We start from the raw sequence: 144,179 nt of genomic DNA on the forward strand, positions 1-144,179 counted from the left end.
GTTATTATTTTTTGAGAAAAATACAAAAATGGTCACACATTTATTAAGGGGTGTAGTACCACCTTAAGCCAGGGTGTAAAGTTGAACTATTCCCACAACTTATCAGTCCAATCAGTGATTCAAGCTTTAAACATACAGTGATGGGTTATTTTTGTCAAAACCAAAATGAAAAAAAAAGAGTTTTTCTGCTGACTGAGACAGTGTTGAGTATTTTGCAAAATGAAGGTCCAATTGAAGCTATTTGGTGCATTATTTTTACACTTTCTTTCAGGCTCATCAGAGTTTTTCGAGTGAAAGGTCTATGAAAACTTTTGTCACTTTTGAAATAATCTCTTTTTATTCAAATTGGTACAATTTTCCCTCTATTTACTAACTTGTTGTAATTTATATGTAGTGTCTTTATTATTATCTTAAAGATATTTGCTGTTTTTTTAAGTGGGATACTTTTTGCTTACCGTAAAATTAAACTTTATTACCACACTAATCAGACAACATTTCCTGTTTTTCCTGTTAAGAATCGTCATCAATGACAACACTGTTTCATACACCATTTAAAACAACGGAGAGACCTACAATCTTTTCTACCAATAAAATTCCAGCCACGGAGCAACTTAAAACCTTTCCTACTACATTGGCAAGTACAGCTCTACCTCCAACTGAATTTACATCACCTGCATTCACCACATCTGCCATGGTTACAACAGCAAATGCACCTACAACGGACACAAATGAACCCACAACATTATCGGTGTCTTCACAACCTACATTCAACTCGCAAACCGCTACAACTCAAACTGAATCAAGTTTCCTTACGACACCACAGTCGGCATTTTCTTTGGCAATAACTACAACTGGACATTCAAAAACATCCTCGACTCAGACTGAATCAACAAGTAACCCAAATTCACAGACGACTAAGGCTTTGACCGATTTACCTACAACAAAGCGAGACGAAGTAACCACACCACCATTACAATCGTCTAGCGACACAACTTCAGCTACGATCACAAATCATCCTGTAATAACATCCCTGACTAGTCTACCAAATTCAACCACAAATCCGCGTAAAATCACAAGCGAGACGCAACAACCTACAAGTAAAAACGTTAACAGTCCATCCCGAATATCTACTTCTGATAACTGGACTAGTAAATCGGTTGCACCTACAACAGAGACAAAGGGAGAAGGCAACGGGAGCTTAAACAGTATCAATATTGTTCTGAGTAAGTATCCAATACCAATGATCTTCAACATATTCTTTGTTAATATAAACTCTCTTCACTGGTTGCCAGTTGATAAACGAATCCGGTTTAAAATTCTTCTTCACGTTTTCAAGGTACTAAATGGACTGCCGTCGATCTATCTCACTGACTACATCGCTACATACATTCCACATGTTATGTTATTAAGCGTCTTTAGCCAATTGAAATGTGCCTTTGCTGGCGCTAGGAAATTTGTATCATTGCAAACGATGCCAAAGATGCCAATTGAAATATTTGAATGATAATGTTGTGTCATGTTTGTTTCATAGTTTCTGTTGGGGCTGCATTAGGAGTTCTCATTTGCCTGCTCATTATCGTCTTGTTGTTGTGGTTTTGTAAATGCAGAGCCGAAAGCATGTGAGTAATGTATGGTAAAATGAACCATGCGCCCCGATACCCGGCTAAGATGGTTTTTTTGTGTTTTCTTTCCCTGGATATGGTCTAAATAAATAGCTCGGTGGCAAGAGCGTCCGCTTATTAAACCGGAGGTTTATTTTATATTTCTCTCGAGTACTAAGTATATTTTTTTTAATGTTTAAATTTTACTAACTAGTAAATTATAATATATAGTGATTTTCTTTAAAGCCCTTGCCAGTTCTTCATGTACTAGATAGTTTGGTAAACGAGTATTATCGCCTTTATTGAAAACTATTATTTATATACGAGTGGATATTCAGTGTAGTGGTAGATAAAATAAATTAAAGTTTTAACTTCAACACTACACTATTTTTCGCTCACCTGGAACGTTACCACATCATCATCACATCATCACCATCTGTTGAAGACGCTAGTCGAGCTAGCGAAAACGTTCCAGGTGAGCGAAAAATAGTGTAGTGTTGTAGTTAAAACTTTAATTCATAACATCAACTCAATTGTAATTTCAGACGTAAAAATCAAAAGGAAACCGAGGACTTGGCGGAAGTCCACGGACCTGACACTATGACAACGTCTACAGGTGATCACGTGATGGTACATAATATTATATATGGTCAAGCTTTGGAAAACAGTATGAGACGACACGCAGAGGCAAGAAGACAGCTATCCCGGATGTCAACAGCAGCGCCACTGTTACCATCAAATGGCGATGTATCGTATAGTAGACAGTCTACAATGACTTCTAGCCATTACCATAATCCATCTTTTGATGGAAGTTTGGATCTAGATAGGTAAGCCAAAATGATGAAAACTACTTGGCAATCATGATTCCTCTGAGGCCATATTTATTTTCGGTGTCTATGTCCAATTATTGAAGTATGACATTACTAAATTTCTGTAGCTACCTTGTTATTAAATGAACGTTTGCGTTAATAAAAGAAATATATATTATTTTTTATTTTGTTTTGTTTGACTTCGTTTTATGTAATGACAACTTACTGTACTATAAATATTCCTTCGCAGGAACGCAAATGTGCTTCCACAATATCCCCCTCAAGACTACGACTCAGCAGCACTAGGAGACAACCCAATATACGAATCTGAAGGACCAGCATCTAGCCACCAATCTTCTACTGCAGCATCAAGCCAATTTTCAACTCTAAACTCTGTCCAATATAGATCTCAATTCAGCGCACCTCTGCTACTTAACAGAACACCGTCGCTTCCTGGAGACCACGTGTCCGTCGTAAACCCACTATTTGAAGGGCAATCCATGACCCCTAGAATGTCTGCAGAGTATGCTAGAGTGAACAGACATATGGTCGCAAGACCGAATGAAGCTGTCACAAGACCAATTCTATATGACATGGAAGCAGGCCTGGCTCTACGAGCATGAATCATCAACCTCCATCTTATACTGAGTTATTGGATGTGGAGAACCACGGACTAAAACAACTGTTTCAAAATGAACCCCATACGCCGTATAGAGGTCAATGATGATAATATTTATTGAACCATTAATATGGTAACGTAAACGCGGAAAATCAATTATATGACATAAATATGAAGAAGATTGATGTATGTAAAGAGGTATTATGATAAAAGAAAGAGAATTGTAGGAGATGAATCGGCGCTGAGTCACCCTGGAATCTCCTGATTATAGAATATAGATCCCGAATCGTATTGCCAACAAGCTCTGCTGACAAACGGAAATTTACTTTATTTAGCAAGCTCCAATGTGTACAATTTTTTCATGGAGATTACGCGGACTAGTCTGAACATAATATAGTCAAGGAATATCATTGTAAATTGTGAATTGGAATATTTTATAAAGGATGTAGTGGGTTAGTGTGTTGTTTTTTTTTGGCTGGAGGGGGGTTCTTGCCGAACAGTACAGGTCCCGAAATTACAACAAAAATTTAATTTCCAGGGATAAGAGACCATCCAACCATTTTTTTTTTTAAATGTTAAAAATAAGAAACCATGTTTATCGATGGAATTCCTGGTTCCTTGATCGACAAAGCAGCTTTTTAGGATCAATGCCGCATCGAATCATGCCGCTCATCACCTGGATCATACTCTGCGATCATAAAAGCGCCATCTCTTAAAGCGTTAAGACCGAAAGGCATTGTTATTAACTTCGTATTTCAAACGTTAATTCCCGCTGTATATAGAACTACTTTACTTGCATTCAATGCATATTAGTAATAAAATCCAAAATCAAACCATGAAAGTTGTGCTTTTATTTCTAAGCTGGGCATACTTTTAATCAAAACAGTTGCGAAGTAATTCTAGCTAGACCGAAATTAGAAGCTTTTTGCAAAGTCAAGCCAAATAAGGGGGCCCGCAGTAGCGGGCGCCCCAAAACGGAAGCAGAAGGTATCATACTTTAATTATAGCAACCCGAGTGTATGTTGAATACCAATCGTTTAGGTTATGTAATAGAGATAAATATTGTGATATTTCATACGTCCTACGTGGACTGTACGTTTATACGGCGTTCAATGCGTGCATACATATCGCTATTCTTGGTTCCAAGCTGGATTGTGCCCCTTCGTCACAACGGAGCACAACGGGGCTTTAACTGAGACCAACATGATCTGATCACAAGAGGGCGACACACTTGAGATTTAGTGGTCTCCGGGTCGTATGTCTACTTCAATACAGCTGTGAATACAGCATGCTTTTGATTAAGAATATAGGGTAAGATGGGGTAAGTGGGATATAAAACTCATGTAAGTGAATAAAGATTGGACTTGTTTTTATAATTCAAGCCTAATCCTAGGACAATGTCTGGTGTTAGTTTGGGGCGATACTCCGATTCAGTACAGAATGGCGGGACCAATTGTGTAATGACTCAACTGCCCCACTTACCCCAACACTTTGGGGTAAGTGGGACATATAAGGGGTAGGGGTATATTTGACACACATATTTATGATATTACCGTAAACGTTCGCCTAATGGCGCACCTGGGGTCCTTTGCCTTGGGGTAAATTTCATGTACAAATAGAGAGCTTCCTCCTCTAAAATTTCCAACAAGAATTAAGGGTATGTACCCTATTTGCTGGTGTGATTTTTATGGGACGACACTTTTAATTTGTGTCTAAAATTCCAGTTATGTCAAGGGAGCCCATGGCGCCATTAGGCGAACGTTTAGGGTATTACATTAAAAGAACATATTTTACAGCAATACATTTTTATATTGGAGTATTTGGGCATTATTAACATAATTATACCAAAAAATAGTAATACTATACTATCATTATGTTTATTAATTTCATCTGAATACATGAGACAGATTTTTTTTTCTTTGTTTTTGTTGACAACCCCCCCCCCCAAAAAAAAACCCCACGATTTGCGATTTTGAGCCACAAAATTAATAATCAAGTCATTCAATAGGTGTTTTCAGTATTAATTTAATATTTGAACTTGTTGGCGGCAGTATATGCAATTAAACTTAGTAATTTTGTGATTTTTTAATCAAAAATTAATTTCAAGAACCACTGTCCCACCTTTTCTTTTTTATGGTAAATGAAACATATTATCTCTCAATTTCTCTAATTTTCAGCAAAGACTTTTAAATATTTGGTAATAAATAGGTATAATTCCTCAAAGGTAGTGTTGGTCTCAAGCATCTCCCGCAGCTCAAATACCAAATAAACTCCAATATTGAGCAGTGAAATTATAACATAGGCCTACATATTTGCAATGGGGTAATCACCATTCGGTATCGTATTGGTGGATTTAGTGATGCAATGAAGATCTAGTATAGTAAGTGTCCAACTTACTCTACTGTCCCACTTACCCCATCTTACCCTAAACCAAGGTTAACATGCCGCTTAAAATTAATTATATTTTAGTGCTTCCCATCCCAGAATATTATGGCTACCAAAAACAAAATGTATTTCGGTAGATGACTTTATTTTCAAAATTAACTTTTTCGTGGTTAAATTAGTCGCGTTGCATGAACCGCGTGACGTCGTAACAAAGATGTCAATATCAACATCCCCCTTGCGTTTACTCGATACGTTTGTATCAAAGATGCAAATCACAATCTCTCTTTCTGTACGGCCGATCTCACACGCAGTACGATCACGGCGTTCGGAATTGCCCAAGGATCCCGAAAAGGACACAACACGTTGGCACTTACAGAGTTCGAACTTTGAACTCATAAAAAAAAACACGTTAACAACAACACTAAACAATGCAACATTTCCAAACGCCGTAAGGTAGTTAGGGTTAGAGTTAGGGTTAGAGTTGAAGTAAGAGTTAGAGTTAGAGTTAGAGTTAGAGTTAGAGTTAGAGTTAGGGTTAGGGTCAGACAACTTCATTAATTTATTATTAGTATTAGTATCGTGATAATATTATGATGATTTTATACTCTTTTAATTGAAGCTCATGGAAGAAGTTGATAAATAACAGCCCTTGTACATAATAAATAGTATAAACCTTGATGTTAGCAAAATGAAGTGATAAAGGATTGATAGCCGATGACATGATTACTAGAACAAGAGGTCACGTAAGTCATGTGATGTCTGTATAACATCAATAAAAGCACATAGTCCAATAATCCAAATTGAAGTTATAACAGCGGCTTGTTATTCCAAGGCTTATTTTCTATTCCGTAATTTTATTCCTCAAAAGATATGTAAATAACATAGTTTTTGGAACCAGGGTGCTAAGGGGGGTGGGGGTTGCTAAGCACCCTCAATAATTTTGGTTCAGCCCCCCCCACCAATAATTCCAGGAGAAGTAAAAAATGTCATCGGGACAAATTGATGTTTTTGACGTATTTTTTGCAGAATTTACTGAAAGAGATGCGGGAACCCCTTCGGGCACCTCCAGAGTCATCAACAAATGTTCATTTTCTCAGCCCACGGTGATTATATACAAATCTTCATAAGCCACTGAATAATAATACGTTCTCCTGTGATCTCTCAGCTTTCTACTGTCATCTATGGAATTGCAGGTTGTATTTGAAACATCGATTGAGTCTGAGTAATATAATTCATTACGTTCCAATAACGCCACCAGCAACGCTACGACTACATTTTGAAAACTAATTAGGGGCTGGCATTTTCTTCGGAAGGGGGTCCCAAAATACTGGGGGGTCATAGAATTTTCAGACCAAAAATAGGGGGTTATAATTTTTGTAACACCCAAAATAGGGGGTTATAGAATTATTTAGGGCTGGTGACTTAAAATTTTCGCTCGCTGCGCGCGCATTCTTTAACTTCGCAGTCGAAATGTGCGTACAATCTATGCAAAATTTTTACACGCTCCGCGCGCCTTCTTTACACTTACAATAAAAATTTTACCGCGCTCCACACATTTTCTTCACTTTTAAGTTTTGACGCGCTCCGCGCCTTAGTTCCGGCAATGAATAATTTATCTTGAGTCTGTGTAGTTGGAAGGGGGGGGGGGTCATAAAATTTTTCGACTCGCGATAGGGGGGTCGTAAAAACTTTTTGTCCGCGATAGTGGGGGGTGATAAAAACATTGACTCCGGTCACCGACATATTCGGGACCCCCCTTCCGAAGAAAATGCCAGCCCCTTTATAGGTTACCTTTATACAAATGTTTTATTTAGGTACCGAATGTATGATATTGAGAGGCAGTATAAGTCTTATGTCAATACACCAGCTACAATCTAGCTATCATTTGACATGATAATCTTATAAGAACTGTTTAACACTGGTGATAACAGCATTAAAATAGTTTGTACAAATTGTTTACAACATTTGTGCCATTGACTTGTTACAGACTGAGCAGTAGTTTAGATAGTATTGGAATGCTACCGATTTGTCACAATTTATCCAGAAACACTAAACATTGCGATTTTGGGATGGCATTGTTGTGTTTGTACAAGATGAGGTTATAATGCTAACATTCGGTAAGTTTCGTATGAAGTAAGGCCTATGCATGTATATGATTGACAGTAAAGAACATCTGTATGTCATGATGTAATGTATCAGTGTAGTAGGTCTCGGAGGGGGGGGGCATCATAAATTTTTGGTGGGTATGCTCCCCCGGAATTTTGAGGTGGTGGATCCTTCAGACGGCGTACCGGTAAAAAGAGGTCTTCTGGAGCTGCGAACAGGTAAAAGTGGGTCTTTTTGAGCTGCGATCAGTCAAAATCACGGATATTTTCTTTGCTTTCTGGTTGAAAATTGCCTGAAATGTACGGAATGAGGGTCTTTTAGAGCTGAAATGATCAAAAGCTTTTCGGAGCTCTATTTTGGTCACTGAAGTTTAGGCGGTCTTTCGGAGCTACAAAATCAAATACCCGTATGGTCATTTGTGTTAACCCCCCCCCACCACCCCCCAACCCCCCCAACCCCCCCACACACACACACACACACACCCACATCGCATTGTCTCGGGCTCGGTCTTGTTATATGCCGGTCTAGACTACAACACTGGTGTGTTTCGGCCATTTATGGCATAATAAAACTATACAATTTGCTTTTTGGAGAAAATTCTTTCGCTCATTTGCCGTTTTATTTTCATATTAGGGAGATTGGTTCAAGTGTTCCAAAATGCTTAGAAATATTAGTCAGACCCCTGAATTAATTTTTAAGATATTGTATAACCATATTTTATCGCGTTATCTGGTTTCGCTATTTAAAAACGGAGTATTCAGATTCACATACCGATTTTTTTGTTTTACCTAACATATAGGAATTTGCTATAACAAAATAATTTCCATCTATCTATGAGACAATAAAACATGAAAAAGGAAGTAACAAACTAATCCATGAGCTATCGTTAAAACGAAGCATTTCGTGCACTTAAGACTTTAAAACCGAAAGCTGCTCCCTCAAATTACTGTTGACCCATTCCATGTCAACTCCAGGGATGTGCACCGCAGCACCTCTTCAATTTTTTTCTTTTTCTGTGTGGTGGTAGATATTGATGAGAAAGTGAAATTCCGAAAATTTGAGCTTCATACTCCATTTCGTTTTCCCGTGGCATCAATTTGAAATTTAGGGGGGTCAGCGTAAAAAATGTGTCGCAACGCAAAAGACAACGTTTGGAGGTCCATAAATGTATAAAGGGAACCATTTACAACTTTGAAAAGTATGTATTCTGGGGTACTTATTTGTGTAGAATTCAAATCTGGCATCAGAAAACTTGTAACTCCTTTACTTTAAAAGATATAGGGCCCTCAAAATGCAACTTCGTCCATCCAGGACCAACTTTGGGGGGTCAAAACTCCAAAAGTAAAAATAATTTTATTGTCCATTTTTTTGCCAGTCAGAGCCCTTTGGTAGGACATTATTCTTATCCAATATTGAGCCTATTAGAATACTTTTAGCTGAGATATTACCCATGCAAAACCCCAATTGTACATTTTTTGTACATTTTGACCCCCTGAAAACCAATGTCAGACATTTTGCCCCACCATCAACTTCAGGTATGTTGAAGATATGTCCTTGGACAACATTTCTGAGAGATATTGGCTTTGGGACTCGATGGCTTCAACACATCAGTAAGGTTTGCATTCTCCATAGAGTTGTACACATTTTTGATTTCGCATGTATAATGACTTAACGGGAAAACGAAATGGAGTATGAAGCTCAAATTTTCGGAATTTCACTTTCTCATCAATATCTACCACCACACAGAAAAAGAAAAAAATTGAAGAGGTGCTGCGGTGCACATCCCTGGAGTTGACATGGAATGGGTCTGTTGGTCACGGTTGTTTGATGGCATGTAAAACTGAGTCATTTTAAAGAAAAGTTGAACAATGAGGACGCTATTTATCTTAAATCTTGTTTGCATCTTTACAAGGGGTGGACACTTGTATAATGGTATTAGATCATCAGCAAAAAGACTAACAAATGACAAGGAAATTTTCAAAAAACCTGTTTACATGGTTTAGCATGAAATATAAGGTATAACTCATATTATTTGGCTAATTTAAATTTAACATATATGTAAATAGCGCCCTCAATTTGCCCAGTTTATAGAATAAAAATTACCATAAAAACGCAGAAAACGATGAATAATTTTGTACATGTATATACAGGTCATTAGTGTGAAAGCTGTTGGTATATTTCAGGTCTAATAATGAACATTTATATAATATTTAGTTAGAAAAATTAAAAAATGATCACATCAAACAACCGTGTGGTGTTTTGCCAAACTGGGACCGGATGTAGGAACACACCCAAATGTATGCCATGACGTAGAAAAAGGGGCCCGTCATTACAATCTCTACCGATGGAAATATAAGTAGTTCCTAGGGTATGATGCCGAAAATGTTTTGGCTGAAAAACCAGTGAAATAGTAAGTAATCTTTAATAACTTTTAATCTTATGATATAGTTATCAAGGGTTCGGGAATCACGACATATGCATTGTTATTATTCCATTGTTATCATTAGCATCTTGTTTGATTTGTATCATGCAGGTCTTTGTTTAATCTATGATTGGAATCCGAAGAATATGACAATGGCGATGTCTGATTTCAAACACTGTCTGCTTCTTGGTTTCGTTGTATTTGTAATTGTAAAAGCTTCAAGAGGTAGGTCAAATATCAGGAATACATATTGGATTTGCGAACCGCAAGTATTTAATACAATTCGTCGCTCGCAAGACATAATGGGGTATCATCCATTTTTGACAAAATGAGATAAGATCAGTTTCATAATCTATGTATAAAGCTCTACATTCTGACAAACTTTCATTGGGACATTTTAATCGAGGCAATGTATGACAAACGGTTAAAACTTCAGATGCTCTCTCTCTGTCAGGTGGCGCTGTGTAGCGCTGCTGTGGTCTTCACAAGAGTACGCCTTGCATTCCTTAGTTAGAAACCAGCTTCACGTCATTAGTCCTTCCATCATGCCCCTTGCAAAATATGTTTTTCTACACCTCCATGTTTCCTGACAATATGGCCAAAGTACTTCAGCTTTCTCTCCATTATACCGCTCCTGATGGTTAGACTTGTACCAATCTTGTCGAGGATCCAGGAATTGGTAACACCACATCTCAAAAGCATCTACTCTCTTCAGATGCAATTATCTCAAAATGGCCATTTTCGTGATACGCCACTATGTCTTGCGAGCGACGAATTATAATACTTTTTGTCATTATTCCCGTTAATGATTTCTTACAGCCGCGGGTTAATGGTAAGAAATTGATAATGAATGTTCAAGCTAATACATTTGACTTCATGGCCTCAAGGAATAACAGATGATTAATTGTGTTTTCAGCTGATTGAGTGTCCTAGGTTAAAGAAGAAATAAAACAAACAAAGAAACAAGTTACTTGATAGCAGCTATTATACTGAGAGCTGGTATTTTTTTTATCATTTGGGTTTTTAACTATGTTCATGGGCCATACCGTTTATGTTATCTTCCATTAGCTCTCTTTGGCATATCTTGCCTACAAATCAATGAATCATAGTATAAAGGTAATGTATTGATACAATATTATGTATTGCTTTTCAATAAATTCAGAAAACGGACCTAATACACGTACTTTCTCTTGAATTCACCGAATATAGGGATCGACACATAACATGCGCCTCAACACCAAAGAACAGTGCTTTGTGTTATAATTACTTTTTAAGATTTCGTTAAATGCCAGGGTTTTGCGTTGTATTTCAGCTTGCGATGAATTTTCATCTGATCCGACAGGGACCTTCGAAAGCCCGAATTACCCGCTTGACTATCCATCAAACTCCTACTGTGAATATGTTATAAATGTAACAGACGCTAGCTTATTTAGAGTAGAATTCCGGAACTTTCAGTTGGAATTAGCTGCTGACTTTATACATTATGGTACCGGACCCACGCCTAATGTTAGCGAAGCTTTAGGGAGTTTGTCAGGTTCCCGTGTCCCAGATCCAATAGTACTAAACAATCAAGCGATCTGGTTTATTTTCACTTCGGATTCTGCAAGGGTGTACAAAGGCTTTTATTTGACATGGGAAACTGCACGTAAGTAATTTTATTCCACTTATATTCCACGACGTAGTTTAATACACAAAGTTGACTCAATCTGAGATAATTTCTGGCACTTTTTGAGGTATATGAATCGTATAATAATTGTTATAATTAAGGTTATACGGACCTATATTGTAATTTCAACAATCATGAACATGATAAGTATAAAGATAATAGTTAACAGGCTAATTCAGGGGAAATGAAGATCTGCACGGTGACATCCCGCTATCTCTAAGGTCCGCTATCTCTAAGGTTCGCTATCTCTAAGGTTCGCTATCACTAACGTGTAAAGTCTATGGAGACAGAATCCCGCTATCTCTAATAGAGAAAAAGGTTCGCTATACCTAAAAAAAGGTCCGCTACTTCTAAGGTTCGATATCACTAATTCAAAATAAGGTTCGCTAGTTCTAAGGTTCGATATCACTAATTTAAAATAAGGTTCGCTATCACTAATTTAAAATAAGGTTCGCTATCACTAATTTTGAATAAGGTCCGCTATCACTAATTTATTGAAGGTTCGCTATCTCTAAGGTTCGTTATCACTAATTCCAATAAAGGTTCGCTATACCTAAGGTTCGCTATCACTAATTTTAAATAAGGTTCGCTATCCCTAATTAATTAAGGTTCGCTATCTCTAAGGTTCGTTATCACTAATTTCGATTAGGGTTCGCTATACCTAAGGTTCGTTATCACTAATTTTAAATAAGGTCCGCTATCTCTAATTTTAAAAAGGTCCGCTATCTCTAATGTTAAAAAGGTCCGCTATCTCTAATTTTTAAAAGGTCCGCTATCTCTAATTTCAAATAAGGTCCGCTATCTCTAATTTTAAATAAGGTCCGCTATCTCTAATTTCAAATAAGGTCCGCTATCTCTAATTTCAAATAAGGTCCGCTATCTCTAATTTTAAATAGCGCCCGCTATTCCTAATTTTATATAAAGCCCACTATACATCTCTAATTTTCAATAAAGTTCGCTCTTTCTAATTTAAATTAGCCCACTATCTCTGACTTAAAAATTATTTTAAATAAAGCGGGAAAGGCGCCCTCGAGTTGAATAGTTTATACGGGTGAAAATATACACATAAAGTACCCGAACTCTTTAAAAAAAGCCGTTTTTTAAACACACTAAAACTAAATTACAAGATAAAGTAGTCAATAGATAGAGAATTCTGTCATGCATATTTTCATGGCCTGCTACTATAAACTTGATGTGGGAGTTACCACCTAGCCTGTTGATGGAAGCAGCAGGCTGCGGTCTTCGGATGGCTGGTAAAGCTGCCGATCTGAAGCCTGATGTGTTATTGATGTAACTGCTTTATGGTAGGATGTTCCAAATGACACTGACCCCAAAGTGACCCCTTTTGTTGGGAAAAAATCCTTGTTTTCCTTTCCATCACATGTTGTTTGGAAGATATAAATTGCATAAATGACCCCCTGTTCTGATTTTGATGATATCAATGATATATTTAAAGATGGAAGTAACTCGACGTATGGCCTAAAAATGCGACCCCTATTTAGCACCTAAAATCTGTGGAAAGTGTTTTTTTGGGTGGTATGTACCATTTAAGGAGCATTTCCATGCGTTTTCGTGTCTTTATCTATCATCAAAAATGCACGTGCATGGAGGTTTTTCGCTGTACGTGCGTTTGCCGGGAATAGGCCTACATTCATTTCCAATTTAATAACAGCTCCGATTTTGGAAGAAGCTAGCAACCTTTTAATATGAGTAAAGAAGGGTTTAAAAATATAGAAAACAATGTTTATTGGTGTTTAAATTACAAAGAGACTTTTCAATGTTATTGTTAGCTGTTTTAACTATTTTTTTTTGTAATTTAAACTCAAGTTTTGGCCTTCAATTTTGATTGGGGGCAGGGGGGGGCAGGGGGGCAGAGTGCCTCCCCTGACAAAAAAATGAAAGAAAAAGTGCCCTTCTGACAAAAAATGAAAGAGAAAATCAGGAGGGCAAAGGAAAAGAAAAAGGACAAGGAGCCCCTTTTCTAGCAAAATTCAAGGCCCAAATAGTGTATTCAAAAATTTTCCGCGCTACGCGTGCACATTGTAACAATAAAGCCCTTTTTAAGCCGGATAATAGGCGAAAATAGTGTAAAATACCATTTTTTCGCGCTACGCGCGCACATCATCCCAATAAGGCCCTTTTCGGGAAGCTCGAAGACATACAGTCTCTATGTATGTATTGTATGATGCAACTGCAATTTTTTTCGTCTGTGCCCCCAAAATTTTATTTTGCCCCCCCCCCGACCAAGAAAGCTGGCTACGCCCCTGAACGCGACCCCCTACTTCTTAGGGGGACACAACATATATCCCCAACACCTGAGCGCAACGCGATCGGCTATCAATTGTAGGCCTATACTGGTACGCGACGGTGAACTGATTCAAATATCTTTCTGGATTGTTCGGACCGGACCAGTAATACGTACTAGCGATCTTGCAAACTTTATCATGTTTATTAAAATAAAATTACTGATCATAGCGAACCTTACAGTAAATTAGAAATAACGGGTCCTATTTTAAATTAGATGGGCCTTATAGCGGGCCTTATTTTTAATTAGAGATAGCGGGCTTTATTTTAAAATAGCGAATTTTATTTTCAATTATAGATATGAAGCGGGCTTTATATAAAATTAGAGATAGCGAACCCTATTTGGAATTAGAGACAACGAACCTTATTTGAAATTAGTGATAGCGAACCTTATTTAAATTTAGAGATAGCGAACCTTATTTAAAATTAGAGATAGCGAACCTTATTTAAAATTAGAGATAGCGAACCTTATTATAAATTAGAGATAGCGAACCTTGTTTGAAATTAGAGATAGCGAACCTTATTTAAAATTAGTGATAGCGAACCTTAGAGATAGCGAACCTTAGAGATAGCGAACCTTAGAGATAGCGGACCTTATTTGAAATTAGAGATAGCGAACCTTAGGGATACCGGGATTGTTAAAATTAGAGATAGCGGACCTTATTTTAAATTAGTGATAGCGAACCTTAGAGATAGCGAACCTTCAATAAATTAGTGATAGCGGACCTTTTTAAAATTAGAGATAGCGGACCTTATTTAAAATTAGTGATAACGAACCTTAGGTATAGCGAACCCTAATCGAAATTAGTGATAACGAACCTTAGAGATAGCGGACCTTTTTCGTAATTAGTGATAACGAACCTTAGAGATAGCGAACCTTAGAGATAGCGAACCTTAGAGATAGCGAACCGTAACCATCTGCACTTCGGCGTGGAGCATTGCTACGGCATTTACCTTATGTTGTATTTTTAGCATGTGGCAGTTACTCCTACGAGTCTACAGGGATTTTCGACAGCCCCAATTATCCTTTCGATTATCCATCTGATGCATATTGCGAGTATATAATAGACGTACCAGAGGCCGTACTCTTCAGGATAACATTCAAAGACTTCCAATTAGAATTACAATTTGACATTTTGCATTACGGAAACGGTACCACTCCTGTTGTTGATGAAGCGTTAGGGAAATTTAGTGGGTATCAAGTGCCAGACCCAATAGAAATCCATGGCCAGGGTGTCTGGTTTATTTTCACTTCTGATTCGATGCAACTTACGGAGGATTTTCATTATCATGGAGTACTACAAGTAAGTACTCCTTAATTCGTTTTCATTTATATTCAAGATACTATTGGGTATTGGTACATTTTCAAATGTGGAACTATGACAAATTCAAAGGGATCGAGTCTAGCCGTCAACCACAAATTAAGATTACCATGGTGATGATGATTTGCCCCCCCCCCTCCCCATCTAGACCACTCCCTTGTGGTTGTGGATGCCGGCCGCCCTTTAAGAAAAGATTTTGTATTTGTACTTTTGGCCAATTTTTTAACTTTTTCATCAAAGTTTGCCCCCCAAAAAAAAAAAAAATCTTAGTTACGTCACTGTCTGTATCGCGCTGAATAAGTACATATCGCATTAGGTTTCACTGCCTGAACAGAATTGATCATGTCTCACCTCCTTTTTCAACCAAATTACCCAGCAAACACAAAACGTTTTTGACATCATTCGCAAAAGGTTATAAAAGGTTGTCAGAAAACGTTTAAATGTCGGATTATATAAAGGGTATATTAAGAGTATAAAACGTTTTCTTTACCTTAAAAAACATGTTATGATAATCTCCTGCTCAGCAAACAAAAATGTTTTATAGAAAACGTTTAAATGTCGGGTTATATAAAGGGTATAAAAACGTTTTAATAACATTCCAAAAACATTCTTAAAAACTTGATACAAAACATTCTAAACATAATGTTATTTTTGGGTTGAAAAAATATTTTGCGAAAAACCTTTGCCCAAAATATTTGCAATAACGTTTTAAAAACGTTTTTATGACCTTTATATAACCCGACATTTAAATGTTAGTCAAAGGTTTTGAAAAGAACATTTTAAGAACATTTCTGTGTTTGCTGGGTTCAAATCTTTTAACATAATGTTATTTCAGTATTGACAAAATATTTGGCAAAAATGTTTGCAAAAATAGTTTAAAATAACATTTTTTGAAAACATTAAAAAATATTGTTGTAGTGTGTTTTCATACAAAACGTTTTAAAACGTTATCATGACCTTTATATAACCCGACATTTTAATGTTATTAAAACGTTTTACCTCAACCAAAAGCCAAAATATAACTTATTTACAACGTTTTTAAAACGTTTTTGTGTTTGCTGGGCCCAGCAAACACAAAAACGTTTTCGACATCATTCGCAAAAGGTTATAAAAGGTTGTCAGAAAACGTTTAAATGTCGGGTTATATAAAGGGTATATTAAGAGTATAAAACGTTTTCATAACGTCAAAAAACATTTGTTGATAATCTACTGCTCAGCAAACAAAAATGTTTTACAGATAACGTTTAAATGTCGGGTTATATAAAGGGTATAAAAACGTTTTAATAACATTCCAAAAACATTCTTGAAAACTTGATACAAAACATTCTACACAGAATGTTATTTTGGGGTTGAAAAAATATTTTGCGAAAAATGTTTGCCCACAATATTTTCAATAACGTTTTAAAAACGTTTTCATGACCTTTATATAACCCGAAATTTAAATGTTATTAAAAGGTTTTGAAAAAAACATTTTAAGAATATTTCTGTGTTTGCTGGGTTCAAATATTTTAACATAATGTTATTTAAGTATTGACACAATATTTGGCAAAAATGTTTGCAAAAATTGTTTACAATAACATTTTTTGAAAACATTTAAAAATATTGTTGTAGTGTGTTTTCATACAAAACGTTTTAAAACGTTATCCTGACCTTTATATAACCCGACATTTTAATGTTATTAAAACGTTTTTACCTAAACCAAAAGCCAAAATATAACTTATTTAAAACGTTTTAAAAACGTTTTTGTGTTTGCTGGGTAGCGACCGTGCTCACGACTGACTGTATAGTTTGACCTATGTACCACTTAGTGAAAAGGTCAAAGGTCAGCATTATTTTTGGGCTCCACATGGGTCAAACAGAATATCTCCGCCCACATTTCCTCCGATGTTGATGAAATTGCATGGTCTCAAAATTTGTGTCTTGTTATAGCAATCCATAAACAGAATAGTTTGCACCATGTAGAATATATTGACCCTAGGTAAAAAAGAATCTTAGGTATTGCAAACTATTATTACTTAATTTTGAAATCAAACATTTTCAGAACAGTTTTATTAAAATCAGAGCAAGTTTCTGTTTGTTACCCTTGTGAAGCACAAATTAATTTGGCACAGATGTAGAATTGTATGTGCTTAATTATTCTGGTTTATGTGGCCACGTAAAACAGTATGCTGTGAGTTTCGGTGGAAAATGCAAGCATGCAGCGGTTACATCTAAACACAATATGACCAATAGAAATTATATTTATACGTTGAAAAATTGATAAATTATGGGTATTGACCGGTACTTATCATTAAAGGTTATTCATGTATACAAGGGTGATTCGTTTTGGCCACCCAATATGTACATAGATGTATGAAGTCATTACTATTTCCACTTGCCTTTTTTTTCTCATTATTCGCTACAAGCACCAGGACCACAAGTAATAATATCTTTACAACCTAATGCCATTTGTTTCAAGAAATGTCGCCAACAACGACATCCATGACCACAAACAACGACTTAACGTCTCTAAATTCTGAGGTGATAACATCGTATACACCACCTACGACGTCTGTGATTCCCAAAGAACAAACTACAACTACAACATCAGTGCCATCAACAATATCCACCAATCCTGAAGATGAAGGACAGGTAGACGACACTTCAAGTACCCTTGTGATTGGTATGTTAATTGCTTTTGATAGAGTTCTTTGATAACACACATCCATAGTTGTAACCGAGACTAGTAACAGTTGCGTAGCCAGGGTGGTGGCAAGGGGGTAAGCTGCCCCTGTGAGAAGTCTTGCCCACCTCTTGCTCCCCTGTGGGAGGCCTTTTTTGTTTAGCCCATTGTGGACCATTTTCGTCAAAGTTTGTCCCCCCCCCTGGATATTTGCCTTGCCCCCCCCCCCCATCAAAAAGTCCTGACTACAATACTGACTTGTAGCAACCGATTACATGTCAAGTTATTTTGAAATAGTTCTAGAGTTTTCATTTAAAAAAAGCTCATTGTTAATAACAAACTAAATAAATCGTGTTTTTATCTGCAGTTATCCTAAGTGTGTCCGTTGGTATTTTGTCGATACTACTTCTCATCGTAGTAATCATCTTGCTTTGTTGTTGCAGAAATGAAAGGTAATTGACGAAATTATACTACATGTATGTTAAATGGACATCTGGAGATATGTAACACCCATAATATACTATTTCCTACACTATTTTTTCCCGTTTAGGAAGTTTAATAATACTTTAATCAGCTCGTAATAGGCCGGATCGACTCATAACATCGTGGATTGATATATGGAATGGCGTACACACCGCTGGACATTACGCAGCACGTACGCGAACTGCGTTTTGTGTATTGCGTGACTGACGCGCGCTTTTGTGATTTTACGCGGGTGTAAGTTGGGACTTTAATTTATTAACTCTCGCAGTACCATAAACCGAATAATTATCGCCTATTACGAGCTTATTATAGTATAGTAACTAACACTTAAGTAAATAAGCTTAAAACCGTGCTTTTTATTTGTTTTAGAACTTGGTAATTTATTGTGCTCGGGCCCCGGGGCTCGGGCACTTTTCACAAATATCACGTAAAAATGATGAGGTGCTTAAATTAGAGTGCTTGGCTTAAATATGATTGGCAGTTAGGGCATGTACAAGCGGTCAAATACTAACGGGCATACTCCTTCGTCTTATTCATCTTCTCAGAATTGCTTTTGTGAGCTTTTTACCCCGGACCTAGGCAGCCGCGGTCGAAACTCTCACTAAGCATGCTTTATAGTAGACTGATAACCCTTAGCACTGTCTAAGTTATGAGTCTTCTTTTTTCGTCTCCATCGTAAAACAAATCGATGTGAGAGGGATATCTCCAAATAGCACACTAACACATGGGTGATAATTCAAACCGCATCTGTTTGCAAGGATTCGTGGGATTCGTAGATTGAACTAAATCGGGCCCCAAGACGCCGCACATGAAGGGTACCGCGTCTTTCATTAAGTATTATCAGACTCAGTCAGGTCCAAAATGAATAGCCTACAGTTAATCAAGTTTCATACACAATGCATTCAATAGCTGCAGATGCCATCAATATATAAACGAAATATAGGTATACAGGGTGTCCCAGAAAAAAATTACCGGGCGAATGAATTTGGACGTAAGTCGAGAAATAGATATCAGAATCCAAAAATCTAAACATGAGCGTGTAGCCCATCTTATTCTGCATCTTATACGCAAATTTTACTGGAATCGGTTGACTGATTGCTAAGAAATGAGCGATTACATAACGCATTCACTTCATTCCAAGTTTTAAAGAAAGATTATTCAACACAACACTAGTGGTTAACTATCAATGGGGCTTCATATTTTGTTCTGTAAAATCCTTTTCGTTCTTTTTAAACAATCTGTTTCTTGCAAAACATTTAATTAGGGTTTGTTTTCATTTGAAAACCTGTACGATATTGAAAATGAAAGCTTGCATGTAAGAAAGATGATGCTCGTTGATGTTGATATAAATGTTGCATAAAGAATTATTTCATAAAGCATTCCATTTGACTTAAAAAATTCCTCACACACATTAATGTTTTTGGAATATTTCCAAGAAATTGTAATTCAAAGTTTAAATCTTTAAATTACACGTAAAGCTGTAAGCACTTGATCATTGTTATTCTTGGCTCACATATTCTTTGGAAAGTTAAGATATAACATTACGAATTCAAGTTGGAAAGCTTCCAATTGCAGAAATCAAAGTTTTCTCGGACAAACAGTTATTCATCTTCAGTGAAAGCATGAATGATATAACACCGTCCGATTATAAACTATATAATGTGGACTAAATTTAATGAGATACACAAACTTTAGGAAACGGTGAGCGAGTATGAAAAAACCGCCTGTTAATCAAACTTGGAATGAACTGAATTGATGCACGCATTATGTAATCGTTCATTTCTTCGCAACCAGTCAACCGAATCAAATAAAATTTGTGTATGTGATGTACAACAAAATAAGCTATGCGCTACATTTTTATTTTTTTGATTCTGATGTCTATTTCTCGACTTACGTTCAATTTTATTCGCCCGGTAATTTTTTCTGGGACACCCTGTATGTATGAAAATGGAACACCTTTTACAGTTTTATTTTGTTTTCTTTCAGAAACCTGCGTAAACGGGAACATGCCACGCAAGAGAGTGAAATGGCATCAGTTTCAGGACCATCAATACAAAACTCGATGTACTACAATAATAACATCACCTCCATCAGCGACGAAACTTCATTTGGTAAACGTTTGATGCAGTTGCCACATTCCGCATCCCGACAAACTTCCGTAGAATTAGTCATATACGAATAAATGGATGAAGAGACGTGTTTTCTTATCCTCCGCTCACAATTAAAGTCATTAAATGTTATACTAGACTATTGAAACGAAGCTAGTTGAGAGTCAGCTATGCAGCAAACATGGTACATTAACTGAGTTGCCAAAACTATTGGACCACTGCATACAACATCAACAACTATTTCATCATTATTTGTGTATCCTCAAAATGGAGGAAACAACAAATCAAGTATGTATTTTGCACGTGTCAGACCTATCCTAGACCATAGTAGCGTAGTGTGAGATCCTCATACCGCAACAGATATACATAAACTGGAAATGATAGAAAGAAGAGCAGGGCGGTTTTGCACCAACAACTACAGGAACACCCCGGGCACTGTCACAGATATTCTCGACAAATTGAACTGGCCAACACTACAGCACAGAAGAAAAACGTCTCGACTCGTCACAATACACAAGATTCAGCACAAAGAAATATCTTTCCAATCCCAGGCTACATACAGAGACAATCTGCCACTCACACTCGTCAGTTTCATCCTGCTAAATTTCGTGTCATGGGTCCATCATCCAACACCTACAAATTCAAAGTTGAGCCTCTTCAAAGCAGGCAATTTGTTGTTTAATTACCTTTTCTGAGCCGTGTCTTTTGACGACTGGTGTCGGCAATCATGTTCTTAGTCAGATATTGCCTTTATGGCAACTTTACTAAGTATTGTTGTAGATGTAGATGTAGAAGGTTAACAAAGTTATATGTAGCCTAATCATAAAGCCGAGCCTTTTTGTCAAGAACTGACTAAAATACCATGATGTGTACATAATCAGTGATAATGGGATTAAAATTAAAATGTTGATACTTTTAAGTATCAACATTTAAAAAATGCTTTAACATGATACCATGCTGAGTTTTTAGCTTGTGTGCATTCATATGAATTGTAAATAAACATAAATAAACACTAATTAATCAACATATTAAAGTGTTTTTAATTTGACAAAATTCGTGATATTTTGACACGAGCATGAACAGTGATGAACAAGTAAAAAGAAGTTCAGTAAGATCATGTTATTATTATACAGTGTTGGACAAAAGTTTAGAATATTTTTTTCACGAAGTGCCAAAACTAGTAATTATTCAATGGGTGTACAAGGGAAGTTTGCCAAATATTTGTTGGGTAGAAAATGTGCTTTCCATGAGTTAACACTATGGTGTTCGTAATGATTTGAGTTGCGTTTAAAGTGATTCTTCCAAACTTTCGTGTCAATTTTGATTTTTCAGAACTGAAATACCAATTAGTACACATTGGTGTTGTAATGTATCAGTAAAAAACGAGAGTAGATTAAAAATATGGCTCTTAGAAGTGGTACGTACGGAGAAAGTTTTGATGCCTCTGGGTTCAAATTTGAAAAAAGAACCAACGAGAGCTCATTAGACAACCACATATCTTCACGAATTTGATTTTGTACTGTTCATGCCTTCCCTAAGGCTGATCTCGTGTATATGAAATGTCCCCTACGATACTCTTCACAGTTGTTGAGTAGACGATGAGACCTTACCAAAAAGTGAGGTTAGACTTTAACCCGGCAATAACTCTGCTAGAGGTTAATGAACTTTGTACAGGGTTCAAACCAGAAACTTGCTTTAATCATGTTATAAAGTATACCAACGTATAAGTCACAAAAAATGTGTAGTTTGACCTATCTAGGATAAAGAATACTTTGCACTATCTGGGATAAATCGTTACCTAGGTATTGCGACAAAATAGGTCAACATGTTTCCTTACCAAATTACCACTGCAAAAAATATGTTGACCTATTTTGCTGCGTTATTTTGTTCTATCAAAACGAACAGGTTGACATCTATTTCGTCATTGAAGCGGAGTAGTTAGTGTTCGGCCCTTTTTCTGCTCCCTGAAGCTAGTTCTCCATAGAGGAGATCCTTGGGAATGCGACCATCTCCATTCGACTCACATGACCTAGCCATCGAAGGCGGCGTTGACGGAGTATACATGGATCTCTTTCCAGGAGATTATAAGAATCTTCTTTATACAGGGTGTATCGAAATAAAGTATACGGTTTGAAAAATGCCACTAGATTAAAAGTATGAGGTATTTGGTCAAAATGCTATAGTCGAGTCCTCCCGTAACTGTAACATCACTGGCGTGAGACCATTAATAAGGACTCAGTGGCTATTTTTCCGAGCCGAGTAAAAATGCTGTTGCGCGAAGTCAATTAAAATCAAAGCAACAAGAAGATCACATGTTTAACCACTTTTTACAGTAATTAATAGTATTAGACTTCCACATGGCCACCAGGGCATGGACACCATTCCTCTTTATGCAGATATCAGCTCTCCTCAACATGGCATTCACGCCACGTCTTATGAGAGACGTCCTGCCTGGTGATGTCAACTTGTGCAATTATGTGTCTTCTAAGATCAGGAGATCTTAGGAGCCATCATACTTGGTGCTTCAAAGTAATTGGGTTCTGTCAATTACTGTAAAAAAAAGTAGCAAAACTGTGATTATTTTCGTGTTATTTTAATAGAATTCACACAACTGCATTTTTTACACGGCTCACAAAAATAGCCAGTCACTGAGTCTTTATTAATGGTCACACACCAGTGATTTTACAGTTGTCGAAGTACAAGATGTGGATTCAGCTATTAACTAAATTATTTTGACCAAATACCTCATACTTTTGAATCTAGTAGTATTTTTCAAACTGTATGCTCTATTTTATTACACCCTGTATATAACCCGAAATTTAAACGTTTTCTGACAACCTTTTCTAACATTTTACGAATAATGCCGAAAACCTTTTGTGTTTACTGGGATCGTGACGTGAACTGTGACACACTTCAAGACCGGGAGGTAAAAGGCACGCACCATAACTATATACAAAGAAACTCATAAACGTACGCCACCAAACATCAGTCATCACCTGGCCAGAAATGCTTCAGTCAGACCCACTAATGGTCAAATTCAAATTTATGAACTGAATTATATTGCCATCTTTCCCAAAAAAGACTGTCATACCAAGAAGCCTCGGTTGCACGAGGAATGCTCTATAACGTCTGGCGACCCGTTCGGAGTGAACCCCGTCCCACCTTTATAAACAAACCTCCACCCAACAAAAAATATCAGATATAATCATATTGTCAAAAATAATAAGGAAAGTATAAGATATGGCGCAATGCTAATTAAAGTACATATGTCATTTTATGAACTTCTTCCCTAATACAAGCACAGAGCAATTGGAGGTCCCGGGTTCAACCATCTCATGAGACGTGATGGCACTATAAGTATATTTAGCTCTACATCCGGTTAAAATCGAGGTTTTAAACCAGAATTATTTATTTTGGTATCACTGGATAGAAGATATTCCTATTTACATAACATTTTGTAATATTTGGAGCCCTATTTACCAGTGGACTTCGGGTATATATATAAATGCGAAAAAAATAAACGTGCACGTGACATCTACAAGTCGCCATACCGTGTTCAACGATGTAAGGTACCCGGATGTGCACAAATTCCACACGCAAAAGTATAGGCGAAAATGACATGTTACAAGGAAAATTGTTTTTGCAAAATAGTGGCATTGATTGCAAAGGGAAAAATAATTTGACACGAAACATAAACCCTCTATTTGGAATTTCCATAACGGAAAAAAAAATAATGACGGAAAAGCTAGATATAGCTGATTTAAAACTTATATTTCATTATTTCCGTGCTAAATGGGCGTGGCAATTGGCCATATTGATGACGAAATGTGATTCTTACTGGCATTAAGGTCAGAACTGAGTAGCTGCCGATGATGTTATTTGATAATTTTTGCACGTGATGATAGGGAACTTAGGGGCTGTAATTTTTCGGAAGGAATGGGTCATGGATTTATTTACTTGGGAGTCACGATAAATATCCCCCCCGTAGTGCCGCCACTGAACAATAACCCTGACCCTAATTTTAACTCTAATTTTAACGTCAATTGACGAAACTATAACTTTAGCCCTTTTCGGAATAATGACCCTCTCGAACTAATAGGCTAGATGTCCCCGCCCGACCTCCTCAACCATAACTTACACATTCGCTCGCTCACATCACAGATGCTCACATCAAAAATTGACAAAAAACTAATTCAAAACGTGTTTTAAGCACCTTTTTGTGTCCCCCATGCTAAATCGGTGATCTGTACACCCTTTGACCATGTTGACGTACAATTTAGAGTATAAACACGTACACGTAGATGACTGTACATGATCTAATCAACCCGGCTGGAAGATGTTGAGGAAGACTCGTATACTATACATCACGCTCATACGTTATATGACAATTTGACGTACAATCACGTATGTGATGCATGGTTTGAGGTTTATTCAGCTAGTAAGTTAGATCTCGTCATACACATTATTGTCATGGTATTATATTGTAATTGTATACGTCAATTTTGTTCAGTTTGATTCAACCGGCTTATAAAGTTTTACTTTACACGGAAGGGGAAAGTTAGCAAAAAACAATTAATTTATGAGTGTAAAAGGGGGGAGGGTGGTTTTGGGGGAAAAGGGGGGGGGGGCAAATAATATTTATAAAATTATAAGTAAGGCGAGAAAAAAAGAAACCCTCTTCTACGGGCGGACGGACCTTTCAAGTAGGGTCGGTCGGTCGGTTGGTATTTTTTTCATTTTTTTTAAATAACCCAAAAAATCACAAAAATCTGTAAATAAATTTCAATTTGAGAAAATACCAAAATCAATTATCCTGAAATTTCCGAAAATTGGGGTCGGCATTCATTTGTACAGGAAAAATTTGTTTCCCAATTTGTTCAAAATTGTTCGTTTTTCGTCGCCTAAATACATAAATAAATAATTAAATAAATAAATAAATAAATAAATAAATAAATAAATAAATAAATAAATAAATAAATAAATAAATAAATAAATAAATAAATAAATAAAAATGTGTGGTATAATTTATACATATGTGGTTTGAAAGACAATGGTACATTCTTCATGCGATTATCAAGAAAATCCATGTAAATATTCAATATAAGGGGTCAACGGTCAATTTTCAATTATACTGACCGACCCTTCGACGAAACAGCACCTAAAACATAATCAGAAACAACTCAATTTCCTCACCAATATTATTTCGTCACTATGCTGAATTCATATTATTAACACGGAATGCACTATCAGCTATAACTGACACCAGGCGTTTGTGCAGTACCAGACAAGACAAAATATAAAACTTGAAGATATCAAATGATAAGTGATAAAGGATTGATACGTGATAATACTGGAACAAGCGGTCACGTAATTGTCAAATAGTATCTGTGTAACACTGTGTTTGTTGCAAATTTGTTGACTCTCTATTCCGAAATGTTGCTTCTCAAAAGAAATGTAAATGAGTTGTTTGCCCAGAGCTTTCTGATTTACTTGTTCTTTAGTCAAGGCCCGGGGGAAAAGGTCTGTGAGATACTTCTTTTACCCCTTTTGTTACTTTGTTTTGTTTTGTTGCTTTTTTGTTTCTTTTTTGTTTTGTTTCTTTTTTTTCTATTTATTTTTACTAGGTTAGTGACAAAATAAGTAGAGGAAGTTGCTGATCCCAATTCGTATTCATGATATGCATTAAATTTTGGAAATCAATAATGGGTTACTAATCGTGTTTGTTTAGGCATGGAATACAAGTTTATTGAGGGGCGGTCTAATGTCAACATACCACCAACATTTATCTATCATTTGACATGATAATCTTGTAGGGACTTTAATGATAACAGCATTATAAGATAGCTTGTGTTTACAACATTTGGGCCATTGAATCATTACAGATTTCAGACAGACTGACCAGTAGTTTAAATAGTATTGGAAGCTACAGATTATCAAAATTTGTCCAGAAATACTAAACATTGTGATTGTGTGGTGAATTTGTTGTGTATTGTTGTGTATTTGTACAAGATGAGGTTATAATGCTGGTATCCGGTAAGTATTGGTTTAAATAATTTAAGTTTTATCCAAACATAATTATTAATACGGACTATGCATGCATAAGATTTAAAATTAAGTATGTATCGGCCGGTTTATTTGGTAAAACACTGTAGGCTACTTATATACAATCTCAATTTTTTGAGAAAAATTACTTTAAAACTCATTCGCCACCAACCGGCAATATTACTGTTTTGATGTATATAGAGTTTCGTAAGTATAATGAAAATCATAATTCAAAAGTAATGCATGCGTAAAATGAATTTACCAAAAGCCGAATCCGTATTCGGCCGTCTGCCATATTCATAACGAATTATAATGCAACCCAAGGATCCCGAATTTGTTAATGCCATAACGAAAACAAAGCCTATCGGTAAAACCTACAAAAAAGTGATTTATCATTACGTATCACAGTAATAGCATTTGAATTGTTCCCGGGGGGGGGGGCACTTCCATGACAGATATGCATCATGTGCCTCGGGATAGACCCCCTTTTTCAAACCGGCTTGTACCCAATGACCCCCTTTTTTGTGGTATGGTCCTACCTATTACCCAATGACCCCTTAAAAAAATTCATGTACTCAATGACCCTCTTTTTCTATTTCCTGCTATAACCAATGACCCCCCTTTTAATTCCCAAATTTAGGTGGTATTTGTGTTCTCCTCCAGAAATAATGAGATTTTTCACATTTCCAAGGTGGCCAAGTTGTTTTTACGCAGTTTGGCACTTATTTATTATGTGTACTTAATGATACTCAATGATGGCAATCCTGTACTCAATGACTCCCATTTTACTTTTTGTTACCCCAATGACCATCCTTTTTTCAAAGTTTCATACCGAATGACCCCATTTTTATTCAAGTTGTGTACCGAATGACCCCATATTTTTGTAATTGTACATTTGACCTGAATGCTCCCTACTTTTAACATGACCGAGGCACACCCCTGCCATTTCAGATAGGGAGTGCCCCCCCCCGGGGAATTGTTAATTCAATATGAATTCAACACACTGACGAATATCTGATTAGAGGGCACGGTGGCTCAGTGGTTACGGCCTTGGACTCATAATCTGAGAGCTTGCTTGACGTGCGTGGGTTCGAGTCCCTGTCCCGCCACCGTGTTGCGCCCTTGGGCAAGGCGCTTTGTCACGCTTGCCTCACCCCACCCAGGTGCAATGGGAAGCTGTTAGGGGTAGTCACAGTCGTTGTACTGATGAACCCTGCGCCATTTGTAGGCAGCAAACGTGGTTCCGACATATTCTAATAACGGCAGAATAAATGTAAAGCGCTTTGAGGCTGTTTACGGCATAAAGCGCTATATAAATATCTACATTTATTTTTTTTATTTTTTTAAATAGTAACCGTCCTAATAGAACCCGTGAAGTGCCTTACGCGAATTACCGAAGGCGACCGAGGAGCGGCTTTGGCACAAGCGTCTTTGCACTTCGGAAATATCAATAACGTTGCCGTCTATAGTCACTATAATAGAAGAGGATGGTTCATTACGTTACCTATCCTTAAAAAAAGTTTGCAAAGTTTTAGTTTTCACTTCAGAACTTGCATCTTGCACTTCCCTAAAGTAAATTAGTGTTGAAGTGTAATTTTATATTACTCTAATCATTACAAATTGTTTAATTTATATCATGCAGGTCTTTGTTTAATCTGTGTTTGGAATCAAAGAATATAAACATGACAAAGTCTGAGCACGGTCTGCTTCTTGGTTTCGTTGTATTAATAATTGCAAGAGCTTCAAGAGGTAAGTCAAATATCAGCAAAACATATTGGATTTGCGAACCGCACTTGCAAAACAAAAATCACAATTTTTATCGGCTCATTACCAGACATAATACAAGGCTAGTAAACGGACCCATACATTCCGTCATTACTCACGTTATTAATGGTTTCTTACAGCCGCGGGTTAATGGTAAAAAATGATAATAATATGTTTATGATAATTCAGCCTGTTTCAAAAATTGCGCAAGTGGAAAGCCCCATCTTTGGCAATTACAGAAACGAAATCCAACATATCCCATGTACATACTAGTATGTTGAAGACCAAACTGTAAAATGGACTAAACTTTTGATTTCAAGCAATGTCGGATCAGCTGCTGCGCATTCTGAAACGTTATAATTTTGTTTTAAATGATCTTCGTGGATTTTCTCCAAAACTGAGCATTTTTGCCTAAATATGGGCATTCTAAAACGTTATAATTTGGTTTTTAAATGATCTTCCATCATTTCAAAAAAATTTTTAAAGTGTTCCTAGGTATATTTATCTAGTTTTTGAAAATTAATATTTGGGCAAAAAAAAATCGTTTGGGGGGATTTTCTCCAAAACTGAGCATTTTTGCCCAAATTTAGAAGTTATGAGGCCCAAAAGTTTCCATAATTCCAAGGTTAAGACCACCCTTTTACATAGATGTGATGTCATAAGGAGTTCATTAAATATCAGTGTTTTGCGTTGTATTTCAGCTTGCGATGAATATTCGTCTGATCCGACAGGGACCTTCGAAAGCCCGAATTACCCACTTGACTATCCATCAAACTCTTACTGTGAATATGTTATAAATGTAACAGACGCTAGCTTATTTAGAGTAGAATTCCGGAACTTTCAATTGGAATTAGCTGCTGACTTTCTACATTATGGTACCGGACCCACGCCTAATGTTAGCAAAGCTTTAGGCAGTTGGTCAGGTTCCCGTGTACCAGACCCAATAGTACTTCATGATGAAGCCATCTGGTTTATTTTCACAACTGATTCTGCGAGGGCGTACAAAGGCTTTTACTTAACATGGGACACTGCAGGTAAGTAATTTCAAACTTTGATAGACAAGCCAATTATATTCCACTTGTATTCTATGGGTCCGATATAATATCTGACACTTTTCGAGGTCCATATGAATCGTGTAATTATTATTATAAAGGTAACATGGAATTATATTGTAACTGCAACAATCATGAAAATTCAAAGGCATTATCGTACAGATCAACTGGATATCTTAGCTTTTTTAGTACAGATAAAGGGAAAAGGAGATGGGTACTTCGACCTGGAGCATTGCTACGGCATGACTTTTAAAAACCTTTACCTTATGTTTTATTTTCAGCATGTGGCAGTTACTCCTACGAGTCTACAGGGATATTCGACAGCCCCAATTATCCTTTCGATTACCCACCTGATGCATATTGCGAGTATATAATAGACGTACCAGAGGCCATACTCTTCAGCATAACATTCAAAGACTTCCAATTACAATCGCGATCTGGTTTCCTGCATTACGGAAACAGTAGCACCCCTGATGTTAATCAAGCCTTGGGGACATATACAGGGAATCGCGTGCCGGACCCATTAGATATCCATGGTCAGGTTGTATGGTTTATTTTCACTTCTGATTCTGGTGCAACTTTCGGAGGATTTTCATTAACATGGAGCACTATAAGTAAGTAATGTGTGATTCTTTTTCAGAGATTTTTATCATGGTAGATTCAGTTGTATATTGGTAAAATTGGTTTGCAAGGTGGAACTCGTATTTTAGAAAATAGGGATCACACGCCCCCGTTAAACAAGCCTGTGTGCCACCCTATGTAGCTCCTTTATGCTGAATAGATTACCTGTCAGCAGTGGCGTAGCCAGTACTTTTTTCAGAGAGGAGCAAAGATAGGCAAAGCAACTTTCAAAGGGAAGGAACAAAATTTGACGAAAATTTTTAAGAATACAAAAAGTACAAAACAAAAGCCCAAAAATATAAAATATCAGGTCGGCCAGTATCCCACAAGGCGGGTGGAGGAGGAGATGGGGCAAGACTTCTCACGGAGGGGAGTTTCCCCTCCTCCTCCTCCTCCTCCTTGGCTACGCTACAGCATGTCAGTGTGTGTGTATTATGATATACTGCCCTCTTGCTTCTGTAGTTACAAAAATTAATAACGAATCACTACTTTTCTGTGATTATCGTATCCGGTATAATGCAAAACATTTTATTATCATCAAACATTTTGTTTCGTCAGATGCTGCGTCATGTTTACAGCCTTCTTCATATATGTATGCTGAATGCGTCTTAGACACAATCAATCCCTTATCAGAAGGGTCCTATGCCATCTACTCCTGTTTGTCAGGATACAAAATGGAAGGAGATGCAGATAATGTGGTACATATATGTCAGGACTCAGGCAATGGATTACTCAGATGGGATGGACCATCGGTCACTTGTACAAGTAAGATATAGTAACAAATTAAATTACGTTCTTGGGTTTTTAAGATCAGCATGAGTTTAACTATTACGGTAGTAAAAGTGTATACTTTATGGCAGTACAAAAAAGAAGAGCATTTTCCTCCTATTTATTTACAGTTTTTGGCGGGATGCTGATGGGTAGGATGAGCATTCCACCAAAACTGCTTTTGTTGAAAATCCCCTTATATCAGTGATTTTTTGATGTGTTCTCAAAATTGCTCAATGGAATAAAGGGGTTTTGCAACAAAACTCTTCATATATAAAACATGTAATTTGGTAAGGTTAACTTAAGGTTACGCAAGATACTTTGAATTATAACTCAATTTTTGAAAGGGTAGGTAAAAACAATAGCGCTCACAAACAATAATTTTAAAGCTTGCCCCGCTTGGCTACAAACAATTATAGGTCAAGAACAATAGCGATCATCAAGCTTATACTATAAATTCAGCGAAATTTGAGTATTAGTATTTATAACTAAGTTATGAAAAATACACTGAAAGTTTGCATGCGCATGAGCACCAAAGTCAATGATGACACTATTCTGCGACTTACGGTTTTTGATCTATGATATTTTTAAAATGACAGATTAGCATAAAATGTAAATCTTTTGGAGATTTTGTGATTTTTTAATTACGGTGGCATTTCCACTGTATTATGTCCTTGAGATATAACAATTTGTTTCGTCCGATATACTCGTATTATTCCCCCACAGTCATACAATGTCCAGAGCCACCTTCACCTTTGAATGGCACATGGACAGGTGATAGTTTCGATTTTGACAAAAACATTACCTACTCATGTGATGACGGGTTTATATTGGTTGGCAGTACTACGCGACTTTGTACTGAAAATGGCACTTGGTCTGGAGACGACGTAAAATGTATTCGTAAGTAACACACTTCTTAACTGCATGTTATAAACGAATAGGTTAATAAAGTTAAATGGCACGTATCAATCAAAGTACGTTTTTGTTATGTAAACAGAACAATGAAGAACTCGAAGGTGATGGGAGAAAAATCGTCGGTAGCCTTACTCAAAAACGTCATAATAGTATATTTTAGTCGTCTTATTGATATTCAAACTTCAAACGGCAAAATTGCCCCTCATTAAAGGCCTGAAAGCCTTTGAACCACACATCATAATCCGGGATCATAATACTGAGTAGCTGCATACACCTCACACCGAGAGTAACTACTCAGTTGTATAAGCTGCCATTGCTCGTAAATTGTTCAATGAATCAAATAGAAATCTGATATATACAATATGTTAAGGAAGATAGCTTCTTTAATTTGATACCTGCCTCATTTGTAACAATTATTGAGCAAGAAACGGCGGATATTTATTATTGAAGACAGAATTAGAAAGACTAGTTTGCGTCTGACGTCATCTGTCAATCAAACTCGAACACGGTTTGTTTTCACTAGTGTCCGTCTTGGTGATGAGTTGCTAAACGCGGCGGAAACACCGGGTGTCTTATTGTTTATTTTGCACCTTTAAACATACAAAACATCTCAAAAGTTAGCTCTTTATAGTAGGGATAATCGTAGGGAATCTGATTGACAGTGATGTCAGACGCGAACTAGTCTTTTTTTTTTATCTCTGTCTTCAATTATAGAGCCTATATACCGTAAAGCACAGAACGTTTGCGTTCATACATGTATGCAATGATAACCCGGGACAGCTGTGCCACATGATATAGCATTGACAATCTCGTCAAGGGCAAGTAATGACTGGGACGATTACTGATTTTCTGGCCCAAAATCTCCGTCATTTCTTGCTCATTGTTTATTTAATGAGGTGTCAAATTAAAGACGACATCTTTAACAAAATGGTTTTTTTACGACTACTTACAAACAATGGTCTGATGGTCCCTTACAAAACTGTGTAGTCACTCTTTGCGCGTGTTACTGATATTGCCGTTTTATTAATTTCCATGACTTTATTACTTTCAGCTGATATTAGTGCCGAATGCAGTTCTCCAAATACTTTGATATACAACAATTACAAGTGTTTCAATGTATTTCCAAATGCTACCGTTGGATGGTCTGATGCCAGAAGTGCATGTGAATCATCAGGAGCTACAAGCAATCTGGCTTTCATCAAAGATAATGACATTCAGATTTACTTGGAGGAAAATCTCCCTGAACCCACTGAAATTGGATATTGGATAGGCGCATTGGAAGCCCGTAGATGGAAATGGGACTACAGTAAGATTGTATTTAAATCAGAACAAAACGAAACACACTAAAATAATGCACTTTAACCTTTGTACTCCCCTTTCATTTCTCATGATTTCCGTAGGAGCAAAATAAGTCTATTATAAATCCATATATAACGTATAAAGTATCTTAAGCACAGTATGGCGACAATCGCAAACACCAAACTCTCGATAATATCGCCCTCTAGAGTCAGTATAATAGAAATAGACAGTACGATATGCTTCGGTACAGAAATGCATAGTGTATGTCGTTCGTTGACTGGCGTTACGATTTAAACAGCACATATTAGAGACCTTGCGAAATGGAGTTAGAAACCACAAACTTTAACGTCTAGAGGATTATAGAGGATTATGTATTCAAAACAACTCTGCCATTAAAGCCGCTTGAAGTTAAAGTTAACGTGAGAATCTATAGTGTGCCGTAAATTATGATGAAATACGTCATAATTTAGAACAATAGTTTGCCTATTTCCTCATAGCCTACATAATTACCACTTATGTATTATCCAGTTAATAGACCAATTATTGGAAATCTAATTTGGTTGGGTAAAAAACATGCTACATGTTGCTGAAAATTATTGATTGAATTAGATCAAAATAATTTTTGTTCCAAACGTCACACTTGATATATAGTTTTGTGTGTGCTCATGGTGTACACCAAATCAGTTTGCGGAACCAAGTTTTTAGCTTGACTTCAACGCCAAGGGGATTAAGTTCCCGTAAAATGGTCTGGTTTTACTTGAGCCAGCAGTATACGATACTTCTGGAAGAGTAAAGCAGGTGCATAACATTTTTATATATAACATGTCATAGGTTGTGCCTGGTAAGAGAGGGGTAGGGAGGAGGAGAGGGAGGGCATTGGAAGTGGACAGGGAGGTGCTTTGCTGGTAGCCAAGGGGGTGGGGGCTCCTCCGTGGGACATCTTGTCTTCCTTCTTGACCCTCCCCTTTTGGATGCTGGCCGCCGTGATATTTTACGCTTTTAGGCCTTTTCTGCCATTTTAAGCCCATTTTTGTAAAAACGTTTCCCTTTGAGAATCGGCCCATGCCCTCCTAACAGAAAAACCCTGACAAAATCACTGGGGAGGTGGAAACAGGAGTGCGAGTGGGTAATTATAGGAGGGTCAAGTTTGAGAGAGCGAGTACAGATAGAGGGGAGAAGGAGGGGGGAAATAAGGAGAATGTAGGGAAGGGGAAACAGGAGGGGAAGGGGGAGAGAGATTCTGAAGGAGGGAAAAGAAATAAAGAATATGTATTTCATTAGGCTTTGCGAAGTAAATTGGGATATGAAATTGACAAAGCTGACGAGCCTTTATTAAATAATATTATATATATAGGCCTATAACTATCGTAAGAATATTAATTGAAACGTATAGGGCCTAGCTAGTTTCAAAATAATATGATAAGGAGATTAACGCTGGGTCCCGACATAATCCATGTTGAGTGGTATCGCGAGTTCATTCATGTTTACTCAAACGAAGCTCTTAAGGTAGAGTCTTTTGTCTTGAAGTGGGACTAATAACCACTTGACTAAACAAAAGAGAGACATTTGGATGTAGTCGGTTACAAGCTCTTATACATGCCCTTCTTTTGAACGCACATTGATACACATGTCCCGAGTGTAAGCGACAAGACGCTGTTGTTGCAGTAACCAGCCATACGTTCGCGTTGGAGTAAATTTGAGCAAGAAATCCAATCGATATTTCTGAAGTTGCCGTTCCAGTTAAAGTAACTTCATTCCGCAAGGTCTCTAATATGTCAATGTAACTCGGCACTACGAACCTAATATTCTTACAGTTATTGATACGACATTATAATGAAAACGTCAACGATGATGATGATAATGATGATAATGATGATAATGATGATAATGTTGATAATGTTGATAATGATAATGATGTTGTTGTTGATGATGATGATGATGGCGATGATCGTACCAATGATCGTGATGACAATGTTTTTTTAACATTTTTAATTTAACTCATACTACATGCATCTTCAAAACTTCAACAATGGCAAATTTCAAAGTATAACAATGAAATCATTTTCAGGTCAACAAGATATAACATTCTTTTCGTGGGTCAGTGGGGAACCCAATGACCTTACGAATGACGAAGATTGTATAACACTCAGTGGTCTCGATGGTAATAATTACAACTGGAATGATGAAACATGTGGTAGCGAAATAAGCTACGATATACCGCATTATTTTATTTGCCAATTTGGTAAGCAATATTTTTTTGTGAAAAAAAGGTGCGTGACAGGATTGACAGCCTAGTACATTCTTTTAAAAGAAGCAATATGTTACACACATTACTTTTAATAGTATTGATTATCAGTTTACCGATTAAAAATGATCTTTACGAACAATAGGTTTATACAGGTCGATAGTCTGACGGGTCATTCGTCCGAAAACCAAATAACTTAGTTACAAGCCACAATCCTTATCCTAACCCAACCCCAAACTTCTCCTTAACCCTATTCTATAACCTAAGCCCCGATCCTAACTCTAAACCTAACCCCAATCCTGACCGCAAACAAAACCCTGGCAATAATCCTGACACTTTATTCTCTAACCCTATCTCTAACACTTACCCCAATGCTAACCCTATCCCTAACCTTTTCTCTAACCCTAATCTAACCTAAAATGCCCTAAACCATATATTTAACCTGTAAATTTTGTTCATTTTGAACAATCAGTTAAAACTTGTTCTAACATATCTTTAACCCTTTTCGAACTAATGACCCATTGGACTAAACTCACAACTGTTTTTGGGTTGTTTGTTTGTTTTGCTTTCAGACGACTCTTGTCCGACTGATTTCAAGATTGATGGAGCTCCTATTGGTACAGACTCGTACATAACGGAAATTTACGAACAATTTTGCTTCGGTTTTATAAAGAGTCAGCAGAGCAAAGCCAGTGCTAACAGTTATTGTGAAGAAAACACCGGCAGACTTGTGGAAATTAAAAACGCTGAAATGCAGAGCTTCATCAGTGATACAATATTGAGGGAAATAGGGATTGATTTGTATTTTTGGATTGGAGCGTCTGTCGATTCAACAGAAAGGTTTTGGGATTGGACTGACGGTAAATAAAAAGTAGTGCTTTGAGTGTATGATATTAGATTTGTGCAATCCAACACTCTACACATTCAGCGAAAACAAATCTTGTCTTAAGGGATCACACCACTAAATCAAGTTCCTATTCTTTTATGTGTTAAAAGGTACCCAAGAAATCGTCATTTTCTCATGGATATAACGTCATCGTTCATTCAAAACACCATTTTTCCAAAAGTTGATTAGAAAAACATCCACAGAGCACAACTATTACCAAAAAATTGGCATATCAGCCTTCATTTCAAACTTTTTTTTTCCATTTTAATGTACCTGGTATGGTCAACGAATTAAACACTGGTTCTTATTTCTTCAGTCAGACAGGGTTGGACCCGATTTAGTGGTGTGATCTCTTAAAATGAGATGGACATTTCTGGATATAACATTATGCCTTGAGATTGTTCATACTGCAGTTACTGTCCGTTTTCCTATACACAATACACAGTGCTCTCACCATTGACGTGTGACCTCAACAAATGATGTATGTTGGGAGAATGGACACTTGCCTAGTTAACATCACTGTGTGAAAAATAACCAGCCAATATTTTATTTATTCTCCAAAACTTCTAGCAAATATATTTCTCTAACATGACCTAAAATTACAGCTAGGTTAGATGTTCAGAAATGGTCGTACTTTTGTAAAATATGAGTGAGGGCAAGGCATAGCTAGCCAACTCCCCGTGTTAATTGAATGGAGATTTGACCGAAAATATTGGTATCGGACCGCTCACTTCTGAAGGATGCCACAAAAAACCGGTAAAAGCTTGACATTTAAATTATTCTAAATAGGTTCTAGAAAATAAAGTTTTGTAACATGTCCTAAATTTTTAGCTAATTTAGATGTTTGGAGAGGTCGTACTTTTGTGTTTTAGGAAGGATATGTAAACGACAGATAACACCAAAAATATGAAGAAATTATTTCCAAACTGTGTTAAGTCAACAATCATTATGTTGCTCATTTTGAAGAATGCTGGTTAACAAAAAGCAGTTCTTTGTGTCATTTCGTGAACAATGGTACACATACACTGCAAGATTCTCATCTGTGTGACGCCGATGTCACCAGAATGTCACTCCATCGGAAACTACACCTCGGTTTTCCATATCGCCGGTCCGAAATAGCCGGGTAGCCAGCCTCCTAGGTTTCTACAGAGTGACTTCGCGGCGCGGTGACTTCGCAGGAGAGTCACACTGGTGTGACTACGCGACTAGGCCTGGGTGCTCAGTACGGCGTTTTGGGTTGCCGGTTTTGCTTTTATTGCCATATTTTTTATATTCTCTTGATTTATTCAAATAATATTCTTTATTTCTTGCTTTTTTAGGGGATTAGGGAGGGGAAAATTGCAAACTGGACTTTAAAAATAAAAGAAATATTAGATGAATAAAATGATTTGTTAGTAAAAGAAATAAACATGATCAGTAAAACAACTTGAGAAAAATTGCAAATAAAGAAGTTAAAAGTAGGAATATTATAAGAAGCATGTAGGTCTATTGATGAATTAAAAATGTTAAATGTGTAAAATAAATAAATAATTATAACAATAATAATTCATAACAAGCATTAATATTTGCGTGATAAAAAATAGGACACAATTTCAAACAAACACTGCAATAGGCCTATATTGATGTGACACCGATTTATAGGCATAATTTGATAACGTAAAAAATCAACATGAAAAACTAAATAGGCCTATGAAAACACCATTTTGAAAAACGGAAAAGAAAATAACACAAGCCAAAGTTTTGCATAAACTTACGGCAGTAAAAGTATAAATTTGTAGTAGGCCTTTCAGGAAAGTGACAAGAAGTAAAACAAAATGCATGCTAGGCCTATAAATCAATTTTAAATATAACATAAAAATTCTTGCTTCAAAATAAGTAAAGTTTTGGCAAATCAAAATGTATAAATTGAAAATGCTAGGCCTATAATAGGCATACTTTGCGAACTTCGGCTAAAAATTAATATCTCTTTTAAAACACAATTCGTTTCAAATAAAAAAAGTTTCAATAGGCCTATAAAAACGTTATCATGCAAAATATGAAAAAATAGGCATAATTTGATAGCAAAACATGTCATCTAACCACTGAAGTAAACAAAGCAATGATAAAAGTTTTGTGGGAAAACAAGCAAACAAATAAACTAAAATAAAAACGTTTGAAATGAAACAAACAAATAAACCAAGAACAAGAACTGCAAAAGTAAAACACACACAGTTGATGAGATTATTAAACAGGCAGCACAAAAACAATTAAAATATATAAAAGAGAACAACAAATAAAAGAAACAAAATGAATCGGAAGTCTCACAGTAGAAATATAAATGACAAAGAATGCAAAAGCACGATAAAAAACAAAGACGGCAGTACAGCCGCAGACCCGCTGTACAGCATGCATCAATCAATTAATTATAAAACCAACTCATTCCATTCATGAGCGTATACAAGCAGTAAACAAGCATGATACGCGTATTTGTCATCATCAGCGCGTATTTGGTAGATATACGCGCGCGTCCCCAGACTGTTCGAACTCATAACAGGGTTCGGTCAACGACCTTTTGGCAGTGTAGTCACCTTGAAGTTCGCCGACTGGGCACCGAGCAGGCGACGCATGGGGACACGCTACGGAAGTCACTTTGATGTGACTACAAGATGTGGACCACTGTCGGAATCTAGTCAGTGGTGTACATCATGAGTCGCCGATGCGGCATCGAGCAGATAACACATCGGAGGCTAGCAGTTGTAGTCACTGTGTGATGACACTGCTGCACAGTAGCCTACTGCCTTGTTTCCGATGTTGTCACTCTCCTGTAGTGACTCTGTCGGCCACCATAGGGTAGGTTATTCTGGAGTGACGGCGGTAGTGACTTCAGAGTTCCAATGCGATGTAGTCACTCTGTCGCCAGGAATTTTGCAGTGTACCATTGTTTCCTTTCGTTTCCTTTATAATCGGTTACCCAACTGAAGCTGTAATACCAGCTTTATTGCGATGTCGCACATTGAAAACAGACACTTGTACACAACCAGAGAAGATCTGATTTAATCAGTTGAGCTGCTTCAATGAGTGTTATCTTGGTTTAATAGCTTTTAATGGGGTTTAAGTCCTGCAAAGGTCGAGATGAATTCTACTGTAGACATGACTGCATCATGTTCTTTTGGTATGTAAAACATATTAAGAGGTATAAATGTATCTCCGTTTATGTAATTGTTTATACACATGTATATATATCCAGAGAAGTGTTAACGAGCTTTAGTACGGTATATCAAACCTGATTTTAACATGTTGAATAGATGTGCTCTTGTTTGTATTGCTGATAGTTATGGTTTTTTCTTACAACATAATATGTTTTTGTAAACAAGATTGCCTGAAATCATGCAGTTAATCTTAATATTTTTCAGGTACTTTTGTAACTGAAACATACTGGGGTCCAGGAGAACCAAGCAGTGTAGATGAAAAGTGTGTTGATTTGTTGACGATATTCGGCTATAAATGGAATGACGACTTTTGTAGCAACACACGTGGTTATATTTGTCAAACTGGTAGGTTTGTTTTGTTTCTTATGTCTAGCCTCAGATCTATGTTGTATTTACTATACTTAAAAGTGAAAGCTCATGAGTAAGTATTCATTGTGATTTTGCATAATGATGAATGTCAGATAACTATTACTATAAACCTTCCACACGTGTATTCGCCTATTGCACGGTTCCGCCATATGCGGGGAGAGCCTCGAACTGGCAATAAACATGAAAGGAAGTATTACGTAACTTTACGCAATGTTATATGACTGGTTCAATTCCCATTCATGCATGCTGCCAGATCGAGGCTCTCCTCGCATATGGCGGAACCGTGCAATGGGGGGGGGGGGGGAATTATACACTCAGAACGCTGCTGACTATAACCCTCTATTGGTATGTATAGTCGTGCTGGAATTCGATTGATACGTGATGAAGTCAACACAATTCTGTAAGAAACCTTTTTGCTTTGAAATTAATTTTCTTTGTTAAATAAAATCATTAATTGTAATTTTTTGTAATATCAGTAATAGATAAACATATAGTCCTTGGAATTGTTCCTTTTAGTGTAAGAATTTTGATATTTATAAACTTGAACTTGGCACGTGAGCTTTTTCCAGGGTTAACTTTTTAGCGTTTCAATAGTAGTTCGCTAATGAAAGATTTTCCCAACTCTATAAGGCACAACGACTTTCGATTGCTAAAATGTTTCTCAAACTCAGTAGGACCAACAGAAGTAATCTATATTATTATTGTGTATTTTACAATTTTGCTCAGTTCAACATTAACACCAAATTTGATCGTTTCTAGTGCCTAATTAATGCTCTGCGTGCTAGCCATAGGCTTCAGCAAAAAGTCTTTTCTCTAAAAATATTTCTCTAAATATCAAGAGCTCCAAGAACCACTGATTCAATGGCTTGAATCTAGGCTTGATTTTACTCATGTTAATGCATTTTTCATGCCGATTTCAAATATAATCAAAGTTTGTTATTGGCTGATCCGTCGTACCGCTTGCCGCATCAGGATGTGGCATAACACTCTGACAGGGTCATTGCATAGTTTCTTTTTCCTTATCAGTTCATAAAGAATGCGACTTACGTCACAATCTTTTCAGAGTTCAAAGTGCAAGGATGTGGTTATCCGGGAGAGCCTACCAATGGCCAGACATCGTCTTCGCCTACAGATGAGTCCAAAGTTGGTGACGTCATAACAATGGAATGTGATCCAGGCTATGAACTTCAGGGATCGACTAACAGAACATGCGCAGAATATGACATTTGGAGTGGAGATACTGCTACGTGTACAAGTAAGAATCAATGGCAAAATATCATTATTCCATTAAAAGTAAAACGTATTTTTATAGAGCTCTATGTCATGAAGCTGATATAAGATTGATAACAATTATTTGTTTAAAGTTATTCGCAAATCAAGTCAAATCATACCAATCTGAAACAATTCTCAATGTATAATTATATGTGGTATTTGTGGTAAGTCGAAAGGAGGCAAAGCGTTAATATGATGCCGGATCAGTGACCAATTTAATGGCGGAACCCATTCACTGCCCTTTGTTCGAAACAATGTTACCACTTTTATGAATAGGCTGTCGCAATCTCTAATCGGCATCAAAGGAACAAAGCATTACGTAATCTATTTCTTCTCCTTTCTATCTATCCTCCTTGCTTCTGACTATACGCTGGCGAAGTTACGTAATTAATCTGATTGATTACCATAGCAAAAGGTGAACACAATTTTGAACATATCGCGCTGCACTACAAGCAGGTTACACTCATCACCTGTGAATGTCTGCAATCATAGATTTAATACAATACTGGTCTTTTCAAAGATACTAAGCTTACAGGTGCGAGTGATCAGCATGATAGATATGGTTCAATACAGAGGTACCGCGTAAATGTATCAGTGCAGCGCGGTATATATAAAATTCGTCGGCTGTATTCCATAGTGGCGTATAGTGATTTTTGGTCATTTTTTTGAAAATTGGCACATATGTCTTTAATGATGTTCTCTTTCATTTTTTCTAAGTCTCATCAGTCATAATTAGCTAATTAATTAGTAATTAATTAATTAAATGTGGCGTATAGTTACAAAGTGACATTTTCGTATTCCATAGTGGCGTATCGACCATACGCCACTTTTTATACACATTTTATAATTATGAAGTATCGGCAAAAATGAAAAACATCGTATGTCATAGTGGCGTACGCGTATCGGACCTATACGCCACTATGGAATACGAACGACGAAAAGTAACGCCATAGGGATTACACGGCGACCGAGGTGGCGTACGGTTAACGTAAGGTTAGGGTATTGCGTTTTGTTCGTTTTCCATAGTGACGTATAGTTTTATTGTCAGTTTGCCAGCAATAGTATGTATTTATTTCTTTTGAAAAATATATAACAATAAAATCTATTTAGTTTACTACAGAAATTTCACATCATTTACAAAATATAATGAATGTCTGATTTACACAACTCGATTTTAAATTGGCATTTCTTCAAACCCGATTTTCTCGAAAAGTTGTTTATTCGCGGCGCCCCACTATACGCCACTATGGAATACGGACGACGAATTGTGCTCTGACTTTGGAATTCAATAATCTAGCTTAGGAATGTCCGATTTCAACGCAAAGGAAAGTGATGAAAGGGAAATAATCTCTATTTCAAAAATATGTAAGAAACTAAATATTGACCCCTGCCCAGAAGTGCCTTCTTTTGACACACCACGTCACATAATGTATACGGTATCATACGGATGATTCAAATAATGTTGGCTTCGTTTTGACATCCCAGGCAATTCTATGTTTCTTTCATATAGAACTGATATGTGATAAGCAAGATATCCCAGTTATGGAAAATGGTGACTCCGAAATACTTTCTGATGAGTTTCGTGGAATTGTAATCTACCGCTGTCCATCAACATTATTTGGCTATCCTGTAGTGTACTGTAATGTGACTGGGCAATGGAGTCAGCTACAAGCAAGTTGCATAAATGGTAAGTATGGAACTCATTGTAATCTATCGATGTCTATCAATATTGCTAATAGCTATCCTCTAGTGTACTGTAGAAAGACGAGACAATGGAGTCAGCTACATGCAAGTTGCATTAATAGTAGGAAACTCATGCATTACGTTGTCGTTGTTGACGGACGTAAACATTGAAAAGGTTGTACTCACTACCCGCATTAACACTCTTTTATTCACTAAATAAGGTTTAAAATATTATAGTACACATACACATACAGACTCCTAAATAAACCCCTCAATAAAAACACCGTAAAGAAAATCTTATCATCACTAGGAGTAAGAAGAGTTTTGTACTCAATTTGCCAATTATTTTCTTGTTAGATATTTATTATTTTTATTTTTCTGCTATCGTCTTAAAGTCACAAGTAATAACGTCTTTATTTTTTCAGACACAATAGTATCTTCATCAGAAGCAATAACAACGGCATCTGCGACCACATATCAAACAACTCAAGAACTGTTGCCAACATCGTCATTCTTGTCGACTACGCAAGAGACTTCAACAGAAATAACCACTCCATCTCTTACAACAACAGAGCCAATTGCAAGCAGTGAACCAATAGTAACATCCAGAATAGCTACGTCATCACAAAAATCATCAACAAACGCTGCTACACATGTTGTAACAACGCCCACTTCTGAGGTGATGACATCGTTTACTCCATCAAGTATAGAATTGGGTACTACGTCTGGGACACCCAAAGTACAGACTACAACATCTGCAAGAATCACATCAGTCATGACTCCATCTAGTACAGAAATAGGTACTACTTCTGTGACACCCAAAGAACAGACTACAACATCTGAAAGAATCACATCAGTCATATCAACTAGTACGGAAGAGGCTACTACCTCTTTGATTCCTGGAGAACAAACCACGATTTCACTCTCAACAAAACCTTCCTCAATCATGACAACAACATCAAAGAAGACAACGTCTACCAGTCCGCCAGATGGTGGTCAAGTAGATAACACTTCAAGCACCCTTGTGGTTGGTAAGTAAATTTGGATAGAGTTCTTTGACTTCTCAAACAAGTCGCGCACTGATTTCATGTCAAGTTATGACGTTACAAACATGACAAATGGAAGCAAACTGTAACACCAAACCCAATAAATGTTATGTTTTTTCTTATTATCCGCAGTTGTTGTTAGTGTGTCCGTGGGTGTTTTGTTGATACTACTTCTCATCATAGTAATCTTCTGGTTTTGCAGTTGCAGAAATGAAAGGTATATGAAGATATTATACTGTATTAAAATGAAGCGTTTGTTAATTTTAAATACATGTGTCTGCATATGGAGGCGGGAGTGTAGGGGTGTGGGTGTGTGGGGTGTGTGGGTGTGGGGTGGGGTGGGGGGTGTGTGGGTGTGTGTGGTGGCGCGGACCGGAGTGGTAGGTGGTGTGGGTGGGAGTGTGTGACTTAGAGAATACACGATAGGAATTTTTGCTTTTACTATCCTCTACCGTGTGATAGACGACAGGCAGGTCCAATATTTTGAGTAGTGGATGCCGGCGCACACCGTCGACGTCCTATACGATAAATATAAATTTAATACTCCGTTGGTGAGCGACGGGCGAGTGGTAGTTAGCGACAGGCGAGTGGTATTTCACTGAACGCAAGAAAAGGAGTTCTATCTGATTGGCTAGCAATCGATCGCTTAGGTCGCTCAGTAGTCAACTACAAACTCATGCATTCAATTCGATTGAAATCGATTATTCTATTATTGACGAAGATAAAGAGCGTGATAGTGTGTCAATAATGTACATTGTATTGCAGCTGGATTTTACATGCATTCTTTTATATAAATTTTTCTCAAAGAGTTGAATATGATCACAATTTTTACTCAGGATTTCAAATTTTTTACCCGCAAATTGCAGTTAAACATATCCACAGCAAAATACCGGTCCTCACTAATTAGTACATTTAATTTCCAGTTAGTACATTTAAACGAAACCTGTGATGTACGTGACAACAAATAAAATTTTCTTACAATAGAAATATCATATGGGATACTGATATGGTAGGCCGCAACCGCCACAACGTGGAGCTGCTACGCGTAGCTGACTTTTTGTTCCGTGGAGCCAAATTGACCAATCATGTTAGAGTTTTTCATTACTCGGAGGTAAAACTGACCAATCAAGTACGACTTACTCATTACGTGAAGCGAATTTAGTCATTAAGAATTTGCCAGACGAGCTTCACGTAGTTGCAAGATATCCTCGGTCACGATAGTTATGATTCAAAAAGTAATTTATGAAAAGTACGAACCGACTTATTATTAAGATGGACATGCACTCACAAGAAACTCATACAGTATTGTACACAACTATATAGCTAGGCAGATTGGTGGTAAACCATGCACACAATTCTGCGATCTGCAGTGTATCGCCGGGAGCTGATTTGTACATCTTGTGCGGCGTGGCCTGCGGAATTCGACCTTCAGCAAACCAGTTCGGATTTACTTTATATACTAGTAGTAGGCCATACATACTGTAGTTACGGTACTGCCCGTTTTCCTATACACAATACTCAGTGCGCTCACCATTGACGCGTGACCTAGTGTATGTTAGAAGTATTATGTCATTGCCTATATGACGTCACTGTGTAAAAAATAACCAGTCAATATTTAAAGTATTCTTCTCTGAAATTCTAGAAAATATAGTTTTGTAACATTTCCTAAATTTTTAGCTAATTTAGGTGTTTGGAAATATTGGTACTTTTGTGTTTTAGGAAGGATATGTAAACGACAGATAACACCAAAAAATATGAACAAATTATTTCTAAACCGTGTTAAGTCTGCAAACCATTATGCTTCTCATTTTCAAGAACGCTGGTTAACAATAAGCAGACTATTGTCTCATTTCGTAAACAAAAGCCCAGACAGTATTGTTACCTTGCGTTCGCTTTATAATCATTCACCCAACTGAAACTATAATACCAGCTCATTGTTCATTGCACAGGTAAAACAGACACAAGTGCAGTGTGTATTTAACCAGAGAAGATCTGATGTAACATAGTTGAGCTGTTTTCATTGAGTGTTATCTTGGTTTAATAGCTTTTAATGGGGTTTAAGTCCTTCAAAGGTCGTGGTGAATTCTACTGTAGACATGACTGCATCATGATTATTTTAAAGTCAACAACATTCAACAATATGATCACCGTGATAGTATGACAGTATCAGTACCGTGGGTGTCAGTGATCCTGGCCTGACACAGTAGACAAACAAACAAACACGCCACACACATGGCACATGCATGCAAGGTAACATTGACTATACACTAATCAAACAATGGTATTGATCCTGTACAACTGTTGGTGGTTTATTTACATTCGATTCATTTAAAATCCACATAGTAAACATTAATTTTGGCAAGAGTTTTCTCTCTCTGGAACGATGATGCATCAACTGGCTCCGCGTAATGAAAAGATCTAACATGAGTGGTCAATTTAGCTCCGCGAAGCGAAAAGTAAGCTACGCGTAGCAGCTCCACGTTGTGGCGGTTACGGCCAGCCATATACTGATCATGCGAAAATCGTAAAACATAGAATAGAAACAGTGTGGCCGGCTCTCAAAATCTCAAATTGTATGCATAGCCTGAGTCGTACGGCCTATCTCGAACAAAATCACCATGCGTATATGTTGAAAAACGTGAGGATTTATCGTACTACCACGGCAATTTTTAACACGAAGATATAGGGATGATGACGGTGTGCGGCGCACACTACGATAGGTAGAGGATAGAGGATAAAAATAAAACTTCTTATCGTTTATTCTCATTCTTAGTCGGTTAAATATTATTTTAATAACTGTAAACTATTTTTTAAAGCAAAAACTAAGTTACCGTCATAAAAACTCCCCTTATTATAAAATGAACGAAACTTGTTTACAACTTCACGTATTCTGTTGCGCGTACTGCTGGCGCGTGCGTGTATTCCGCACTAGTCTATGCATACAACGCGATACATACGCGCACCTCTACAAATGTGTTACGCGTTATCAACACTCATGATGACGTGGGGTCGTCTACGACCTAATTGACGGCACCCGAAATCATGCGATTGTCAAATCAGATTATGTGTCAACGAACTAGACCACTCCCACTGACTAAGAATGTCGGATATATGGTCGGGGTATGTGACTGGATGTGAATTGATGTTAATCTAAAAGAAAAATTTAAACTCAACTGCTTGCTTTTATATCTAAAATTGATATAAATGTTGTTTCATTGTTTTGGTTCTTTTTGTCAGAAACCAACGTACCCGGGAATATGAAAGGCAAGAAAGTGACATTGCATCAGTTTCAGGGCCTTCGGTACAAAACTCGATGTACTGCAATAATAACAGTACTTCCTTCAGTTCTGAAACTTCATTTGGTAAACGTTTGATGTATTTGCCATCTTCTGCATCCCGCCAAACGTCCGTTGACCCTCTGCTCCAGAACACGCAAGAAGTCACAAATCGTCAACTATCGGCACGTAGCAACTCATATGAAAACCCTGTGTTTGGTCGCTCACCACTCCGCGTAGAACAACGCGTGGTGTACGAATACGGAGACCCATTACCGCGAGCATCATCAGCTGCAAGACAAGCTAATGATGTTGACCCAAACTACTACACTCTGGAACCATTCGAGGCACCCAGAAATAGAAACAGCATGCCCCAATACGCGCAAGTAAACCGGGTTTCTCGCAATCCGCATTCTGGAGATCCCAACCAGCATCCATTTGAAGAGGGTATCAGTAGAACACCTGCTTACGCTCAAGTAAACCGGGTATCTCGCAATCCGCATTCTGGAGATCCCAACCAACATTCATTTGGAGAGGGTATCAGTAGAACACCTTCTTACGCTCAAGTAAATCGTTTGTCTCAACCATCTACTAACTATTCCCATATCATGACGCCCGGGAATGAGGATCTTTCATATGATAGGTTTCAGCGATTTGAATTAACCGAGTCAGGTTTGACTCGCTCTAACCCTCCTGATTATGACTCTTTACAAAACGAAAAGGAACAACTTGCAGCCACGTTTTATTGACAAACAGAAGAAAAAAATTAAATGTTTTATACCAAAATAATAATAATAATAATAATAATAACAATTTCATATGTGTTGCCTAGCCAACTTTTTGGTTCGTCTTGTTACGATTTTGAACCAATTCTCTATTACATATAAAAAAAAACCCACATTGCTCTTCTTCAAGTGGTGATTGGTAACCACAATGTTTGCCCGTGGCGTTTTCCGCTTGTTTCATTTTATTAATTATGTTGATTTTACGGTATTGGTTATTGTTAAATGATTCTCCAGTCCACCTGTGTGGGGTATGGATGGGGAAAATAGCATATCAATATTTTCGAAGCATATCGTTAAAATAACTTTTATAATAATAGTGAAAGGCCTTATGGAGACACGCTTTTAATAGCTTTAATATGATAACATCAACAACAAAAAGGTAAAATACAGAGAGGTATCATGGTATTGCTGCGTAATCGCGCCAATATTAGGCTCCCAACTCTGCGCAGTATATATCTCAATTCAGCGTACCTCTGCTACTCAACCGTAACCCTTCACTTCCTGGAGACCAGGTGTCAGTCGTAAACCCACTATTTGAAGGGCAATTCACGACCCGTGTGATGTCTTCAGAGTATGCAAGAGTGAACAGAAGTATGGCTACAATTTAGAAAAGATGTAGATGCAATTTGCAAGATGCAACCTGGCCGTTCATCGAAAAGAACACTAAACGTCGTATCGAGAATAATCGACCATTTTCTTTTTTTACCGTATTGGTTTTACTGAAAATCTCCTTCTTAACCTTCCTTCTTGTATTTTGTTCATTAGAAAAAAGAAGCTATTTAACTCACATTTCAGTGTCGTTTCACCGCTGCACCAGTGCTTTCAACAGACTGGCAGGCAACTCATCCGACTGTTTCCTTTTATAGGCGAACCCCCGAAGAGGGCGTGATGAGTTAGTCAAAAATGCTGTTGAGTGCCTAGTATAATATACCATAATATGCTTCAATGCAATTCTCATACCGAAAGCAATTGCCAAACTTGAGTTCCTTTAAACTTTTGCCCTCTCACTCCTCCCTGAAAAACATATCTCAAAAATGTTATACAGGAATATCTCCAATATTGATAATAATAATAATAATTATTGCTTATTGGAATGAAATCAAGAATACATAAGATCATCACATCCCATGAATTCAATAGCTTTGCATTTTGCATCTGGACACAATGATCCGAACATAATAGCAAGCAAGTTGCTTGTATTTATGTAATTTAATAGACCTGCATTAATGCGGATCAGTCCCGTGCTATTATACCGCTATAGATCCCTTTGTGTGTTTGTTTCTTTGAGATTTTTTTTTTCAGGACACTCTTTAATTGTTAATATCTTGTTATAAGGTTATTGGGTCAATTGCTCTTCGAATATCATGGGAAAAGGTCGACATCCAAGTCCGCGCAATACGAATATTACCATGTATTACATAGGAACACGTGACAATATTTTTTTTAGTTTCTCAAAATAAAGGTGTTACACGCGAATCGATACTCAATAATACTTAATAATGTGATTTGAAATGTGCACAATTAATTTTTTCTCTATCGATTTGCGTGTAATACCGTTATATTGACAAACTAAAAATATTGTCACGTGTTCCTATGTAATAGCATGGTAATATTCGTATTGCGCGGACTTGGATGTCGACCTTTTCCCATGATACATCACGATTTTTCCCATGATACATCGCAAACCGTGATGTCATCTCTTATGCTACTTTATTTGACGTCATTATAGAGTTGCCAAAAGGCAGCATAGCTGACAAAACACCGACGCCGGTTACTAGTATACATATTTCACACGGCACAAAACATTCTGTACATTACATCAAATTAATCCAAATTGTTTTAAAACTGACACATTGCGTGGGATATATAAATAGTACGTTAATTCTGTTTACCTTGTCTATGCGCATGTCGACTGCAGGCGACAAATTTCTTATTCAAATTCAAATTCAAATTTTAAAATTGTACATTTTCATGACCATGACCATGTATATCAGCATGAAAAATGCATTAAAATGAGTACAAACAAGCCTAGTATTGGTTCAGTGGATCTTCAGATAGTTCAGAATTCTGAAAATGTTGAATTTTTAAAGAAAAATGAAACTTGTCGTCTGCAGTCGACACCCGTGGGGAGATAGCGTGTTAAGTCACGTGTCTTTATTAGCTTTTATTGAGGAGCAACCTTTGACACTTATTTTCATACAACATAACCTGTTTTTACGCATGATGTTTTTATAGTGCGATGTTGCTGTGTAAATGGAACACAAATTAAGACCTGAGCGCAAGAAGACCGTAAGTCCCCTTGGCCCTCAACATGTATACACTTAAGTTACGTATAGTTTCTTAGGGTTTTATATCATGAAAGGTTGTGAAAGATTTTATTTGGCCCCTGAACATGTATAAAACATTACCAAACTATACGAAACTATACGCAACTTTAGTGTATACATGTTGAGGGCCCAAGTGGACTTACCATGCTTACGGTCTTCTTGCGCTCAGGTCTTCAGTTGGTAAAGGTAATGAAGGTAATAAGTTGGAAATATTCTCTATTAACTTTTTGTAACTATGGAAAGTTACTTTGACCGCAAAAATATTTTTTACTTGAACCACGCAATCCCATAAATCTAACTACTGTTGTTACTAAAACAATCACCTCTATTTTTAGCATCAATATTTTGGAAACTTCATTCGCCCACTTGCCCAACAAATCAGAAATAGAAGGCGTCGCAGAACATTGGCCTCTGAGAATGATGCTGATAAGTGTAGGAAAACTTTCAACCAATAACCGGATATGTCACCCAATACATTTACAAGGTGTCCCATACAAATTGAGTAAGCAGTGGTAATTGATTTATATTTTTGACAATTGTTTAATATGAATACACCACGAGGTACATATTCTTGTTTAGCTTCTAGTAGTGCTGTGCGTATAAAATAAGCAACCTGGTATTGAAAATACTTGCATCCAGTTAGCATATACAGGGCTTCATAGGGGGAGGTAAACCTCTATCGTGGCGCCAATTGTAGAATTGATTTATATTCTTGACAATTGTTTAATATGATGAATACACCACGATCGAGGTACATATTCTTGTAGTGCTGTGCGTATTAAACAAGCAACCTGGTTCAAGAGGGAGGTAAACCTCTGTCGTAGCGCCAACCCGTCATCACTACCTAATAAATAACCCAGTAAACACAAAACGTTTTCGTAACATTTTCAAAATGGCGCGCAAAGGTTGTCTCAGGTTATATCAAGGTTATAAAAGGTGTTCGTAGCCTCAGATGCTTTGTCTCAGACCAATCGCGATTTCATATCAACCGGAAGCTAATAAGAGAAAGAAACGAAATGATTCTAGTACTGAATGTTATTACACATTTGCAATAGAGTAATCAGGAGTAATTTCAATATAAATGGTTACCCCACGGTTACCCCACATCGTACAGTTTCACATTTGACCAGGGATATTTTAAGGATTTTGGAATGAGACATATACGGTCCACAACTTATAATTTCCCCGTAATACTTTTTAGAATAAGTCAATTTACGAAATGTAAAAATTTAAAAAGATATGTATAGTTTTACATATGTGACCGTACAGCACGAATGAGCCGTAAATGTCCTCAATTGTATTCTGAGTTACAGTGTAAAATGGGCATGAAGGTCGTATTCATAGGTACCTCAATTTGGTGCTACGTGTACCTCATTTAATGAGATACACGTAGCACCAAATTGAAATACCTATGAATATGACCTTCATGCCCATTTTACACTGTAACTCAGAATACAATTGAGGACATTTACGGCTCATTCGTGCTGTACGGTCACATATGTGTACCAATTTATATCGTCACACATCATTGGGTTCAGTCACAATGGTTAATTGTTTAAGAAAAGAGGCCGTTTTAAAAGTTGCACCTGAGTCCATAGCAGTCAGGTTTTCTTTAACAAACACATGAATAGACCTGGCCTATTGCATTGTTTGAGAGTTGACTCCTATGGACTCAGATGCAACTTTTAACACTGTTAAAAACAGTGTTTTTTTATATAATCAACCATTGTGACTGAACGCAATGACGTGTGACGCTATAATTTGGTCCATGTGTAAAACAAATACGGCTACATTGTACCCATATCTTTTTACACGTTTGCATTTTATCAAATATTTCTCGATTTATTTTAAAAAGTATTTAGGGGGAACTTAAAAGTTGTGGACCCTATATAATAGTACCTGAGCTCCTGCTTATTTTGAAGCCTACTATGCTGCTTACTTACGAAGCATCGCCTTCATTTAACATTACCCTCCATAAGTAGCGTAACTGTGTGATGCACTCTGAGCAGAGATTTGTGGAACACTCTGTAGTATGTGGAAGATATAGGCACTATTGCACTGCCTCTTCCAAAACGGGTGCTATACGAACTTATCTAGCTACTAACACTAACTTGTACTTGGATTTGGTGGTCCTAGGACTTCCACCCGGGACTTCCACCACGTGGCACGTGCCCTTGATCTGCACTTTTCAACCGGGATTGGTATAAATTCCACTTATCTATCAAAATTAACACTTACAATATAATACTTGCTAATAGTCTACTTCGAGAGATGAGTCTACTTCGAGACATATTACGTTTGGTCCATTAATGTAACAGACTTACGCCAGTACATACATGTACTCAGCTATTACGTGGAATAATACTTGTACCTATTACTCATGTGATTTTACTTGGTGAGGTTCTGTTAATTCGATAATATCCGTTATAATAGCTTATAATGAAGATTGGATATAGGTGCTTACTGTCTAAATGCTTTCTGACAATGTACTGGGTTATCCTAGTAATATGTGGATTATCGTGTTGTGGTCAGGGCGCTGAAATTGGAGGTAAGTAAATGGTAGTTAACATCCTTGGGCAATCAAAAAAGAACACATTCAATTTTCCAATGTGATAATGTGAATGGCCATGGTAGATATAATATTCCTACTTTTTTTTATTCCGCCAGTGGAAAGTCCTGTAGAAATGATTTTATAGTTAATCGTAGCAAAACAAATCGTTGCTTTTTTTTTTACATCCATTAACTTTTTAAGTCCATTAACATCCAAAAGAGGACCCATTATGAAATCAATATTACTTGGCCTACTGGTTATTATCTACCCTACACAAAAATGTCATCAATAAAATATAAAATATAACTGTTTTGCTTTCAATAAGTCAAAATAGATATATTAATAACAATGAACAGTATTTAGTTCAGTTACTTTTTTCGATGATAAAGCTTATTTTATAATCGGCTAATGAAATGGCGGAGCCTGGTGCTTTCCTTCAAAACAGGCTATCCAACGTTTAAAAATCATTTTGGAGCATTTTTACAGTTTTTGGTATCTGTGGGAGCCTTAAACTCCTTAAACTTACCGCATTCACTTCCACGGATAACTTAACCTCGAGATCTTTTTCCTGTGGCTAGGTACTTTGTTGATCAATGTCGTTAATATAATGTTACTGGGTTGTTGTTTTGTTTGTTTGTTTTCTGTTGGCGTCGTGTCATCGTTATATTTGCAGACGTGCTGTTGTTGCCGTTGCTGCTTTAATACATAATTATAACGTATCTGCACATGTGAAATTCTCATAACCATTGCAAACTGCGCTTGGTATAATTCTGGTACTAGTTTCTCTAAGCAATTACAGATAAGAGCCGGCCAAAAATACCACATATAATTGCACTATAACACATTTATTACACAAATTTATACCTAAGCACAATGTTGAAGGCTATATATTTGGAAAGAACACGCTTTTTCATCAAACATCGAGAACTGATGAGTACCAATTAGGCTTATTGTTAATTTAAGGGGGTACTACACCCCTGTCCAATTTTGTGCCTATTTTTGAATTTTTTTCAAAATTTATAGCACATTGGTGACAAGTAAGATATGCATATTATAGGGGCAAGGACTACAACTTCTGTACTGACTGAAAATACAGAAACTCAAAGCAAGTAGTTATTGATTTATTGATCAAATATTGGGTTTCCCTCATTTTTGACTGTAACTCCACAACTGTTGTCTGTGCTGAAGTGCAGTAGTTGTAGTCCATGCCCCTATAATATACATATCTTACTTGTCCCCAATGCGCTATAATTTTTGAGAAAAATGCAAAAATGGGTACAAAATTGGGCAGGGGTGTAGTACCCCCTTAACTTAAAGTAAAGAGACAGGGTGTATGGCATTGCATGGTAACACTCTTGTACCATATACCTCCAATCAATTTGTGGTTTAAAAAGTGCAGAATAGGTTAGATATGAAAATTGGTAGTTCTTGGACAATTAGGCCTATAGGATAGTGATTTCATGTTGCTTGTAAACAAAAAAAAAGCTCTTTTTCTAGATTTCTCAAATAATAAACCGAAATGCATTAAAATTGCTCCCAGAATGACATGCGCGGGTCCTACAAAAAAAAAATTTTTAGTCTGATGTCAAACATACAGGTATTAGGCGGATTTATCGAACATGTTGAAATGTCCGGTACATTCGGTAACAAAATCAGGCACTAATAAGATGATCTCTTATCACACTTCATTCATCAACAGATACAGATAGGGATCGTGTATTTGCTATTAAATTACCTAAGAAAGAGGGAAGCGACTGGTTATATATTCTGGAGACATTAGGCTATTCCAATTGACACCAACACACCACCTATGGAAGACATGACCTTAATCTCTTACATAGGGGGTGTAGATTTTGAATGGAGTCACCCGTTCAGATTACCCTATTTGAAATTCACACTCTGTGTGGAACATTAAATATCTTCCATAGGGGTGAACGTATTTCGACAGGAATAGCCCATTCAAGATAACAGTAAACACATTGCCAAATATTCTTTTTTACGCCCTGATTCTCGTTTGAGAAATGCATTTTGACTGATCAGAAACATATAACTATGATAGGTCTTGGCACAGCTGACTTCCTGAAGGGGAGGATGACGAAAGAAATGAACAAAGTGAACTTTAAGAAAACTTGGCAAGGAGAATGAAGGCAATTATTAGAGTTAAGCATGGTAAACACCACAGAACAAAACGGATGGTGAACTTCCCCGGACTAGTCTTAAGCAGGTTCATTTTAAACTTAAACATGTTAAACATGTTAGAGCAGGGTTTGAACCTTTGATGAATCGCCAATTTATTCTAAATCAATCGAGTCGTATCAACGTACACAGTTTTACTTTCAAACAATTATAGATTATGAAGAATAACATTCCTTTGTGTAATCTTAAAGCGTTATCTTGCAATTTTTGTGATGCATAATTATATATTAAGCGTAGATATCTAACATTTATCTGTACAAATAATTGTGCTAACTTGAAAGTTCCCTGGAAAGGAACTAATAATTAGTTCCTTTCCAGGGAACTTTCAAGTCTCGGGTTAATCGAGCTGATCCTGGTTGCGATGGTTATATGGGTAGACTAGGAGACTGCGCCTATATTGAGCTGCGTCTACGAATGGTGTATAATGGTTTATATGGTATGTCTTGTGCCCTAGTGGTCAGCGAAAATATGTATTAAAGTGCGCAGAGGCTTGTAGTTTTATTTATCTATTTATTTATCATTATTAAAGTCCCATTCAGTGATCCCAGCGAAAATGTTTTTAAAAAAATAAGATTGTTTATAAATTGCTTAAAAGTGAAGGATAAGTCATTCGAATTGTCATTTGGTATTTTTGAAATGAAAAAGTTGGCAAAAAGAAAACAGCAGTATTGACGAAGTTGAAGCCCCATTCAAATACATGTAGCTAATTTAGATACTGTCAGTATATAAATTACAGGTTCTTGTAAATGCATTATTTTGTCTTAAATACATGTCTTTCGGCTGAACCACTAGCAGGCTATTTCAGCACATATATGACAATGACAAAGGTGAATTTTGATGATTTTGATGATCTTCCGGATGAGCAAATCACTGAATTGGCCTTTATTCCACTTGATTTAGACCAAAGTGAGAAAAGTATAATAACTAAGCTTCGTTTGTCATGTCACGTACGCCGAGACATTTTCTTGGCTCTTGCAGACACTTATATTATTTTAAAATTAGAAACTTAATGACTTTTGGCCATTTTCCATATTACATAGCATACGCTTCATCTGACTTATTCTCAAAGGAAAAGGGAATAATATTGTATGGTCGGGCGTAGTCTATCAACAGCAGTGTGTTACAATGTCTATGTATATTGCACTGTTGTCACGATTACTCAGAAACAATCCAACTTACTAACTTTTCTTATCCATTCTGTTTACTTCCTGAAATCTGAAAACAGGTTGCAAATTGAAATGATAATATTTAATTTCCCAATGTCCAAGTCTGATTCATATGGGACACAGTAAACAAGTATGGAAAGTGTGTTACAAGTATTTGCTGTCAATGGTTGGTACTTATACAGGGTGTCCCAGAACTAAAAATACCGGGTGAATAAATTTGAACATAAGTCGAGAAATAGGCATCGGAATCCAATAATTAAAACGCCCCCCAAAAAAAAACACAAAAAAACAGCGTGTAGCCCATTTTATTATGAGTCTTATTTGCTAATTTTACTTGAATCGGTTGACTGATTGCGAAGAAATGACGATTGTATAGCTTCATTCCAAGTTTGAAAGAAAGATCATGGCTTGTGCTTTCTTTAGTATGAGCTTGGAACGGTCCGTGGATTTCCCATGGATTAACATGTGTCCCTCACTGACCAGCCTAGGTAAACAAACAAACAAATAAACAAACACAATTTCGTAAGTTACTGTAGAGATTCATCAGGTTTGTTATTGTTCAAATAATTACAGATTGTTTTTACAAAACCAATATATTGGTGAATAGATGGTAATAACTCACTAACTGGTGAATGTTTATGAAATATTCCAATTGGAGTAAGAAATCGTATTGCAAAGTTTAATTAAATATTTTAAAACATAATGTTGCATGGTATCAAATATCACACGTAAAGCTGTAAGCACTTAATCATTGCCATTCTTTGCTCAAATGTTTTTGGGAAGTTAAAATATAACATATTTGCACAACGCAAAGAATTAAAGCTGGGAAGCTTCTAATTGCAGGGAAAAGTTTTCTCGGACAAACTGTTGTTCATCTTCACTGAAAGCACGATTAACATAACACTGACGAGTCATAAAATAGATAATGAGGAGTAAATTTAATGAGATAACAAACTTTAGGAAGGGGTGAGTGGGTATGAAAAAAACGTCTTTTGATCAAACTTGGAATGAACTTCATTGATGCATGTATTATGTAATCGTTAATATCTTCGCAACCAGTCAACCGAATCAAATAAAATATGATGTACAATACAATGAGCTACGAGCTCCATTTTAAATTGTTTGATTCCGATGTCTATTTCCCGACAAACGTGTCAAATTCATTCACCCGGTAATTTTTTCTGGGACACCCTGTATACTTTGATTCCTCGTAAGTTCGGCAGTGACGCTGATCGCAGTATCGAACCGCGCGCGTAAAGTTAATCACAGAAAGCGAACACGCATCCGCGAATGACGTCACTAACGAACTCGAGGTGAACCAAAGATTACGCTGACACGTCTATATTCAACATAAGATTGCCTAGTTCTAAAAAGTGGTATCTCAAATGAAAGCTGATAAATATTCTCTTTAATATGAGAGTATTTATACATAACGTCTCCAAAACGGGCTAACCAACCGTGTGCTTCTTTCCTCCCCGATTTCAACTGCCCTTCGCATGCCCCTGCAGTATATATCCAGGTTAAGATTTCCATGCGCAAGTGGAAGTACAGTACTGTACAATAATAATTTGAGATCAGTTTAAAAAAAGTATTGATCAACTTTTGGCATCTAAGGGAGCTTAAAACTTACCGCATTCACTTCCATAAACTTAACCTCGAGATCTGTGGCTAGGTTGTTATTATTTTGTTGATCAATTTTGATATAATATTACTGGGTTGCTTGTTTTCCGTTGTCGTCGCGTCGTCGTTATATTTGTTGGCATCGCTGTTGTTGTTCCTATTACTGCTTACATTGTTATAACGTATCCGTGCATATGAAATTCTCGTAACCATTGCAAACTGCGCTTGGTGTAATTCTGGTACCAGTTTCAGTTTGCTCTAAGCAATTACAGATCAAAAGAGCCAACTAAAAATGCAACATGCAATTATTACAACACTGCAATTGCTCCATAACACAACATTAATTGATACTTTCTATATATTTGGAACTGACGAGTACCAATCAGGCTTATTGTTGTTTTTGTTAAATTAAAGAGACAGGATGTATGATAACACTCTTGTTACATATACTTCCAATCAATTTATGGTCAAATCAGTGCAGAGTATATAGGTTAGGTTGGGAGTTCTAGGAAAATTATAGGATATTTAGGACAAGTTATATCTCAAATGAAAGCTGATAAATTCTCTTTAACATGAAACCATTTATACAAACGTTTCAAATTTGATTTTTCCTTAAGTCCACCTTTTGATGTGAATTTTGTATTCACATTTGTACATTATTATTACTAAATGTGACGCCGTCAAACAAAATGAGTTTGATGACGAAAATATTGTGAACAGAAAATCTCTTGAACTTATAGAGTGAAATGCAACTTTACCATTGAACACATTTTAATATTTACAAAGAGCAGCCAGCGCACCAAAACGTTGAAACAACCCCACTGCATCTGTCCGGATTCGAACACTGGAGAAGAGCGGAAGATTTTAAATGCTTAAAATCTTCTGCTCTTCTCATACTGCAGTTAATGTTCATTTTCCTATACACAATACACAGTGCTCTCACCATTGACGTGTGACCTCTACAAACTCTACAAAAAGCATTGCCTAGTTAACGTCACTGTGTGAAAAATAACCGGCCAATATTTTTGTACTTTCTGAAATTCTAGAAAATATAGTTTTGTAACATGTCCTAAATTTTTAGCTAATTTAGATGATTGGAAATATTCGCACTTTGGTGTTTTAGTAAGGAAGGGCACGACATGGCCTGCAAAATTCCCTGTATAAATCGAATGCAACTTTTAGTGACTATCACTCATTGTGGACCACTCTATTCCGAAGGGCATTAAAACTAAACCACTTGACGGATAGTAGGTGGGGCATCTGCAAATGTTCGTACCTCCCTGATATGTAAATGACAAATAACAGCAAAAACAACTCCCATATCTGTCCATAACTTTGGTCAGTGGAGCGAGTCAGGGGATTTCAAGTGGGTGATTATTGATTGGCAAGTGTCATATTTGGGCATAAGTGCAGTCCACCATTCAATGTGGAGGATGGGCTAGACTTGATTTTGCTGGAGTAATTTCTTGTTAACCAGGTTTAAGTACGGCAAAGGTCGAATCATGTTTGCTGTGCAGCATTTCTGCACTATGTCCAGTGTGCCTCTGTGGCTCAATTGGCAGAGCGTTGTGCTAGTAATACGAAGTTCGCCGGTTCGAATCCGGCCAGATGCACCATACTGCAGTTACTGTCCGTTTTCCTATACACAATACACAGTGCTCTTTCCCATTGACGCGTGACCTCTACAAATAGCCCTACGTTAAAAGTATGGGGATATGACTAGTTAACGTCGCTGTGTGAAAAATAACCGGCCAATATTAAAAGTACTCTTCTAGAGTTCTAGAAAATATAGTTTTTTAACATGTCCTAAATTTTTAGCTAATTATTTAGATGTTTGGAAATATTCGTACTTTGGTGTTTTAGTTAATGTTATAGGTAATAGTACATTGCCTAGTTAACGTCGCTGTGTGAAAAATAACCGGCCAATATTAAAAGTACTCTTCTAAAATTCTAGACAATATAGTTTTGTAACATGTCCTAAATTTTTAGCTAATTTAGGTGTTTGGAGAGGGTCGTACTTTTGTGTTTTAGGAAGGATATGTAAACGACAGATAACACCAAAAATATGAAGAAATTATTTCCAAACCGTGTTAAGTCAATAATCATTATGTTGCTCATTTTCAAGAATGCTGGTTTACAAAAAGCACGCCATTGTCTCATTTCGTGAACAATAGTACACATACCATTGTTTCCTTTCGTTTCCTTTATAATCGGTTACCCAACTGAAGCTATAATACAAACTTTATTGCGATATCGCACATGAAAACAGTCACATGTGCACAGCCAGAGAAGATCCGATTTAATCAGTTGAGCTGTTTCAATGAGTGTTATCTTGGTTTAATAGCTTTTAATGGGGTTAAGTCCTGCAAAGGTCGAGATGAATTCTACTGTAGACATGACTGCATCATGCTGGTTTTTTCAAACGTTTATGTGCGCTGGCTGTTCTGGGTAAAGATTACAATTTTTTCATCCTATCAACCCAGAGAACTAAGTATATAATTTTCAACTTAACCATTGGTTACATTGACAAACGCTGTCTTTCAGCGCGAACTATATGGGTTCTTCTTGACGATCAAAATGCTCAGACTATCACTTAATCTGCGTCCTTATTAATAAAATGCTCAGACTGTAATTAATCAAAATGTGTATTTATCTTCCTTTTTTTTTTTTTTCGCAGATGTCCGCTTGGCAGATGGTCACAGACCTAATATAGGCCGTGTTGAAATCTACCTGGGAGACCGTGGATGGTTTACTACGTGTGATCCTACCTGGGACATCCACGATGCCATTGTGGTCTGCAGACAATTGGGTTTCCCAGGAGCAGCTTTCGCAAGAGTGGCCACTTACAGAGCTATTGGAGTGCCGCTAGCTAGGAGTGTCAAATGCACAGGATGTAAGTGGTGTAAAGACGTTATAATGAAAGACAGAGGACAGTTAAGACTAAGTCGCGTCTGACGTCAGGGCAAAGGGCAAAGGGGCGCCGTGATTGGTTGTCGACCTGCGCAGTACGGCATTTTCTGTCTAGTTGTCAGAATGTTAGACGCGAGCTAGTCTTTTTATCTCTGTCTTTAATTATACAGAGTGTCTCTGAACTGTACTGTCAGAAACATTAATTTTTGAGTATTTTAATGCCACAATGAAACAGAACTGAATGATGTATTGCGTGATAAATCAGCTACCACATGTTTTTTTTTTTTAATTTTAAAAATTAACACCTCATTTTTAATCCATTGTGCATTGAACCATTCATGCCAAGCTCATTTACTGCATTGAATCCGTGGACAAGATCAAAATGAAATGTCATTATAAAAGTCTTATATTTCAAGAAAGAAACGGTCAAAATTGCATGTATTATTCAATCTTGTTTGGTTTTGGAATTTAAATACTGAAAAAAAAATCGACAGTACACTCTGTTTGAGTGTTGAAGGGAAGTACTGAACTGGCTAAACTTGCTATAACTAGAACTTTTTGTCTTCAAGGTGTGAAATGGCTTCAGAAATAATGGTTTTATGGGTGATTTCTGGTGCGCTAGGCTAATCCTACTCCTTTATCCTCCTGTTGTTTGTCTGCTACGTTTAATGTTTTATGTTTTAATATATATTCGGACAAGTTTTGTGACATAATAAAGCAAATCACGTTGGCATACACACTATACACAAGTTAGCATCTTTGAATGAGACCAGACTACGAAGACCATTACAGCAGCCTCTGGCAGCGATTCAGATAGGTCAGCCATGTTTATTAGTTAGTCACACAATATTATTCAAAACAGTCCCTAGGTAGAGTGGAGTTGACTCTCTAACACCAAAGGATTTTATTTTATTTCCTCTACCTTCCATTCAAATTCACGCACTGCGATTTGTCCAAATGCTTCACATAATGTTAACCCGGCTGCACATTATTCAGAATCGCGGTCTCTGATTTGTTAAAATACATCACGTCATAGCCCTTAATCCTGTAATAATGTGTCAAGCATCGTTACACATTCTATGCATAGTATTACGCTTGGTATGCGTACAATATTTCGCGCAATTCGCGCTGTCACTTACGCTATGGCTACGCGTACGCCCCTTACCTTGATGTAAATAAATTTAGAAAAAAGTTAAATTTTTTCTTGAAATCGCAGTAATTTTGGGGTTAAAAATAGAAATAAAAGTTTGCTCCCTTACACCCAAATAATTGTATCATCGGCAGTAAAAGTATAAATAATGGGGTTCGGCTGGGTCTCTCCCCAGTGTTGCGTTTTTACTGCCTCGGACACATTATTTGGGCGTTAATGATTCGACATTAGGCCTACCCTTGATTTCCGATATTATATACCCTGATTGCGTCTGAACGCAGTAGTGTACATTCTACGCAGAATATTACGCGAGCTTAGGTGTACAATTTTTCCCCAATAGTTGCTGTCACCATAGAATTAGAGGCTGTCAATTATATTATTCCTTATAACTACACTGTATGCATTATCTAGAATTATTTTTGAAAATGTGTTGATTACGGGTATGGAGACATCAAAGAATATCCGCTTCCCCCTTCGAATCTGACTTATAGGGGTTTAAGGGTGCGCGCTGATCCAGTGGTCTAATATGCAAAATATATTTCTGCATATACCCTGGTGTCTCCCGGGTAAAGGTCTGATATGAATCAAATAAAGAGTTGACACTAAGGCCGTTTATAGTTCAACCATAAGTTCATGGTACAGGATACCGGAAGAGATAACGTGTTATTGTTTTGTACTATTGTTCCTACAATATCTGGAACATGTCAACATTTAATATTTGTATAGATGTAAAGAATAACCAATAAGCTATTTGATGTGTTTTAGCAAGTAATGTGTATTTTTACCATGTATCCCCTAGAGAGTTTGCCACAATTTGTTACGGGACCCCACATTTGCTTGTTTTTCGCGCAAATTCGCATAAACGCGCAGATATTTTTGCCTGTTGTTTTGATTGACTCAGTCTTTGACCGAAACGGGTCCTATAAAAACACTGAATTTGAAAGGTCATTCATTCAATTTCAATTTTCATGGTTGGTTTGTTGTTTCTATGACAGTTTTGTGAGCAAATGCAATGTAGGGAAGTGGTTTTAGGGGGATACCACTGAGTGCACAGGGTATTGTTTAATCAGATGTTTTAAATGCGATTCTGAGAAACACATCAATTAAAGTTTATTTTCACCCAAATAGTTAAAGTTGTTTACTTCAATGTGGAGCGCGTACGCGTAAGTGACAGCGGCTATCGCGGAAATATTGTACAAGCGTCATTCTATGCGTATGTGTAACGGTGCGCGATTTTGAATAATAGAATATCGACCCATTGGGTTTTTTTAAAGTTGTTCAGTTGAATTTGCCATGTCATAAAACATATAACAAGACACCAGAATCATGGACATTTGACAATTTTAACCGTTTTTGTAAAAATGCACCTAGCCGAAAGTGCGTTGACCTTTGTCACGTTTTTAACCATAGCTCTGTAACCAAAGGTCGCAGATGGGACAAACTATACCTTTTTGGATTCCTTATGACCAGGCGAGTAATTTGGTATACTTTTTAAAAACAAAAATTGGGATAATTTATAATTTTGACCACTGTTTGACCTTAATTGACCCCTACCAAAAATGCATGACACTTTGAAGAGGGCAGTCTAAGCCAAATTTGTTCAATACCCTTCAGGCATGCCAAAATACTTTCAAACCTTTGTTCTAAGGTCCTGGTCCTCTTCTATGATAAATCTGATGCCTGGAATGAAGGCAATGTTTTGACTTGACTTGAATGAAACAGCGATTTTCTGGTCGATCCTTCATGTAATTATTTCGTGTAAGCTAATCCTAACTCTAACCCTAATCCTAACCCAAAGCCTGATCCTAATCATAACCCTAACCTTAACCCTAATCCTAACCCTAATCCTAACCCTAAACTAACCCTAAACCTAACCCTAATTTCGTGTAAAATTACATGAAGGAATAATCGATTTTCTTTACTTTACCTCATTTGTTCAAAAGAGGACACGATCTGAACAATATTTAGGAAAACATTAAAATCTAATTTTAATGCAAATCGCATTACAGCATATTACACTGAGACCTATGATCACCGATAATATTAAGGGTTAATTACTGCTGATATCCGCTTCCCTTCCCAGCAAACACAAAACGTTTTCGACATCATTCGCAAAAGGTTATAAAAGGTTGTCAGAAAATATTTAAATGTCGGGTTATATAAAGGGTGTATTAAGAGTATAAAACGTTTTCATAACCTTAAAAAACATTTTTGATAATCTACTGCTCAGCAAACAAAAATGTTTTACAGAAAACGTTTAAATGTCGGGTTATATAAAGGGTATAAAAACGTTTTAATAGCATTCCAAAAACATTCTTGAAAACTTCATACAAAACATTCTAAACAGAATGTTATTTTGGGGAGTTGAAAAATATTTTGCGAAAAATGTTTGCCCAAAATATTTGCAATAACGTTTTAAAAACGTTTTCATGACCTTTATATAACCCGACATTTAAATGTTATTAAAAGGTTTTGAAAAAAACATTTTAAGAACATTTCTGTGTTTGCTGGGTTCAAACATTTCGACATAATGTTATTTAAGTATTGACACAATATTTGGCAAAATGTTTGCAAAAATAGTTTACAATAACATTTTTTGAAAACATTTAAAAATATTGTTGTAGTGTGTTTTCATACAAAACGTTTTAAAACGTTATCATGACCTTTATATAACCCGACATTTTAATGTTATTAAAACATTTTTACCTAAACCAAAAGCCAAAATATAACTTATTTAAAACGTTTTTAAAACGTTTTTGTGTTTGCTGGGTTAATGAAATGGCGATTGAATAATTAATTTTATTATCCCCGTCCTATAAGGCAGACTTTACAAATACAGGAAGTAGCGCATATGAAAGCACTCTTTCTGTCATGTATATGCTGAATGTTAAGGTTGGTCTGTGAACCCTGGAATTATGGAAACTTTCGGGCCTCATAACTGATAAAGTGTTGGTGTAAAGTATATAAAAGTATACATATTTAGAATGGCAAAGACTTGATAAGTTCATCTGTGATGTCAAATTTGGGCCAAAATGCTCATTTTTGGCCCAAAATCCCAAAAAACGGTTTTTTGGCCCACTTTTTTTCGTGCAACGTCAAAAAAAATTCTTGGGCCAAATTTTTTTTTTATTAATTTTTAAAAATAGACAAAAATATCTAGGGTCCGTTTTTTTGTTTTTTTAATTTTGACCAACTTCACCAAAAATATTTGAAATTTGGGCGAAAATCGGGCTTGTTATGATTTTTTTGAAAATTCAACGTTTTTTGACCATTTTTTTGTGCAAATTTCTTTAAGTTGGTCGAAATTCAAAAAAATGAAAAACGGTCCCTAGATATTTTGTCTAGTTTTTAAAAATTAATATAAAAAAATTTGGCCCAAGAATTTTTTTTTTTACGTTGCACGAAAAAAAAGTGGGCCAAAAACCGTTTTTGGGGGGATTTTGGCCCAAATTTGACCTTACAGATGAATTTATCAAGTCTTTGCCATTCTAAATATGCATACTTTTATATACTTTAGACCGACCAACAATTTAGCAGTTATGAGGCCCGAAAGTTTCCATAATTCCAGGGTTCAGACCAACCTTGATATAGAATTTCTGAATAGATATTGCAAGAAAGATAAGTTGGGCTATTCCAGTTGAAATCCATCACCCCTCTATGGACGATATGACTTGACTTTAATCTCCCTCACAGGGGGGGGGGGTGATGATTTCAAAAGGAGTCACTTATTGTTACCCCATTTGAAATTCACACTCCCTGTGTGAAAGATTACAGTCATGTCTTCCGGAGGGGTTGTATGGATTTCAACTGAAATAGCCCATTTCTAAAGATAAACCCACTTTACTTTAATTGTATGCTTTCTCAATGGTTTACGATAAGGATAATTTACTGAGCAGAGTGAATTAGTCAGGATAATCGCACGAACCCGTAGTGTTATTGCATTTTAGCATTTCTATCTCGTGCAATATATTCTTGTATCACACTCAAAGCCATTCAATATTATATAAATGCACACCGCAATACCAAGTCAAAAATTGAGGTGTTTGGGACATCCTCGGCATAGCAGCGGTTACGTCACATTTTATATCTTATAGATTCAAATCAAATTTTTACTCTTTGACCAATTTTTAAAAATATATTTATTGCTATTTTTTTTGCAGACGAAACGAAACTGTTGGATTGCCCTTATCACACCACTCAACTATGTACTTCAGCTGTAGGAGTCGTATGTCAAGGTATTACATAATTATTTCCTTACACTTTTAACTACACTGTAACAAAAAACATGTAATTTTAAGGACATTTCTGTCATCTATTGTAAAACTACGAAAGGTTTCTGCAGAACACTTGTGACCGTACCCAACGAATGAGCCGTAAAGTCGGCAAATTGTATTCTGAGTTACAGTGTAAAATGTGCATGAAGGTCGTATTCATAGGTACCTCAATTTGGTGCTACATGTATCTCATTTTGATAGCGTCAGTCACACACCTTTAAACTAATTAGTAATCCTATTGTTGAAGAGGATAATAAACGTCTATCTATGTCTATAGAATTCTTAAATATCTCTAGTCTTTGTTTGCTTTGGCTAAATCCTGTTCAAGGGGTGGATTACAAAGCATTGCATTTTGTCTAGGTATGTATAACCAACAATTAAAAATGAGAGGACATTCCTGAACCTCGTTGGCTTGGGGATGATTTGAAATGACTGCCAATTATGACTGTTTGATATTCATTACCAGCAATGTGGAAAAAGAGACATTATGTAGAACCGAAAAAAGGTACCATTGATTTGAAGGAGCAAAATTCAACAAATCATAGCCCCGTTTCTGGATATTGTTTGAAGTCAAATGATATAGCATTATGGTATATATATTCTAAACACGAAATAAAACAAAATTGACCAGGGCCGACTTTACGGCTCATTCGTGGTGTACGGTCACATTTGTACAAAATATTTCTAAACAGTCTGATGACTGTAATTTTTTAAACCTGATTATTTTTGACATAATTCACACATATCATAACTTACACATCATTTAACTTTGTTGTGTTTGTAGGAAAACGAAGCAAATTTGAATTAATTATCTTTATCAAGACATGAAGGGGAGTCGGAGCGGTGCCTGAGCTAACGGTTTTGTGCTCAAATATAACGCTCACAGGAAGAGGTACGGGTTCGAAAGTCCAGCACCCCATTAGCCCCCCTTTCACACCCTTGAAAATAATACGATGTGCTCGTATTTAAAAGAAAGCTGCCGGATTCGACTCTATCTATCATATTAAGGTTAGCAACTATTTTAAACTGTTGCGATTAGTTCACAGCATCTTGCGAATGGTAGTGAGCTTTGGCAAAAATTACATTGATCATTTGTGTAGAAGTGTGTGTAGAAGAATTCAAATATCACATATATACTTTTGTAGGTCCTGTGGTTCTTGAGTTATGTTGTAAAGAGGGTTGAAACAGCAACTTTTGTAAAACGTACAAACTCATTCACAACAATAAATCAAGCAAGTTTTCAAAGTATATGATTTGTAGATTGAACTTTTGCAACAGATCAAGGTGTTATTAACAGTAATATATTGATTTAGATCATGAAAATCGATATTTTCATTCGACCAACAATACCTCGTCTACCCTTAAGTCAATATGTTAACGCAATCTGTGACAGGAAGAATAGAGGTTCACATTGCAAAGCAGGAAATTTAATCTGTCAGTATTTACTATGATGGTGTGATTCTAACAGCCTTATACTATATCACTAATGCTTCCTAGGCAATACGAAAAGGTGTGAATAGAGATTGAATTCCTTGAAATTATAAAGATATCCAAACTTAGGGGCCATACAGACTCCGAGTTTTCGACCACTTCTATAATCTGTGAATCGACGTAGAATATTCGATGTAACGCATATATACAGGTATTATCGATTTTACGGCATAAAATATGCATTAGAAGTTACAGGAAATTGATTTGAAACTTTGTTTTGTGTTCTTTCAATAATTACAATAAGGAATATTGTACAATTATTTGAATGTTTATGAGTACAATGATAAAAATATTTCCATGAGGTGAAATATGGACTGTTCCATTCAACGAGGCTTTTCCGAGTTGAATGGAACAGTTCATATTTCACCGAATGAAAATATTCTTTCCATTGAACGAATAAAAACATTTAATATTTGTTTTATATAACTCGTATAAAATTCTTTATCTTCCACTTAATTTTATAAATCACCAGGAAAACAAAATAAATTACAAAAATATTACAAACTGTTTTTAGAAGCGACATCTACACTTATAATTGAAGAGTCGAGGTGGTCACCGTTTGCGATATACGCCAGCGTCTATAGACCACTTGACATCATTGTTTATCAACAAAAGCGAGGGACTGGTCTATCGATATGCTCGAACGAACCGCTAGGCTGTTCAATGGCTTTCTTGTACTATAATGAATTGTGGTGGGCGATTTAAAATGCACGTGCCCTGAGCAAACTACGATGCGTACGCACACTGCAGGGCAAAGAACAAACAATGGAAATTGCCATAATTCGCGCGCGCATACTGCCACCAATGACGTCACATGTCAAGTGGTCTATAATTGCACTGGCGCGGAGGGCAATAGTCTTTTTCTATAAATAGCAAAAATGTTCAATAGTAATTGACCAATCAAATGATAAGAATATTTGTATGAGTTATATTAAATATAACAATCCCAATCGTACACTCTTGATTTTACATCATCGCCGACGAAAATTAGTAGTAACAGCTGAAAATTGCGGAGATAAATATTTTTGTATGTCTTTTGAGATCAAGAGTTCAAATCTTTCTATTATATGGACTGCCGATACAGATGAACTTCATGTTAGTATAAGTAATTGTTAAATTGATTTAATGGATTTTGTTGTTAAAAAGTGACATAAACACAGTATGTTCAGGAAGAAAACACGAGTCAGAAACCTGTGTGACTCTATACCCTGAAACTGTCGCCCAAGCCTCCAATTGCAGAGGAGGCGTGAAAGTTGAGTTTCCTAGTTACAAATTGCGTACTGAATTCTGTCATGGTCTAATGTGAGTACCCATCCGGTCAAATACAACAATCCCCGAAAAATGTCGTTGAAACGCTTTAGGCATCTTGAATGAAATCCAAAGTGTATATTTAATGTGGATAAAAATGTTCAATATTTGGAATTAGAAGAAAGCTGGGCCATCAATTAACACTTTTCCATTCACCACCCCCCATCATTCAATGTTGCGACACTTTGGAGACACGCTGAACACATTTGCACTTTTCAACATTGCACGGGGGAGTGGGGGGACTAATTTTCCCCTAAAGACGCTTTAATGTTTCAAGACATATTTCGGGGATTGAAGGTGATAGTTTATGTGGTTTACGCATACTATTGTATAAAAAACACAATATACGTTGAAGAGGTGACTTTAATGACAAGGCTACAAATGACGATTAATACCAAACCAATATTTGGTCGAAAATCGTTGCACTGTATACTCTTAAAGGTCTACTATATGATGTTGCGCAAACAAATGTCATAACAAAATTATTTTATAATGCTAATTACGATTGTAAGCCTACTAAATATAAAACATATAGAAGTTGGATTTTTTTTTTTAGAAAGTAGGCTATAAGTTGACATGAATGTGTTTATATCAACCAAGATGTTGCTCTATTACACATAAGGCCCTTCACAATTGATTTTGAGTTTACTGTTTCCCTCCCGCATCCAAAATTGAGAATTGCCAAATATTTAATTATTTGATTTTTTTGGACATTTTCTTTGTTAAATGACATTTTAATTACATGAATTTGCTACTTTCTTACTTTGATCATCCTAACTATGATGCTGAACAAACAAAGAACATCCCTGCATTATCATCAATCTATAAAATCAACCATAATTGCAATATAATTAAATCCGCGGTGCCAAAATGTACTGTTGATATTGGCCTGAAATCACTCGTTTCAAATTATATTTAAAAAAGAAGCAATTAATAAATAATAATTAAAAGTTACTTCGTGCCTTTCTTTAAATCTTTTAAGATTAAAAAACGGTAAACTAAGAATTTGATGTGAAGGGCCTAATCAATGAAAAGCAACACGAGATGAACAAAACTCATAAGTTATGAGCTTGTTTGTACTCACTTTAATTTAATTTTCTTGATGATTCCAAACATGGTCATGAATTAATGTACAAATCTCAATATTTTTAAATGTTATTTTAAAAACGTGTCGTCTGCAGTTTATCCCGCGTTAAGAGAGTTAAAGTCATAATAATAATTTTAATAAGTAAGTTAAGACTACGTTTAAAGTTAAGTAGCCTATGATTATTGGTAAGTCCGCACTTATGTAACCCGTCCAACGCCAAAACCTGATCTTGTTATGACAATTTGATTGATAAGGTTGTGTACAGACTCTTGTTAGCTCCCGTTTGACAATCATTTCGACGTCGTGATAATGGTTTCAACCAAAGACACATTCAAACCAATTTAAAGTGTCATATTTCACAGACAGAAAATGAATCATAAAAAAAGCAAACCATAAAACTGATATTTGGATGAATATCTATGGAAACAAACACAATAATATCAGAAAAATGTGCCTTTAAACCATTGCACGTTTCCTTTGACAGCGCGTAGGTAGATCATATGTTATACTTGCACCACGAGAGTGTGATTCACCTCTCGATAGGTCTTTCTATTCTGTGCTATGACGATGTAAGTGAGTATCGAATAACGTTTACTTTTCAATATAGAATTGTTTCAATCGGAGGTCGTCATCTTTTTTGTGGTTGACTTCGTGAAATATTAATCATGTTATATCCAACAGAAAGTAGATTCAATTCAATCAAAAATTAAGGTATGAGTCTTGAAATAATTTGTCTGTAAACTTGCATAAGAGCACAGTCATGGAAATACAATGGCGCCAATCGAAAGTTTCGCAAGGGAAAAAACAGCAAAATCGCACATGACGTATATAGCTCTTTCTAAAAAGAAAAGAATTCAAATTCACTTAAACTTTTAATGTATGGGCTATATAGTTGAATAGAAGACTACGCATCAAACACTATATAGCACAATTTAACATGAAATTTATGTATGTAAAATCAAAAGTAGAATAATACTTTCTCTATTAATCATCGACATAGGTACATTTATGAGTATTCAACGTGAAAATTGACATTTCAAAAATTGCTATTATATTAATTTATAGTATAATAATTATTAAATTGATTAGTGGATTTTGTTGTTACAAAGTGACATAAACACAGGAAGAAAACACGAGTCAGAAACCTGTGTAGCATTCGGACTCTAATCTCTATACCCTGAAACTGTCGCCCAAGCCTCCAATTGCAGAGGAGGCGTGAAAGTTGAGTTTCCTAGTTACAAACTGCGTACTGTACTGAATTCTGTCATGGTCTAATGTGAGTACCCATCCGGTCAAATACAAGGTGATAGTTTATGTGGTTTACGCATACTATTGTTAAAAAAAAACAACAATATACGTTGAAGAGGTGACTTTAATGACAAGGCTACAAATGACGACTAATACCGAACCAACATTTGGTCGAAAATCGTTGCACTATATAGGCCTACTCTTAAACTTAAAGGTCTACTATATGATGTTACGCAAACAAATGTCATAACATAATTATTTTATAATGCCAATTACGATTGTAAGCCTACTAAAATATAAAACATACTGAATTTGGTTATTATTAGAGAGTAGGCTATTTAAGTTGACATGAATGTGTTTATCATCGAAGATGTTGCTCTACTACACATAATCAACGAAAAGCTGCACGAAACTCATAAGTTATGAGCTTGTTTGTACTCACTTTAATTTATTTTTCCAAACATGGTCATGAATTAATGTACAAATCTCAGTATTTTTTTAATTTTTAAATGTTTTTTAACGTGTCGTCTGCAGTCGATCCCGCGTTAAGAGAGTTAAAGTCATAATAGTAATTTTAATAAGTAAGTTAAGACTAAGTTTAAAGTTCAGTAGCCTGTGATTATTGGTAACACTAATAAACAAAATCTGTAGACAATTTCCCTTCCACTTCCCATCATTTTGTGGGAATTCACTTTTACCAATCATAGGTCAGACGAGTTTTCTATATTATCACGTCCGTGGTCTCACTGTCTTGTCGTTTGTGTAAGCGGCTACTTAGCCTGACCAATCAATGTAGATCTCAGCAAGCAAGGCGATATTTGAAGTGGTTTTCATTGATAGTCTATTGATCATAACCAACGTGCGAGCGCAAAATGACAATAGAACTGGGTCATGCTTGTTTATGTGCCTACCATATTTGAATTGACAATGGGGCGGAGCTATCATAATTGACGCCACAGTCACGATACATAGCTTGATAATTATTTGGAAGGAACTTTTCTATTCAAATTGTAACAGTCTCGGATTAGGTGTGACCCGGCAGCACAAATGAGCCGTAAATTCCCTAAATTGTATTCCGAGTTACGGTGTAAAATGTGTACGAAGGTCATATTCATCGGTAACTTAAGCTGGCCCGACATCCGTCTCATTTCGATAGTCAAAATCTAATCAATAATCCTATTGTTGAAGTGGATAATAAGCTTCTACCTTAGATGGCGATAGAACTTTTAATAGCTCTGGTCTTTGTTTGCTTTATATTGCTAAATCCTGTTCAAGTGGTGGGTTACCAGGCATTGTATTTTGTACAGGTATGCATAACCAACAATTAACAATGAGAGAACTTTCTTAAACCTCGTTGACTTGGGGATGATTTGAAATGACCGCCAATTATGACTGTTTGATATTTATTGCCAACAATGTGGAAAAAGAGACACATGTAAAAACGTAAAAAGCTATACTTTTGTTGAAGGAGCAAAGTTTAACAAACCATAACCCCGCTTCTGGATATCGTTTGAAGTCAAATGATATACCATTTTTAAGTTTATGATGTTTATTTTTAAACACGAAATAAAACAAAATTGACCTGGAGACGAATTTACGGCTCATTCGCCGTGGACGGTCACTTATAAAAAATAGATTAATTGAGTTTTCGTCAACACAGAGTGCTCCAGAAGCGCTATAACTTTGTTGCTGGCAGTTAGGGTTTAGTGGAGTAATGATATTAATATGTGGAGTGAAGGGGAAGGTGGTTTTAGCTCTAAGTATTTACCCAGAGATGAACCGAGACTGTGGGACAGTCTATGGCTCCCGTAGTATTCCTCATTCAAACCAATTCAATGCACGACCTCGGAGTTACCTGCATGACTTTGGCGGGATATTTTGGAACATTCATGGTTGCACATGCAGGTGCTTCTTGTGAAAAGGTATAGCAGTCGCTGATAGGATATGCAACTTATAGAACACGGATAACCTCTATCATTTCGATGTTGTGATAATGGTTTCAACCAAAGACACTTTCAAACCAATTTAAAGTGTCATTTTTCACAGACAGAAAATGAATCATTAAAAAAAATCCCATAAAACTGATATTTGGATGAATATCTATGGAAACAAACACAATAATATCAGGATAATGTGCCTTTAAACCATTGCCCGTTTCCTTTGACAGCGCGTAGGTAGATCATATGTTATACTTGCACCACGAGAGTGTGATTCACCTCTCGATAGGTCTTTCTATTCTGTGCTATGACGATATAAATGAGTATCGAATAACGTTTACTTTTCAATACAGTCGATGCCCTAAATCTAGAACTGTTTCAATCAAAGGTTCATTATCTTTTTGTGGCTTACATTGTGAAATATAAATCATGTTATACATCCAATAGAAAGTATTAAATTAATCAAAAATTAAGGTGTGAGCCTTGAAATAAGTTGTCTGTGAAATTTGCATAAGAGCACAGTCATGGAAATACAATGGCGCCAATCGAAAGTTTCAAAAAGGGAAATGCACATGACGTATATAGCTCTTTCTAAAAATAAAAAAAAAAGAATTCAAATTCACTTAAACTTTTATGGGCTATACAGTTGAATAGAAGACTACGCATCAAACACTATATAGCACAATTTAACATGAAATTTATGTATGTAAAATCAAAAGTAGAATAATACTTTCTCTATTAATCATCGACATGAGTACATTTATGAGTATTCAACGTGAAAATTGACATTTTAAAAATTACTATTATATTAATTTATAGCAAATAGGGCCATTGACAGGAACTGCATGATCCTGCATGCTCATGGCGCTAATAGTTTACACTTTAGCCATCATTTTGTGTAAAATGAGTCTCATGTCGGGAAAAAAGATGTTCAAATATTGCTAATATTAAGGGTTAATTTGTTTATACTTAATTATTTTCTGGATTTTAAAATAATCGAGGGTTGGGAACCAGAAAGCCATTAACCCCCAAAGAAAAGCATTGTGAGTTAAGGCTTTCTGGTTCCCAACCCTCGAAATAATACCACCTGGAGAACCGTTAAGTGCACTTGTGGTTATAATGATAGAAGTTAGCAAATATTCAATTTTGAAAATAGTTATGATTTCTATCATTAGGTGACTCATTTTGCTAGATCATATCTACAATCAGCTGACTGAGGAAAATAATACATTTGACATTATTGTCTGGTACAAGGAATAAGGCGAGGGATGGCAGATATAGCTAGTCAAATACCTTCCTGCAGAACACCATGACGGCCGTGTACAGGATTTGAAGGGAAAATAGACGAGACTACTGTCTAGTATTTGCCTGAATATAGGGCCCTGTTGCAGAAATTCCATGTTGCCATAAGAACCATTGCATTATAATTATAATGTTAAATAGAATATTCGCTGTCGTAGTGTACGTTAGAATATGACAGTTGCTAGGTCAACTGGATCACGCTTTTCTTGTATACGAACCACTGATCGAAATGATCACAACACAAAGCCTATGGCATATCAACATTCGGAACAGGTGTATGAGCCCAGGCTTTGAGCAGTAACCTATGGCACTACGACAGCGAATAGGGGAGTTTTATTTACCGAGAAGGGCACTTGCTTTGAAGCTTTGAAAAGATTGATATTCCAAATTGTTTTAATGGATCGAGTAAGACTCGACTAATGTTTATGCAACTCAACCAAAATAGCCTATCAATAACATTGGTTAAAGTCGTTCACTCAGGATTTGTAGAATTGTTGAATGCAATTGTGTCAAATTCTTATTGTGCAACTCTACATCCAGAATACATTTATTGCGTCTCCGATCACGTATTTTAGATTTCCCCATAGTGACACACCTATTGGCAAGAAAAAGGTACTCATAAACATCTCAAAAAAAGTAACTACCCCCATTAAATAATGGCCATTATTCAAAAACAGGCGATTGTATTACAAATCTGTAAAATGCGTTGGAAGCAGAATTAATTTCTGCGCATTTTGACACCTCATTTGTAGCAATTGTCTCAATATTGACGTCACAGCGTACATTTTAATCAATGTAACCCAAGATTTGAAAGTTGCAGTAAATTGTATTGATTTGTATTCAGTGTAATGGAAGGAAATCTGTATAATGATATCTTGAGTGTTTTTGTATTGTTGTAAGTGCAACTTTCAAATCTGGACCTCACTACATTAAATTGACCGGTGTTTTATTGTTTTCTTGGCTATCGTGTCAAATGAGGTGTCAAAATGCGCTTAAATAAATTCTGCTTCCAACGCATTTTACAGATTTGTAATACAATAGCCCGTTTTTGAATAAAGGTAATTATTAAAGGGGGGTTAGTTACTTTTTTGAGATGTTTATTATAAGACACTGAAAATAAAACATTATAAGCTGTATAATGCAGATCATCGCTAGGTTCAATGATATTTGCTTACTTAACAGTTTATGATTCTCTATAGGAAACAGATTTATAGTAGACAGGCTTCGTCTTGATCCACCGAGCTAATGTCTGAGTTCGCTTAAGCGGTGTAATACGTGAATAGGAAATTATGATCTCCTTACACATTCAATCCTCCTCTACACGGACCTATATATTTCTCTCAACAGAGCTTTCTTGTTTTAGTCAAACTGTCATCTTGTTTGTGTAAAAGTTGGAAATTTATACATAGAATATAACCTGGCCTTGAAGTTGACGTATTAGTCAACTTACCAGTGGCGTAATCAAGGGGTTGCATCTCCCCCCTCCCCCACCCCCCACCCCGGTGGAAAAAACTGGCTATGCCACAGCAGCTGGCTGAGGCAGGACTTGTTATATTAATGTTGCCGTTTCGTTTCATCTACCTACCATGCTGGCTGAGTCAGTTAACGTTACAAGTAAATTTGCTTAATTGAGACCTAATCAAGAAGTATTTCCTTTTTCTTCTTAAATTGGGGGAAATTCAATGTTCCGGTGTTAAAGTTGTCAATTGAGTTAGGCAGCATGTTATCTGCAGTAAGCTAAAAGGGTATACGATATCTATGATGTCAATGACACTATTATAAGTACAGCATGTATACGGTATTAATATTGTTTATCCGTTCTTAACTGTTATTTAAGCAGATGACTGAGCTACAATATCAAAAATAAACTGGAAGTATATAGTACCCATTCTACACCTGTACAATATTGTAATGCTCCTCTGCACCATATCTCTCATTCTATTACCCTTACGACCCATTATTCAAAATCGCGCACTGTGATTTGTTAAAACACGTCACGTGAGAGCCCATTATTCTGCAATAATGGGTCAAGCGCCGTAACACATTCTACGCACAGCATTACGCTTGGTTACGCGTGCAATATTTCCGCGATATGCGCTGTCATTTACGCGTACGCGCTCCACTTTGAAGTAAACAACTTAAAATATTTGTGCCAAAAAATGATATTTTCTCTTTAATTCGCACTATTTTCTGGTAATAGAATAGAAATAAAGGTGCAGCATTATCCTTTACACGCAAATAATGTGTCCTCGGCAGTAAAACGTTTAAATAATGGGTTCGGCTGCGCCTCACCCATTATTTACGTTTTACTGCCTCGGACACATTATTTGGGTGTAAAGGATAATGCATTACCCTTTATTTCTTAAATATTGATCGGTTGGGAAAGGGGGATACATGTATGTATACATTCAGGCACTGCTATTATCATTCTTAGTTTCCAGTCACTTATATACACTGTTCTAAACAAGTATCGTTGAACTTGAAAAAGTCGCGATTATTAAAAAAACCTAAACGGGTATTGAGCAATTCAATAAACTCCCAGAATGCAGCATTTTTATACTGCGAATGTTAGAGCATGAAATAACGTCCTTTAAGGCAATAGAAACAAATCAGTTCGTTCTCTCGATTGACCATCGATGCTTGCTCGGTCCTTATTAGTTATGAAGTCAGTTAAAGGGGGATTTCGTGATCCTAGCATCCTTTTTTATGACATTTTTATGACATTTTTCAGTAGATATCCACAAAAAAGCATGAAAGCTTATTCCCAAAATTTCAGTTAATTCCGATTATGTGTATTACACTGCTCCATTATGTTGTAATTTCGTTCAAATTTATTTTTGGTACATAAACATTATGTAGCCAGAGGTTCCAGTGGTATAAAAAATCTCAACTTTTTTGAGGAAGTGGGGGTGATGAGGCTGTGGATCACGAAATGCCCTTTTAATTGACTATTGTTAAAATGATAACATATGAATCTTAGTATGTATTGATATTTACCAATATCATTTAACATTAATTCTCATTAATTAGTTGTTAGTTCATTAACAACAAGCATCGTAGTAGCATCGACGGTCGATCCAAAGATCGAACAAATTTGGTTCTGGTGCCTAACCTTTTATTTATCCCGTTTTTCAGAACCCGGTTATGTTGGTTGTTACCATGACGAACCCCACGACTCTATGTTCCGAGCTGGCCACGATACCGACAGAGGGATGGATCTGGCTACCTGCAAAGCATTCTGTAGAACTAAAAGAGCCAAATATGTGGGTCTGAAGAATACACAGGAATGTCATTGTGGAAGAAATGGCGTCCATTTAGGCCAGCCTACACATGAGAAATTTAAGGACAGCGAATGTCAAATGCCATGCTCAGGAAATTCTGATGAGATATGCGGAGGTGTGAGCACTAAAGGAAATTATGTGGTATCGGTTCACCACAGTAAGTATATGGGTTAAAGGGGTACTTCTTGATTTATTTTTTATAGTCCCCACTTTTAGGGTATTATTGTTCAATATATATCCACCAAAGAAAATGAAAGAGTTTATTTCAAAAATTGCATTTGATACGGATATTGAATTTGTGAGTTATGTGTATATACTCGTGTGTATTACAGGGACCCATATACCACTCCGTTGTATTTTTAGACTGTAGACAGCTTGAAATGATAAATTGGACGATATTTTCGTCAAAAGACCGAATCTGCAAAAAACGTTATGCACACATATATTTTGAAGTCCCAGAACAACAAACACAAATATATTTTTAAAACGTTATAGGTGTGTTATAAACGAAGTTTGATTTTTGTCATGAAAAACATATCACCATTTCTAAAATGTCAAAATGTTATTGTAAACTATTTGTGGGCAAGCATTGTTTAAAAACATTTTTTCAACACTTAAACAAAATTATGTAGGTCCTTATGGTTCTCCTACATGACCAAAAGGATTTTTCAATTTTCAGTTTCCATAATAAGTCATAATGGTTTCTTACAGTGATTTTCCTTGTTCTCATAGTCCCCATCAGAATTTGTAGTTTACTCACAATATATTTATATGTTTTGGTCAAGGCTGACAGCTTACTATACAGCTTATATTACTAGATAAATAAAATAAATCTATATATTTTGTTTTTGTATCTAGTGAGATCAGGAGAGTGTTCAACCTTATCACATCCCTCCAATGGATATATGCTAGATACCGAATACTCCTACGGTGATGTCGTAAGATTCCAGTGCTATCAAGGCTTCTCATTGGTTGGATCATATGCAGTGAGATGTGATGTCAATAGAGGACTTGGAGAAAACAGGGTCGCGTGGAATGCTACTGCACCTGTATGTGTCGGTAAGTCAGTAAGATGAAAGGAATGTGACGTCATCAAGAAAAGTGGGCCGCGTAGGTCAAAAAAGTTATTTCTTTATACTTATGGCCACAAAAATGCATTGTAAATTCAGTAGTTAAGGGGGCACACAGGATCACTCAAAGTCGGAAATGTTAAACATTATTTTGTGTTATATTTTTAAAAGTAATGATGACAAGTACATAAAAGTATACATTTTCAGAAAGGAAATGACACAAGGAATCCATCTAGCACGGCAGATTTCTGCAAAAAATTAGCAGTTTTTGAGAAAAGCGTCAAAATTGATTTTCCATGCCAATTTTTTTCGGTCCGCCATAACAACTTACCCAAAATATCAAAATGGATGAAAATTGCATATTTGTGTTCAAAAGACACGCATCTAGAAATGTTTTCTTAAATTTTTGATTTTTTCTTCGATTTTTATGGGTCAAAATAGATCAAAATTTGACTTTTTTTCAATTTTGACCAAAATTTGAGATAATTTAAGGTATATTTTCAAAACGAAGAAAAAATTCATAAATTTTAGAAAAAATCTTTCTAGGTTTGTGTCTTTAAAACACAGATATGCCATTTTTGTCAATTTTGATATTTAGGGTAAGTTGTTATGGTGGACCGAAAAAAATTGGCATGGAAAATCAATTTTAGCGCTTTTCTCAAAAAGTGCTCATTTTTGCAGAAATCTGCCGTGCTAGTTGGATTCATTGCATCATTTCCTTTCTGAAAATGTATACTTTTATGTACTTATCATCATTACTTTTAAATATACAATACAAAACAATGTCTAAAATTTGCCACTTCGAGTGATCCTGTGTGCCACCTTAACACGTCTCAGTAAATTAAAGATGTTTAATGTCAAGCGCATTTTCCTCATGTTTTTTCAAATGTTATCGATCAGGGTTAATTATTTTGAAATCAATACAATCTTCTTCAACTGTAGTTAGTATTTCAAATGAGAGTTACCCAATTGTTTATTCTATTAAAAGGTCACACTCCCTCTGTAAAAGACAATGGAATACCCCAATGTGATTCTACTTCTTTGCGGTATCCTTCCTCTTTTCAACTCAATTTCACAAGAGTTCTCTTTTTCTAGTTCATTTAAGAATTTTTCCTATTTTGTTCTTGATTCAATTTGATAGTTTCGCCAGTGACATCAGACAATCAATCGTGGCTCACAAGGGGATCATCGGGAAAATGTGAGTATGTCATTTTAATTTCTTGCGTTTATAAGACCACCGACATCTCTCATATATATTCACTGCTATGGGGGTGTTAAAATTATAGGTCCAAGGTGATCTCAAAACCATGGCTATCGCCCAGGACGAAAAAAGACTATTGCCCGGGCAATAGTTCATTCTTGACAGAATTCATAACAAGGGAGCATAGCCAATTCAATGACCGCACTTTTAACCAATCAGATGACAGAAATTTATTTCACACTCTACTTTTAAACAAATCCAGTGTATATTTTTAAATTATGAACAAAAAAAACCTTATATTTTCATAATTATTGTTTTCTCTATTATGACGAGTTATAAATGCCTATATCTCAAATTAATAGATAAATTAGATAACGGTTTTTGCATCTGTACTCATCCATAGCATCTAAACTAGACTTGACATATTTTTGATATACCCAAGCTCCTGTTTTTCAATATTCTACAAATAGGCCTAGGCCTATGTATCACGCGAATGGCAAATATATGATAAAGAAAAGTTAGAAAAGTTAAAATGTCAAACCATGAAGTTCAAAAACGTGTTTTGGTATGTAAACCTTAACTTAAAACGTCATATTTTTTACTATCGATCACAGTCAAAAGTAACTACTCAAATTACAAAAGTCCTGAGTGATCGTTGTAGGGCGTTCAGAACAAACAGTAAGGTAAAACATGTCAAAGGTAAAAAGGTTAAAAAGGCTTCATCTCCTACATGCTCGCCTTTGCTCGAGAGGAAATATTGCAGTTATTTTGCTAACCCGTATTTCTTTTCTAAATAACGTGCCATTTTGCACTTTGAAAAGAATATTATGTCGAGCGTTCCTTTTACTTTTTTAATAAATAATATGGAACATAAAAAGACATAAATCAGAAACTTGCCAGACTGTAGTCGGAAATGACGGTGTTTTTAATCCTCGCACGTTTATATGATCGTGGTTTGGCATGCTACTTTTGAAACAAAGCTAAGAAAATCCAGCTACAAATCCCCTTAAGGTGTAGACCTACACTTGTAATACCTAGTCTGAACTTAGACATTCAGATGAAGCGACATTTCCTACAGCTATCTCTCTCTCCCATCTTTTTCTCCTTCTCTCCTCTATCCCCCCCCTCTCTCCCTCTCTACCCCCTCTCTCTCTAACACCAGGGGTCAAATCCAAAATGGATTCACGTCTTTAAATCAACATTTTGTGATGCGATCAAGAAAAATCAGTCGGAACTCGGAAATATTGATTTTGAGATACAGCCAAACAAAGGAAATATTTCCTTTTGTTTCCTGTTGTTTTGGAAACTCTTTAATTGCTTATTATCTTTGAAACAGGTTGTTAAATTTAAATGGGGTTTTCTGCAAAATGCACTTTGTAAATGCCTCTTACTATCTTATAAGAAACTGAAAATTTAATATCTCCGAGTTCCGACTGATTTTGCTTGATCGCATCACATTTGATGTGTGGAAATTCTCATGCTTCTACCAAAAAGTACACAATGCGTCAGGTTATAACAGCTGTACTATTTGCCAAATTTCCGGAAATTTTTGGCAAATTTTAAAAACGTACTACGTGGGCTATTTTTTCAGAAAATTTGGAACAAACTACCCAAAACTACGTCCATATACCAAAATACACACATACCTCAAAAGGAGGTCATTTAATATACCATATCTGTTGTACATTAAGACGACGAAACTTGAAATGCCTTTAATATTTTTTATTTGCTCATGCTAAGGTTAACATAAGTCTATTTATAATTTTCCTATTTTTGCTTATATATACTTTAAACAGTCATTTCATTATCTCAATCATTAACCTTTCAAAACCGAATCTATCCTATCTGAACGACTACTTATCAACAGTCAAAGTCCCCGTGCATTGTATGCTGCGAATTCTCGCATATTCATAAGGGCCGACTGTTCGATTGTGCCGTGTCTAACAATCACGCCAGCGATACGTGCCTTCGCGTATACGCAATAGAGCTTTACGTGCCTTCGCGTTTACGCGAAAGATCGTAAAAATACGCGGAACGTGCGTAGCAGTCTCGCCTGTCGCATTTCATAGAACATCGGCCCTCATTATCGGGTGATGCTGAGACTTTGACTGTTTAGAGTTTGTCTGTTATATCCACAGAGGAGTAAGATAAGACAGAGCGCGTACCACCAGTCAAAGTCTCCGCCTCATCCGATAATGAGGGCCGATTGTTCCATGAAATGCGCCAGGCGAGACTGCTAGGCAATTACCGCGTATTTGCACGGTCTATCGCGAGTAATCGCGAAAGCACGCAACGCTCTATCGCGTATACACGAAGGCACGCAACGCTGGCGTGATTGTCAGGCGCGAATAAACGAACAATCGGCCCTCATGAATATGCAAGAACTGGTAGCATACAATACACGGGGACTTTGACTGGTGGTACGCGCTCTGTTTTATCTTACTCCTCTGTGCTGTTATCTTATTCGTCCATGGCAAGAAGGCCCGTCTGCAATAGCTGCCATGTGATATATTTTAGATGTATACATTACAGTCCGCATTAATTGTCTTCTGTCTATTTATAGGACAGCTATTGCAGATAGCGCCTTGTAATATAACAAAATAATTTTCCTCACAATTTAAATCAATAGAGATTCTGATTTTTGCTGTTATCAATGTATGAGGCTGAAAACAAAATCAATGAAACATTGTTTTCAGAGAAATGATCTCAATTCCAATTCAAACTTGTTTGTGCGCTAAAACCAAAACAGAATTTTACTGAGATAGTTTAACAGTTACTCAAAGCATAATTTTGCTCACCTGAGAGCTTTCGGAATGTATCACTATTCCTTGTTCACTCGGTTGATGCACTATGAATGATGCCTGTTGCTGGTCAGAAACCGTCGGACTGTGACGTGACTCCGGAAATGTTATACGCCCTACATCCTATCAGCGCTCAAGTGTATTTACGTTTCCGCATGAATTATTGTTTACGCATGATCAATTGCATGAGATCAACAGAGTTTTCTTTCCGTTTTACTTACTAGACCCAGAATACGAATCGGACAATTCTTCACTAACCTCGCCACCTCCGACTTCGGAAGCCTCTTTGAGCATAACATTTAATTTTAAAGCCGATGTTCCCCTGGGCAATGGTAAAGCTGATGCTCCCCAGGACAATGCTAAAGCGTCATTGACGAAAGGTATTAACTTCGCAGATTGTCTGAAAGAAAAATGACCAAATCCGTTTTACACATTAATTAATCGCGTTCAGTCAATGATCGATCGCTCTTTGATAGAGATTCAAGTATAACATAGGTTCATATTATTTAATTTCCAAATGTTACTTACATTCTTGGTTACGTTCTGATTTAGTGAATATATGAATCAGCATTACTCTCTAAATTCCTAAGATTAAAAAGTTAATCTATTCGATTAAAAATTCTTAATCTAATAGATTAAAATGCAAAACCATTAGATTGAATTTTTAACCTTAATTTGGATCAGTCTTTGATTAGTTTCTGGATTAATCCAAGATTAATCCATGCTATGATTTAAAAAGTTAATCTAATAGATTTGAATTTGAATCTTTAATATGGTAATCTGATTCAGATTAGCTCAATATATTAGATTGTGAATCTTTAATCTAAGCTTGAATTTGTCCCTCGTCGCATTTTTTTAATCTTATAAATTTAGAAAGTAATTGATCTTGTACAGAAAGCTTTACAAAATTCTTGCTTGCTTTACATGATCATTCTGGTATTTAGAAATTTTAGCACGGAATTATAATACCTTTTGGCCCGTCATTTTTTATTCAGATATACTGCGTCATCGTCAAACGTTTGTCCACGTGGTATTGTCCTGTCACGTGATATTGTCCTGTCACGTGGTGTTGTCCTGTAACGTGCTGTGGAACCATTGCTTACAATAAGCTATATTAATGCATTGTTTTGTTCAGTTGTAATGTCTTGTTTTGTTTGTATTATCATTATTTCTTTTGTTACAACTTGTTTAGCTAACTAAAATATACGTATTCTGGGTTAATTTTGAAGAGTGTCAATGTCCGATGTTTCTTTATCGGATAAGTGTTCTAATCTCCCAGATTAAACGGGTTACGTAAAGTAAAACAAATGCGTAAAACAGGTTAAAGGCGATTACTTGATCAACTTAAATCGCCATAATTGTTTTATGAACTAAATTGCAATATAAAAGAACCATGTAATGCCAAAATAAATCTAGAATAATATGCCAAATAAATAAATATATAAATAAATAAATGATAAATACTAGCGAATTAAATTGTTGTCGGACACTGTCGTTTCCATCAAGTTGCCTAAGTCGTTAGTGATCAAAATTGAAAAGGATATGCCAAGTTCCAACTTTCACAAGCATAAAAACATTGCACAGATTGATTAAATAAACAAGTGCACCAAATATGTCAACTAAACTTTGGATGTAAACCATGAAACCCTTGCCAAAACATGAAAATCATTTCAATACTGTATGACATACTATATACGCCAACGGTGAATAATGTAGCATCATCCCGGCTGTACATTGCCTCTGACAAATATGACGTCAATGCATGGGTGGACCCTTTTGCCACCTGATACGCGTATCATCCGTCATTTTTAATAGCGTCTAGTTTAAGGTAATTTAGAAGGATTCATGACTTGGCTTTTTAAGATTATCTGATCATATTGAATTTCACCAAGTAGCTTGCAAATTGAATTTAGTTTGACTTTTATAAACACTGATCATGGTTTGCAATCCATTCCCAGTATGAACCACAATGGCCTCATCCCAATTGCATAGTTCAATATTAAACTTCAATTAAACAATCATAGAGCAAAATTTGACCTGAAGTTGCAGAGTATGAGTTTTTGTACCAACATTTTCAAAGGTCATTCGATGAATGTACAAATGCAATTATGAAACGCGGCACACAAATGAGTAGTTCCTTCAGATCGTGTAATCATAGGATTCCTCAAATACCTATGGTGTAATACTATAGAATTCTACCTGCAAGCATATAATTATGCCTGTAAAAATGAGTGGTGTGGTGGTTTTTATTTTTGACGAAAGAGTCGAAAGGCACACACCCTCCACAAAAACATTTCAATAGATTGGTCTTACATTAATATGTTTGTACATGAGTCGCCTGTATCAGTAATAATCACCGTACTTGCTCAAACTTTCGTCAAAAGAAATTAAAGGCATGCTTGTATATAGCATTCTACGGTATCTTCAAAGTATTCTAGAATACTTTGGTATCTTCCTACAAGATAATAAAATAGCTGAATTAGTTTTGAAAAAAAAAGTCCTTAATTTTCCCATTAATTCATGTGGCCTACTGCAACATGAATCATAATGAAACCTATTCGGCCGGATTATATGGATGTCATAATAAATTGATAGGTTCTCGACAATAAAAAAGTAACTAAATGGGCATGATAACGTAAATAACATTAAGCATGATAACGTAAACAACATGACCTGTTATTATTTTAGAAACCAAAGTTATCATAGGTTATGGAATTCTATTTTATATAAATCTTTAAAATATATGGAAAATAATGACAATTGTGATTAATGTCAGTATTAAATGTTAATGTTGATGTTTAATGATATGTGTTTTTGAAAGCGGATGTTAAACACTACCAGATTGCTATTGCTGACAACCCAAGCGGTACACTGCTGTAAAGTTACTGTGTGGCTATTCTTCAGTAGTATTCTTCAGTAGTGTGGCACCAATCCAGTACCAGTGTGTATGATTTACATGTAATTCCGATGTGTGTACGGAGTACCTACATGAGTACTCAGAGTACCAATGATGAAGCAGCAGGGCACTAGTGTACATCTGGGGTGGCAGCAATAGGAATCTGGTAGTGTACATGTTATTGTCGTAAGGCTTCACAAGTCTTCATATGGCTTCAAAGGCTTCATGAGTTTTAATTAGTCTTCATAAGGCTTCATAAGGCTTCATAAGGTTTCATAAGGCTTCATGTGTCTTTCGAAGGCTTCATACGCCTTTAAAAGGCTTCATGCACCTTCATTAGTCTTCATAAGGCTTCACAAGGCTTCATAAGTATTCATAAGGCATTATAAGGCTTCATGTCTATCCATAAGGCTTCATAAGTCATAAATTTATTCTCACTCTGTATATTCTCTTGATTTTTTATTTGACAGTATTGGCTGACAGACCTGGCATCGTTTTAGTGATAGCTTTTGTTGTGGTATTAGCTCTTTGTGTTCCAGTCTTTATATTTGTTTTAGTCCGAGGAAAATTTGCAAGACGGTAAGACTAAGAGTATTGTATACACGTATTTGGACATAACATTCTATTAAATTTTCTAAAACGTGGCACAAAAGGGTTTTCATACATTTGCGTTTAGTGAAGTAGATCTCTGCATTGCCAAAACCAAAATGAATGAAACACACGGTATTTGAAAGTTCGAACTGCTCCCTTGACGTTAATGTAAGCATCATGTCACAACAGTATTCTCGTATTGCCAAAAATGACGCTTTTCACCTGCACAATTTTTTTTTTTTTTTCTGCACACCCGCTATCTATAAACGATCGAAATCGATATACCCTAAATTCTATTAATGAATATTTAAATTAAACAACAACAACGTGGAAAACTAGTGTGCATTTTTAAAAGTCATTAATATGTTATAAATATTCAAAATGTATTTAACAATACATTCACCACCTAGGTCAGTATGTAAGATTATGTTCCGTTCAGATTTACTTTCATCACAATACCAGCTGTATCAAAATGATTAGCACCCATCAATTTTCATTGATAATATGGATGAGTCTGACACATCAAAATTCAACGTATTAGACCAAAAAAAAGTTGTTTGCTTGCCCTCGTCCGACCGACCGTCTCGGCAGTCCCGACCGTAGAACTTTTTTTGTTGAAAAAAGTTGGTTTTTTTGCGATTTTCCCAAAAATGGCATGTATTTTTCGTCTGAAAAACCGATGATTTAAAAGAAACGTTGTAAAATACCATATCCTGCTTGTTTACGTGTCCGGCTGTGCCTGACTGTCGGGTTCCGCAATTTCGTATACCACCTCAGCGTCTAAGCTCTAATACAATTTGCTATCCACCTGCACATTTCGGACGGCGCATCTAGGGATGAGTTTATTTACAGGCAAAATATAACCGTGCATATCGTGCAAGAATGGATACAATATAGCAGATGTTAAAATATGGTAAAAGTAGATAAAATTTGAAAACAGTTGTACCCGATATTCATTTCTTGTTTATAAATATTTAGATTCATGATATTTGTTCGTATCGACTAGGAATTAACATTGCACTATTTTTGTCAACATGTTTGTTGAGGCTTCTTTTATTAAGAGCACAAATCGCTCGGTATAATATGATTTCACTTTAAACATGGCGGACAGCGACAGAACACGAGTAGCGCTAGCTGTACAGGTGAAGCAAGGGACCGAACACGCTGATTAATATGATAGTTTTGAAAAGCAGAAAACACTACATGTAGGAGAATTGTACACTTCATTAAACGTAGGCCTACATGTAGAAGAGCTACAATTGTTTAAGGTGCAAGTGGCGAGCACAGATGCTGGACCATGGCGTGATGTTGCTTCTACGGAAATGCTTGAACCATTAATTGCATTCGGTATTCGCCATGTCTGTTTCTGGGAAACGGAAAAAAAAAACTTTTCCCGACCGACCGACCCAATTTTTAAAATCCATTCGAGGGCAAGCAAACAATTTTTTTTTTGGCCTAAGATCCACATAATTTATAGATAAATTGTGTAGCAAGTAATAAAGTATATATGCATTCTGGAAATTTGGAGAGTATACCTTGGTCTGGGGCGGACATTTTAAAAATGAATTTAGAAGAGCAGCAACGACATCACTTGCATTATATTCCAGATGTTAAATCTACATCATATGCAAAATTTGAGGAAATTCGCACGAGTCCGTTTTATATTAGGGCCATTTGTCTATAACTGGTCTTTACATGTAGCCCTATGGAGAGAGTGCCCGTTGAGGGCGCTATAACCCCATTTTAGGAACAAAATGTGATTTAAAGAAAACGGACTCATGCGAATTTTCTAAAATTTACAGAGTATGTGGTATGAACATGTAGAAATATAATCAAGCAGTTGCCCTACCTGCTCTTCTCAGAAAAAATAAAAAGTCCTATACCTCAATGATAATGAAACCTAGGTGATATGTGCAAGCTAGTATCCAATCTTGCCTTAGGAAAACTCAGGCTTTTCAATTATCATCCAAATTGATAGGTACCATTTCGATACAGCCTGTACACATTGGTACAAGTGTAATAATAATGTATTGCAGAGTAGACGTATTTGTACTTAATATATATACAATTATACATCTACATAATACATACTCTATGATGAAACAATATTTAGTATTACAAAGTATAGGAATGAGTGGCGAGATGTAGATGCCACAGAAACGCCATTAGACTATCCCAGTTGAAACCCATACACCCCCTATGAAAGACATGAACTAATCTTCCACACAAGGAGTGTGCATTTGTATGTGGACTACAGGAATGGCTGGCTTCAGATTAAAAAGAATAATCACATTATATGTGTGGGAGATTTAGGGGTATATGGATTCCAATTGGAATAGTCCATATATAGGGTCCACAAGTTCCCCCTAAATACTTTTCAAAATAAATCGGAAAATATTTGACAAAATGCAAACGTGATAAAGAAGGTACGGGTAGCCGTATTAATTTTACACATATGGACCAAATTATAGCGTCACACGTCATTGCGTTCAGTAACAATGGTTCATTTTGTAAAAAAGATACCGTTTTAAACAGTGCTAAAAGTTGCATCTAAGTACATAGGAGTCAGCTCTCAAACAATACAGTAGGCCAGGTCTATTCAGGTGCTTGTTAAAGAAAACCTGACTGCTATGGACTCGGGTGCAACTTTTTAAAACGGCCTCTTTTCTTAAACAATTAACCATTGTGACTGAACGCAATGACGTGTGACGCTATAAATTGGTTCACCTGTGTAAAGCAAATAGGGCTATACATATCTTTTGACATTGTTACCTTTCGTAAAATATTTTTGACTTATTTTAAAAAAGTATTAGGGGGGAACTTATAAGTTGTGGACCGTATAAAACAACACAAAATAATATAGTCTAATGCATTGATAAATATATTTACTGAAAGATACATTTATGATTATGAAAGTAAGAGGAGGATTCATGGTTGATGTTGTAACTGATGACAAGTATAACAATTATGAGCACAATGGAAATTGTCAGTAGCATTCATGTAATAATGAGCTAAATTTGTTCGATCGTTGGACCGACCGTCGATGCTGCTTCGATGCTTGTTACTAATGATCCATCAACTAATATTGTGGTTTGCGAGCTTGAATGAAAGCGCTTGGAAGAAAGGAGACTCAAGCGCTCGACTGTCTCTTCTGTATACAGCACATTATTCAGGTTGTCTCCATCAACATTAATAAATTCCCCGCTGGTACCAGACCAAGACAATGTACCAGATAGACCTCATCCGTTTCCTTTATGCGACCACAACCAAAGACTGTTGCAAGTATGGATATTCAACAAGAACTGCAGCTCAATGGAATACGTTATAATTGCTGACATCAGAGACTCTTATAGCTGTTTTAGCTACCCTGTTAAGGAGTTTGCACAGTATACTACAGAAGCAGATGCAGAGATTAAGAAAATGCAATTAATTGGTATTTCATAAATAATCAGGATCGACCGAGCATAGATGGTCGATCGAAAGACCGAACTTATTTGGCTCTATTACCTTAAATAATAACCATGTTATCAATTTATTTTCTGTCTCACAGGAAAGTGGTTGCCGACGCTAAAACCGACAAAAACTACCAAGATTTGCTATACAATCCAAGCTATGAATTAGACTCGAGATACGAACCTCTTAGACCTCCACGGAAAAGTGACATTTCACGCATGCGCAAACAGAAAGAAGACGACCAGATACAGCAGAAGACGAAGACAGCACCAGGTGGTCTTCATTTAGACGATCCATATACTGCATGGCAACAGCAAGACTTTGGAGCAAACAGCGGACCTTCGCACAATTCTATGCATAATCTAATGGTTTCTACTATCAATGCCATGCCACAATCTGCGAGACGCGTGAAAAGTTTCACACAAAATGATGACCCACAGATGTACAGTAATGGAAATACATTGAACTTTAAAAAACACCATTCAAGCGTTCGTAATGATAGCGTGCGTAGTTTCAGAAATGGAGAATTGAGTAGATATAGGCAAGAAGATGATGAAACACATTATGCGGTGGTTATTTGAAATAATGCTATAGTGATGTTATTGTTATACAACAGAAAATAACACTAACAATTTACAATGCATGATGTTCAGATAAAATCGTGTTCGAGCAGGTGTTGTAATTTGTGAATCCTCAAAGAATGCGTATTGCTATACTTGCAGTTAATACAAAGATATAATATGGAGACACAGGACGTAATTAAGGAAGACATTAATTATATCATTGTGCGTGATTACACCAAAGGTGAAGGTGCTTCACGATCTTCAGACAAGATAGATGCCGTTCAAGTACGGACTGCTGATTGATATAACTATATCTAATATAGATATCTATTAAATAATGGGGTTTACCTTCTTTCTTCGAGATCTATTAATATTAAGATTCTTACAATTGCTTTTGCAATAAGAAGTCATACAGAGAGATTAACTTTAAAAACAGGACGTTTAAGGAAGAAATTATTTATATCAGTGTGAGTGATAACGCCAAAATGTAAAGGTGCTACATGATCTTCAGACAAGAAGTACGGTCGAAGAAGTATGGAATTTTGATTGATATAATTTGCTAATGAATGATGGAAAATGACTTGAAAATCAGGACGTAGTAAACATGGTTAAGGAGTAAATTAATCATATCTCTGTGTGTGTGTGATCACTGTGAAAGTGCTTCACGATCTTCAGACAAGATATAAGTCGTAGACTAGTGCTGAATTTTGATTGATATATCTGCTAATGAATTATGGAGGTGTGCCTTCTTCGAGATTCATTAATATGGCCAAGATTCTTGCAGTTGCTTTTGGAATAAGAAGACTGTGCAATAGGCAATAATGTAATGTTTTCAATGGGATAATGTGGTTTTGTTCGTTATTTATCTATTTTTTTTACTTATCATTATTATTTCCTTATAAGAAACATGAATGTTATATCTTATGGATTTGGCCATACCTTTAGCTAGTTATTGACTTCAAAATCAGGACGTAGTTAACATGGTCAAGGAATAAATTAATCATAACAGTGTGTGTGATCACGCCAAATGTGGAGGTGCTCCATGATCTTCAGACAAGAAGTACGGTCGTAGAAGTACGGAATTTTGATTGATGTAATTTGTTAATGAATTACGGAGGTGTGACTTCTTCGAGATCCATTAATATGACCAAGATTCTTGTAATTGCTTTTGGAATATGAAGACTGCAATAGGTAATAATGTAATGTAATGTTTTCAAATGGATAAGATGTTTTTCTTCTTCTTCTTCTTCTTCTTCTTCTTCTTTTGTACTTATTTATCTTTTTTTTTTATTTACCATTACTTTTTTCTTATAAGAAACACGAATGTGGTTTCTTATGGGTTTGACTAGTTATTTGGGATTTGTCTTCAACATCGACCTTATAATTATATAATTATATTGGTCTGTAATACAGAGAGATTGACTTGAAACACAGGACGTAGTTAAGGAAGAAATTAATCATATCAGTGTGTGTGATCACATCAAATGTGAAGGTGCTTCACGATCTTCAGACAAGTACGGTATTTTGATTGATATAAGGCCGTAAAAATTAATGTTTTGGTTCTCGTCCAGAGGATTTTCATGAATTGATGAGGGAGGGAGGTGTTTTTTTTTTTTTTTTTTTTTCAATGTAAAATTAGCATTGTCAGTAGTTTTCGGTTTTTTCCAACAGTGCTCGAGGAAACGATGAGGCCCTTTTTTTTTTTTTTTTTTTCAAATGTGAGATTCTGAGGGATAAACCCCCTAGAGTACCACAAAAAGACTTGGAAGTGATGCTTGTTCTCTAATAAACTTATTTATATGTATGAAGATTTCATAAATCATTCCAAGTCTAAAAAATTGAAAAATCTAAAAAAATTTTAAAAATCTGACAAATCCCAGAAATTGAGGAGGAGGGACGAGAACCAAAATATTAATTTTACACGGCCTAATTGTCTAAGGTATGACTTCTTCGAGATCCATTAATATGACCAAAATTCTTGCAATTGCTTTTGGAATACGACGACTGTTCAATTGGCAATAATGTAATTTGTTCAAAATGATAAGTTACTTTTTCGATATTTATCTATTTTTCTATTCATTATTATTACTATTGTTATTTTCTTATGGCGCTAGCTAGTTATTTAGCATTTGTCTACAACATCGATCTTGTAATTATGTATATTGGTCTATACTACTTGTAATACAGAGAGATTAACTTGAAACACAGGACGTAGTTAAGGAAGAAATTAATCATAAGTATGTGTGATCACGCCGAAGGTGAAGGTACTTCACTATCTTCAGACAAGATATTTGTTGTCGCAGTACGGACTGCTGATTGGTATAACTTGCTAATGATTGATTCAATGTTGTTTGCAAGCAGGGGCGTTAATCTTGTGGGAAATACGGGAACATGTTCCCTCACACATTTTTTGACAAAATTAGCCACATTTCTATAATGCTTTACAAGACGGATTGACGACACTGCTTGCAATACACACCGCACATTAAGGTACCAGTTATGTTCACCCATGCATATCCTAAACAAAGACAAATATGATTACATTCATGAAACTCTTCTTCAGTTGTTACCGGTAGACAAATATGTTCAAATTAAAACCAGCAGCTAATACATGTACCCTTTGGCTCTCGTTTTTGAAATCGGTTGAAAATTAAAGAAACGGTTATCTCAACCCACGGAAGGAACGAAATCTAAAGTTGCATTTTAATATACTAATCAATGTAAAGCACGGCGTTAGTTTTTGTTAGAGATCGCTTTGTGTGCAATAAATAAATAATGGATAAAAACTGCAACTTTTGATTCAGTTTGCATCTTCCTTGGGATTTTGCACCACAGTGTTGTTATTTCTTGACCGATTTCAATAAATGAGGTGTTAAATTCGAGCTAGAAAAATGCAGCTATTGGCCGCTCAGTGGTTCTAATTATGACATATCTGTCTTTTTTATGATATCCATTGGGTGAAAAGTGTTTTTCCTTGTCCGTTCCTCTTATTTACTCTTCTTCCTCTTATCTTTTCTTCATTATCTACTCGAGCAATTTTGTCTTATTTCTTTTTTCTTTCCCCCTTTCATATTTCATTCCTTCTATTATTTCTTTTTTTTTCTGTTTTCTCCTTTTTCTTTCTCTGTTTTCTTTCTGTCCCTTTCTGTCCCTCCTCCATTTTTCAATAAGTTCTTATTTATTTATTTATTTATTTATTTATTTATTTATTTATTTATTTATTTATTTATTTATTTATTTATTTATTTATTCATCTGAGCTAAGTTGGATGGATATTATGGCTAATTATTATTTTGGACGTATCTTCATAATTATATTATTATTCTTTGCGCATAAATACACTGTACATATTAGAATTTAAATTGTATATACTTCAATCATTTTTAGTTTATTTTTTTACATAGATATAATCAAGAATACCAATGTACATTATATGGCATAAAAACGTCCTTATTTGAATATTAAATGAAATTAAGTTTGCAATGTATTTCTGATGTGTCTTTTACAATAAACAATTACGAATAGGCTATGCAGTGTATATCAAAATAAACTTAACCGTTTAATAAATGCCCCTAGATTTTAAAATGTAAGGTATTTGGTCAATATGCTCTAGTTGGAATCAACTTCTTCCCCACCCACAACTGTAAAATCACCTGCGTGTGACTACTATTACTAAGGACTCAGTGGCTATGTTTGCGCCAAGTAAAAATGCAGTTGCGCAAAGTCAATAAAGAACAAAACAACGTGCTTGGTGCACACAAGATGGTGCTCCTTAACACAGAAGGAGAACCGTGACGGAACGCCTTGCAGAATTGTTTGACAAACATATGATTGCTTTGAATCACTAAGTGGAATGGCCCCCATACCAAAATCAAATTGTGGGGCTATCTGAAATCAAAGGTTTTCACAAGTCCTACTGTCTCAATGCCCGGTCTCAATGATAGTCCTGCCGACCTGCCAGAACCGACACAACTCATGATCCTAAATATAATGCTACTGTCTTCTTGCCGCACGTAGCTGAGATATCTGAAGCTATATGTAAAGTGTTTCAGATTAAAAAAAACCCTTCGTGTATACTTCAACAAGACGACCAATACTCTGAGACAGCAACTTATACACCACAAGGACCATATTCCCAACGATATCCTGATATGAGCTATATATTCCTTGTGAGCTCTTGTGTATCGTGTGACCATCGGTAAAACTGGTAGAACTTTCAAGAAGAGAACTAGTGAACACCGAAGAGACATTGATTCTGGCAACACATAAAAATCAGCAGTCGCTGAACATATGTGGCAAAACCAACATGACATTTACGGTGGCAGTACCAAGATTTTGGACATGAACACCAAGTGGTCTGCAATGGAAGTTCATTGAAGCTTGGCATATCCATTTTACTAGTACTGCAGACATTTTCAATAGCGCAATAGGGACAAAGGATATGATGTTCCTCCTGAATGAAGTAGACCTCTCTGTGAGACCTCTGTTAATTAACCTCTGGTGTTTTCACTACACAGACAATTCCCTTATTGACATCCCTTCTTGACACTACCTGTCCATCACTTTGACAGTTCCCCTAATGTATATGATGCGCATCATCTTGTTATTTTTATTACTCTGAAGCTAAATAATAAACAAATGGATTTATAAAGCGCCTTTTTCAAGATCTTTAGAGGCTTCAAAGCGCTGTAATGATGGCACTCGCTTGCGTTCAGAAAGCTCGTCCATTTTGAAATGGACATCCCTAGGGAACGATTAAATTCTTTTCATATTTACCGACCTAGGCTACCAAGTTATTGCTGAAAGGCAAAGCCGAAATGACAAAGTAGCTCCACATATTAAGGCAATTAAACTAAACAAGGTCTAGGGGTGATTAAGGTAATAGGTAAACTGCAATATTGTATATCAAATTCAGTCTAGAGGCCAGCTGCTGAAGCGAGTAACAAGCAGATACTGAGGTAATGTATTGCCACAGAATGATAAGCTAGTGCTCAATCCATGCTTTTATTTAAATGGGGAAAAAAATAACAAAGGGGAGACATGGAGATATCGCACAATTAAATAAACTAATTTTACCCGCATACAGTGAGGCAACAAAGTATAATTAAACCTTTCCTACCAAAAAAAATCAGTAGCGTTGTGCTTACAGAATAATACAATACGAAGGCTTCAACACATTTGTTGCACCCATTTTAATTGGTCCATCTGTATGTATAAATACATTTTCATATCAACTATTATAATTCTTAGTGTTTTCTCATACAAAGAGTATTGTTCAAGTTATGATTAAAGACAAAATTTAAAAGATTAGTTTGCGTCTGACGTCACGTTCATCAAGTTTCCTACCACACTTGATTGGTTAATAGCGCGTAAAAGGAAGGAAGATTCATCTGATGTTGATTGGAGGAAAGAAATCGCAGAAAATGACGAAAAATTACGGTACTTTTGTAAGGCCAAAAAACAACTTTTCAGAGCATTTTTGACATGGTGCCTTCAGAAGAGAAAGTTTTACAGTGAGAAGACCTAACTTGTGAGACGGTTTGTATGTTTGAAGGTGCAAAATTAACCATAAGGAACCCTGTTTTACCGTCGGTCAATAATAACTCAATAATCACGATATTCGTAAAGAAACCGTGCCTGAGTTTGATTGACAGACGTAAACAAGTCTTTTTAATTCTGTCTTTGATTATAGTTCTCATATATTATCCAGTATGAAATGGTGGCTCTGAAAAGAGCCGTTCAGCACTTTCCTCATATTGTACTATTACTTATGTACATTGTAAATGGTGTCATGATAAATTCAAATTTTAATTTGAAGTGTTATACAACTGTAGTTAAGAAGCAGCTTCAGTTCCCAAACACTCGGAAAACTATCTAAGATTAAAAAACATTAACATTAAAAAATATTGCACCATGTTTAAGTTTGCACTAGTCTCAGTTTAGCTAGTTACTGCTTCCAAAAGTAGACCTCTCATATTGCTCAAACTCATGAGAGATACCGGACAATTTTGAAATGACCGAAATTTATTGTTATATGACTGTCTATAATATTAATTAACACATTATATGGATCAAATATTACATTTTGATCTGGCAGTCATGTCCACAATCACTAAATCTGCTGGATACCATTTTGATACAGGCTGGTTATGGATTCTCCATATTTAGACAGACTGTATGCTATATATGTAAGCACCAACACATTATTATATTTTTGAAATTTACTTTTTATAACAAAAACACATTTGAGTTGACATTTTGGCATCCTTTTTGAAAATCTCCTTGCGTTTTCTTTTTCTATTTTCAAAGGGATGCCAATTGTGTGGTGGTTTTTTAAAGTAAATTTCAATAATATATAATAATATTAGTTCACCATACTTCGACAAACCTTTAACTTCTAATTAACTTACTAAAATAACTGAAGAATAATTCAATATAAAATATCGGTCTGTCCTTCGAGGGGATGAATTGTTGATAAGGGAGTGGCAAGATGACCATGGTTATTATTAAGTTGATGCCCAAAGCAAGGTGAACACTGTTCCCGTAATGGTAACCGTCTTTTGTGGCCTGGCCTCGTCCAAACGGAGGCCAGGCCGCGATGCTTGTTTTTAGTCAATTTTCAAACTAATAACTTCTCAAATTCCATTCTCCAAAATCTCTAAAAGCAGCAAGTTGAGCTGCTAATACTATCTTGGGAGTAAAATAAAAAAAAACCTTATCATATTGCACTCTACTGTAAATATGCACATCAAACTAAATGCCCATGGCAAAAAAATATGCCCCAAACTGTAAATGATTGCTTACATAATTTGTAATTCAGACATTTCCAGAATATAAATACGCAAGCCCTATAGTTATCTCGGCGAGGGCGTTGGAAGCGGTTGGACAGGGTGGACGAAGTCCAGGAGCCCTGGAGGGCCCTGATCAAAAGCGAAAATGAAGTCGGTTAGAGATAGAGCTGATAAAAGAGTTGTTAAAAGGGTCTCGCGCTGCTCCTTGTCCATGTGCCCCAGAGGCTTTTGCTACGCCCCTGATCCCGGCAAGTATGATTCAAGAGGCAAGAGCCCCAATACATGGTAAACTGAACAAAACATTACTGTAGTCTCTGGAGAATGTTGGGTGGTAATAGTACCACTGGTTATATCTGGCCTTTCAGCTCCCCCAGCCACTGACCAATCAGGTGAGGCATATCCAGCAAACAAGGACGAACACGGCCTAGTGGCTTAGAATACTTGCTTCTGGTCCAGGTTTCAATTCCCTGGGTGGTACCTTAAGGGGTATATTGGCTTGGGAAAAGTCTTAATTTGATTTGAAGATGGTGATCGAACTCTTTGTTTATAATTTTCTGGAAAATCCATAAATCCTTCATTTCAGTATATATGTACAATGCAAAATATATCTTTTCTAACACAACTCATTCACTTCAAGGCAAAGTAGTCACTAGTGTATCCAGATTCGCTAATATCAGGTTCAATCTGTCTTAGCGATTCTCGATCAGTTCTTGCATCCTTTTTGTTAATATCTCCATCCCCATCTTTATTACCATCATCATCATCATCTTTATCATCAGTGTCATTAGTATGATTCTGGTTAGACTGACCACCCTCTTCGGGTAATCCATTGTCACTTCCTGCAGTATAAGTAGCGTTTGAATGGCCACTACCATTAGAATGACCGCTACCATGGCTACCTGTAGAACCGTCAACGCTAATATTAGACACAACATCTTCTCCCTCTTCTTCAATCTCATGTGGAACTCCATCATCAGGACTGGCAAAGGTAGTTCCTGCATTGTCTTTTCGAAGAATATCCGCATCATTTATATCATCTTCAGGAGGAGTCCTTGTATGATCTTCAGACATTCCTCCATGATACTCGTCATCAACTAATCCTAATCCACCGATGCCAGAATCAGCAGAACTTGCGCGACAATCTTCTCCATCGGTGCCATCTGGTGGTTTCCCATTGCATCTGGTTGGAGATGGGTATTGACGTCCATTGCTGATTACAGCAACAGTTACATGGTTGTTGTTCGGATTGTCATCCGTATATCCTTGGTTTACTCTACCCTGCTGCTGATTTGTGGCGTTTTCAGTGTGTTTGTGTCGAGTCTTCTTTCTTCCTCTGCAAGTAAACATACAATTAGAAAGAAGGTTTGTATAACATGTATAAAGGTTATCTATCAAAAGCCGAAACGTCCACAGTGAGTACCAAGTTACTGGATTTATAGATAATTATTATAATTAGATAATTATATATTATTGTTTTGTTATTAAATATGTGAGGTCGAAGGCAACATTGATCTTACCTGACGATGAGGCAGACACAAACGATGATCGCAACGAGAATAAGAATAAACAATGCAAGAGCGACGGCACCAATTATTGCTGAAAATAGGAAGGGGAAACACATCTTAACTATAAAATAATTAAGGCTATAATTTGACAACCATGCACAAAGTGACTGACAATTAAAATCACACACTCGATTGTAGTATGATTATGATTTACATGAACATTATTGTGTAAAATGGCTCTACACATTTCTTCCGAAACCATCGGACATCATCAGGTGACTGATTCAGTTCGATTGGTTACGTGAGAGACGGCCAATTCCTTTCAGTGCCTGGTCCCACGCGTTCGACTCCTCGCAGTTTGGAAGGTGTGTGCGCGAAGCCGTCCGAGGTTGGGAGAGAATCAAAAACAGGACAGGAGGACCACGCTTTCAACTCTCACACGCGTGGGACCAGGCACTGAAAGGAATTGATCACCGTCTCTCACATGACCGATCGACCTGAATCAGCCGCCTGATAATGTCTAATGGTTTCAAAGGAAATGACGTGTTTAATAACGTAACGTAAGTTCCAGTATTTGATTTATTCTGTACTTTCATTTATTAGCTGATCTTATTGCATCTCATGCAGTGTCTTTGCGACTTAAAATTAATGTAGTAAGAAAATAATTATGATTTAGAATTCACATGAAGCGCCTGTATGAAACCGGAGCCAGAATAACCGTTTATTTCTTTGATCATTTTACCTGTAATGAAGAGACTGGATCCATTTCGTTTATTACCATCGTTACCATGGTTACCACCTCGTGGTGTCTGCTTGCCGGTTGGGATTGGAGTAGTTGTTATGTATCTCTCATCTAACAAAATACAATAAAGTCGTCAAAAACAAATCTTGTTCCACGGGTCTGCTTTCTTTCTTCTTTGTGAAAGAGGATAAATGACTCATAAAAAACTCCAAAATCTGGGGCGGTTTGGCCCGTAGAACCGGGTTTTTTCGTTGCCTAAGGATTTGTTCAGTAGAAGAAAAGAATGGTGAATTGGGATAGTCTGAACAACCAGTCGGCACAACATCCTAACCCCTGTTTCTAATAACATATCCTGCCATTGATTCAGCACACAAACACACACTCCCCTACAGCTGGTTTTGATATAACACACCCCCACCCACCCTACCAATATAACCATGATAACCACAAGACGGATGCAAGTGGGGCAGGACCACCCTTACACCTTAAAAAGGGAGAACACAAATTGACGAATAGAATTTGCAGGCGATTAAAAAAAAGCGGCAATTTTCATGATTGCCTCTGAACACAACACATTTGCGTCGGGCAACATACCTACGCACACTGGAGGTGCGTCATTATTCCAAATGACTTCATTAGGGTCGCCGCCAATCACACATTGCGTCATGTTATTTCCAATGAGCACAAATCCAGAATCACATTGAAACAAAGCTGAAGAACCAAAGTCAGGATAGGTCGCTCCATAAAATAGGGTTCCGTTATTAGGCTGGGTCAGCTCGCCACAAAAGCCTTTTGTTACTGCAGGAAACAAGAGCAGATAAACAAAAGTTATGTTAATTACAGGAATAATTAATCCTGATATGGATAATATTTATTAGCAATTTAAGAAGCTGTGCAATAATTTTCTACCTTGAATGCGCATTAATTTCCCAAATATTATGCCAAAGGTCGATTTCCCCTGTTCTGCCGATTTTGGGCGTTTACTGAATCGACAAGCGTCTCAAATCGGACGAGAAAACGTCCAAGAACACCAGCATCAACTAAATCCCCGTAAGCAATGCTTACTAACACCACCATCACCTCCCTTCCCATAAGTAATGTGCACTCTTTTCAACATTGATGGTACAAATCCATGGTCTAAACAGTTCATAGTTCCCTTTGTACTCATAAGTATGTCGTTACTTTGTTCATTGGCAGTCACAAATCAGTCGCTTATTGCTTGCAAATGATAGGGATTCTACGGTGGTCATGAAAGGTCACAACGGCTTGACAACATTTTCAGCTTAATGCTTTATGAAATCTACATCAGGCTTAATGTACATGTTCAGGGGTGTAGCAAGAATCTCGGGGCCATGTGACAAGGAGCAGTGCGGGACAATTTTAAAATCTTTCTCTTTCTCGTATTTCATTTCCGCTCTTGATCGCGGCCACTGAATCATCGGGGGCCCCTGGACTTCGTCTACCCTGCCACCCGCTTGCTACGTCCCCGTACAATCATTACAATAAAGATGTATTTTAAATACAAAAATTTTAAAAGACTGTTTCTTACTATCATACACAGCCATCTTCCAAATACCACCACACGCTTGATTTACATCTCCAGGACAAACGGTCTGTGAGCAGTCCCGCTCTGGTTCTTTACCGTGGCGATCATATTGAGTATCAGCCATACCACAAAAGCACTGACGACCATCCTCTACCGCGGCGTATTTTGGGACACCCTCGATAGTCCGACAATGTTTTATACATCTAGACACGCTCATTTCTTCCTTTTGTTCAAACGTCCCATAAGGCATTGCGCGTGGTAATTGATCTTTGAAGCATCCTTTGTAGCCTGGAACTATGGGTAAAGGAAAGAAAAAACGGTGGCATGGTTTGAATTGCCATGACATTTTATGCAAATTCATATTTTGTATTGATCAGTAATTCGTGACGACGTCGGTGTAGTTTGCAAACAAAAAGTGAAGCTTCACGGCGTCGTCGATGTGGTAGGGTATTCTAAAGGTGCTCCCAACCTCGTTATTTTATTTAACACACAAAAAAGAACCTACATTAATTCACAACTTATTGAAAAAATAATCATTAATTTGTTGATTGCTTTATTAAAGCTTTTGAGCAGCTTTGAAGTTAAAACCACCATTAAACTATTTTGCTGACATGGCGATAACCATGCATATTTAACAAGAGAATACTGTTAATATTTTAGTGTGTGTGAGAGGCAAAGCCAAATGTTTCCCTATTTGTCAATTGTATGTCCCATTTCTTATCATTTTAAAGAGGAAGCCCTATCAGATCAGTTCTTCTGGGTGAACCAAACCTGCCTGGTTATCAAATTAATCAGTGACAAGGTTACCTCTGAATTTGAAAGGTGCTAATTGATATCTTAATGTTATTGCATCAATTAGCACCTGTCAAATTCAAAGATAACCTTGTCACTGATTAATTTGATAACCAGGCAGGTTTGGTTCAGCCCAGAATAACTACTCTGGTGGGCTTCCTCTTTAAGGACACATTACTTTTTGCAATCCCAATTTTATCCCCTGGCTACGCCCTTGGATTAGGGTTTTTTATATGATTGTCATACCTGCACATATTGCAAAGGCTGCATTCCCAGGTTCACAGCTCGTATTACGAGGTGGTCCGTGATAACAATGCAACACTGCACCATGGTCTATAGAGAAATATAAACATTCATTTGAATTTTTTATGTATAGACGAGTTGACTAACTTGACTTCTAACGTCAAACTCCCGCCACATCACAATAAGGCTATTGAACAGTGTAGTGGTTGCATGGGGTTCACTCAAGCATATCGATTTACCAGTCCCTTGCCTTTGTTGATAAACATTGAGGTTAACTCATCTATAGCCTTCTGCTTATAAAGTAAATTTAACGTGACATGATTATTATTAAGGTTAGCAACTATTTTAAACTGTTGTGATGTGGTACTTCACAGCATCCTGCGAATGGTATTAAGCTTTGACAAAAAAAATTTGTATTGCCATTCAAAGCGACTGTGTAAAAGAATTCTACCCTTAAGCATGGAAATATTATAATCATGCAACGATTATGGGGATGGGTATGGTTGGAAAAGGAAGAATTATTTGTTGCAAAGTACTAGTACCTAAAATACTAGGTATTGTCTTTTGAAACCATTTAAATCTAATGTTATTTAACTACTCCCTGACATTTTGCAATGGTATTGGTTGACAGGATCAGCCCAACCGCCAACAAATTTTGGTTATTCCTAAAATCCATACACCTATGGAAGACAATCTCATGACCTTAATCTTCCACACATGGGGTGTAGATTTTAAATGGAATCATCCATTCAGGTAACTCCATTTGAAATTGGCACTCCCTGTCTAGGTCTGGAGACTTGGCAGCCCCTTTTGAAATTCATATTTCAATATCAACTCATATCCCAGCAAACACACAACGTTTTATAGAAAAGGTTTAAATGTCGGGTTATATAAAGGATTTAAAAATGTTTTAATAACATTCAAAAAGCATTTTTTTTAAACGTGATGCAAAACATTCGAAAACTGTTGACAAAATATTTTGCTTAAATGTTTGCCCAAAATATTTAACACCCGGGTTTACAAAAACGTTTTAAAAACGTATTCGTGATCTTTATATGACCTGGCATTAAAATGTTATTTTTTAGAATAAATGTTTTAAGAACAATTTTCCTGGGCTCACAATGCAATGATTACAAGTTCAAAATGAAAACCGCGTCAATCCGAAAATCGCGACGTCCTAAGAACATGAAGAATTTCTCTGGACAGAGCAGTCAGGTTAGACCGGGTCTAAAGTTAGACCTAGTCTAAGTGGAATTTAGTACCAGGAGAAAGGACATTTTCCTTTACATTTTCTTAAGTTATTTTGTATTATTTATGAACTTTGCATCTAAATCTTTAGAATTTTCTAGCTACTCTAGGAAGGAAATAAGAATAAAGGACCATTCCTGATGGAACTAAATTCCACAAAATTCTAACTTTAGACCTGGTCTAACAGCTGCTAACTATTTTGTGCATACGGGCCTAAAATGCACCATTTTCCTAAACCAGGTCCTAAAAAACAGGTGTCAAATTCCAAGACAGCTTGTGTTTCAATTCCTAAACACTAGCCATCAACTTCCTAAAGATGTTTAGCGTTTAAACATACAGAAAAGTAATGAAAATGATTTGGTGTTTAGAACAAAAAGAGGTGTTTTAGGATCTAAACGCTGGTTATACCTTTTAGGCACTCGAAGTAATCCACGGAGCGTTGTAATAGTCCGTTACCAAATCGTCCTCTACCAGCGAGCCACGCACCAGGATAACCCATACGTTGACATGCCCAAATCACATTATCTATATTCCATTGCCAATCAGATGTGCTTGATATGTTATTATTTTCATAACATATTTCATGCCACGTTTCATTAATAGATATTTCAATCCTTCCAGCATTTGGCATATGTGATGGACTTCCAGCAAGCCGTAAGGGTTGACATCCTGCAAAAGAAGGCGAAAGTTTTATCACCAAAATGAGCGCAAAGGATGTATCTACGATTAGCTTAGGTCGTTTGGGCGTAAACGCGTGCGGTTTTTTTTTAATGACGGATAAAATATCTTAGGGGTGGTACACCCACCCACCCTTATAGGCTACATAAAAAAGGTTCTGCAGGCCAGAAAGAGCCATCATATGAAAGAGGTTCTGAAGGCCCAATTGGACCAAAAAAAAAGAGAACTATTTTGGTGTGTGTTGCTATTTGTAATTTCCTACTACCATTAGCTGTCCTGTATGTCATGTATGTAGAACCCATAGAACCCTTTTTATTAAATTTTAAGAGTATTAGGCTATATGTATCATGAAAACAACATCAAAACGCCAAAAATCATTTCAACAAGTTTTACTACGAATTTATATGAGAAGGGGGTAAATTCACGAAGCGGTTACCATTGTAAATCTTGAGGCAAAGGCTAGTGTGCACTCGTCATTAATTTAAACATTACCATGCATCATTATATTTGAAGAGTAAATAAATATTATATCTCGCCATATTTGGAAGATGGGGTCAAATTCAAATCTAATTTAAAATAATAACAGATGACTATGATAAAATACATAGCAATTGATTAAGCTACAGGACAGGAAATCAGATAAATAAACAAATACATACCTCCGCCACCAAATAATCCAAGAATTAAAATCAATTCTGCAATCGCCATTTTCTCCCAACTTGTTGATTTTCTCTTTACGACTATTGATATTGCATCAGTCCGTTGATCGCATCACTTAGTTAATTAATAGCGTTAATTATCAAAGTGACATCATTTGCATAAAAAGAATTTATATTTCCTCTTTCTAAAGAGTCGCTGACGCGCACATAAAATGGCGAAATAAACAAAAATAAAATCGATTCCAGGCAGGCCATTTTTATGCGAGTATCGAATTGCAAATTTTGATGAATTTTTGTCCGTTTCAATTTTTATATTTTATTGCTAAATTTTATGAGGAAATAAAATGAGTACACGATGTTATTTTTTTAATCCCTATTCAACGCAATGGATGTGTTGTCTGTCTCCACTGCAAAACCAATGTATAAATAAATTATGAAAACCTTTGCATTTTTGTCAGATGGAGGATTGATACCTTCCCATAATGTACTGCGATTTGACATGCATGAGAAAGTTTGAATTTTTTATAATAAATTATAACATAAAATCAAACCAATTGGATTGCCAAGAAAATATGGTCATACAAAAAAATTACTATCAGGGCTAATAAGTAATATTTCAATCTTTAACGGTTGAATATGTGACCATCCACCACAACTGAGCCCGGATGTCTCCAGTGCCACTATTGAGATATGCTCCATTGAACTTAACAATAAACAAAAGGAAACAAAGGATTTATTGACTGTTTTATTGATTTTTCACTACTTAGGCCTAAATGTCAAGTACTATAGACATGATATACATCATTTTAAAGCTAATTTCAAGCAGAATATTTTGGTTGAATATCTCAAAAATGATGATTGGCGACTTCAGGGATCAGTTGTGCTGGATGGTCACATAATTATGAATCGATCTAATAGATTAAGGGTTCAGATAGCGACGTTTTCACGTATTTTTGTGGGACCTGAGAGCACATAAGACATATCGATTTGCATTTTAAATGCGAGGAATGGGCTATTCCAGAAAATAGATGTACACCCCCTATCTAGAGGAGTTCGGATTTCCGGACTTATTGTCCAATCGTGACTGTTGCATGTTGGAAATCCAGACTTTTAAAGTGTCCAAAGGTAAAAACATCCGGCAGAAAAATAGTTCAAAATCAGAAATCCTCAATTTGAGAGCTATACTCATCCGTTTCAGTCAAAACCCCTAATGCAAAGAACCCGAAAAAGCACGTGAATTCAAGCTAAAAAGTTCCAAACGGGCTGAAATATATAACAATTTAAACTCTCAAAAACAAAACAAACAAAAAACCTGCATTCAGGCACGAACCTGACAGTGCTGTATCTCTAAATGATAGACCAAGTCAATTTGAAAAATTTTCCATACAAAAAAAACCTTAAGGGTGGAAAGTCGCATTGCATGATGGACGTGATTTCAATCGTCGTTTTTGGTATACACTCTGATATACACTTGAAGTCGTGCAGAAGTAATTTGTTGAAAAGAAACACACGGTGCGACATTCAGTTCATAACGTCATTTACACAATAGAGGCTTTTAATATTTATTTCATTAGCAAAGTGCTTTTGTTTGCAGTAGGGCACATGTGTTTTTAATAAAACATGCATCATAATACAGTGCACTTTTTACGGCTAAAAATTGTTTTCATTTATTTGACCAAATTTCAACCAAAAGTGCAAGTAGGCTTATATGAAATCCCGGGATGAAATCACTTCCATGTTGGAGGTGTGATGTAATCTAGATTTAGGTTTAGATTGATTCTGTCCCCTTAGGTATCAATAACGAGCTGCAAGATGTGGTTGTATTTAGTGTGTGGGGTGTGAGGGGTGCAGGGGTGTGAGTGAAGCCAGGATTGTTTCCGAGGTGGGGAAAGGGGGGCACAATTTTCTAAACATTTTCAGCCAAAATTAATCCATTTTGGCCGTAATATGGCCGGAGTGCCGGGAAATATTTTTTGTTAACATCTTGAATGTGTTATAGGACCATAAAAGGAAGCTAAAAAAGTTGGTTTGGTAGAGTCCTGGGGGGATGCACATTAAAACCTGGTAGTGGTAGATACCCGCTATACCCTGATAGCTATTTATAATTTGAAGATGCAAATGTTCATCATAGTTACATTTTTTGCGAGGTCACCTTGCAATCACAAAAACGTTTTTCACATTATTTGTAAAAGATTAGAAAAGGTACGTGTCTAACTATTTACCAAGACAAGACAGGAGAACAGAGGATTGCTTACAAGTATTATCTTACTATCTACTGATATGAGTATTATTAAAGAAGAAATAAATCAAACAATTATTATCATTATTTTTTGTTGCTTTTTATTAGCAAAAAATATCGCAGTTCTGTCGCAATATTACTCAATCATTGTGATATTACACCTTTCATCTGAATCCCGGCTAATAAAATTAATCCAATTTCCATAAGTTTTTTGATAGATAAATAATACACTGTAAAAAGCAACGGATAACACTTAATAAACACTAAAACGCATTTATATTTATATCCTACACGTAATGAGGCGTTGCATACGATTAACACTATAACACGTTTATAGAAGGATTTATTGATGGATTAGTAACACTTTAACATGTTTATATCGGTAATATAAACGTATTGAGTGTTTATATTTTTATTATATACAAAAACCTCTATAAACGTGTTATGGTGTTAATCGTATGCAACGCCTCCTATACCTATATCTCCTATACGTGTTTTAGTGTTTATTACGTGTTATCAGTTGTTTTTTACAGGCCAAGAATGATGTAATATTATTTAGAGAGAGAATCTAAATATGATTTGATATTGTTTGCTATAATGGTGGTTCACTGGGTGACAATGCAACAGGGTCATTGAGTGGGAGTTGAGAGGCAATGTCACTACTTGCTTTTTGGGGGGAGGGGGTCACGCATGTTTACAGTGTATTTCTCACCTTAATTCATACCCTGGCAACAAAAACTCTCCCCATTTTTGAATTTTTGACATTGAACTTCCCACCAAACACAAAACATTTTACAGAAAACGTTTAAATGATGGGTTATTGTGTAAAGGGTATAAAACGTTTCAATAACATTCAGAAAGCTTTTCAAAACAGTAACATATTTGTTATTAAGTGCTGACAAAATATTTTGCACAAGTTATTGCTATACAACATTTTCAAAATATGTTTTAAAAATGTTTTCATGACCTATAAATATTTAACCCTTTCATGACTTTTATATTTAACCCTTTCATGACTTTTATAGTATACCCTGACATTAAAATGCTATTAAAACATTTCAACCAAAACCTTAACTTATATAACATGTTTTTATAACATTAAAAAAAAAAAATTTTGTGTCAACATTGGGGGATGATTGTATGGACCATCCCTGGCAAAATATTGGGGGGATTTACCCCCTCCCCCCCCCCCCACCGGGTCTACTCCTATGATCCACAGCAAGTTCAACCAAATTAATGAGTCCAGGTACATAATGTATTACAAAATGTATGTAGTATAAAACAGAATCAATAGCTTTTCAAATGTATACAAAGTTTACAGTTACAACAATGCAAAGCAAAAACAATGCAGAATCGAATTGGATTGCAATTGAATTAAATTAAAACAATTGTTAAGAGAAAACAATTTTTCAAGCTTGAGAACCTTTCCACAATCCACTGAATACTGGTCAATACGTCTTTCATACATGACAACATGTGTACTATTGCCAACTGAATGATGAATCAAGATTACATATTTTCAGGGCCAAACCAGACATATGGTGGCTTCCCCTTCCAAAATATTTTCAGTAGTCTTCCTTCAACACATTTTATTCCCAAAAAGCATGAATTTTGTTTCTCCAATTAAATGTTTAGTTACAACCTTTCCTGTCATTTGAAGCCGGCTATTCCAGTTGAAATCCATACACCCCCTATGGAAGACATGTCCTTAATCTCCCACACAGGGAGTGTAGATTTCAAATGAGGTTACCAGAATGGGGGACTCAATTTGTTATCCACACTCCATGCGGGACTCCCTGTATTGTCATGTCTTTTATGGGGATGTATATATGGATTTCAACAGGAATAGCCCGTTGACAAAACTTAGTTTGTTTTACTATATAGCTGGTCCGTGGAGGCCAAAGGCGGCAAATTTGAGATTGAGATAAAGGCAAAAATAAGGAGTAAAAAAACATAAAACAAATAAGAAATAAAATAGACATCATAACTTTAGAACCAAGTGTTGGTGTTTTCAGTATGAGAGCCTAATGTTTGTATTATAATAGTAATAATTACAGTAACTCAACTTTCAAAAATGCATTCTTTGGCCTTTTGGACCATTAACTACAGCATATTGAAAACGACATCAACCGGTTCATATTCATGAGCACTGCTATGAGATGATACCTGAGGGTGAGTTACAATATGGTGAGTCAATATCCCCATTGATGAGTTATAGCCAGAAGCTGGGTATCCCTGGTGAAGAGGAGCAGGAGGTATCAACATCCGATTCTCCTGATGAGGAAATCTCTCCACAGGCGAACCTCCTCCAACAATCACCGGTGGATCCTTTGGTGCATTGCTCAATTGGAGCTGTGGGGGTTTGATACCAGGGTTCGGTTTCCTTTTTCTTTGTCTTTGTACCCGAGAATAACCATCGGTGTCTCTTGATGAGTGCCTTCTTTCATGTTTTGTTAATGAATCTTTGTGTTTGAACAATTTGCTGCATTGGGAACACTTAAACGGTTTCTCCGTGGTGTGGACCCTTTCATGAGATCGTATGTTCTCTCTACGCTTGGATGTATAGTCACATTTACTACACTTGAAGGGTCTCTCTGAACGATGAATACTCATATGCTGCTTAAGATATGATTTTGCTTTACAGGTGTAACCACAGATTTCACACACATATGGATGAGCTCCAGTGTGGTCCATTTCATGTTGCTGTAGTTGCACCCCCTGATAGAATCCTTTATTACAAAATTTACATCGAAAAGGCTTCTCTTTGGTATGCTGTCTCTCATGAATAACCAAATTCTGTTTTTGTGTGCAGCAAAATCCACAAAATTTACACATATAAGGTTTGTCACCAGTATGTACACGTAAATGCGTTTCCAGAACATAGCGTTTTTTGAAAACTTTACTGCAAAATTCACATTTGTGTCGTTTCTCAGCACCTGTGTGTGTTTCTTCATGCCCAGCCAATGTATGTTTATCTTTAAAAGTTGCAGTACATGGTGGGAAATTACACTTAAATGGTCTGTGTTCAGAATGTTTTCTTCCGTGAATTTTCAAATTATAGCGACGGTCAAAAGCAGCTTCACAAAGATTACATTTAAATGGCTTCTCTACGGCATTACTTCCAGTATGCGTAGTTATATGACGTAACAATGAGTTGACATATGTAAACTGTTTATTGCAGAATTTGCATTTCAAGCACTGTTTGGGATTGTCAGATTCTTCCACCAAATCAATCACTTTTGGATCTAAATCTGCGGTGATGGATTTAAAATCATACTTAAGTCCTTCATATTTGATGACCATTGTCTGTTTAGCATCATCCTCATCATTATCATCATCACTCTGAGATGAATTGGACTCAACTTTATACTCATCAGTCTCATCACCAGATACATTTTGTTCTTTACCATCATCATCTTCAGATACAATTTCTTCTTTCACAACAATTTTCTCACACGTTTTTCGTTTTTGTTTCTTCTGCTCTTTGTTTACTGCAATACCCAAGCATATGCCACATAGGTCTGGTTTGTAGGTTGCAATGTTGGCAAATAATTTGCTTAGCTCATGTTGTACGTCCCGCACTTGTTTGTAACCACACGTTTGACAGAAGTTCAGCTGCATCGTTTTGCTCTTTAAAGCTTTGATATACTTAATATGCAACTTCAACTTGAGCATTATTTTTCAATTATTCAATGGATGTACATTTTATTTTCTTGCCATTCAATACCGGTACCTCAGGAATCCTGTATCAAAAACAAAACAAATTAAAACTACATATTAAATCAAAGCAAACAAACTGCTGCTAACAGAGCAATTTAACCCTCTGGACACTACTGGTCATCTAACAGCATTTCTGATTTGTTGATAACTTGAAATGCTCATTTCAAGTGCCAATTTAATAGGAATAGGCTTTAAACTATTTAAGGTCAAACTTGCATTTGAAGATGATCTTATTAACCCTAACACTGACCCATGCTTTTTGATATTGGAAGTCAAAGAAGATCCGAATTTTTCAAGAAGAAGAAGAATTTTTGACTGGGCACCCCCGGGATTCGAACCTTTGACCCCCCGCATGCCAACCACACGATCGCCGACCGCTAGCTGCCCGGGTTATTGCTGCCCGGCCAGCAATTCTGTGAGCATATCACACTTAGGGTGATTGCGTCATCGCAGACCCTGGGATGCATGCATGCGCAGAATTTTTCATTGTGGTATTTTGTGGTTTTTACTGGGGTTAGGGTTAGAAGACACTCTAATCTGGAAAAATACATCTTACCTAACCCTAACACTGACCCATGCTTTTTGATATCAGAAGTCAAAGAAGATCCAAATTTTTCAAGAAGAAGAATTTTTGACTGGGCACCCTCGGGATTCGAACCTTTGACCCCCCGCATGCCAACCACACAATCGCGGACCGGTAGCTGCCCGACCAGCAATTCCGTGAGCATATATCACACTTAGGGTGATTGCGTCATCGCAGACCCTGGGATGCATGCATGCGCAGAATTTTTCATCGTGGTTTTTACTGGTGTTAGGGTTAATACCCTCCTTGATTGGTTCAAAATTGTACACAATACCGTAGAATTCCGTCTAGAAGCATATGCCTCTAAACGAGGTTTTTTTTTAACGAAAGATATGAAAGGCCAATACCCTTCTCAAAAACATTACAATAGATTGGTCTTGCAAATATACATGTTTGTACAGCCGCCTTTATCAGTAATATAGTTGTTCAAACTCCAAATAACGTTTTTGTTGAGAGTGTCTGCCTCTTGTCTCTTGTGTCAAAAAAACCTCGTTTAGAGGCATATATATGCTTGTAGACGGAATTTTACGGTATTCATTTTGGCCAATCGGCAGGTAGTTCTCATGGGGTTTCAATGGTAACAGTGTGACACATACTGACTTTGATCAAGATTTTCACAAGTTCAAGTAAATAACATACATGTACGGTACACATTGAACTTTGAACACTGAGACAAAGTAGGGTAGGGTGTGCTGCCGCTGCGCTGAAATCACAAAGTGTCTATAAAAACAATGCGGGATTATTAGACACAAATTTTTGACCACTTTTTGGGGAGTTTACCTCAAATGTAGACCGATAAAATAAACTGAATTTTAGAAACTAAGCCCAAAACAGCATTAGGTTAATTTTACACATCGGTGGTTTGACCAGTATTAGTTTTTAAACAAAGGAATATACTACATGTATCTAAATGTTTTGCTCAATTTTAGATGTTCTACAAGAGAATGAAATCTCACAACAGCAAGATCTCACTGCAAAATGATCATGCCCCAGTGGCCATGCCGATGAATGATTCCAGACCAAGATTAAAGCCATATACGATCTGGGCGTGGTCAATGTTTTTCAAACCTGATTTTATTGGCATACATAAATTTGTATTGTTGAAACAGACCAAATTTGGTTCAGCCAAATTCGCTGTGATTTAAGCCAGAGCAAGTGATAGAACACCACAGTTTTAACCCAGCTAAGATCTTGCTTTTGAGACTTGCTTTTGTTGGTGTTTGTGGACTGGAATTACGCTGATTCTACTCATACTTGGGTGAAAGTGGGAAATTCACTTTCTGAACCATGTGACTTTTGGGTACCCCAAGGATCAATCCTGGGGCCTCTTCAACAATCTACCTTAGGTTATAAAGAATTGCAAAATTAACCTTTATGCCGATGACACTGCCATTTTCTTTGCTAAGTAGAAACATTGATGATATAAATATTATAGTGTTCTCAATTCTGATTCACCAACATAGGTTAACATTGAATGTTACTAAAATCAAAACAATGCAGTTTGGATCTGCACACAAACTTGCATCCTCTGGTCCTCTTACTTAATATCAATGACCAGCCCCTTGCATGTATTCCACGTGCATTTTAAGTATCTTGGCATTATTTTTGACCAGCGGTTAAGGGATCTAAAATGAGCGTTTAATGTGTTTCGACAGTATTTTTTGTGGGACATGAGAGCACCTCGGACCTATCGAATTGCATTCTGAATACGAAGCATGTCTTTCTGATATCAAATAATTTACATTTTTTGAAAATCACAATATAATACAGATTTTATGACAAATTATAAAAATTTGATATTTTTCAAATTTTTGATATATAACAGTCCTCGAAGTAAATTATATAAATCTAATGATATATTCTTAAAGTGTATGTAGCAGGGAGGAAAAGCCGACGGTCAATTGAAAATTTTCACCTTTCATATTGAAGATATGGATTTTTTCCCAAAAAGACCTAATTTTTTTTGGTGTTTTGGGAAAAAAAATCCATATCTTCAATACGAAAGGTCAAAATTTTCAATTGATCGTCGGCTTTTCATCCCACCTACATACACTTTAAGTATAAATCATCAGATTTATAAAGTTTACTTCAGGTACTGTTAAATATCAAAAATATCAATTTTTAATGATTTGCCATAAAATGTGTATTAAATTGCGAATTTCAAAAATCAAAATTATTTGATATCAGAATGACATTCTTCGTATTCAGAATGCAATTGATATGTCTGATGTGCTCTGATGTCCCAAAATAAATACTGTCCAAACGCTCATACCCCAGCCCTTAAGTTGTTCAATTTGAACAACATTTTAGATACAATCACCTGTCGTCATCGGCTGTGTTTATACTTATGAATTGCCAATTTCTTTTTATTGATAGTATCATGCTTCATCGATTTCTACTAAATTTCTAGTCTGAGGTTGCTCAAACTGCTAACTCATCATACATTCATGTAGGGCAGTGGCGGATTTAAGCTGTCAGCAAGTCAGACCCCCCTGTTATTTTGGCCAAAAGGCCCCCCTGCTTGTTTGCTTTTTTTTTTTTTGTTGCTTTTAATTGTTTTCTCCAAAGTTCAAATGTGCGATAGTAGAATAGTACTGAAAAGGTTATATGCCTGTGCATGCAAGAGGACATTCTATTTATGCCCGCATTTCTCAATAACTATTCATGGGTACATGAGTTCCAAAGGTCAACTATTATAGGCCCACTTGACCCTTTGTTTTAACATATGCGGCCCTCTGCCCCAGGGCATAAAATGTTTTTAAAAAGGATTCTTGAAAAGTTTCATTAAATTTTGCCCATTTTGGCCACAGCAAGAGGTCAACGGTCAAGAGCCCCAGGGGCCAAATTTAATATTTGGGAATACAATTTCTATAGAATCAGGACTACGAATTGGTACCTAGAGCATTACACATTCTCAAAATACAAGTTTTGGTGAGTGCAGTTGAAAGTTTTAATCTTTTTACTTCTTGTTTACTACCTGCACGTATGAACTTACACAACTGTAAAATACAGTCAAGGGCCCCCAATGTTAGATACAAGCATCAAGCATATCATCAAAGCTGGCTCTAAAACTACAAAGGACCCTAGTACAAGGAACTTACATGATGTCCTCATTCACAACAGGCCTCCAGAAAATTTTCTGCTGTCTGGGAACTTAATGACAAGTGCTGGAAATTTTCTGTGAAATAACTGAAATATAGGCCTATGTGCGCGTAGCGAACATCACGAGCCTTGAAACCCTAACGGCGGGGTCCAGGGCCCGCTTAAGGGCCCTGGAAGCTCTCAGGGTTTTAGATGCTCTCTCGTGCAATCTGAGCCTTATTTTGGAACAGTTTTCTATAAAAATTTACATCCTTTTTCACAAAAAAACACAACTTAAAATTTCAAAGTATTACTGTTAAAACTCACAAATTTCCAACAATGTTTGTCATTTTTTTTGTCGTAAGTCATAGTACATATATATATAGTATATGATTGATACCGGGCACATAATCACATCTAGGGCTCAACCGATTATTGGATGTCGGATGTCGGTAAAAAATTCAAAAACAATTTTTTATTTATTTTTTAACATTTTTTAGAAGTATTCTGCAACTTTGAAGAACCACTGGACCTATTCTGAAAGGCTAGGATTATTCACAGATAATTTGAAGAAAAAAATGGTAAAAAATTATGAATAAAATTCTCCAAGGTCGCCGAAAAAAAAAATTAAAATTTTATTTTTTGCAATTTTTTTTCTGTGACCTCTGTGACCTTTCTGGGAACGCTGTTCCCGCGGTTTGTGGAGGCCTGATTCACAAACTGATACTATGTGGAGCGTAATGCACTTAAGCCTAAAGGTCTTTCTCCTTAGATATGAAATTTGCCAATTTTGGCCCAGATATCCAAGATCAAGAGTTCCCGGAGGCCCAAATGTCAAGGGCCAGTCGTTTCTCAATAACTATTCATGGGTACATGAGTTCCAAAGGTCAAATATTATAGGCCCACTTGGCCCTTTGTTTTAACATTTGCGGCCCTCTGCCCCTGGGCCTAAAATGTTTTTAAAAAGGAATTTAAAACAAATATAACAGTTCATGGTTCTGAGTTGGTGCACCCAGCACTTGTGCAGTGTACCTTTAGGCCAATGAAAGTCAATTCCTTCCGTTACACAATTTTTCATGACTGTGTAGGTAACCATTTCATTTTTCATTATTCATTATTTCATACCATTTCATTATTGCATCTATTACAGGTGTAAACCAATAACTACCCTTGTGATAAATCACAGTTTGTAGTTTACAGATGTAGTTTACAAGTTACAACCATGAAGGTGATTGTACAACTATTATCAAAAGTTTCACAATATTTTTTACGGGATGAGATCAGAGCAGATCAAAAAGTGCGGGACAGAGAAGTGAGTAGGTATTCATTATTAATTCATTATTATTTATTAACCATATACCATGCTCCTACTGCAAAGATAATCCCTGAAAATCAACAGAAAGAGATTTATAACCACAATTATTTATTGGTATGTTAATAAAGTTTGTTAGAAATCAACATTTTATTCAAAATAATGAAATATTTGGCCAGCAATTGGTTTTGAGCGGAGTAGGGTAACGGGAAACTAGGAATCGACTTTCATTAGCCTTACATGTAGGCCTACATGGGTACATGAGCCTCATGTCAAATATTATAATGAAGGAAGGTTAACTAGGTATAGGCCTACACAACAACTGACATCAGGGGCTGATGTGCAATAATTATTGGAGGGGGGGGGTAAATTTGCAAACAACTCAACTCAAAATTGCTCTCCCCCCCTCTCGCCCACCAAAATTGTTTGCCCCCGGCTGCAAAAAAATCTTTGTCCCTCCTTTGCACATTTTTGTAAACCTTAAATGGTCTATAAATGTTGTTAAAAGGTGCCCCATGAACGTGTGCCAACAAGGCATTAGCCAGAGGGGTGTCCAGGTGTCCTTGGCTTGTCAAAAATTGCTTCCCCCCGGCTCGCCAAACATTTCTTGCCCCCCCCATTTTACCCTCCCACCAGGTCCAGGGCTCATATTATAATAATTGCACTGCCCATCATGATTGTACCAGTGGTGTAGTGGGGGCATATTATCCGCCCCCCAATCGATTGACAAATTTACTAGAAAATCCCATAAAATAGCCGAAAAACTTGAGCCCCCCACGCCACGGGATGACACTAGTCCTGCAATTAAGCACGACTTCAGTCTTTAGTTTAGGCCCTTCACAATTGATTCTGAGTTTACTGTTCAAGATTTTAAAAATAGGACGAGGTGACTTTTAATTATTAATCATCTCTATTATTTTCTTTATTTAGTACCGTACGGTATTAGTTATCACAGCCAATTTTCAACGCGCTTTGACTGGAGTCGGCATTTAATTATTTTATTATACTAGGGCTAACTATCATCCATCATTCCATGTACTATAAATTATTACCTGTTTCGAACATCGTCAATCCCATGTGACAGTACAGCATGCAGCTTCCACGAGGGGGTCTACGGGGATATTTAGTAGTGAATCGTATGAACAGAGAATTGAGCCTGGGATCAAAACAACGAATTGCCAAAAATAATAACAATACCAGAAGAAGTGTTTCTAACATTAAATTGATGACAATAAATTTCACCCAGCTTAATTTCTTAAACATTCACCAAGTTGCGTTTTTTAACAAATTGATGTATATTAATACCTGCTTCCTTAAAACCTGTAGAGGATTTATACTAGTGTAAGTAAGTATTTAATATAAAAATTATAAAATAAATATAGGAACATGACAGCATAATTGATGCTACGGGCTGTCTATACAAGGCCAAAGTTCATCGACCGAGATTGAAGAATTTTGCAGTGACTGCGATTGTTTGGGTAAACTTTTTGCTCTTTCTGTATGCCATAAGCATGATAAATACTTTTGTATTCTGGTGAGGAGGCCAATAATATGTTTTTGTTGACATAATTTTAACTGAGAACTGAAATACCTAATTTTGTAGGTAGAAAATAAAATTATAATACTAGGTAATAGTAGTAGCTCGTTCACGTAGCGTTTTCGTTGTCCCACTGGCCTAGGGTAGGACTACCAATTATCGGACACTTAAGCAATTTGCTCAATATTCAAAAAACTGAAGAATATTTTCCCAACTATAGAACATCCACGTAATGACCAAAGACAGCCCTAAATGTAACATAAAATTTGAATTGATGAGACAAGCCATTATAGATATATGGATTGAAAACCACATTGAGGCATCTTGCCAGTTATCGGACGCCTATGCCAGTTATCGGTCTCAACAGAAGGGATTTAGGGACACCCGCAAAACTAACGGCACACATCTATTTTTTCAACTCAACCAAATGCAGTTAAGTTTGTGTCTATTCCTTCATGATTGTGGGTTATATTTGGACATTGTCTGATACTTCACGGTGGTATTTTCCCCACCGCAAACCACATTTAGGTAGGCCTACAATGTAGGCCTATACATTGTAGGCGCATCAACTATTTTAATCATAACAATATAATATAACTTAAACTTAACATCAAACCCTATTTGCGTTCTGAACTAAGCTAAAATAAGCTAAAATACACCTAACATAGTGCAACATGTTAATTGACATACAGCGCCGGCTGGCTGGCAACTGTTTATATATGAAGGCCAGAGGGTGTCCGGTAATTGGGCATGCGCAGATTTTACAAGCCAATTATCGGACACTTCATTCAGCCGGAAAGCGTTGTTAGCAACCGGTCATGTCAAATGTTGCTGCAGAAACTACACAGTTTTACAAACATAATAATAAAAATATATCAGTTTTAGTAAATTATGAAAAGCTCAAGACCCACACAAATTGGTCATGCCGAATTACGCTACCTCATAAGTAACATGTTTTTAATAATAAAGAGGCATACTCAGTCCCTTCACGCTCAGTATCTGCGAAATAATAATAACGGAACCAGCTGCAAGGCAGCCATTTAAATGCAGTAAGTATCCGTTCTTTCATTTGATGCGATATAAATTCACGTTGACTTGAAGAAACAACTCCACATGGTCCAAACCATGTAATCGTCCGATAACTGGCATTGTCCGATAATTGGTAGTCCTACCCTACTACAACGTTAATAACGTAGATTGCCTGGCGATCAGAGTGTTATCGTCAGAGCACCTCAGACTAGGTTAGTAGGTACGCTGTACGCAACGCACAACGCCTTAACTTGGTTCGTTCATACTACGCCGCAATTGTGATGCGGTGCGATGCCGCATCGCATTGTACTGAAAATACTGCATTGCGATATCGCAATAAAGTTAAATACATTTTAACCTGGTCCTGGAAATGCGACGAGTTGCGGCAAAAGTAATTGATATATCGGCATCGCAAAGCAACGCATCGCAAATGCGGTGGTAGTATGAACGAACCTTTACCTTTTCTATCTGTAATCATGTGCATGTGTATGATTGATTATACATGTAATGTACTATACATTCAGCAGTACAGTGTGTGTATTGCTGACTGTAGACTGAGCTGTGTAGGCCTATTTATTCTTACTCGAGAACTCTTAGCTTCGAATTTGCACACGATAGTTACGCATTCGATGCTAGAGTACTTTATATGGTTTTTCGATTGGACAGCGGTGCAATTTTTTACACGGAGGTTATTTATTCTGTTAATGTTGAAATTTGGATGAAAGTTATTTTGATGAGTCAACTGTATCTTTTAGGCAAGATTTGCATATTTTGGACAGTCTAAAATTCTGCTGAAGTGTAATTTTAGCAACATTTTTGATGCAATCGCCTGTCGTGATCGGTTGTGTTTACTTTACTTCTGAACTTCCATTGCCTTACACGGTGTCATGCTTCAGCGAATCCGACTAGATTTTGAATGCAATGGTCTCTAGCCTAGGATGTGAAGCTATCGGTGAGCAAATTCTTGGCTAGAGTTCTCGAGCAAATTTATTCATGTGCTTTACTTTTTAGTCTCAGATTTTAAGTTCTTAACGGGGGGGGCACTTATATTAGAAATTTCAATTGAATGAACACATCTTTGTGATGCTTGTTACTATGTTATGTCATGATAAATCCAAATGTGCAATTACTAAACAGAGCGAGTGAAGTATTTTAAACTTTTATTGCCAGTTAACTAACTAGAATGGACTAGGATTTAGTCATTTAAATAGATATGTTTCATTTGAGGATAATATTTTTTTTTATTCCAAAAATTGTGTTTTTCTGGGTAAAAACAGTATACCCGGTACTATTACTATTGGAGTAAAATCCACCCAAATGTTTGATCAGTAGCGTAGCCAGCAGGGGGCGGGGAGGCAGAGTGCCCCCCCTGACAAAAAATGAAAGAAAAAAGTGCCCCTCTGTCAAAAAAATAAAAGGGAAAATCAGGAGGGCAAAGGAAAAGAAAAGGGCAAGGAGCCCTTTTCTGCCAAATTCAGCCCGAAAATACACAATTTTTCTTCGTTACGCGCGCATATTGCAAGGATTAAGCCCTTTCCATCCTGATAAAGGGCGAAAATAGTGTAAAATACCAATTTTTTACGCGCTAACTCGCGCACATCATCCCAATAAAGCCTTTTGTCTCTGTGTATGGTATGATGCAACAGTAATTTTTTTCGTCTGTGCCCCAAAATTTTTATTTTGCCCCCCCTGACCAAAAAAGCTGGCAACGCCCCTGTGTTTGATGACATCTCTGATGGATATGTACTATTCTACAGTAGGTAATATTGTAGAGATCGGGCCGATTATTAGCTTATCGGTAGTGATCTGCATCGGCCGATTTTTCCTTTATCCGCCGATGTAATGCACCGATCACCCAATATCATGAAAGTAATTGTTGAAGCTTAACAAGTATTCATTATTGGTATATTTCTTTGAATTAGACTAGTTAAATCAAGCGAAATTTAGCAAAAGAACAAGCTTTGTAGGCGATAAACATATAATCATACCGTGATTCAGGCACGCAGCTGAGATAATCAGGTAATTCCCCGCATGCACATGTACAATTGTAGACATAGTTCTTACTTCCGGGTTACACACGTGCGTGTCACGGTGTCAGATTGGAGAGAGCTACGGGCCGCGTGCAAAACTCAACACTTCCGGGGTACACACGTGCGTGTCAGATTGGAGAGAGCTACGGGCCGTGTGCAAAACTCAATACTGACTTGAACGTAAACACAATATTAAAATGGGGCGATTGAATGATTCGGATATCAGGGGGAAAAGGTAAATTGAACTTAGAATAATCATGGTCAAATTAAGTATTGTAAATGAGCACGGGAGTGTATTTTTGTGCTCAGAGCATATAATTATGGTAATACTTTGCGTACAAGTACCCTTTCAACATACAGGTGAAATTTACTCATGGCGATGGCAGCCATTGTTTACAATTGGGGAATTGGTAATCGGTGATCGGTGATCGAATCGGCAGATCAAAGAGGGAATTGATCGGCCAATCCAGATAGGGACCTGATCGGTCAGACACTATAATATTGTTAAATAGATTATAATGCGATTAAGATTCAATGGGCTTACCCGTCACTAGGGGTGTAAATTCACAGTTATTTGTCTAACTGTTTAAACTGACCACAATCCGGTCGGTTAACCGTGTAAACGTATGTAAAAAAAGTTTTATGTTTTTCTACCCTTACACAAACTCTAACCCCTTCCCAAACCTTACTACATGTATACAAATCCACCCAAGCCCAACTAGCCTAACACCCTTGCCCCAACCCCCAAAAGGGAACCCCAAAATCGGACCTGTATTAGCATGTATAGTAAATGCATTAATATATATTAATAAAGTTTCAATTACTTTATTTAGCCTCATCTCATTAGAATGGCAATTTTTTATGGCTAATTATAGGAAGGAGAACCCTTTCACATAATTTTGGAAATTAAAAAAAAATCTAAAATTCTGAAAATACAGAAAAAATACATTTAAGTGCACAAGCTTTTTTCTTCTGGGTAAGAATTTTTTTCTTGCATGCAACAGTTGTTTACTTAAAGGTTAGAAATTTGATAAATAGGCCCATGCATGCATTTTGTATATGATGACCTATTTATCAAATTTCTAACCTGCAAGAAAAAAAACTGTTGCATGTAAGAAAATAATTCTTACCCAGAAGAAAAAAGCTTTTGCACTCAAATGTATTTTTTTGGTATTTTTAGAATTTTAGAAATTTTTTTAAATTACCAAAATTATGTGAGAGGTTTCTCTTTTATTTTGTTAGCAATAAAAATAACAATTTCGATGAAATGAGGCAAAATAAAGTAATTAAAACATTATTTAAAAACATGAAATATAGGTCCGATTTTCAAGTGAAATCAATTTCTCCCCTAATTCCCTTTTGGTCGTAAGGGTTAAAGGCTAGGGTAGGCTTGTATACATGTAGTAAGGTTTCGGGGTGGGTTAGACTTTTTTTTTTTTACGTTTAAACGGTTATTGATTTTTCTAAACGGATAGTGCATTTAACAGGCGGTTACACGTGAAACGTTTAAACGTAGACACCCTTACCCGTCACACCCTGTTACCTAGGGAACAAGACATCCTGGATGGTGCACTGCAAACCATTCTTAATTTGATTTTTTTTTTTTTTTTGCTTTTTGGTCCGGTGTCTGGGACCCCTGATTTTGAAAAAATGTTACATCTGAACAAACTTTTTTGGGATTAGCAAGCTGCTACAAAACAATTAACAGTCCTATTGTCTTAAATTTGGGCTTATTTGAAAGCATTTATTCCTCTAACTTAGTTTCAAACACGCATTTCTACATGGCCATGTTAACTTTTTTGTAGGCATCAGGCTATTGTGCTGTTTATATGTTAAAGTGAAACTAACATATGAGTGAGATTTAATCTTTTCCTACTGGAGAAGTCCTTTTCAGAGCGCTGAGCTTTCGGAACCCTAGCGAGTGCCATCTTCAGAGACAGCTTTGCTCTGAAGATGGTACTCGTTAGAGTTCCGAAAGCTCAGCCCTCTGAAAAGGACTTCTCTAGGGAAAGATTAAATCTAACTCATGTTTACCGACCTAGAGTACTTGTAATTTCAAATCGAAACTAACATATGTAAAAATTGGCGAAATTATTAGATTTTTCTTGATGTAACGCTATGGGGTCCCACTATAAGGTGCATGGCCTTTTACAGGATGCACAATTTGAGACCATTTTTATGAAAATCTGAGCAATTTTAGGTTTTGACCCCTGTGGTGCCCCAAAAGTTGATCCTTTTTATAACTCAAGAACCTAAACCAATGAAACACCAAGGATCCCCCCATCTCATGACACATGGCCAAATGTTAACTTTTTTGTAAGCATCAAAGAAGAACTTTATTCAATATTCAGTTTATTTTTAGTCTTTTCATGTGTTCACTACTTATGTACATCTATTTTTTTTCTATTTTTACAGATTATCAAAGACAAAGATTTAGTGTACGCTGCATGTATTTAGAACAATGGGCATCCTTAATTTTTGTGAGCGTTGTGGTGATTGGAAGGTAAGAGACGTCAGAAAAGAATTAGAGAAACTTCTACAAACCAAAGTTATTTCATCTGATCAATGTGGCATTTGTTTGAAATTGTTAGCTACTGATAGTCTTTCTGTAGCTAAAGATATAAGCCTGGAGAAATCTGTTGATAGTACTGAACATGCTGATGATGATAAATATGCTAACAACGAACAACAACAGCTGAATTGTAGTGACATTTCTGATAAAAGTTTTAAAAGTGTAGAGAGACGGACAAGGTTATCCACCGGTACAATCAAACTTGAACCAATCCAAGGACTAGATTCTGAAGATGAGAATGATAGTGTTGATATACCATTTGATTCAATCATAGAGAATACTAGCGCAGATGAAACAAAGCGTGTTAAGTCTTCAAAAAAAGAAAAAAGACTTCATCAGGAGTGAAAAAGGATAAAGTTCCAAAAACGTGTAAGTCACCTGGGAAAAAGAGTGTTCGCAAATCCAGTGTAGAGCCTGAACTTACTGACCATCAGCTTATGCTAAGGAGAGCCTTACATCCCAAGTTACTTCCTATGATCGATATGGATGGGCCGCCAACAAAGGCAATAGTTTGCAAGGAATGTAAAATGGCATTCATCCGAGTGCAAGATTTTATCAGTCACATTCGGTGTCACACAGGAGAAGAAATTTCAATTCCAAAGCCATATGTGTGCCCAAAATGTTCCTGTTTTCTGTTAAATCTTTCACGCTTACAGAGGCACATGGCAAGACACACACTTGAGAAAACATATATTTGTCAGTGGGACAATTGCAACGCTAAATTTGGTTGCCAACTTTATCTTGATAAACACATCCGACACATTCATAAAAAGGACACAAAAAAAGGTACGAACACATCAAGAAATATCAGTGTTCAATGTGTGACCATAAAGCAGTATCCAAAGGCGACCTGTTATTTCATCAAAACACGCATACCAATGCAAGGCCATTTAAGTGTAGTGTTTGTGACCGACGTTTCAATGATCCGGCCAGCAAACGTAATCATGAACGTAATAAGCACAACAAAGAAAAGCGTTACATATGTGAACTTTGTGGGTTCTCATCATACTTTAAACAGGATTTCATCAAACATCAAATGATCCACAGTGGAGACAAACCATTTGCATGCGATCAGTGCGAGTATAGATGCAATCGTCGTGATAATCTGAAGAAACATCTTAGAATACACTCCGGGGGAGAGAAAGCTTACAAATGCCCCAGCTGTGATCTAAAGTTCCATTCCCTTAAGACTTGTAAAACCCATGAGAAATCCCACTTGTCACAAATAAATCAAGCACAACGACTTGAAATGGGGACTACACATCAAAATGATGTAGCAGACGTAAGTCAGAAGTGTTCTGTAAGTCAAGGCGAAAGCAAACCAAGCACAAGTGAGGTTTCACAAACTACTGACAGAAATACACCTGCTCACAGAGATGATCATACTAGTGCTTATCCAAGATTGCCAATTGCTAATCAAATCCAGTCTGGTCTAACGCAAAATCAGACTCAATCTGAAGATTGGGTATTTGTCAACTTTCTCCAACATCTCCCTCAAACATAAGTTTGCTCTCTTTATATTTTTCCCCAAATTTAGATTTATGTAGTTTTTGCAATTTTGACCTAGTTATATATAAAAAACCATAATATTATTATTAATCTTTACAATTCTCTCATTTTGCCTTGTATTGTTTACTGTGTCTGTATATTGGTTTAAGATTTTATAATGGTTTTATTTTTACTTGGCAAATTTGCCAATTTTTGAAAAAAAACACCCCATCTCTAAACCAGTTTTCTGAAAAGCGACTGCTACTTGAAGTTTTACCAAAAAGTATGAAGATGCATCTCATCTCTGAGTCTGCCGCATATCCCCATTCCCACCTTTGCACTAAGTTCATGTTATCCCGGACTGTAAACCCAAAACAAAAATTTTTGGACCCCCCCCATTAATGACTTGAATTTTTTTGGATCCCCCTAAGGGACCGTTCACAAACACTTGTTGGAGGGCCTGATGCAAAAAAATTCATCGTAAAAAATTTGCCCCCCCTTCGAGATCTCAAAATGTCAGGGCCCCCCCCTTTTGGGTCAACCCCATAGAAAAGCAAACTCAATTTTCCCAGGAAAATTTTTGGTCATTTTTTAAGGGTCACGTCGGGTTACAGAAATCTTTCATGAAAAGTATTACTAATTTAAGTCCGTATAAAATTAATGTTTTGGTTCTCGTCACCTCCCTCGTCAATTTCTGGGATTTGTCAGATTTTTTATATTTTTTTTATAGATTTTTCAATTATTTTAGACTTTGGAATGATTCATGAATTTTTCATACATATAAATAAGTTTATTAGAGAACAAGGATCACTTCCAAGTCTTTTTGTGGTACTCTAGGGGGTTTATCCCTCAGAATCTCACATTTGAAAAAAAAAAAAAAGCGGCTCATCGTTTCCTCGGGCACTGTTTGAAAAGACCGAAAACTACTGACAATGCTGATTTTACATTGAAAAAAAAAAAAAAAAAAAAAACACCTCCTCCCTCATCAATTCATGAAAATCCTCTGGACGAGAACCAAAATATTAATTTTATACGGCCTTACTTATTTTAGCCTTTGGCTTTAACCCGATTTCACACCAATAACTCACCAACCTTTTGAACGTCTGTGACACCTCTACCAGAGAGTAGTTATTCTTGAGAGGGCACTCACCTCATTTGCATGGCAAAATTACCCGTCTCCTCTGCAGCCAATTTGGTTTCGCTCCATCGAAATCAAGCTGGTCACGGAGGAGACTACTTTCCTTTGTGTTTGTTCATTTGTGTATGGAGAGCCCTTCTTGGAGTCCGTTTGGACTCAGGCTACGCTCTCAGCTAGAGTCCGACGCTGCATTGTACTAGAAACACCTTCTCTGTGAACTCGCTAGAGCAAGGAAAATAAAAACTGGTTTCATTACTATCTGTTTTTGAGCTTTTTTGCAGGTCTGCGACCATGGTGTTACCACAAATGTCTTTGCGTCATTAACATGTGCTGGAGTCTAGCACAGGTCAACCAAAGTCCCGGATTTTAATAAGACAATAATGATTGACACACACACCAGGAAGTTTCTCATCCAAAAGAATGAGAAAATTTAAATTCTCACCATTTTGGCCGTTTCTCATCAAAATGTCCGTTTTCTCATCCAAAACTTCCTTTAGTGTATTAAGTTAGCTTAGGCCTATTGATCCTAAATTTGCTGGTAGGGTAAAACTCGTTTTAGGGGGTGTTTAAAAAGTTGGCCACACATGCGTATAGGCCTACATTATCATACTTGAGTGCCCCTCCCCGGTGAAATTTGAGACTCATTTGGTCACCGTCCTAAGCGTCCTTGCCCACACGAGTCGCCCAGGAGTAGGCCCTACCCGGCATTATTAATTATTAGTGGTTAGCCTCCCTAAATACAGTCGCGTATCGTGTTGTCAATTATCGTTACTTGTGTCCATGGATATGACCCCATGTATAAGTAGGCCCCTAGTCTTCATAGAATTCACACAGTCTATGCCATGTCATTTACGGATACAAAGAGGATAATAATGTTGAGGGCGCCCACAAAATCTTACACCGTCTTACACAATGTTCCAAGGCAAAGTTCAGTTTAATATTTACTCATCGTAAAAATACAGACGTTTTATTATGTGATGATGTTGTCTGGATGGGTGGACAGTTGTCACACTGTGGAAAAACAACAACCGGGAATCCGCATTCATTTACAAATAGCATTAAATTAGTATCACATAGTGGCCTCCGTGCAGTGGAAAACCTTAATTCTTTCATCAAAAATAAATGAAAATGACAAAAAAAAACGGATCCACCTGTAGGCCTACGCCTATAAAATGGGCACAGAAATTTGTCTCAAATATGAATGAATTTTAAGAAACATACGGGATATGATGAACCAATGACCTGACGCCATGATAGTAGGATCTATTAGTCGTTTTATATACAATGTATATACCGTGTTGTCATAATACCAATATTTGACATAATATATAACGAGTAATATTTAGTATTGTAAATATGCAGTTCATATGCACAAACGAACACTGATCTTTATGATATTCAGGTTGTTGTACATCTCATATAACATGTCATATAGGAGGTCATATGTGTTGACCTTCTCCTATTGTATTTGTTCATCTGTGTATGGAGAGGATTAGCGCCATTAAAACAGTGGCGTAACTTTGGTTCAGGGTGCCCGGGGGGCGAAAGTAGATCGGGTGCCCCTAACCAATGGTGTGCATGGTGCAAATCCCCCACCCGGACAAAAAATGAAAAGAAAAGTGCTCTTCCGACAAAAATTGAAAGAGAAAATCGGGAATGCAAAGGAAAAGAAAAGGGACAAGAAGCCCGTTTTCCACCAAAATTCCTCCCGATCATGGGCCAAAATAGTGCAAAATACAAAAGATTTGCGCGCTGCTCGCGCGCACACTGTCCCTATTATACTTTGATCAGCTCGTAATAGGCGGGACTTGTTAGGCTTTTACCACTACGCCAAAAGTAGACCCACGTTAAGAGAGCCATTATTTGACCTGTCCGGCCTATATTTTGTGTGTTAAAGAAAGTAGACAAAGTATAGGACTTGCATTAGTAATTTGTGATGCTTCTGGAGAGGTGTGACAAAACAATTCTCAAAGTAAAATATTTAGATATTAATCCGCGATGTTATAAGGCCCGCCGATTAGGAGCTGATCAAAGTATAAGCCCTTTCCACCCAGATCATGGGCCCAAATAGCGTAAAATACAAACATTTTGCTCGCTACGCCCGCACATTGTCTCAATAAAGCCTTATTGGGAAGATCAAAGACTTAAATGTACATACTCTCTCTAAGAAACCCGGTATATGTATAATTCCCTCTGAAAATACCGGGTCAAAATTATGCAAGCGCAAAATTGCTTTCGTTTTTGCCCTCAAATATTAGCCCCCCCCGACCAAGAAAGCTTGCTATGCCCTTGATTGAAAGCCATATATACCTACCGAATAACTAAAAAATAGTGTTTCCGATCAAATTAATTTCATCTTTCAATGAACTTCATGTTAACAAAAAATGTTTTCATCTTCTCCAATGGCTTTACTTTTCAAGATTTATCACTAGCTGCAGTGACGTAGCTAGAGGTTGTGGCGCCCGGGAGCAAGAGTACAAAATACCCTTCTTCCTAAAACAATTGCGCGCGGGCGCGAGAAATGTCAGGCTTAAATACCACTAATTTGGTATAATCAAGTTGAATTTCGGTCTTTCAAATGACAAGTTAAGGTGCACTGCGCGCGAAGCGCGCGAACATTTTGTGTTGAGGGGGGCACCCAAATGAAGATTAATTCTCTCCATGGTAGGTAAAGGTGTCCACTTCGTTCCTATAACAAAGTATTATCGTGTCGAAATGCATGTGTATCCAGGGTGCCCCTTAGCCCGGGTGCCCGGGGGCGCGGCCCCCCAGAGCCCATAGGAGTTACGCCACTGCATTAAAACTCCATCAGTATTTGGGCGTAGTTCAGTGAACTCACCAGATTGATATTCCAAGTACTTTGATAAATACAGATTATGTATTAATGGGTCGAGGCGATTGCATTGAAAAACTAATAAATTATTCATAACAATACGTAATCAATCGATAGTGCGGACACTTTTCATTTACAAACCACCAAAATTCGTAATCTTTTAGCGTTGGAAAAGAAACCACGTGAATAGAGTGTCATCCCCCTGCCTCTACCTCCACCCTCCCCAACGCGCCTCCACTTTTTCCCCTCGATCACATAGTGTTACGCACCCCTTTTTGTGGAAATGTACGATTCCACAGAGCCATGACCTCGTACAGACCTTTGGTACAGACAGCCCGTCGGTCATTAGTGGTCATTGGGATTTGCAAATTCTGCACTTTTGGATTGCAATATTCATGCTGGTATTCATCATTCATGCATAGTTGTGAAGACTAAACAGACAAATTGATTGGTAAAACGTCAAGATACATATATTCCAAAGATGTTATAAACGAGGTAAGTGTTTACGTGTTATCCAAAAATGCGATCCCCAACCTTTGCTTACCTATACCTTGTCCAGGCTTGGCCTTGCTTTTGCCATTTTTGGACAAATTTGTAGTGAGTCTCCGTGTAGAAGAATGCCCGGTACTTGCCCGGTACAAACCTAGTTCCAGTAACTGTAGGTATCCTAGATAAATTCAAATTTGCCATCAAAATGCATCATTTTATATATCAAATTAAAGCCCTTGAGTAAACAAAGCCAAAACTGAAAACCTTTTTTTTCATAGCACTTTCCGTAGCAAAGTTACATCTTGTCAAAGATTGACTTTCATCAAAAAGATTCAGCAGCTAGCAAAATTCCCCAAAACGGCATTTCGGGGGTGTTTCTAGATCTTAGTCTCATTATGATAGCAATTTTTTATGGAACTGCTATCGAAATCCCTCTAAAATTCCATCACCATAAAAAATCATATATTTGGGTCAAGTGAAGTATAGAAAACATATTTATGTAGGTTTCCTTCTTCGGCCAGTTGTTTTAAATTTCTATGTAAATATGCATTGACATTGTCGTCGGCGAATTTCGCTGACTAGCAAATGTGTTAACTAAGGTTTGCCTGGGATACCTAGTAACTGTAACTCGTCATACCTAGGTCAGTAGATGTCATTATGTTTATGATAAAGACTGAAGTCTTGCTAGCAGGACTAGGTACAAACCTAGAAATTGCCACATTGCTTCAGTCCTGTTAATGAATATTTCTTCCGTACTCCAATGGATCCAACTGGATTCCCTCCAACGTGGGCGTTACGATGATAGTCTCCTACACAACGAGAATGTGTCGGCCTGACGCTCGTCGATCCTAACAAACCTGTGCTGTGATCAGTCTGGCGGCTGACCTGAGACTAATTTTAAACACATGTGATGACGTATCAGCCAATCATAAGCCTTGTTTATGTCCGTTTAGCTGCACTGCTCATGCGTCATGCCGATTAGCGGCAAGCGACATGAAAGTATGAAACCAGCATTAGAGTCGCCATTTTAGACATGTTCGTTCTACTTGTGAGAAAATTACCTTTTGTTGACGTTTATCAAACAAAATATTCGATTTAACAGGTCAGAATTTACTAGTCTAGGATATCAATTTTTTTAATTTTGGTTACATGTTGTTTTGAGGAATAACACAAGCAGTTTTTACTACAACAAAGTTAATTTTGACCCATTAATATTTGAGCCACGGCCGCGCTCAAGAATCTAAAAAGTGTAGGGGTAGTAGGGACAACATCAAATTTGTATAATGTGTGAGATTTTACTCATTTGAAAGCTTTATGCGTGAGATTTAACTACCGTACTGACGCGAGTAAGTTTTTGGGTGAACATTTTTCAAAATTGGGGGTGGGACTATATACTCAATTTCAAAAAAATTTAAAAAAGGTTTTTTTATTTTTTCGGTTTTGTAGTGTCCCTGGACCTAGACCTAAATGCTAGGATCATTCATGGTTGACCTAAAAAAAATGAATTTTGCACGGTGTTTTGTGTTTTTAATATGAAAATTGATACTTTGTTTTCATGACATACTCTATTAATGATATCAAAATGCATTGAATTTGAATACAAATTATCAATTTTCATATTAAAAATACAAACATCTTGAATTTTTTTTTTTTAGGTCAACCATCAGTGATCGATTTTCGCATATTTTTTTGTGTAGCAAAAAATGCTACTCACTTTCAGATTTGAGTAGCAATTCCAAAATTGTGAGTAGCATTTTGCAATGCTAATCCAGGTAAATCAAACACTGTAAACTATTCAAAAAACATTTGGCCTGAATGTTCCATTTTCAGTTCAGGTCAGTGGCCAGTGATCAATTTTCGTATATTTTTTTGTGTAGCAAATAATGAAATGCTACTCACTTTCAGATTTGAGTAGCAAAATAAACTTTTGAGTAGCATTTTGCTACTCTAATCCAGGTAAATCGAACACTGTCAACCATATAATGTTTGAGATTTTACTCATTTGAAAGCTTTATGCGTGAGATTTACGACCTAGACGTGATACTGAGATTAACCAAAGGGTTGGGGATCGCATTTTTAACTATCACTAAATGTTTCGGAATTGAGATTGGCTAAAAAGTAGACCATTTCAGGGACTGTAATTGGTATAGATGTCACATTTTGAACAGTGAGCGATAAGTGACCAACTTGGCTTTCAGCACAAGTATTGGGCCTTGCTCAGTGTGCATTGTTAGTATATATGGTACACAATTTTAAGAACAACACTTGCTATCAGGGTTGTTTGATTTAAATCACGTCCATATTCCATCCATATTCATCCCTATAGTATTGTGGTCATATGAAGAGCTTTGTTTCAAAACCCCTTACATCCACTTTTGGCCAAATTGAGTTATTGGCATAATATTATAGTGTGGGTAAAAATACACATTTTGGTGGTTGTTTGACCTTCATACTATCTTCCCTTCCGGAGTTATCGCATATTTCCCGTTTGGGAAATCTTAGGGAATTTCCGGAAATCTGAACTTAAAATGAATATAGAATTGTTTTGTTTTAAATTTTTTGATGTATAATGGTAGCCTGGAATGTTCTTCCCCTATTAAAACCAAAAGGAACTGTTTTTGGGTCACTACGTTTGAAAAAATCATTTTAATTAACAAAAGGTGTAGCTTCGGAAATACCCCAAAAATGCCATTTTCCCGAATTTAATTAAAAATTCATAATTAAAAAAGTAAATGAGATATTTCAATTTTTCTTTTTGATTTTCAAAGCATTAGTCAAGTTACATAATGTAGTGCAAACAAATGGGCTCAAATTTGATTGCAAAGGTGGTTTCTAGAAAAGGGTAAATTTATTTTGTTGCAAAACCCTTACATCCACAAAAGGTGCGATATAAAAGAAATAATAAAATAAATAGGAAGCCTTGAAAATTGTCCCAAACCTATTCTTTTAGTTTCTATTCATCAACACTTTATCCAATCCCAAATTGAATCAAATCGAACAAGTAATACTTGCACAATTAAAAAAAGCTGTTTTTCTCAAAAAGTCAAAAGTGGATGTAAGGGGTTTTGCAACAAAGCTCTTCATATAGAGGTTGTGCATATGACGTATCATACCGTAAATATGGCGGACTACTCAAATGCATTTAAAAAAAGCATGATTGCAATCTACCGCAACAGTTTGTCTCGCAAACATGTATATACATACAAGTAACAAATGCCCTACGATCAAATAGGTTGTTGACAACATTTGATTGAATGAACTGCACTGCGCCATCCATGATTACGGTGAAGCAGGGGTAGCGCTAGAACTAAACATAAACACTCCAGTGTCGGCAGGGACCTCCGAACTTGCAGAAAATAAAAAAAGTAGGGGGTCTGGAGTAGAGTTTGGCGAGTCAGAGTTGCACAAATGCAGCATAAATAGTATGTCTGCAATAGCGATAAATGGACAAACTGGGGGTCTGCAGGGACCCCTGAACTTGCAGAAAAATTAAAAACAGGGGGTCCGAACTCTATTTTGGTGGGTCCGGGACCCCAAAAAAGCAACCTAAGCGCTACCCCTGCGGTGAAGGACACCGGTTGAAATCCTTTGTTTGAAGCCAATCAATAATTTCACGCACAACCTTTATATACATACATGTATAAAAAAATTCAAAGAACAGACCTTCCAGAATAGGTAGTCGTCAGGGGGGGCAATTGCCCCCCCTATGATTTTCAAAAAAGAGGCAAAATTCCATGGTGTCAACACAGCCAAAGTCTATTCAGAGTCAGTCTGTCTATCGGAGATAGTCAGAAAGTGCTCAACTGCAAAACAGGAGCGTATTAACAACATTTTACATATATATGTATATACCAGCATGCAATCAGGCTGCAACTTACAATGTTATGTAAGTTGAATATTCTCACAGCTTAAGTTTCTTCGGTTTATATAAGGCGGAAAAAATAAGACTCGTAACACCGTGTATATAGAATGGCATGCACGCAGTTGGGCGCAACGCTTACGCTAGTTGTGTGTTGCGTAATGCGTGACTGGCGCACGCTTATGTGAATTTACGCTAGCGTGAGTTGGGACTTGATTGATGCTCGCGGTAACAAAAGCCGAATAATTACCGCCTTATACATGTATAAGCCGAACAAACTTTAGTACCCCGGGTAGCATTCTCATCATATGACATCATCAGTCGGGACTATCCTGATTGTAGACAATATGTTTTCTAATGGTAATAGTTGTATTTTGTTTTCTATTTTTACAGGTGGTCAAAGCCCGGGATTAAAAAGACAAAAGATTTTGTGTATGCTGCATGTATTTAGAACAATATGGGCATCCTTAATTTTTGTGAGCATTGTGGTGATCGGAAGGTAAGAGATGTCAAAGAAGAATTAGAGAAACTTCTTCAAACCAAAGTTATTTCATCTCATCAATGTGGTTTATGTTTGAAGCTGTTAGCTCCTGATAGACCTTCTGTAGCTAAGGATATAAGCCTGGAGAAATCTATTGTTTCAAACAAAGATACAACTGTTGATAATAATGAACATGCTCATAATGATGAAGATAAGAACAAACAACAACAGTTGGATGCTAGTGATGTTTCAACAAAAGAACGACAGTTAGATTATAGCGATGTTTCAAAAAAGACAAACAACAGTTGGATTGTAGTGACGTTTCTGATAAAAAATTTAAAAGTGTAGAGAGACGGACAAGGTTATCCACCGGTACAATCAAACTTGAACCAATCCTGGGACTGGATTCTGAAGATGAGAATGATAGTGTTGATATACCTTTTGACTCAGTCAGAGAGAATTCTAGCGCAGATGAAACAAAGCGTTATAACTTAGGTGTTAAGTCATCAAAAAAAAGAAAAAAAGACTTCATCAGGAGTGAAAAAGGATAAAGTTCAAAAAACGTGTAAGTCACCTGGGAAAAAGAGTGTTGGCAAATCGAATGTGAAACCTGAACTCAGTGACCATCAGCTGATGCTAAGGAGAGCCTTACATCCCAAGTTACTTCCTATGATCGATATGGATGGGCCGCCAACAAAGGCAATAGTTTGCAAGGAATGTAAAATGGCATTCATCCGAGTGCAAGATTTTATCAGTCACATTCGGTGTCACACAGGAGAAGAACTTTCAATTCCAAAGCCATATGTGTGCCCAAAATGTTCCTGTTTTCTGCTAAATCTTTCACGGTTAGATAGACACATGGCAACACATGACACACTTGAGAAAACTTATATTTGTCAATGGGACAATTGCGGTGCTAAATTTGGTTGTCAGCTATATCTTGATAAACACATCCGACGACATAAAGGAGACAATAAAAGGTACGACACCAGGAAATATCAGTGTTCAATGTGTGACCATAAAAGGAAATCCAAAGCTGCCTTGTTAATGCATGAAAACACGCATACCAATGCAAGGCCGTTTAAGTGTAGTGTTTGTGATGACCGTTTTAATAATCCGACAAGCAAACGTAATCATGAACGTAATAAGCACAACAAAGAAAAGCGTTACGCGTGTGAACTTTGTGGATTCTCATCATTCTTTAAACAGGATTTCATGAAACATCAAATGATCCACAGTGGAGATAAACCATTTCCATGTGATCAGTGCGAGTATAGATGCAATCGTCGTGACAATCTAAGAAAACATCTTAAAATACACTCTGGGGGAGAGAAAGCTTACAAATGCTCCAGCTGTGATCTGACGTTCCAATCTCATAAGACCTGTAGAACCCATGAGAAATCACACCTGTCACAAATAAATCAAGCACAACAACTTGAAATGGGGACTACACATCAAAATGATGTAGCAGACGTAAGTCAGAAGTGTTCTGTAAGTCAAGGCGAAAGCAAACCAAGCACAAGTGAGGTTTCACAAACTACTGACAGAAATACACCTGCTCACAGAGATGATCATACTCAGTGGCGTAGATTTCTTTTTGACATTGGGGGGGATGGGGTTGAAAAATTTTGTGAAATATAGTGAATCCGGCACCTTTTGGCGACAGAATAAGTTTATGGTACAAATGTGCGCGAAGCAGGGAAAAAAAATTGCCATTTTGAAGGTAGACTGATGAAATATGCAAACCAAGCACAAGTGGGGTTTCACAAACTACTCCTGCTCACAGAGATGATCATACTAGTTCTTATCCAAGTTTCCCAGTAATTGTTAATCAAATCCAGCCTGGTTTAACACAAAATCAGACTCAGTCTGAAGATTGGGTAAGAGCTGTCAACTTTCTCCAACATCTGCCTCAAACATAAGTTTTGCTCTCTTTATATTTTCCCAAAATTCAAAATTCCAGAGTTTATGTAATTTTGACTTCTTTCAGTTTTAAAAACTATAATACCTGTACGCGTTGAATAATGAGCATACATACACTGAGTAAGCAATTTAATTAAGGTACCAGTAACCAGTTATGTTCATCCCTGTAGTATCCTAAACAAAAACAAATATGTCAAAATTAAAACAAGCAGCTAATACATGTACCTGTATCTGATTTAAGACCTTATTTGTTGAAATTGGTTTAGAATTAAAGAAACGTTGATCCGATCATAAACCTAATGAAGAAACAAAATCCAAAGTTGCATTTTTGTGTTCTACATTGTATTCAATGAAAGTACGTACATGCGCTAGTAGTTTAACATGCTAAACACTGAAAGTACTAGTCCTCTTGTTTGAGAATGCTTAGATGTACAAATCATTAGGGCATGTAATGGAGCAAATAGCAACTTTTGAATTTGCATCTTCCTTGCGTTTTTTTTTTTTTGGTCTTAAATTCGAGCTATAAAAGGATGCAGCTATTGGTGCTGGTTCCATGACAACTTTGTTTAGGATATTCACAAAAAGCAAAACTTTTTTGGCTGGGGGTATTTGACTTTGGATTGGGTACTGATTTTTGGCTGTGATTCAAATAATCCCCCAGAAATCTCATTTGACAAAAAAAAAAACCGAAAGATTTTTCGATTATTTCACTTCAAAATTATGTCAAATTTGCCAATTTTGGAGAACATTTTAACCTACTATTTTAGGTACAAATCTTGTAATTTCTACAAGCCTTTTTTTCTTTCCTTTATATAATGTACATGTATTATAAAATTACACATTCATGTACATTATAATGTCTTTTGCTTAATTTAGTATTATTTATATTTCAATCATATGTAAATGGTGTCACTGTTACAACATCAGGCTATGCATTTTGTGGCATCCTCATCCATTGCTTCTGTTGGTTATAAGGTTTTTAAAGATTGAAGGAAAAATACTGCATCTCTCTTTTCTTGTCAAGTGATGTTTTAAATAGTTTTTGCAAATTATATGTATGTAAAATATTTTGTCAACATTTAAATGTTTTGTAGCAAGTTTTCCAATTAATGTTTTTGAATGTTATTAAACATTCTTATACTGGGTGTCCCAAAAAAAAGATGCCCCTCATTGCGCCCTCTTTTTCTCCTATTCTGAAAAGTTGATCAAATATATTTTGGTATGTAAAGAAACCTTGAGTCGTTAGCTTTATTAAACCAAAACAATTATATCAATCGGCTCACAACTTTTGAAGATATGCTCTTTCAAAGAAATGTACCCGTTTTTCACTCTGTCCACGGATAAGGTTTGGCTACTTCAAAGATTGAAAAGGAGTACACATATGCATGAATATCAAAAATTCCTCAATGATAACTTTATAAAATAACTTTATTTATGGAATGGGCTTTTCCGGTGGGTTTATGGGCAATAGATTTTGTTAATAGTGTCATTAATTTGTGGGTAAAATGGATGCCGAATGGGACTTTTTTTGCTTTACCTTTCTAGGTTATTTATGCCTTTTTTGTTTTATTATCTTTCTTACTAAGTTCTTACTTTGATGTTTCTTGCTTTTTTTTTACAACTTAAGTCATTTCTCTTTTTAGGATAAAAGGTAGCCCTAAAAGGCTGTTTGTTTGGTTTGTCTTGTGTTTACCATGTTTACTGTGCTGCTCTGCCCTCTACCTGATTGCCTCCTTGGCGAAAAAATTCAAGTGGTGTGAGGTCTGGTGATGGTGCAGGCCACTCCACAGCATGAGCCATCCCTTTGCTATCCATGGACAGAGTGAAAAACAGGAAATTTTATTCAAAAGGGCATATCTTCAAAAATTGTGAGCCGATTGAAATAATTGTTTTGGTTTATTAAAGCTGACGATTAAAGGTTTCTTTACATACCAAAATATATTTAGTCAGCTTTTCAGAAATAGGAGAAAAAGAGGGGCCTTTTTTTTTGGGGACACCCTGTACCTTTTAATATTATCCAAACATTTATTTATATATAATTATCCGTTTCTGAGCTTTTACGAATGTTTTCAAAAACGTTTCGTGTGTGCTGGAATATTACCCCAAAAAATGTATAGTTTTAAATATAACTTCGATGTTCAACCATGCAATTTGATCTTGCATTTTGTTGACTGACTGTTAATTCTGATATTAACAAATTAATGTAAATAAAATAGCAATATGATAATTGAAGTGTACCACGTATCATTATTATTTAGAGGTTAATAACTGCGCATCGGTTATTTGGAGGCATTGTGAAAAATCTAAACATTTTGCCTTTGGAACCGAGGAATATCCCGAGGGTGTAGCCCCAAAGGGATATTCCGAGGTCCAAAGCAAAATGTTTAGATTTTTCACAATGCTCATATATATACTCGATGCAAAGTTATTAACCTCATTCCTCTTTCGTCACTTTAATCTCTTCATCTTACAAAATAACACAAAATTTTGCTCAAAAGTTTATAAAAATATCTGATTTTTACATCTTCCCTTTCCAAAAATCGATCAGACTAAAACATGACGACCAATAACAAAAGTGCGTATCACAATCTGTGCAAATATGGTAGCGCGCAAATCCAAATCGGCAGAAAGCGCTAGCGCGTAGTTTGTTCGACGCCAACAACACGCTGAACGCCGGTCAATTGTGTGCGACATTGGAACAATTACGCATTTTGCGGTCAATTGTGAGATATTAATGACCTCGATTTGCGTTCGCGTTTTCACAAATAACTAAATTTCATTTCATTTCATTTTATTTAGGATTCAAACCAAGGATAAAAAACACAGAAAAGAATACATTTAAAAGCACACTTATTTCCACTGTGGTCCTTGATGAGCCTAAGACTTAAAGGTACAAAATTAAAGAAATATTTGGATTGCACTTTACATATGATATTACACACATCAAGGTGGTACCACACCCCCTGACAAATCCTGTGACCAGTTTCGCACTCCTCCCAAGAAACAACCACACACCGGCAACAAAAAGCCATGCACACTACAAGGGCAAGGCGCCCAATCTCCCCAATCGAAAACCCAGCGACTCAAGACCAGCGGCCCATTTCATATGTCAAGAAAAAAGAGGTACATTCTAGTGGTACCTCCCTTCCTAAAACAAAACAAATGCACCGCCCCTCCTGAGCCACCGAAAATTCCAGCGCAGCAACCGGACTCCCCGCCCCCACAACACACACGACTCCTCCCACCCATGCACGACTATCCCCCGAGAAAACTACAAAAATAGTCACACACCCATCAAGGGCGTAGTACCACCCTAAATTTAAACTGTTCAGCAAGCATAAGACATAAAATATTACAAATACTATTATCATTACCTACAAATTTTGAAAACAAAAAATAAAATAATATTAAAAACACACAATATATTAATGTTGAAAAAACATGCATCAGGTCCAGCCTTAGTTAAAAAGATAAATTGCACGTTCATTTTTGAAATTTCCTTAAAAAGTGATGTTTGACCTCTTTCCTGAAAATGTCTTGACATAGCTGGGATTGCACAGAATTTGGAAGCGAGTTCCACACATTTATTGCATTATAAACAAAGGTTTTTTGCCCATGGGTGCCCATACGAGGCTTGAATAAAGCATATGTTCCTGACCTGGTTGAATGTTTGTGTACGTTTTAGACTTAGAAATACCTTCAAGAAAATAAGTAGGACTTTTGCCATTCAGGATCCTAAACATGTGATTTGTCATAATCTGGAAAACCCTGTACTGGGTCGGGAGCCAGTTTACCTCCTGGAATTCACTAGCACCAATGTGAGACCTAGGGGACAGATTTAGCACATTTCTGATGATTTTATTTTGGGCAATTTGGAGTTTTTGTTTTTTGTTTGTTTGGTTAAAGCAGGATACCAGGAACTACAAGCATAGTCATAATGACACTGGATGAGAGCCGAAACAAGAAGTTTTTTAGTGTATACATTCAAAAACCTTCCTTTTCTTTGAATAAATTTGAGTCTGGAATTAGCCTTTTTAGAACTTTATCTGCTGTATTTTGCCCACTTAGAGTTTGATGAATATTGAGGCCTAAGTACTTTACTTCAGATTTGGGAGTAATTAGTGTGTTACCACATTTGATGCTGAGCTCTGATTGTCTCGCAAGTTTACGTGCAGCCGTGCAGTGCCAAACAGGACCGACTCAGTCTTCCCTAAGTGAAGGGATAATTTATTATCAATCAACCACTCGTTCACAGCCTTGAGCTCCAAACTGAGCTGTTCCTGAATGACATTGACATCACTATGCGAGACCATCAGAGCTGAGTCATCTGCATACAAAAGTAATTTACACCCCACTGCAGAAGCCATGTCGTTGACATAGACTAAGAACAAAAGAGGCCCCAATATTGAGCCCTGGGGAACTCCGCACGTAATATCCTTGGGCTGTGATTTCACTCTGCCTATGTCAACAACCTGTTTCCGACCTGTAAGGTACGAGTCAAACCATTTAATTGAACTTTCAGCCACGCCAAGGGCCCCCAATTTTCCAAGAAGAATTGCATGATTCACCGTGTCGAACGCCTTTTGTAAATCAAGAACCACCATACCAGTAAGATTACCTTTATCCCATTCCTTTCTTATGTAGTCCGACAGGTGAATCAAGCAAGTATCTGTAGAAAATGACGGCCGAAAGCCCGACTGAAATTCATAAAGGAGAGACTCGTCCTTCAAATATTTTTCTAACTGGTCATAAACAATCCTTTCAAAAATTTTTGAAATAACACTGAGGATGGAAACTGGTCGGTAATTGCCAGTTTCTGTCTTACTGCTTTTCTTATGTATTGGCACCACTCTAGCATTTTTCATGTCATTGGGAATTACACCAGATTTTATTGACAAGTTAATAATGTGAGTAAGAGGCTCGCATATCACCGGTGCAGCATCCTTGATGAATTTTGCAGGTAGATTGTCAAGACCAGTTGATTTGCCAGTATTTATTTTCATCAGTAATTTTAAAACACTATCCTCATTTACCTGGGAAAGATCAAAATTATTTTGTTTGACATTTCTCTTTTGTAAAATTCAAAAACAGAATCCAGGCCATATCTGCCAGAGCCAGTGGGGAGTTTGCTGACCAGTGTGGAGGCCACTGTAACAAAGAAATCATTAAACTTCTCAGCCACAGTTGCTTTGTCAAAGCAGACCTCTCCCTCTATCTCAAGGCCAATACTGCCTGATTTTGTGGAACCTTTATCACTAGCCCCATGCCTTTCAAAATACTCCAAAGATTTTTTGGATTGTTTACATTTTCTTCTATCTTGTCCTTATAATACTGTGATTTGGCTTTTTTTATTTCATATTGAACCTTGTTTCGAAGACTCTTGAATTCAGACAAATCACTTGTGTTTTTAGTTCTGTTGAAAGTGTGCAGTGCTGTGTCACGATCATGAATCAATTCTTTTATCTCTGCACTAAACCATGGCTCAGTTCTTTGTTTCACCCTGATTTTTTTCTGTGGAGCAATTTCATTTATGACCGACAACAAGGAACCTTTGAATATTTCCCATGCTTTTTCTACATCGACACATATTAAAACATTCTTCCAATCAACATGGTTTAACTTTGTTATGAAACATTCAGTAGAGTACCTTTTCATTGATCTGATATTTACAGTTTTGTGTCTATTATATTGCACCTAAATGTAATTGGATCGCACACATCACGTTTATTAATGAGGTTATGAATGTTTAATATATAATATTATGCCAATACTTGGTAAATGAGTATACAGGCAGTTATGTTTACCCCTGTCCAGCAGCCAATAGCTGCATCTTGACCTTATTTTGTTGAAATCGCTCAAGAAATAAAAGCACGCTGGTCCAAAATCCCAATGAAGACTTTTTTTTAAATTTTGGTAAAATCAGACGTTTTTTGGCCAAAAAAGTTTAAAATTATGTTTGCAAAAAACTCTTCAGATTTTGATGAAATAATAGGGTAATTGTAGCCTTAAAAATCTTTTAGGGCATATTATGACGATATCAACATAGGCTTAGGAACCGGGGGGATCAGCCCCCTCAATAATGTGGATGCGGGGGCTGGACTACTTTTCAGCCTTCCCCCCCCCCCCAAAATAATCCTAGGTGAAGTTAAAAAATAGTGATAAAATAGAGGAAAATGTTGGTTTGTGACTTATATTTTGACAAATTTACTGACTCGGAGAGGCACCCCCAGGGTGGCTCACCAAAAAGATTTCAATTTTCAGCCCCCTCAATGTTGAAAATCTTTCTAAGCCAATGGTCAAGTAGGCCTACCGAGAGACGGTCCTATGTACTGCATGCAATAAACTGGCAAAAGTACATGTTTAACAAATTCGTATTGGCACCTGAACAGACTACGTTAAAATTTTTCCCGGGGGAGGGGCGGGGGAAGCTAATCGAATTACAAACATTGTTTTGCCTAAAAAAATGGCTGATTTAAGTTTTTGACCAATTCTCAAATATGGGGGGGGGGGGGGGCAGCGTAAGACATTTTTTTATACGTAGCATTGTCTTTGGAAGTGACAGTACCTATATGTGCCTTTTTTTAAGTCGCTTATATACCAAATGATCCCTTTTATAAAAGTCATACCCGTTCTGCGGCGGCTACCCAATGATCACCCCACTTTTTTTTAGGTGCCGCTACCCAATGACCCCCTTTTTTCTAAAATTGTATTGTCAAAGTGCCACGAAATAATGCAAAAAGTTTCAAATTCTCTTAATTCGGAAATTTGGAACAAGAAGTAGAATTTTGCTCAATTTTTTCCAAAATTTCAACCCAATGACCCCCTTTTAAAAAAAATATTATACCAATGACCCTCTTTATCATATTGTTTGTACGACACCCCCTCCCCTTTTTTTTTTTTTTTTTTTTAAACAACGTTTTGTACCGATAAGCTCCGATAGGCCCCAACTTCGCGACGCCGGTAGACACATACCCGTCACTTCTAAAGTTGGGTCCCCCACCCACCCCGGGATCAGGACCTATGGATTTTGTTTTACTTGAAAACGGCTGATTTGACAGTTTTAACCAATTATCTCATTTCGGGACCAATGTTTAGGGTTTTTCGTTACCGAATAGGGTGCAACTTGCTAGACTTATTAGTCCAGTCCTCGTTTACGGAGTTTAGGGTTGGGGCACCCTATTCGGCAATCGCTCCGGTTTTTTTTTTTCTCAAATCGGGAACCACGTCTTGGGAATTCTTGCAAAAAGCGACATAGAGCGGCACAACCCCGTAGCGCCTGGTTAAAGCACAGTTACCTGTAAGTTGCCTGTCCCCTCGGTTACTTATGTGTTAGGCACCCCTTTCTGTGGAAATGTAGGATTCCGCAGAGTCATGACCTCGTATAGACAGCCCGTCGGTCATTAGTGGTAAATATTCATAACATGCAAGATTTTAGGTTAGTGATTCGGTATTTAGTTATGAAGACTATGACTAGACAAATTGATTGATAAAAATTCAAGATATATATTCCAAAGATGTTATAAAGGAGGTGAGTGTTTACGAGTTATTTGTTTTAAGCTGGTATATTTAATCCAGCAGGGCAGCATTGTTTGGCGTGACAACATGCTGCAATCACGATCATCAATTCAATTGACAATGCAAAACCAATGCCGGCAATGCCAACAGCTAGTTCACCAGTGCCGTACTATTAGTCTATTACGCTGATTTTCGTATTCGGCGAGGAGGACGATTTCGACCTCCTGGTTTGTTTACAAACAGAGAGGTAGACAAAAGACCGTTCAGCTTGTCCAAACACTCAAGTATCAGAAGGATGGTCCACAATAGCGTGATTCACGTAACATGAATAGGGATTAAAAAGCTGTCAAGTAGAACCATGTGCTTCTTTTGTCCTATTTGCCATCAAGATTTCATATGGAAACAGTTCAGACCCAGAACAGGATCATGTCAGAAATTAATATTTTGTTCTGGGTCTGATTATTCGAACTACTAGTTCACGAGACTCACGCCTAATGCAATCCTGAATGCAATGCATGAGAGTTGACAACCCCGATTTAATTGCAGGGTTGTACACAACGATAATGACCCGAAGGGGGAGCACTTCATTATGAAATGGATCTAGGACTGCATGGCACTTTCACAGTTACTAAAGTTATTAAAAGGGGCATTCAGTGAGAGCAAAATTACATTGAAAATGTAAAAAATATGGGGTCATTGGGTGAGAGCATGATTTTTGGTATTCGGTGAGATCAAAATGTAAAAAAGTGGGGTCATTGGTTAAAAACATTAACCTTTTTTTAATTGGACAATTTTTTAGCTGAAAGTTCTTTCATTTGAAAGAGAATCCAATTTATTTTAATTGAAACAATATTTCAATAAGGGGTCAATCATGCATGTTTCTAGTTCATATATTTGTGAAGATTATCATTCATCCAGGTAGTAAATAATAAATTATTTTGAACTACAATCTAGGCAACTGGACTTACGTTTTTTTGAGTGTGGAAATTTTCACATTCTATCCTGAACACATCATCAGCCCGACTGGTCTTCTGGCGGTAAAAGTTCATTCACCTGTGAAGCGGATGTTGTTGTATCACAGGTCACCTTCGAGTTCAACATGAGAGGGATCTTCCTAATCGCTGAACTGTAGGCCCCGGCCAAGTTGTGACGTAGGCCGCCTCCCCTGTTCAGTGAAGGCTCCTCCCGTTTCACATAAATTGCTTCTTTGACTCCTCTCTCGTACCATCTGCTTTCTCTGTCCAAGATATAACATCCTTGTTGCCAAAGGAATGTTTAGAACTGTCCAAGTGTGTATAGACGGCCGAGTCTCCACAACCAGTGCTGGCTCGTCTATGTTGGTAGTTATGATCTTGGACAGAGAGTTTTCAATAGGGGTAAGTCAGGCAATTGCCCCCTACCCCCCCCCGGCAGCTGCGCCACTGAACTATATGTCATCAAATTGCCCAAAATTTGTGTGTGAAGTTGTGACAGCGGGTGCATATACATGTATACAATGTACACTAACACTACTGTACTGTATGACCCCAGATTTAATATGGAATGGATAAAAGGGCAGGCACTTTCACAGTAAGGGGCATTCAGTGAGAGCAAAATATGTAAAAAATATGGGGTCATTGGGTGAAAAAAATGACCTTTTTTAAATGGAACATTGAATTTCTAGTTCTAAGTGGCTTCAAATTTCTTCTTTTTTTTTTTAATCTAAAAATGCAGAATTAATCACTGATTTTGTTACTTATTTTGAAAAATTTTGCACCTCCGTCACTACAATTTCCACTGAATTCTCCGCACACAAGTCTTGAGTCTCTGAGATATCTAAGGTAGACTGGTAGGGTACACACAAAATACCACTTTTTCACATAAATAACACTTCCTTAAGTTCCTACCATTCCTCACATGAAGATGAGACATTTGGTTCATGTTGGTCAATTTTGAGCACATTTGAGGATGTAAAATGAGTACTTGTGACCGTTATCGTCGTCGTGTTTTCAACTATATGTAGAGGCTGTGAGTGTGACGTCATCAC

At 36.7% G+C, this 144,179-nt stretch overlaps 4 protein-coding genes and 1 long non-coding RNA gene across 6 annotated transcripts in view; 3 read left to right on the plus strand and 2 right to left on the minus strand.

Annotated features, from left to right (window-relative positions):
- Window positions 1-17,849: 17,849 nt before the first annotated feature.
- LOC140165301 (uncharacterized) lies at window positions 17,850-20,478 on the plus strand. The gene is made up of 3 exons (XR_011860670.1): window positions 17,850-17,896; window positions 18,264-18,348; window positions 20,366-20,478. It is a non-coding gene; the product is annotated as an uncharacterized lncRNA (long non-coding RNA).
- Window positions 20,479-52,088: 31,610 nt separating this feature from the next.
- LOC140165673 (uncharacterized) lies at window positions 52,089-90,744 on the plus strand. Of its 2 annotated transcripts, XM_072188975.1 has the most exons (9): window positions 52,089-52,572; window positions 60,235-60,450; window positions 65,778-65,852; window positions 77,400-77,702; window positions 78,404-78,604; window positions 79,757-79,813; window positions 82,842-82,997; window positions 85,984-86,092; window positions 89,655-90,744. In XM_072188975.1, the coding sequence occupies exons 1-9, from the start codon at window positions 52,464-52,466 to the stop codon at window positions 90,136-90,138; spliced, it is 1,710 nt and encodes a 569-aa protein (XP_072045076.1). In that variant the 5' UTR covers window positions 52,089-52,463; the 3' UTR covers window positions 90,139-90,744. The 2 variants fall into 2 exon arrangements, with proteins under 2 accessions (XP_072045076.1, XP_072045078.1); XM_072188977.1 differs by lacking the exon at window positions 82,842-82,997.
- Window positions 90,745-97,538: 6,794 nt separating this feature from the next.
- LOC140165567 (uncharacterized) lies at window positions 97,539-104,706 on the minus strand. The gene is made up of 8 exons (XM_072188854.1): window positions 104,325-104,706; window positions 103,396-103,656; window positions 101,743-101,829; window positions 100,708-100,998; window positions 99,753-99,956; window positions 99,159-99,269; window positions 98,429-98,507; window positions 97,539-98,244 (listed from the first exon to the last, which is right to left on the minus strand). The coding sequence occupies exons 1-8, from the start codon at window positions 104,371-104,373 to the stop codon at window positions 97,539-97,541; spliced, it is 1,788 nt and encodes a 595-aa protein (XP_072044955.1). The 5' UTR covers window positions 104,374-104,706.
- Window positions 104,707-106,120: 1,414 nt separating this feature from the next.
- On the minus strand, window positions 106,121-110,304 carry LOC140165674 (uncharacterized). Its single transcript, XM_072188978.1, has one exon. The coding sequence runs from the start codon at window positions 110,236-110,238 to the stop codon at window positions 108,667-108,669; it is 1,572 nt and encodes a 523-aa protein (XP_072045079.1). The 5' UTR covers window positions 110,239-110,304; the 3' UTR covers window positions 106,121-108,666.
- Window positions 110,305-142,067: 31,763 nt separating this feature from the next.
- Window positions 142,068-144,179, plus strand: part of LOC140165675 (uncharacterized) — a 6,727-nt gene continuing 4,615 nt past the window's right edge. Inside the window, exon 1 of the mRNA XM_072188979.1 lies at window positions 142,068-142,166. The gene's annotated coding sequence lies outside the window, so the exon portion shown is untranslated. The remainder of the gene's footprint in view (window positions 142,167-144,179) is intronic.

The sequence above is a fragment of the Amphiura filiformis genome, chromosome 12 (genome assembly GCF_039555335.1).
Source record: "Amphiura filiformis chromosome 12, Afil_fr2py, whole genome shotgun sequence".
NCBI classification, from domain to species: Eukaryota; Metazoa; Echinodermata; class Ophiuroidea; order Amphilepidida; family Amphiuridae; genus Amphiura; species Amphiura filiformis.

Bases quoted from the DNA above. Each gene is read 5' to 3' on its own strand.
- LOC140165673 (XM_072188975.1), top strand. From the start codon at position 52,464: ATGAAGATTGGATATAGGTGCTTACTGTCTAAATGCTTTCTGACAATG. The intron at 52,573-60,234 runs GTAAGTAAATGG...TTTTTTTCGCAG, and splicing joins TCAGGGCGCTGAAATTGGAG to ATGTCCGCTTGGCAGATGGT. The intron at 78,605-79,756 runs GTAAGTCAGTAA...TCAATTTGATAG, and splicing joins TACTGCACCTGTATGTGTCG to TTTCGCCAGTGACATCAGAC.
- LOC140165567 (XM_072188854.1), bottom strand. From the start codon at position 104,373: ATGGCGATTGCAGAATTGATTTTAATTCTTGGATTATTTGGTGGCGGA. The intron at 99,957-100,707 runs GTAAGAAACAGT...TGTTTCCTGCAG, and splicing joins GAAGATGGCTGTGTATGATA to TAACAAAAGGCTTTTGTGGC. The intron at 99,270-99,752 runs GTATGTTGCCCG...GTATTTTGTTAG, and splicing joins CGCACCTCCAGTGTGCGTAG to ATGAGAGATACATAACAACT.
- LOC140165674 (XM_072188978.1), bottom strand. From the start codon at position 110,238: ATGCTCAAGTTGAAGTTGCATATTAAGTATATCAAAGCTTTAAAGAGC.